At 41.0% G+C, this 143800-nt stretch overlaps 8 protein-coding genes and 1 long non-coding RNA gene across 13 annotated transcripts; 7 read left to right on the top strand and 2 right to left on the bottom strand.

The window, feature by feature from the left end:
- Window positions 1-73408: 73408 nt before the first annotated feature.
- smek1 (SMEK homolog 1, suppressor of mek1 (Dictyostelium)) lies at window positions 73409-84091 on the bottom strand. Of its 2 annotated transcripts, none has more exons than XM_026194641.2 (15): window positions 82966-84091; window positions 82732-82787; window positions 82530-82628; window positions 81770-82387; window positions 80883-80960; window positions 80668-80784; window positions 79186-79302; window positions 78963-79094; window positions 78426-78528; window positions 78181-78339; window positions 77893-78062; window positions 76902-77041; window positions 76080-76270; window positions 75154-75374; window positions 73409-74599 (listed from the first exon to the last, which is right to left on the bottom strand). In XM_026194641.2, the coding sequence occupies exons 1-15, from the start codon at window positions 83105-83107 to the stop codon at window positions 74474-74476; spliced, it is 2469 nt and encodes an 822-aa protein (XP_026050426.1). In that variant the 5' UTR covers window positions 83108-84091; the 3' UTR covers window positions 73409-74473. The 2 variants fall into 2 exon arrangements, with proteins under 2 accessions (XP_026050426.1, XP_026050425.1); XM_026194640.2 differs by having other exon boundaries at window positions 76902-77044; window positions 82966-84090.
- A 5848-nt stretch (window positions 84092-89939) lies between these two features.
- paplnb (papilin b, proteoglycan-like sulfated glycoprotein) lies at window positions 89940-96192 on the bottom strand. 4 transcript variants are annotated; one of them, XM_026143282.2, is made up of 13 exons: window positions 95990-96192; window positions 95684-95766; window positions 95233-95342; window positions 94429-94489; window positions 94237-94339; window positions 94039-94169; window positions 93267-93587; window positions 92868-93044; window positions 92641-92791; window positions 92475-92555; window positions 91119-91272; window positions 90928-91003; window positions 89940-90544 (listed from the first exon to the last, which is right to left on the bottom strand). In XM_026143282.2, the coding sequence occupies exons 2-13, from the start codon at window positions 95738-95740 to the stop codon at window positions 90266-90268; spliced, it is 1701 nt and encodes a 566-aa protein (XP_025999067.2). In that variant the 5' UTR covers window positions 95741-95766; window positions 95990-96192; the 3' UTR covers window positions 89940-90265. The 4 variants fall into 4 exon arrangements, with proteins under 4 accessions (XP_025999067.2, XP_025999064.2, XP_025999066.2 ...); XM_026143279.2 differs by having other exon boundaries at window positions 89940-90547; window positions 95990-96174; XM_026143281.2 differs by having other exon boundaries at window positions 89940-90547; window positions 94039-94166; window positions 95990-96159.
- A 9401-nt stretch (window positions 96193-105593) lies between these two features.
- On the top strand, window positions 105594-106952 carry LOC145420721 (uncharacterized). The gene is made up of 2 exons (XR_013902042.1): window positions 105594-105818; window positions 106637-106952. It is a non-coding gene; the product is annotated as an uncharacterized LOC145420721 (long non-coding RNA).
- Window positions 106953-112254: 5302 nt separating this feature from the next.
- LOC145420720 (uncharacterized) lies at window positions 112255-114055 on the top strand. The gene is made up of 6 exons (XM_080290230.1): window positions 112255-112615; window positions 112974-113029; window positions 113354-113453; window positions 113563-113646; window positions 113763-113818; window positions 113923-114055. The coding sequence occupies exons 1-6, from the start codon at window positions 112589-112591 to the stop codon at window positions 114053-114055; spliced, it is 456 nt and encodes a 151-aa protein (XP_080146356.1). The 5' UTR covers window positions 112255-112588.
- A 110-nt stretch (window positions 114056-114165) lies between these two features.
- Window positions 114166-118014, top strand: LOC145420626 (ubiquitin carboxyl-terminal hydrolase 46-like). The gene is made up of 14 exons (XM_080290037.1): window positions 114166-114284; window positions 114389-114517; window positions 114622-114771; window positions 114916-115056; window positions 115180-115245; window positions 115343-115474; window positions 115567-115690; window positions 115774-115925; window positions 116031-116130; window positions 116241-116317; window positions 116492-116600; window positions 116697-116754; window positions 116916-117073; window positions 117153-118014. Exons 1-14 carry the CDS (start codon window positions 114166-114168, stop codon window positions 117168-117170), a joined length of 1533 nt encoding a protein of 510 aa, XP_080146163.1. The 3' UTR covers window positions 117171-118014.
- A 5867-nt stretch (window positions 118015-123881) lies between these two features.
- LOC145420719 (uncharacterized) lies at window positions 123882-125204 on the top strand. Its single transcript, XM_080290229.1, has 5 exons — window positions 123882-123997; window positions 124356-124411; window positions 124736-124835; window positions 124945-125028; window positions 125145-125204. The coding sequence occupies exons 1-5, from the start codon at window positions 123971-123973 to the stop codon at window positions 125202-125204; spliced, it is 327 nt and encodes a 108-aa protein (XP_080146355.1). The 5' UTR covers window positions 123882-123970.
- Window positions 125205-125314: 110 nt separating this feature from the next.
- LOC113006886 (uncharacterized) lies at window positions 125315-129861 on the top strand. Its single transcript, XM_080290036.1, has 17 exons — window positions 125315-125433; window positions 125538-125666; window positions 125771-125899; window positions 126004-126132; window positions 126237-126365; window positions 126470-126619; window positions 126764-126904; window positions 127028-127093; window positions 127191-127322; window positions 127415-127538; window positions 127622-127773; window positions 127879-127978; window positions 128089-128165; window positions 128339-128447; window positions 128544-128601; window positions 128763-128920; window positions 129000-129861. The coding sequence occupies exons 1-17, from the start codon at window positions 125315-125317 to the stop codon at window positions 129015-129017; spliced, it is 1920 nt and encodes a 639-aa protein (XP_080146162.1). The 3' UTR covers window positions 129018-129861.
- A 5869-nt stretch (window positions 129862-135730) lies between these two features.
- On the top strand, window positions 135731-137053 carry LOC145420718 (uncharacterized). The gene is made up of 5 exons (XM_080290228.1): window positions 135731-135846; window positions 136205-136260; window positions 136585-136684; window positions 136794-136877; window positions 136994-137053. Exons 1-5 carry the CDS (start codon window positions 135820-135822, stop codon window positions 137051-137053), a joined length of 327 nt encoding a protein of 108 aa, XP_080146354.1. The 5' UTR covers window positions 135731-135819.
- Window positions 137054-137163: 110 nt separating this feature from the next.
- On the top strand, window positions 137164-141710 carry LOC145420625 (uncharacterized). The gene is made up of 17 exons (XM_080290035.1): window positions 137164-137282; window positions 137387-137515; window positions 137620-137748; window positions 137853-137981; window positions 138086-138214; window positions 138319-138468; window positions 138613-138753; window positions 138877-138942; window positions 139040-139171; window positions 139264-139387; window positions 139471-139622; window positions 139728-139827; window positions 139938-140014; window positions 140188-140296; window positions 140393-140450; window positions 140612-140769; window positions 140849-141710. Exons 1-17 carry the CDS (start codon window positions 137164-137166, stop codon window positions 140864-140866), a joined length of 1920 nt encoding a protein of 639 aa, XP_080146161.1. The 3' UTR covers window positions 140867-141710.
- The last annotated feature ends 2090 nt before the right edge of the window (window positions 141711-143800 follow it).

Genomic DNA, 143800 nt, shown 5'->3' with positions numbered 1-143800 from the left:
CATTCATTCAGGTGTCCACCCACAGACATTGCTGCCCCCCTCCCCCACCACCTTTTACTTTAACTGGTAATGGGGTTAGGAAAGTGGGAGAAGACTGGACTTGAAAAGTTTGCCTTTAGAATCAAACAAAAGCAGCAAAAAACACAGAAACTGAATGACTTACTGGCTGACAGTTTATAGTTGGAAAAAGATATTGGACACTTTAAGCAAAGCACTACGAATATAGAGAAAGACAGATGGAGAGAAGCGCCAGTGATTGTTTGGTCACGGTGCAAGCTCAGATTTCTAGTTGTCAGTTCCTCACCGTGGTGCAGGTATGTGAAAAGCGCAATTTGTTTGTCTGTCTATTTCTGTTTGAATTTCTACATGTTTTTAAACACTTACTGTCATTCTGACTTTGATACACAATAGACTTGTTCATAATTCAAATCAAGATAAGAAGACATGAATAAACTGTAGTCTTCAGGCATTATTTTGCAAGGTCTAACAAAAATATTGTATTAACTATTTATGAACTATGGTCTTTTTTTCCCAGTTTTGTTATTGCAAGGTTATAAATGACTGGACTACCAAAGCACAACCATATTTATAAATATAGCACTACATGGAATGAAGTATAATCAATACCTGAAGTTAAGAATATCACCAAATGTTGGGTTTCCTTCTTTAAAGAAGCCCTTTTTTTCTTATCCATGGGTCTCTTGGGCTTCAGTTTTGGATTTAGAGTCATTGTGTGTGTGTATGTACAACAATTCACACCACCAGTCACCCCATTTAATACTGTTCTTGTCTAGCCATTCTGGTGAAAGTTCATCTTGGTTTCATCTGTTCGAAGAACACTTTTTCCAACACCAGTAGTGTAGAGAGGTTTCACTGCAGGTTACACGTGTTCTGATGTTTACCAACTGCTGGCAGCGGCATATGATTTTGTCTCTTGATACTGTCTAGCATTTTAGTCCAACTAGATTTCAGATGTCTACGGCACTTTTGTCATGCAAAAATTAAAATATTCAAAATTATGCAATTTGAAAATGCTGCAACCTCGTCAGTCATTCACTAGTTACAGGATCAAGTGATTCTAGTACACATGTGTATGTCAGCTAATATATTTTTTAATAGTCTCAAGGCTAAGTCGCAATGGAAGTCTCTCTGAAGAGGAACTACAGCTACACCCTATTAATGTTAGCCACACTCCCCAACAAAACATTGAACAAAAAGCTACACAACAGCCTACTCATTCCTTTAGCCAAAGTCACGCCAGCAATGGTGCAGCGCAATAAATTAACGTCTGATTAAAAATGGTTGTCTCGCCCGCCAAATTGTCATCAAGTGGCACCATTGATACGGGCAACAAAACCGGGCACATCACCAATCACCCACTCAATGAGAAAAGGAAGGAACTAAAAACAACATTCTTGAGCAAGTCGGTCTTTCATGAGCTGGATGCGATGTGGGGGTGGGAGGGTGACTGGGTAGAGTAAGTTTCTGGGATATGTAAAGCGGGTACACAGGACCCCACAATGGGGTAGAGAAGGAAGGGCCACCCTGACAGCCTTAGCGGTGCAGTTTCTTTTTTTTTTTTAAGGGGTGTGGGGGTACTACAGGGATGGAAGGCAGAAACTGGGAGGGGGTGTTCCCTTCTTCAAAGCCTTTCCGCTGGTTCTGGGGCCCTGTAGATGGAGAATGTAGATGGGGGGTGGTGGTGAAGGGGTGAGGGTAAAGGAGAGAAAGGGAGAATTAGGGAGCCCTCTCTTTGTCTGCTGGCATCAGGGGGGTCGGTTAGACACTGAACGCCTCGGGAAGATTAACCAGCCAGGCCCGGTCGGAAGCTGAAGGGTAGGTGGGTGGGTGGGTTGTAGTGGAGGATAATGGGAGCCCGCTTTGTTTCTCATCCACGATAGGATGCTGGAGAGGAGAGATGGAATGTAAGAAATGGAGATTGATTGATTGGTACAGTGAGTACTGCTGAAGGGACAGAGCAAGAAAGAGAGGGTGGATGACCGTGTTGAGCTTTAAGTCGCTCCCTGAAGTGAATCACAGTCTCCAGTTTTGAATTTTTAAAATATGGAAAACATAAGGCTCAAACAAGAAGAATGGTGGGAGTGAACAAAGGGGGGGGGGGGGGGGGAGAAGGGGAACAAAAAACAAAACCTGAAATAAAAATGAAAACAAAGAGAAGCAGAGAGACTTTTGAGGTGGGAGAGATTGAAATGGGGGAGGAAGCTTTAGGGTGTGTGTGTGTGGGGGGGGGGGGGGGGGGGCTTCCTCAATACGGATTAGTGCAGTGGGGAGAGCGAGGATGGGGTTAGAAGGAAGGGAGGCAGGAGAGGATGAAAGTTGGGGTGGGAGGGACGGGTGAGAATGAAGAATTGCCATTCGCTTCACTCACTTCACTACACAGGAACAAAGCATGATGGGAGGTACTTGACATAACACTCTTCCAGGCCATGTTGGTGTGTGTGTGTGTGTGTGTGTGTGTGTGTGTGTGTGTGTGTGTGTGTGTGTGTGTGTGTGTGTGTGGTGTCCGCTATCTCAAGACAAGATATTAGCATGCACAATGTTGAATTTTATATATGATGAGTGTTTCTGATTGGATTGAAGTGTGAAAATTTGGGGTTTCACTGATTATGCAGAAAGTTTTAAAAGACTCTCTTAAGAAAAGGTGAGTGACTCTTTTTGCAGACTGAGCACAGCATGTATTAGTGTACAGCACCTTTAGTTGGAGGAAGTATAGGTGTATGAAGCTGTGACAATGCAAAACTGTTTTGAGAGGGTAGCTAAAGCTGAATCACTTCTTACAAGTGACTCATACAGGAAAAAGAAGTTGAAGAAATGAAATTAAAGACTCGCTATTATTTTATTAAAATAAAACTTTTATTTGCTGTATTTTCTGTCATAGATGAGCTTCTTGCACTGATGAGTGATGTAACAGCTGAGGGGAAATTGGCTTTCGGCAGAACCAGCATTCCTGCCTCGAGCTAATGACCTGAGGCAGAATTTCAGCACCTTAATTAAGGCGTCATTAATTACAGGAGTGATAACGTTTCTCTCCACAGCTGATAGCCGATCAGAAAAAAAAGGGGATTCAATTATTTTATCTTTCATCGAGTTGTTATGATCAGGCCACGTCAACTCATTCTGAATCACATTTATTGCTTAATACTAAAGTATCCTTTCCATGCACTGCAGAAATGTGTGAGAGCCTGTGCTCCTATAGTGGATGTATCTTTAGGGGATGCTGTGTAATCAGGTGTGTGACACTGACAACAGACAAAGTGGCTGACATTTAATTTAACTGCACCATCCCATCACAAATCGTATTTTTGCTATATGTTGTCCAAAAAGAGTCACGGTAAGTGGCACTGTTAGTGGACATCAACAAGCAATGGTCACAAAAGCAATTCAAATCAAAGAAATCTATTCGCCCACCTTGGAAAGGTTATAGAGCCTGGTATCATTTGAAATTTTCACTCTCCATTTCTCTTTCTCGTCCAGTCCTCCTGCCTGTATTAAAATGATGTGTTTCTGTGCAAGGATGCTGAAAGCTTTTGTTTGGAACTTGTCACCCTGAAGGCCAAAGGTGTAGCCAGAGGGGAGGGAGAGGATATGCAGAGGTATTGTAGATGGATTACACCAGAACTAAAAGTGAACCATGCGCTCTCTCTCTCCCTCACACACACACACGCACACACACACATACAGACACACACACACACACACACCAGCTCCCTGCAGGTACAGTAACCCCAACGCCTTGGTTCCCTTCTGATCAACAGAGCTGAAACAAGAAGGGCAGGAGGGGCTACTGGTTCCCACATTATACCCCCCATGGCAGCAGTCTCTTCTCACCATCCCTAAAAGGATCTTTACTGCGCCCCAAACCTGTTATCTGACTTTCCATGATAACATGCACATAAGGGTATGGACATAAATGACAAGGGGTTGGGAAAACCAGCTGAATTAATTATTCAGTTATTTTTCAAGTAAATTGTGAGTACTGTCTGCTGTTCTCTGTTTAAAATACTCCAAGTGTAACACTTGTCTAAATGTTATGAAGGAAAGTTTGGGCTCGCAACAGTTCTAGGTAGGTTTGAATTCTATTAAGTTAGGTCCAATTATGTGTGGACAATGGCACAGTTACTAACAAGTTACAGGGGAGGGCTTCATTGCTGGGGACACTGTGGGGTGTGGATGACCAGCTGAACAACAGAGTGAAACAAAACTGAATGAATGGTTTGTACTGAAGAAGTCCCCCCATCCCTAATAAGAATTTGTTGACAATCTTGTGCTGTCCTGAGTCAAATTTTTTGACTAAATCTGAGAACCACTGAGCTAAAAGATGAATATGGATTTAAACTACATATTTAGCTTTAATAGCTTTAATACAAGAGACTGAATAAAGATATTATAGCCCACTGCATGACGTACAGTCATTTAAAAAAAAAAAAAGGATAAAAACACACTGGTGAGCTTGGCAACAGAAAATAGGCTTGGACAGCCACATGAAACAATTGTGGTGGATCATACCAAGATCCTTTCCAGATCCTTGAAGAAACGAAAAAGTCCTTCACACACTCACCGGCCAGTTGTTAAAGTTCAGGTAGATGAATATCCTGATCTAAATCTGAGTATAGCTGTAGGCATTTAAATATGTTTAGGTGCATGATCTTCATTCCCATACACCTCTGTATGTACTCATGTATTTATATATGAGTGGAGACACTGTTGCAACCATTTTGTGGACACTTAAAATACAAACCTCCAGTAGGTAATTAAGGACATCTGAAATGCCCACTAATCCCTCCAACTTCATCCATTAACAGACTGAAAGAAAAAGAGAAGAAAAGTGGGAAAGGAACCCTTGCACTAACAGATCAGCCCTTTAAACCTTTCCAACAACCCCTTTCCTTTAAACAAAAACACAAAGTCTTCCTCTTATCTCCCCTCTCTCTTTTTGTGTTTTTTACTCCTTCCTGCTCTGTTGTTTTCTTCCTCTGTAAAGTCAGTGGTCAGACTCTCTCAAAGGCACCTAGAGTCTCCACCCTGCTCCTATTGGTTCCTCCTTGCTCTCCCACACTGAGTGCCCATGGCTCCTGAAGTGATGCTCTTTGTGTGGGGTTCAGGGGTCGTGCCTATTAGTGTGAAGAAAGCCCTGCTGGGTCTTATCCTGACCCGGACGAGGACGCAGAGCTCTTCACCTCAACCTCAGCCCGGTCAGCCCCCTCCCCAGACGGGACACTTTCATCCTTTGTCGGGAGGTCAATGAGCGGACCCCCAGAGGGGAAGGAGGGCCTCCACCAATAATGATATGCATGACAGTCATTGTATGACCCCCATGGGGGGGTCATGGTTGGTTGAGGTGGGTGGGACAAGGGAGGGGAGCATTGGCTGCATAACTAAGGATCTCGGTTATCTTATCCAGAAGTAACTGAGTTACAGAATGATGGCGATGAGGATGAGAGAGCTCCACTGGACCGTGATACATTTTATCCAGGATCGTGTATATTATGAAAAATGTTGGGCCAATGGGAAGCAAACTAACAGTTCCACAAAGGTTTATGCTTCACCAATAAGCTCAATTATTGGGAAACCATTCAATTAATCTTCATATCTATTTTAAATGGCCATTCTTTGACACGCCATTGCACCCCAGTCCCACCGACACACACACACACACACACACTCAACTTAACCCCTAACCTCAACCCTAGCCTTCACTAGAGAGATGGATTTGACTTGGTTCGCTTCACTCGATGCCAAAAATCTCAAGTATTTGCCTTGATATGCAAATTTTAAGTTACACGACAATATCATCAATAGCAGATAACGGCCTGAACCTTAGAATAAAAACTTCCATGGAAGTGCTTCATCTGAAATGAATGCCAATTGAGATTAAATGTCTAAATCAGAGTTACATTCAAAATGACAACTAAATTTAAACGCTATTGAAAAAGAACAAAAACCCATTGATCTTACTGAATAATATTAAACCTTTGTGAATTTAAAATCTCACACACGTGAAGTTGCTAAGTTTGTGAACACATATGGCTGCGGAGGTGCAAGGAGATGGCCAGTGATCATCATTTACTCTGGAGGAAAATATAATGAAAAGAATTAAAGACAGGAAGAGAGCTCTGAGCTATTAGGGTAATACGTTGCTGACGCTAAAATATGTATGACTCAAGTGCATAGTGTTCGTTATTGATTCAGGAACACGTCATGACATCATGTTCAGAAGCTATCAAGACCTAGACAATTTTGATGTATTATTAATGGCTTGAGCAATTCTTCATGGTCGCCTCATTAAACATAAAAGAAGCTGCCGAAAATTTAAATAAGAGTACACTTTTTTTTTTTAATTTAAATGAAGCATAAAATCAGAATAATGAGCTAAAATGCACATAGTATTGAAATTATTTAATATCTAAAAATCACAAAAAAAATCACACTTTAAACAGAAGGCTGGTCTTAAATTAGGAGATTACAGTTAGGCTTAGATCAGACTACTTCCACACCTCTGCTTTCCTTCTTCTTTTTTAGGCTATCACAGGAGATGCACAGCCAAACAGCAGTTTGAGTGCATCTGTGGAAGTGCTCTTTGTCTTTGTTGACTAAACTGTACAGCAGGACTGTCATGCAGCCAGACTCACCAGCTCATGTTTCACTACCAGACTTCAGTCTGGAAAATATCTTCTGAGCCCACATACAGATAACAGACAAATCAGAAAAGGAAGCGGAGTTTTCAGATAATGTTGTGGCACATTGCCTCCGAGTATTTACTTGTGAAAAGAAGGCTAAGGCGTTTCTGTTTTATTTGCAAGAAGGTTTAGGGGGGAAAAAACACTTTTGTACTCATATAAAATCTACAGTACAGCCTACAACATGCAGCTTGTTACACTTATCTAGTAATGCAGGAGGCAAGGGTAAATCTGAGCATTGAAAATACAACCATCAAGGGAAACCATAATGAAAAAAGTGTGTGGTTGTTATGCAACTGCAACTATACAGATACATGCACAAATAAATAAATAAATTCAATGAATTCAAATGGTTCAAATTTGAGATCCAGCACTTTATTGCAGTAAATATATTTCTACATCACCTCTCCATCTCAAGTAATGCAATGCTGACTGAAAGGATCCTGGTATATATTCCTGACAATACCACCCCTTTTTTTACCCTTAGCCTCATGTTTTCTTAGAGGTAATTTTCCAGGCAGCCAGCGTACATCCACAAACCAATGCAGCAGCAGCAGCAGCAGCAAAGCTGATGCAAAGCATAAATGTTCCAAGATGTCAGTAAATTTGCTTTAGGGGATTTTAATCACAATTAAACAAGACTTTGAGGAGGTACAAACAGTATATGATGGTGAAACCACACAAAAGAACTCTAGGACTGACCTTTGTTATTGTTCATTGAAGAGTGCTTACTAATTCCTTGTCCGTTCCTTCCTCTGGTGCATTCTACCACGATCGTGTGTATCCTGTGCCTATTTACAAATCCTCCTTCAGGTGTCTCGAGTGTGTGGAGCAAATGACATAGCACTGCTCCTGTGGATTTAGACTGTCTCAGTCTCTCTCTTTTTTTTTTTAAACTTCATGCAGGCTTGATTTTGTTGAAAACAGGCCTCTGATCATTTCTGTTGCAGGACTTTTTGTTCTTCTTGATGGAAAAAAAAGCTCATTTATGACTTTGCTTATACTTTGTCGGTCACTGTGAAACTGGCAAATAAATCTGGTTCGTGTTAAAGCACGCTGTAAAGAATTTAAAGCCCTTAGGTGCAGAAAACTTTGTATTGTATTATATGTCCTATCCTTTTGTTGCACTATGTATTCTAATTGCTGCTATCTTCAAATTGTTATGAAAAGCTTAAACACACCAAAATGATTAGTTTAAAAGTTCTTCATTCACATTTTGCGTTTTCATTTCATGTCAGTTTGAGTTCATTTCCAAATCAGGTTTGCTCATTTACTTTGTTTTCTTCACTTTAAGTTTAGTATTTTTATTTGTGACCTAAAATCTCTCTAAACCCCGTGTTACTTTTTATTTCAGTATTAAGTAGCCTTAAAGCAGACGCACACAAGGCGCTGCTCTCGTTCACGTTCTGTCAGACCCACAGTGAAACCATTATATTTTTCCCGCCAAACCGCTCTTGGCTGTGTGACTGTGTTAATTAGCTGAGCTGCACACAGAGGCAGCGAGAGATCGACAGACAGGAGGAGACAGAAAAAATAAATGTGGCCGACCCCGACAGCCACTTGACTACACCTTCTGCCAGCGAAATGATTTTCTTACGGATTTTGGACAAGTGTCAGAGGGACCACACTGTCCCCTCTGTCTGTCCTCTTGCTGCGTGTCACCAACTCAAGACAGATCCAAGACCAAAGTCTATGTGTGTGAGATGAGGATGAAGAGTATTAGCCAGTTCCCTGCTGCTAGAGCTGTGAGTGTGAGCTGCCAGAAGAGAGGGTAATTATGGGACCTGTTGTGCAGAAGGAAAGCCAGGCCACCGAGGAGGGATTAAGACCGTCAATCTCCTCTCTTCCACTTCGGTCCTCCCTTTACCCCCTCGATCTGCACTGAATCTCTTCATTGAACTAGTGAATTGATTCAATTAGATTTGTGAATTCAACAGAAATAGATTTTTGTCAAATAAAGCAGACTCTTTGCTTTTACTGTAAGCAGTCAGATCCTCCTCCTCCTTCCAGTGATCATTCGCAGCCAGTAAAAGGCTATTTATATTTTTATAGGGAAATCAATTAATTTATCAGACTGGAAGAATCAGTTTAATGTTATTTCAGACATAAGTGATACATTCTAAATTCAGACGTTCACTTGGAACGGTGTTCAGCTGTATTCCTATATTCTGAAGAAGGGAGTGGACTCGTTTTGGTTCCCAGAGCGGGGTTACTCAACATTTAGATCACTCTGAGGCCTTCGTTAAAGATAGAGAAACTCTATGTACTGCAACATTGCACAATATCCCATTCCTGCCAATACCTGCCAACTTTGCTCTTGTGTCTTTGCCTTCCACGTCTTTATTCCGTGTTCCCTATCAAAGCGCACCCTAAACAGGCTCAGGTTCTAACACCAACCATTGATCCACGTGGTGAAAAAAAACAGCTCTCTGCGTACATGTAGCATGATCGAGGACACGCACATACAAATACTTCTTACCTGTGTAAAGTGAGCCCTGGCTAATAATTGGTTTTGTGGTGATTATCTGGCCTCCTCTGTTGCCAGGCCACCTTTGATCCCCCTCATCTCTCATTGTGTCACTCTACATATGTGCGCCGGTATAACATTTCCTCTATTAAAGTTCCACTTGAATCATTTTTGATGCTTCCAAAAACATGGGAGGAAAGTGCTTCCTCTTTCTCTTAAGCTCCTGATGAATCGTGGATCATTTCTCCTCTCATCTCCTCTCTTTCTCTTTATCTTCCCGACCTGCCGTCTGTGACACTGGAAATTGTGGGTATTTGAATAAAGCTGATTGCAAGTGGCAGATGGCAATTAAATAGGAGCGAGGATGTAATGCCGGGAAGAAGGGCAAAAAAGCAATAGGAAGAAAGAAAAAAAATCCTAAACTTATGAATGTGAGAAGAGATAGAGGGAGGTGAAGAAAAAAGATCAGAGAGAGGAAAAGAGCGATAATATAGTGAGAGAGCACATAAAAGAGGTCTCTGCTGGTGGTTTGTTTGATCAGGGACGAGCAGTAGTTATCTGACTGCACCCCGTCTCTTTGTACAGTTCAGTCATCAGTGCTGATTCATCCAAATGGATACCAGAACATCTCAGTAGCTCATAGTACAGTAACTGCCTTATATCCCTTGACAGAGCCTTAATACAGACCAGACCCACATAATCACTCACACACTGCACCTCACTGCACATACAATCAATCTGTCGGCTTGGCCATAATTTCTCAGACTATTGTGATTAGGCCATCATAAGAGCAACTGAACAGAACCAATTGCCAGACATTACTGAGCAACTTCATCTCACGGTGTAATCTGAGTGTGCGTCTGTCTGTCCTATAGCATCAAAGAAACGTGGTACAGAGGAGATTTTTTTTCACTCTCTCTCTCCCCCAGTCTGTGTGTGTGTGTTCGCGATTGTGTGTAAAAACTATGTATATATGTATGCGCTGATCATCAAAGGGCAGAAGTGAAGACACTGGAGCGGCGGGGATTGGAGCATCCTCACAGCGGTGTAGCGACACAAAAGCAGACAGCATCACACACAAAAAATCTTCTAAGACACTGAGAGAATATCATGCCTCCTCTGTCTGCCTGTAACCCGGGCAACCCTGGCACAGAGCGGTACTCCCATCCCAACCCTGCGCCCGCCTCAGCCTTCCCTCTCATCCACCCTGCTCCTCCCTCCACCCGCAGGATCCTTTAGAGTCCATCCAGCAGCACGTCAAGTTCATCCCCCCACACTCTGCTTCGCAGCAGGCTCTTGACTCGGACTGGCGCGCCGTGGAGGCTACAGAGGGCGTTTGCACTGCGGATCTACACCGAAGTATGGCGCGCCTGTGTGGGGTACATCTCAATCAGCAGGGGCACGGTCCGGAGAGGCCCCTGTTTCAATTCCTGCACCACCTCTCGCTGGCATGGAAGCCTTCATACCCTCCCACTGGTGACTATGAAGCAAAGGGTGCATTTCACCCCCTCCACCCCTCAAATGTCTTTTCATTTTCAGTTGCTCCCAGTGTCCTCCTGTGAATGCAGTGACTCACACTCTGCCAACTGATTTTTCTCTGAAAATGAGGAGAGGGGAAACAACGCCAAGCTGAATAAACACTTTGATAACTAGACAGAGGGTGAGGAGGACAGACGGCGCAGGGAATGGCAAGGCTTAACAGGGACACTGATGGCTTTATACAACAGACTGGAAGAAAGTGTTCCTTCTTTCGCACATTTCTCTCAGTGTCTCTCACCCCTCCTGGCTACTTCTCCCCTGCTGTAGATGACAGAAACAGGAGAAGTTAAACTAGCGAGAAACTCACAGAACAGGAGGCTGGGGATGCGAGGACAGAGCAAGACAGGGAGGATGAGACAAGGCAGGACGTTATCACAGCAGGGGGTGTGAGAAGGAGAGTGAAAAGTAGTGGCCTTTGCATGCCCATCTCATTACTATTTCATTCCTTCCTCGGTCTGCACCTCTCGCCCTTGCTTCCCTTTTTTTTTGTCTTTCCTTTACCACTTTTGTCACATCTGCTCATGGGCAAGTCAAGCATGGGCAGCTTAATAATTAATAATGTCTTAATATTTTCTTCTTTTTATTAAAATTACCTTTTTGAATTTTTGTTTGTATACTCAATAACATTAGAGTCAATGCATCGCTGATACCAACACTACCTTTGCTCACTACCTGCCCTTCCACACAGCCATAAGCGCCCCTCCTGTATTATTGTAGAAGTACTGCTGAGCACATGATGTGAAAAAGAGACTTTTACGTTTTATCACTGACCACAATTTGTTTACAGAACTAAAAAAATAAAATAAAAAAACTCCTGTTAATGAGCAAAAAATTTAAATTATGACACAATTACACTAATATTTGTAGAAATGTGTATGCCAAAAAGAAAAACACTGTAAATTGACATACAGGGGATTTTGAAGTAAGATTCAGGGGGTTTAACAGTAAACAGAATCCTCCGAGTCTCTTGAATCCCCTTTTCAAGTCTACTATCATCTCTTCTTTCCCCCAACTCAAAAACAACTCTATCGCACACACACACACACACACACACACACACACACACACACACACACACACACACACACACACACACACACACATATGTGTGTACCCCTCCATCTATCCTCTGCTTCCCCAGGGTGTTTCAGAGTGACCCACTTTCCCTTACTCAACCCAAACAACTCAACAGCAAAAAGGCTGATGTCTGGTTTCCAGTCTAGGAGTTTTGAAGGTGTGTCAGCAAAAAAACAAGATGAAGATGAAGAAATATTTTATTAGCATCCTTTCAACTTTAAAAAATGTAAATTGAATAAAATAAGGCAAAAATATTCAGAGGATTAAAAATAGCTACTCCAGACAGCATGATGAACTGGCGGTTTATACATTTTACACTTGACGTATAGTCGTTTGGCATGTTTTCAGCAGACAGCTCTGTGATTAATTGTATTTTCCTATCCTCGCTGCATCTATAAACCACTGCATATAAGCCTGGTTCTGTCCTCTGCTCACCCTTGGGTGAGGAGTGTCATTGCCGTCGCTGTCACAGCTGAACCGCTCGGCAGCACCACAGACTGAGCGCCGCCTGGTCGAAGCAGACATGTCAGCAGATTTCCAGAGCCTTAGTGCGACTGTGTATGTGTGTTTGTGTTTGCCCTTGTCAGCCTCTGAGCTTTCTCTATGCAATGTATGGAAAATGAAAAACGCTGCGTCGGGACATTCTGTGGTCCGGAGTCTCCCTGCGTGGATGGTGAGTGACTAGTTTAACATGCATCACTAGCCCCTTACTCCCATGGCTATGTCTCCGCTCAGAGGTCAGAAAAACACATCACCATGCTTTTTTTTTTTCTTCATTTGACTTTATGTTTTCTCTCTTATCATCCTTTGACTGTATTACTGCTTTCATACATGGAAATATCATAAAAATTCTAACAAGCTTGGGAGATAATGTTTGGTACGACCACCTTTGTTCTTTAGCACAGCCTGAACACTTTTAGGCAAGCTTTCTCATAATTCCTATAAGTAGTATTCAGTTCTCCAGGGGTCTTGAAAGGCGTTCAAAGCTCTTCTTTGGATGTTGGCATCCATTTGCTACGTTCTTTTGTTCTTTCTCTGTTTTGTATGGTGGATCAAAATGTGACAGTTTGTTTCTGAGTTCATAATTCAATCAGTTTGCAAGCTCTTCAATACCACTGCCCGAAATGTCGTCCCAAACCATGGCAGAGCCTCCACTGTGGTTTACAGATGGCTGTAGACACTCACCTTTCTGTTTAAGGTGAATCAAAAGTTTCCATTTCATTTTATTAAACCACAAGACCAGTTGTCACTGATTTTTAGTCCAGTTTTTGTGCAATACCCCAGCCTCTCCTCCCTTTTTCTCTCCTTCAACAATGCAATTGGTCAGTTTGAAGTGGTATAATGAAAAAAGAAGAACCAAAAAAAAAACCATTTCTCTTAAGATGCCCAAGTGGAAGGACTTACATTCCAGGCCTAACATTTGTAGTTCCGGTAGCTATATCATAAGTTGCATCACACTCTGGAAAAAAGAAATTGCAAAATTCACCTTCAAACAGAGACATACTACTTGATATGCAGAGTAAGTAAACCTGTTTGAATTCAAAGGTGACATAAATTCAAGTTGCATAATGTCACAGTTAAAAACAAAAGAAAATAAATGTACTCAAGTTAAAAAAAAACAAAAAAAACATTGTAATGGTTCCTGGCCCACAAACAAGTCCAAAAATATTACTGAAATAGTCAGCACTCACAATTACATTACTATAAATAGTGAGGAAAGCTACCGGCTCAAAAACATCCATTTCTTACTGCTGCTGTGTAACATTAAAAGTACCACGTGACTGTAATTGCTTTTTTTTTTTATTTCAGTGGAATTTGGATTCCCTTTAAAGACTTTAAAGATGATTACAGATGACATAGTGTAGCTTCTATCCGTTCGTTAAGTCTGCCGTCACTAGCCGTGTCTGGGCCTAAACTCCGCTGCAGGTCCATATATCAAACGATCACTATGGCATTACTGAGAGCTGAAAAACTGTCTAAAGTCTTTCATCTTTAATAAAATGATCAGCATTCTGCTCTACCAGGTGTAACAATTGAGTTTAACATCCAGGCATCCATGAAAACGGAATTTATGACATTTAACGGAGTTAGAAGTTAGCAGGAAGTTAGCTCGCTAGCTTCTATCTAAATACAATATAGCATGTCCTGACTGTGGGGTTTTGGAAACAAATTAAAACGTACAGCTCTGCTATCACTTCCAACATAAATGAAGACAGAAAACTAAACAGCAGTAGAGCTGGGCGATATAAGATTTTTTCATATCACGATATGTTTTTTTCATTTCAGGCGATAATGATATATATCAAGATATAAGCCAAATAACTACATTTGTAAGATTTAAATGTGCCGTTGCTCACAAGTAAAATGTGAAATAATCAGCAGCTTGTTTTGATTTAAATATTTATTTCCCATAATAAGTTCAACAGAGTAGATGTACTTAAGGAACATGAGACTTTTTCAGATAAATAAATGGCAAACTATACAAAAGGCAGCCGCTAAAGCGTTTAAGTTTCAAAATAGAACAAACGAAACAGACTACTAAATTGTCAATTCCACTTAGAAACAAAATATTAATTCTAAAAATAAATCTTAGTTTGTTTTACAGAAGAACAGACAAAATTGACTAACTTTGTCAATATCAAATAAACTGAGAACTAAAAGGAAATTCTCAATCTCTCCTTGTTGTATAGCTTAGCTTTTCAAACAGTTTTAACCGTTACTTTAGTCTGACAAAAGCCGAATGACAAATTAGCGCTTCCAGCCAGAGATTGAGCTGCACCGCTTTATTGTATTTCCAGACTTGCTTTCGGCACAATTTACAGCGCGCGCTACTCTGTTTTTTGTCAGACTTGAAATAGTTGAAATACCTTCACACTACGGAACTTCTATGGCTCTTCCATTCGACAATCTCTCTGGCGTTGGAACCATCATCTGTTTTCTGTTCGGTAACCTTCGGTCACGCTCTCAGTTGATTCTTCTCTAGTCGGCACACTCATTTCCTCCATTACCCGGGCGGCACGGCGGCTGGCTGCTTCCCAAACAAATACACATGTGCGGCTTGGCGCTTGTCCTGTACGTAACAAGTCACGTGACGTGACGCTGCGGCAGTGATTGGTTCGGCTCTGCGCTAGTTAATTTGGATTGGCTGTTCTTCTTCTTTTTTTTTTTAAGAGGACAAGAGAGATGAGGCCTATCGCAATAGTTTAATTTTTCTATCGAGGAAAAGTTATTTTGCAATACATATCGTTAGCGTTCTATCGCCCAGCTCTAAACAGCAGTGACCTTTGTAGGGTTACTGAAGTTTGGCTAGCTGGTATATAATGATGTGCTACGTGATCGCTAGCGACACAGCTATGTTAGCATAATATAAACAAGCTAACTCTTTTTTCCACTCGATAAAAGTTAACGTGAGTGTTCTCGGTGGTCAGGAACAAATGTAATCGCATGGCAGGATGCTGTAAAAGGACCAAACTTCAGCCAGGAGAACAAGTGAGATAATCCATCCACAATACGAGGTTAGGCATTCATATACTGCTGCATGGGCTGGGCTGTAGTTACATCCTAAGGTTTTAAAAACTGAGCTTAAATAAATGATTAGCGATAATAAAAGCCGAGGGAGGTCAACAGTGATCTCTGACTGTTTTAGGAGCTTTTTGAGATTAAATAGAAGAAAATACAAAACATTAAACATGTTAACAACACAAAAGCCATATTAAACGCAGACTACTTTAGGCCCGGAAGTAGGATTCGTCACGTCATCACTTAACGACCGGATTGTTTATGTGTTCATATATCTGTCATTGTTGGAAAATGTGATCCTAAAATGTGGGCCCACTTAAGCAGGAACTAACACCAAAGGTAGTTTTCAAGTACTATGGAAAGTGTTGAAAAAAAATGCATGTTCTTAACATTTTTGAATATTTTACAATGACATCATCTTATTTGACTGACTTTTTCACAGCACTGATAAGATGCACTAAAATAGGAAGCACCCAGACGTCCAAATCCTCTTGCAACTGTTGTTATATAATCCACCAATCACAAACTAATGAAACCAATTTCACACAGTGACTAAATTCCCCAGACCTCATCTTGCTTTGCAGCCTGTTAATGGCCCCTTGGGCAATGTTTGTGTGTGTGTGTGCACAAGCAGACACTGTGTGTTACGAGGCATTCTGTTCAATTGTAGTACTGGGCCCAGTCGGAGGAACGAGGCTTGGCGTTCGTAACGGTGCTTCACAGCCAAACACAGAGAATGTTCTGCCAGCTTTATCTAATATCTTTTCAAACACTTTGCATTCCTTCTCAACTTGCACAACAACTTCTGCTCGAACCACTCTTCGGCTCTCCGTCTCTTACCCCTGCTGCTCCACAAGTTGTTCACAAAAACTCTATTGTTCCTGTAAGTTTTGACTCATGCGTAAAGATTTTTTTTTACAGTGCACCGTCTTGCTGCCTGTGCATCCTGAGGGTAAGGCTTATATGAGTCATAGTTCCAGGATGTAAATTCAAATATGACCTCTGCATATAGCAGATACAATGCTTCCTTTTTCATAGAGTCAATCTAAAATATGAGTGCACAATGTAAAGTATTGTTAATTTTTCTTTCCTTAGAGGAAAATTTTGTTCAGTTTGAGGCAATAACTGAGAAAAGTACAGGAAGTTCAACAGGAGTTTCCCCCGCGGGCTTGAAAACGTTAATCAATCAGCTCTTCCGACCTTAAAAGAAAAAAACAAAACAGCTTTAGGCACCAATCCGCCCCCATCATCATTCTGTCACTCACCCCATCCAAGCTCAAAACCCTGCATCCCTCACTCACCCACCATCCTGAAACACATGTATACCGACCCGGCTTTTAACCATCACTGATTTTCCCACAGTTTCAGTCTATCATCTTTTCACTCTCTTCTCCTTGTGTCTGTTAAACCCTGATCCTCGAGGCCCGCGATCCTTATCAGGGACCAGACTTCCGTTCAGTCAAGTGTGACGTCTGGAAGTCAGCAAGTCCAGGTGCGATGAGGTCTTGGAATAAGTGTGAGTCTATCTCCCTGTCCCTCAACACCCGCAGGACAGACGTTTATACTTGAATCTAATCGGATTAGATGAGATTATAACACCAGCATGTAACAGCTTCTGTGTGAAAAAGCGACACTTTTCTACACGCACAAAAAAAATGACAACGATAAACTTAACAAATACAAGGACACCCTGCAGTATGAGCTTGCACCTACTCAAAGGGACATGTGCAGCCAATTATCTTTAATGGCTTTGAGCAAACTGAGCTGGAAATACTTCAGTATGACATCAGGTATGCACAATGGAAGATGAACAGTTGTTCAACTCCACCACTCCCTGTTCCTCTTTGCTTATTGTGCATGCAGGACATCTATCATGTTGATGTCACCTTACTCTCGTTTAGCTACCTTGGGACAAAGCTGACGAGAAACAGCACAGGAATCGATAAGTGAGAGGAACAAATAATTTCCTTTTGCATTTAGTCAGACCCAGATTGGCAGCTCTATGTGTGATTTACACCTGGCTGCAGGTTAATGGGGTCTCTGTCGTTGATCCCTCTCATTTCTACTCATCCTACCTTCTCTTCCTCTTGATGTCAGCTTCTTTAGTCTCATTTTTCCACTTTTTTTCCCCTGGCCTCTTCTAAGACGCTCTTTCCATCTGTCATCTCGCTCTTGAAAAGAGAAAATGCGCTCCCCCAGCCTATTAAACAGGTCTCTCTCCCTCTTTAGCTCCCTCTCTCAGCTTCACTTTTTTCTCACACACACCCACATACCATCCCTGATGCTGGCAAGCAGCGGCCCATCCAGCCTGTTGCGTCCTCACCTCTCGGTTTTGTTGAGCGATCAATCACATGATTTGATGGCTCTTATTACAGGCCTTCCTTTCCGGGTCAGGAGGCAAGAATCTTTATAGCAGCAGATACGGGCAACTCCAAAGCCACACATTCTCGCAAAGAGGAAGACAGCCTCACACAGGTGTGATTTATTACCATTTTTCCTTCTTGTGAGAGGTCAAACAGCTTCCCCCCCCCCCCCCCCCCCCCCATCTTGCAGTGAAAAACATTTAGCGCTGATGGCTAATGAATGATGGTTTTAGTGTGCATTAGTTTGGAATGAAAACAAGAACCCAAATGTTCATTTTACTGATGAGCAAAGTAACTGGTGTGAGGCATTACCTTTCATTGATCCTGCCAACACAAAACGGCCAAAAGTTCTAAAACAAATAAAACCTTAGTGCCAAGTTATCTGCCCCAACACGCTTTCAAATATTTGTTCATTTACTGTATTACGAGTCATAAAAGACACAAAGGCTGATGTTTGGAAATTCAGTGACTTTGGATGCTCTACATTCTCTGTTTCTTAAAAGGGTTTTAAATGTGAATGAGTTTTGAACTTACTTCCAAGGCAAATGAAGCGGATGTTAATTGTGCAATCATGCATAAACACACTTGTAAGGTAAAATATTACCTCTTAGCTACCAAATAACTGTAAACACCATCCCACACTTGCAGTACAGTGCACCATTTGTCATCTGCATGTCAGATAAAGAGGTATATCACCTCATCCTATTCACCAGAGCCATAACAGTCACATCGCCCAGACAGCGCAGGTAAGGCCCTGTTTGAAAATGCAACCCACAATGCAGGCCCATTCAGCTCCTGGATACGGTGGTAGCAGGCATGTGACAGATTTATGCTGCAGCACTAACAGAGCATCTCTGATTTGCATTGCACTATTAGTATCGTGAGCGACGCCTGTGTCTGTGCCAGCAAACATCCGTCATAGAGCCCCCGTATACAGCGCTAAATCCAACCTCAAGGATTTTACCAGCATTTTAACAACCTGGCCACCTCTCCTCACAGCTATTATCACTGGATTCCTGTGGGCTAGTTTAAAGGACTGTTTTCTTAGAGTTACTTTGCTTTTGAGTTCTGAACAATGAACTTGGTATTTGGGACATCTGCACAGTTGTTTAGTCAGTATATAGTATGACATAGTCTAATGTATACATGTGGGTGCTTTGGAGTAAAGGAAGTTAATGATGTGGAGACATAACTCATCACAATGTTGAAGCTTTCAGGTCTTCACTGGTTAAAAATCACACGGCACCTATTTTTTGCTCCCGCCTAAGTGACAGCGTGACCCTTAAACGCTGACCTTTACACAGGGTGACCTCCACAGCCTGTTAATGGAAACAGGAAGGTATTAGGGGTGGGGAAGAGCGCAAAGGAGTTCAAGGGGTCCTAAGGGTCAAGCCCAAAATGATGCATTCGAGCTGGACAGCACTGATGAAGGGCACTGTGTTTCTCTTCAGACAATACTGTCTCAGTTATTGGTGTATAATTTAGCCAATTGATTACCCCACTAATTGTTGCCATAATGAGCTGGTGTGGATAGCTGGCTGTTAGTCGGCGTGTTTGCAATCGTATTTTCATGCCTGAATGACTCTTAGTGAAACATCACAGGTGTGTTTTCTGCAGCACCAGTACAGCGCAGTCATGTTTCCTGCGCGTGTTTATAAAGGCATCTGTCACCAACATGCCAGGGCTTAAAATAAAAAAGAAAACAATCACACGCTATCATGTTACATCTAAGATTATTATAATACTGATATATGCAGTAAACATTTTTTTAATGATGAATTCTTTTTTGATGAGTTTAACATTTTGTGACAGTGTTTTGAGGGAGATGACTGAAGAGGACTGAATAGTTTCCTGCAGATAAAACTTTTTGTTTCCTATTTTACACCACTGTTCATAGCAGGCAACAAAAAGTGGTTTTAGTTTTTGGTTTTAAGTTTTTATCCTTGTTTTCTGTACTTTTTAACCACACATCCAGTTTTAGCATTTTTTGTTTGTTTGTTTTGTTTTTTGGGTTGTTTTGTCTTTTCTTTAACCTTTAAAGGCCTCATTTGAGGATGATTGGTTATTTTACTGCATAATGAATTAAAGTCGCCAATGTCAGACTCTAAATAACTAAAACATTTTGCTGAGCAGTTGTACAGCATAACATGTAGAATAATCAAAATTTAATGTCCCCACTTAAGGACACAGGGCTTTATCCAGAATTATTTTATATTAACATTTCTTTTTTGTATATATACAATAAACAGCCAAAGAAAAAGCAGATGATCCTAAAATCTGAAAAACTGTAAAAAATTTAATGGTATATTTATTATAAGAAATTGCACTGTTAAAGCTGTGGAATGATTATTTGATGAATCCATTAATCAATCAAGAGATAATTCATGCATCTTCATACAGTAGAAAATAAGCCAGATATGTTCTGGTTCAAGCGACAAATGTCCAGATGTTCAGAAGTCACTTCACTTCAATTCCCTCATTATTTAGTAATTAAAACTGATCAGAGTCACTCCCCCCCCCCCCCCCCCCCCCCCCATATCTATAGCTACAGACATAACATTGAATAACTTTAGTCTTTTCAGTGGTTTGTCATAAAAGGAAATAGAAGAAAAATTCCTATACTCAGGGACTCATTCATCAACATGAGTTTCCATGAATGTGGCTCTTTGTCAGTCTATGAAATATTTTTTTATTCACATAATCTGGAAACTTAGTTTATGCCCTGTTTTTTGTGGTTGGTCTTACAGCCCATAAATGAAAGGAGTGCTTTCTATCCTGCAGCATCCTGGGGAGAAGCTCATCACAGGGGTCAGTGAGCCTCCAGGGCTTCTTGTGCTCTGATGGGTACATACAGAACCAGAGGGCAGCCAAGGCATATACTGAGGTCAGATCAGAGCATATCAGACAACACAGATGATATCAGTGCGGGTTAGCACGAGAGAGGCAGACCAATTATGTGTATGTGTATGCATGTGTGTGTTGATAGACTAGGTCAGTGAACATGTCAACATCAATAGTAGGGGGCTGTACATAGTTCACTGGTTCGCCCCGAGGGATCTAGTGGGCTGGCAGGAAAAGGTCTCATTTTGACTTTTACAAACAGGTTTTTAATCACTGTGATCTATGAAGTTTGTTTTAACAAAATCTCTCTGTGGTTTGTTTAAAGTCATAAAAAAACATATCTTGAAAGATTATATATATTTTGACAAAGTGTGAGAGGGTAGTCTGCACAGTGTCAAGTCACATCTCATCTGCGACTGTGGCCCTCTTTGTCTGCTTTTCAGCTTGTCTGAGCTCCTGAAGGGGACAGGAATGCCGTCTCATTTCAAGATTTCCTGCTGATAAATCCAGGTGAGTGACAGGGATGACACAGCCTTATCCCAGTATTACTAGAGTCTCCTGGAATTCTGGCTCCATCAAAGAACCGGTAACATCCCAGGCTGAAGTTTCACTCTTTGCTTATCCCTTACACATAGCTTCCAACATACAGAAATTCAACTATTTCTATCCCATGTGTGCCTTCAAGAACATGTAAGGAAAATCAGAACTACCCTGGGCCTGCACTTAAGTTTTTCAGAGTTGAAACAGAAGAAAGCTTGTTTTGCTGACTTGCTCTCACAAGCATCGAAACATATAGTAAGCAATAATTAAATTTCAATGAGATTTAATGATAAGCAGTTTTGTTTATTCATATATTTTGTTTACTTATACTCTTTTGTAAAGCGTCCTTGTGTTTCTTGAAAGGCCCTATACAAATCTAAGTTATTATCACTATTATTATTATTATTATTATTATTGTAGTAAAAAATGCTCAATTATTCAGACATAGGTATTACTAATGAAACTGGTATGATACATACAAAAAAAGACATATCCTAGTAACGAAAGTTTCAAAGAGAACCGGAGTTCACATGTCACGAGTCATGCTTTTTTCATCCATTTCAGGCCTGTTTTCTCTTCTTTTTACCTCTCTGTTGTGCTATGCAGTTAAGACAGAAATTTGAATTTAACTTATTACCTTGCCAAATTATAAAAAAGTGGACTCTCATTCCTGAGCCTGCCAGGAAGAGAATGGAATTAAGTCAACAACATGAACTTCGTCTAAAAATCACAAAACTTTTTTTTTTTTTTTTTTTTTGCCTGTCCCGTTTGGCTCTTTTGCCATCAGAATTATTGTCTAAAGGCAAAGAAAGATGCCCAACGGATTTACTTTACCAAATTGACCATCCCAGCCTTGCCATAATGGTCCATTTGATTCACCTTTTATTGTTTATTTTATTTTCACTTGCTGAATACGGGACAGACTTGACTGGAGGAAAGAAGGGGAGAAAGAAAGAGGGAAAGAGAAACAGCTGAGAAGAGGGACGGGGGAGAAGGGCAAAAAACAAAAACCAACAGAACGGGCAGAAGAAACAAAAAAGAAAGAAAAGAAAAAAATGCATATATCGATCACCTGGATCACCTGCTGAGAAAGAAAAAAGAAAACAAGCAGAAGAGAACAAGAGTAATAGAATAAACAACATCACAATGATATATGGGAATATGACAGTAAATACTAAATATTAAACATTATTGTGCAGCACATAAGATCAACAGAACACAGTGTGCTTTGAGGTAGGAGCCAAAAAGGGTGTAGTTTGTGGGTGTGATCACCCGTGTGTACACCTGTGAGCATGGACGTGCTTGTTTTTTGTTTTTTTTTAAAGGTTCCTTCATGTAATGATCTGCTAGAGGGTGTGGGGGGGCCACAGCCCCGTCCTCCAGGGCATGAAGCAGGTATGGAGGAGATCAAAACTCCAGACATCCAGAGGCCCCCAGAACACAAGAGACCAAGGAAGACTAACAGAGGGGCAGCCGCGCCACTGTCCCAGAAAGAGCTGAGGAGCGTCCCAGATGAGGGCTCACTCAGCAGCCGCGGAGCAGAAGCCAGGGGGGGTTGCAGTGACGCGCCCGTGAGTTCTGCCGGCAGCCAGCCGTGCCTGAGTGACCGAGCCCCAGGCCGAGAGGCCGGGGGCACCCCACCTCCGAAGTGGCCCGAGCGAGCCCCAGGCTCCAGGCCCCGATAAGCGGCCACCAAGGAGTGAGCCGGTGTGTACCTGGATGCCCATCCCCAGACACAAAGAACCACCAACGCACCGATATCTGAGGGAGTCCACCACTGGCAGGGGAAGTGGTGGTGGGGGGAGATAGACCTCCAAACCTTGGAGGGCCTGAGATGTCCCCAGAGAGGTGGCGTCTGATACCCAACCTGACATATAGACACAGACATACATGCACACACAGATACAAACATCCATTCCCACCCTCATGCTCTCATATGCACTTACTCCACACTCAACCAACGTGGAGACAGACATAAAGAGACGCTGTACACACGATCACACTCCCCAAGCGTACTCTACAAACCGGGTCTAGGTACCCTTGCCCCTGGAGGGGGGGAACTGCACCCAGACCCAGGTGGTGTTACCCTTTTCCCTGCGGTGGGGAGAGGCAGACCGCCCCGACTCCGCAGCAGCAGGGAGGCCCCACACTCCAGACCGCAGTCGGACAGCCAACTCTGCACCCTGGTGACATACCGATACTCCAAGGCCCTGCATGTGTGGGTGGTTGTGGTGGAGCGGGAAGAGGGAGGCAGCTGGAGATGGGGAGGGAAGGAAGGGAGGGGCAAGTGACCCCTCCCTGGGGCCAGCTCCCCCGCTGACCCCAGTAGGCACCCCCATACTCCACGACCCGCCAGGGAAAGGGGGGCCAGGCCCATCCAGACCGGGGCCCAGTGCAGCAGCGCCTCCCAGCCCCACAGAGCCCGGGACAGTCCACCCAACCCCACCACAGAGAAAACTGCACCCACCCCACCTTCCACTCATCTTCCAGACTACATGAGACAATAGACGCCCAGGCTGAGATCTTCCTCCACCTCTCCTGTATCTCCCCTTCCTGCAGAGAGAGTTCCTGAAGAGAGGAAAGCTCCTGCAAGATGCGACAATCTCCCCCACCAGTTGAAGAGCCCCCCAGGTGGCTCGACGCACCGGCGGCACCCTGCGCCAGGGCTGGGCCCCCATGCACCCACCCGCTCACAACCCCGGCAACACACCAACCAGGACCCAAGCCCCCGGCCATGGCCCCAGCCCAGAGACGGAGCGCCCCCAGAACCTCACCCCCATCCCGGACCCATCCAGGGGCAGCCAGGCTACCAGGTCAGTAACCCACGTTATGTTAGCGACTCTGTGTATTTATTGGTAGTAGTTGGATTCCTATGTTTTATTATCATGTATGATTGAAATTAATAAACTTATTCTTACCAAATACCGTATTTTTCGGACCATAAGGCGCATCGGATTATAAGGGGCATTAGGCGAAACAAAACTTTACTCAGCTCATTGTTTTTGTTTCCTCCACTTCCCTAACTTTGATTCATTACTGTTGAACTATCTCGCAGCTGCTCTATTCCCATGTTGTTGCAGTATATTAATGACTAACCTCGTATTGTGGATGGATTATCTCAGTTGTTCTCCTAACTGAAGTTTGGTCCGTTTACAGCATCCTGCCATGCAATTGGATTTTCCCTAACATTTGGGAACCCTCGCGTTAGCTTTTATTGAGTGGAAAAAAGTTAGCATTCATTCTCCAGCTTCACTGTGTTTGTTATGCTAACATAGCTGTGTTGCTAGCGATCGCGTAGCCGTCATTATATACCAGCTAGTCCAACTTCAGTAACAGTACAAAAGTCACTGCTGTTTAGTTTTCTGTCTTCATTTATGTTGGAAGTGGTAGCAGAGCTGTACGTTTTTAATTTTTTTCAGAAATCTCTCAGTCAGAACATGCTATATCATGTTTAGGTGAAAACTAGCGAGCTAACTTCCTGCTAACTTCTAACTCTGTTAAATTAAAAAATCCTGTTTTCATGGATGCCTGGATGTTCAACTTAATTGTTACACCTGGTATAGCAACAACAGTGATCATTTTATCAAAGATGAAAGAATTTAGACAGTTTTTAACTCTCGGTGATCCCCCAGTGTTCGTTTGACTTTGGGACCTGAACAAGATGGAGTTTTGGACCCAGATTACTCCGCAAGGCTCCTAACTACGATAGCTGTAATCCATCAATCGGTGCGGCTTCTTAGCTTACCAAAGTTGTACTAAAACATTTTTTGACAGATTTCTGAGCACCTGTACCACATAAAATTGGCTCGAGGTCAGTAAGCACAACCAGAATTGATGCATAAGGTGCACCGGATTATAAGGCGCACTGACGATTTTTAAAAAATTTAAGGATTTTAAGTGCACCTTATAGTGTGGAAAATACGGTAAGCTTGAAACATAACATGACATAACTTTAAAGGGGCAGTTCTCTCCAAAATCATACTTATATAATTTTCCTCTTGATCATAGCTCTAATTGTCCAGATAGTTTTGAAACAAATAATGAATAAGTTTTCAAAATATCACATCTAGATTTATACAACTGCTCTTGGATATGCTGGAACTAAATGGCACTTGCCTTGTGGACTTTAAAGCACCAAAAGATTTTTTGAAAAACTCAGGAGCAAAATAAATCACACCTGTCCAGAAAGGCTCAGGCTGATTATATGAAATTAGGTAAAGCTGTAATTTTAGCTGCACATTTCTAATGTGTTTTGCATTTGTCTCACAATTCCATTTAGTTGCATTATTTTCAAGGGAATGGAGTTATATCCTTCCAGGTGATAGCAAAAAAAATCTACATGGAGAAACAGCACATAGGGGGAAAAAAGAGAAATTAGAGTTTAGGTTAAACTCTCCCTTTAATGAATACCTGAAAAAAATTCTTAACCGGCATTTAAATTTTTAATCTGCAGGAATTTACTGCATTCTAAACATTTTTTAAAAGTCATTAAATAATTTACAGTACTGTTTAACAGTCTTAACCACCCCTAATTTCCTCATAAAAGAAAATGGGAACTATATTGCACAATTAATTGAAACTTGTGACACAAAGGAACTCTCTTAGGCAACCTTTCTTGCAATTTCTCTAAGTACTCTTCAGGAGTAGTCCTGCAGGCTTCTTGAAGGACATTCCAAAGCTCTTCTTTGGAAGTTGGCTGCCTTTTGTTCCAGGACAAAGTCTTCACAATCTTTTGCGCATGGCTGTGGACTTACTGTGGAAGACCTGTTGTCACTGATTTTCGATCCAGTTCTTGTGTAGTCTGGCATACCTCAGCCTTTTCTACCTGTTTTCCTTCCTTAAGAATGACTTCTTGACACTGAGACAATTTCTGATGAGGCTTCAATGAACACAACCCTTCAGCTAAAGGGTTAGATGCATCTCTATAGACAAGTGGCTAAATATACAATTTAAAATGCAAATTTAAAGCTAAGTTTTATGTTATGTGTAGACACAAATAGTGGCTCATGCCTTAAATTGGGTGCTTTTTTTAATGCTCGAATAAGTCATAAGTAGCTTAAGAAACAAAACATATTCCTGTAAAAATGTACAATGAAAAAATGTCAAAAGACCTTCAGAAAGCCTGGAGAACTATTGTTCAAGACCACTTAAAAAAGTTACAAGAATGTCTGGCTCCTTAGAAGAAAACTAAAAAGAAATAAGAGCTGGCTCAGTACTTTAGCTTTGGGTGCCTTGAAAAGCGCTATATAAATCCAATCCATTATTATTATTATTATTTAGCACAGCGGTCCCCAACCCCCGGGCCTCGGACCGGTACCGGTCCGTGAGTCGTTTGGTACCGGGCCGAGAGAGTTGAGGCTCAGGTGTGAAATGTATGGTTTTCAGGGTTTTTATCGGTTTTCAGCGTTATTTTGTTATCGTTTTTATCGTTAACTCGGTTTTCCTGGGTCTTTTCAGGTGTGTTATGAATAAATCTTCTTTTTTTCAGTACCGGTACTAGTTTTATTTTGTTGTATTTATCCGCGACACCTTAAAGGCCGGTCCGTGAAAATATTGTCGGGCATAAACCGGTCCGTGGCGCAAAAAAGGTTGGGGACTGCTGCTTTAGCACATATAGTTAGAATATATGTCTTTTAGACCCCATTCCTACAAAACTGCTCAAAGAAGTCCTGCCATTAATTAATTCTTTGATCTTAAATATGATCAACCTATCTCTAATTGGCTATGTACCACAGGCCTTCAAGGTGGCTGTAGTTAAACCTTTACTCAAAAAGCCATCTCTAAACCCAGCAGTCTTAGCTAATTATAGGCCAATCTCCAACCTTCCTTTCATATCAAAAATCCTTGAAAGAGTAGTTGTCAAACAGCTAACAGATCATCTGCACAGGAATGGCTTATTTGAAGAGTTTCAGTCAGGTTTCAGAGCTCATCACAGCACAGAAACAGCTTTAGTGAAGGTTACAAATGATCTTCTTATGGCCTCTGACAGTGGACTCATCTCTGTGCTTGTCCTGCTAGACCTCAATGCAGCGTTCAATACTGTCAACCATAATATCCTATTAGAGCGATTAGAACATGCTGTAGGTATTACAGGTACTGCACTGCAGTGGTTTGTATCATATCTATCTAATAGACTCCAATTTGTACATATAAATGGAGAGTCCTCTTCACACACTGAGGTTAATTATGGAGTTCCACAGGGTTCAGTGCTAGGACCAATTCTGTTTACATTATACATGCTTCCCTTAGGCAGCATCATTAGAAGACATAGCATAAATTTTCACTGCTATGCAGATGACACCCAGCTCTATCTATCTATGAAGCCAGATAACACACACCAATTAGTTAAACTGCAGGAATGTCTTAAAGACATAAAGACCTGGATGGCCGCTAACTTTCTGCTTCTTAATTCAGATAAAACTGAGGTTATTGTACTCGGCCCTGAAAATCTTAGAAATATGGTATCTAACCAGATTCTTACTCTGGATGGCATTACCTTGGCCTCCAGTAATGCTGTGAGGAACCTTGGTGTGATTTTTGACCAGGACATGTCCTTCAACGCACATATTAAACAACTATGTAAGACTGCGTTCTTCCATTTGTGCAACATCTCTAAAATTAGAAATATCCTGTCTCAGAGTGACGCTGAAAAACTAGTTCATGCATTTATTACTTCCAGGCTGGACGACTGTAATTCATTATTATCAGGATGTCCAAAAAACTCACTGAAAAGCCTTCAGCTAATCCAAAATGCTGCAGCAAGAGTACTGACAGGGACTAGAAAGAGAGAGCAGATTTCTCCTGTTCTGGCTTCCCTTCATTGGCTTCCTGTTAAATCCAGAATTGAATTTAAAATCCTGCTCCTCACATACAAGGTCTTAAATAATGAGGCCCCATCTTATCTTAATGACCTTGTAGTACCATATCACCCTATTAGAGCACTTCGCTCTCGCTCTGCAGGCCTACTTGTTGTTCCTAGAGTATTTAAAAGTAAAATTGGAGGGAGAGCCTTCCGTTTTCAGGCCCCTCTTCTGTGGAACCAGCTTCCGGTTTGGATTCGGGAGACAGACACTATCTCTACTTTTAAGATTAGGCTTAAAACTTTCCTTTTTGCTAAAGCATATAGTTAGGGCTGGACCAGGTGACCCTGAATCCTCCCTTAGTTATGCTGCAATAGATGTAGGCTGCCGGGGATTCCCATGATGCATTGAGTTTTTCCTTTCCAGTCACCTTTCTCACTCACTATGTATTAATAGACCTCTCTGCATTGAATCATATCTGTTATTAACCTCTGTCTCTCTTCCACAGCATGTCTTTATCCTGTCTTCCTTCTCTCACCCCAACCGGTCGGAGCAGATGGCCGCCCCTCCCTGAGCCTGGTTCTGCCGGAGGTTTCTTTCTGTTAAAAGGGAGTTTTTCCCCTAACAATTTACACTGCATCAAATTTTTACAGAAATCCATTATTACCTCTACAGCAATGATTTCCAAGAAAATGACCCCACCATGTGCTTTCACACTTTGTTCTCATTGAATAAAATGTTGCTACTTAAAGCTTTAGATATATGTAATAACCCAGCCTGCTTGTGCTGTCCCTTGTAACCGTGGAGACAGATGCAATCTGGTTCTTGTCATTATGTGCATCCACAGCTTTCAAAGAGATGGATAGAGTTTGTGTGTGCGTGTTTTGTGTAAATATGTGTATTTATCCATATGTTCAAATTGGGGGCTGTAACCACACACGTCCTCGGGTTAGGAAGTGCTAAATTCTCAACTTCCTGTATGTCTGGGTCCGTCTCCACAGCTGTGGTCAGACATAGAGCAGGCCAGCACTGAAGTGCATGGCTCTCCTGAAAGGCCATGTAATAATGGTTTATTCTCTCCTGAGCTTAACCCTAACCCCCTCTCCTCCTTCTATACCTCTCACACAAATACATTTCTTCCCTCCACTACCTTTCTATTAGTCTTTCCTCTTTAAGGCACTCCTGCCACCTATAGAAAAGCGGCCATACCTTTGCACACAGGTTGAGTGCCCCACTGACCTCCAAGACTAATGAAAAAAACTCTTACATTCTCCCCCATCCTCACGGCACCCCATTACTTATAGAAAAGTCTTCTACCTCACCCTCCTCTTGCCCTCTTGTCTTCCTCCTCCTCCTCTTCGTCTTTACTACCCGCCCTCCTTCTTCAGTAGCCCTCCCGCTGCGATGCGGTTGGCTCCTTTGATCTGGCCCAGCGCTCTAATTAGAAGGAAGTGAAGTGTAGGCCAGTGAGGTCACCATTACCCACGACCCCTCTCATCGACCACTCCAAATGTCGTTAGGGAGCGAGACATTCTCACGGCGTTGACCCGCTGGCTGCAATGGCGGGGGATCTGGATCGCGTTAGGGACCCCCGTAAAAATCAGGCACAATTTACATCTAATTTGAGCTGTTGCAGAGGTCAGTGTACGGCGTCTCGTTAGTGTCCAACTGGGGAGGGCACAGGGGGGAACCATATTACTACCGAACCAAACTAGTACCAACACTAAGCCATCTTGACTGGCTAAGGTTAGAAGTTCATCATAAACAAAACTACTGGGCTTAAAAGTTTAGTATAAATGCAAGAGTACTGAAAATTAAACTTTCAGATTTGTCACGAAAAGCCAGGATTGGGCCTTCGACATTTGAGGGGGTTCAACATAAATGAAGGCACCGGTTGTGACATAGCTGCAGGATTTATCTTAAAAGCAACAACTTGGATTTAAAGTTTGAGGTTTGTCATAAAAGCAAAGATTGGCATTAGTTTGTGGTTAAGAGTGATGAAACATGTATGACTACTGCTTTTGATCATGCCCGTAAAGTAGCGGGAGCTTACCGTGTGTGTTGAAGGATAATGTGTCATTACTTGAGGGATGTGAGTCACCAGAACAGACCGGCGCACACATAAACTAACAGACTTAAGGAAAAAATGAACGCTAATCACACTCTGACTCTGCTTGTTAAGGGTATTTCCTCTTGCTCACTCAAACTCCCAGGGCGATTAAATCTCCCAAAGTCTGTCGAATCCCGGCAGTACCACGTCTAAAATAAAGAGACATTGGCAAGCAGCGCTACATCCATAGCTGCATGCAAACACATAACCTTCATGCATGCACATCTACCTGGCCAGGAACCAAGCATTTGTGTACACATGATCACCTATAGACCTATAGCTTCTCACAAGGGAACCAAAGAGGAGGGGGAGGGCTTTTAAGGTAACACATCAAAGCTAGAGGGATATTTTACTTTGGATAGGGTAAGAACACATCAAACGACACGGTCCCACTTCCCACCGCCCTCCTCCCTGTCGCTCACTCTGCATTGTGTTGTACTAAAATTAAGGGGGTTGGACAAGAAATCCATATATCTGACAAAGAAAATGCATGCTCCCTGACACTTCAAAGACACTGTCAGGGTGGGAAGGCAATGATTTAATACGCAATGAAAATTTACACCGTGGGTACGTCTTCCATTGCACTCGACCCTCAATTGGGGCAATATTACCAAATTGATGGGTGTGTTTCTGCATTCTGTGCTTGCCCAAGGTTGAAAGGGATGATCAGGTGTGTGTGCGGGTGTGTTCAGCTAGTAAAAGAGAAACATATTATTTATAGTTTGCTTTATAAGTAAGAGGGCAACTCTTGTAATTATCATGTCAGAGATTTTCTCGTACAAACTGGGAGGAGGAGGGGAAGGGGAGAAAGAAAGTATGTGTCTAGGTGTACTGTCTGTGTACAGTGTTCAGTCTGGCTGTCATCCAGGGAGTTGATTTAGGTGGATTATGTTAATCCATACGCGCTCTGTCTGTCTCAAGATGATCTTTGAGCCGACTTAGGTCTAGAGTGGGGCCACCCTCATCTGAGAGCGGAAGTCCCCTAAAACTGCAGAACACCAGAGCCTAGGAGCTCTGTGAGAGGAGAGACGAGACTTAGACATTTGGTTTTGTCCAAAATATGCCTAACAGCAACCCAAAAAAACTCATGACCAATGAACATAGAATGACCCATTTTATGTCCCTATAATCTGCAACAACAAAAAAAACACACAACACACAAAAAAAGTTCAAAAACATTACTAATTTTCTGGCAACTAGAATTGATATAGATATAGACTAGGACAAAACCTTGGATAAAACAATAAACTGTTGCTATTTTTTTAACAACCCTACTTGCTTCAGCTTCTCATGGACTCCAACTTCCTTTATTGTGGAACATAAACACATGAAATACGCCTTTAAATGGGAACAAACAAATTCATTGGGATATTTTTTGGAAGTCAGTTTGGAACAAGTGTACATCTACCCCTTGAAATAGAGCAGAATGGAAAATTTCCGAAAGAGGTGGCAGTACCCCGACGGAAAGAAAACTTGGGACTGTAGAGTAATTGTTCAACTTCCATGTACACAAACCTTTGATAGACAGGTTCTCTCTTCCAGTGATGGTTGCCAAGGTTCTCTTGAGCAGGGCAAGAAGCTCAGCTTGCATCTAAATGTTTTAGATGTGTCGCGTGAGACTTATGTGGGTAAATTCCCATCACCAAATCCCCCGCCTTAACAATTTTTCCTTGAACATAGCCTAGCTCCGCTGCTCCTGCTTTCTGCATGAATAGAATTATTATCCCTGCCAGATAAAAGAGCGGAGTCCTCTGGAGCTAATGCCTGAGCTGCTGTTTGATCCTGATAAAAACACCCAAGCTAGATAACAAATGCATTCTCTATGAGCAGCAGGAAGTTATTCATTCATTCTTATAATCAGACCAAAAGCACCACTCCCTGCTTCTCCTTTTCTTTGATATGTGCAGTAAAACTGATAGTTAAAGAGAAGAGAAATAACAAATAAAGGCTTACATACTGTGCATGATTCATATCCTCACACCAAAGTTGCATTGCTGATTATATTATTAGATAATTAATCATATTACATATATATATATATATATATATATATATATATATATATATATATATATATATATATATATATATATATATATATATATATATATATATATATACACTTTAATACTGCATGTGTAAGAATCTTTTGACTATTTCTCTCTGACAGATCATATTTGGGATCTGTAGCTGTCAATCAGTACAATTAAACTAAAAGAAACTGGTTATTTCCTTGCATTTCATTATTCAATAATTACATATCTAATTATTGATATCTATAAATATACATGCACAAATATTATTTTAATAAAATATATGGACGGGCTGTCTTTAGAGATATAACTAACAATCATTAAAACAGCATGCCTGGGCGATCTAGAGAGGGCTATTCATTTAATATTGTTATATATTCACACAAAGACTTAATTTTATTTTTGCGTTTGTGTTCAAATTAGTAAATTTAAATGTTCTGTTACTCTTGTTGTTTTAATGTTTTGGTCTGTGCATGCATGTGTTCTGTTTATCTGTGTTGTTGAATCCTTTTTTTTGCTGACCCAGATAAGATCCTGGGTCTCTGTGATCTGAACTTTGACCCTCACCTGTTGCCTAAAGGCGCCTGTCGCCTAACAGAGGTGAAGCCAACAATCACTTCTGGAACCATGTGGGAGACCCTTTTGCACTCACTCTCGCACCCTTACACACAAACACACACCTTTTCACCTCTGCACGGACACAACTGAACACCTGATACTGTTGAGCAAGCCGTTTACTTGCTTTTCATCTCATCACCTGCTCTACTTCCTCTTTTCATTTTCTTTCTCTTTTGCGCTTTCACTTTTTTTTGGACTCAACAGTCTTAAGGAGCCACAGAGAAAAATCCTTGTATGTTGTAGTAGTTTTTAGAAGATATAAATGCAAAGGGAGCACTTTTTGAAGCACATCTCTAATCTTGGTCTTTCTCTCTCTCTCACCTGACTCTCTCACTCACTCACACACACACACACACACACAAAGACACCTACGTACTGCTGCAAAGATCAAACACTTCTTATTGTATCATAAAACTTATCGCACCTTTGCAAGATGAGGCCAATTGACATTTCCCAATTACAGAGAAACACACCCATTCAAACATCCACTCTTAAGTACACAAGTAAACACTGGTACACAGAAATCCACAAGAAGGACAAAGGGAAAGACTGCAAACATGACTGCAAGTATCATGTGCTGCTAAATTTAAACCTAAGCTCTAAGTGGGTCTCAGGTTTTTGAGTCTATCATAGCTTTATGTCAAGCACAAAGTGCTCAGCTAACACACATTTCCACACACACACACACACACACACGGTCCATTTGTGTGTTAATGATTAGAAGGGGACCCATTTGCTGGTGATGGGAATGTGGGCAGTGGTTTCCTAAGTGGTGCTATCTGTGTCACAGGGCCAAGGCTGCTAAGTCTCTATCTGTGAGCATGACACTGGTTTGCTTCACATGGAAAAGATGCTAACAAGGAAACCTCTATTTGGCCTTCAAGCACTATTGCATATGTTTATCTGAACTTAACTCTAAATCACTATAAGCCACCTGAAGAGTCGTATCAGATAAAAAAGTGAAAGCAAAAGTAATCGCCAGCTTTATTTATTTGATAGATTAAAAGATCTTCATATGAATATTTACCTTATTGTGTGAAAATTACTTCATCAATATTAGATTATTAATATTATTTAAAAAAATAAAAAACTTTCACTCACCCTTCATATCAAAAGAATATTAAACAAGAAGGTTCTCATGCTAAGGTTGTTTTTCCATATCCTACATGTTGTCCACAAGACGTCCAGCACTCGTACTCCAATTTGAAGGACATCCAAATAAAACAACTCACCTGACATTCACAGCTTTTTTCAGGTGTGTCATAGAGATGACTGGAGATACTGTAACACTGTAAGTTGCTACTACGCTGCAATAGTTACAATAAACATATGAATAGTTCTCCAGGCTCCTTGAGGAACATTCAAAGTTCTTCTTTGGATCTTTTTGTTCATAATGCTGAGGACTCTGAGGAGGCCACTCACTCAATGTTCCACTGTGTGTTTCTCTATCCAAGTACACTTATATTGCATTGGAAGTGGGTTTAGGATCAAGCACTGTCACTGCTGTCCCTCTTTCCTAACCTCTGTCCGTACATGTTGACAAGAATTACTATTACCAGATTACTATTTTTTAGGCCAGTGTCAGATTTTTTTTTTTTTTTTTTTTACAAAAACTGTAAAAGAATGAAAGATAAGAAAATGCCATCTTCCTGCAAATGGCTGTAAGAGTATTATATAGTCATATTTTTTTCCACTTTAAACAACAAAGTCTTTTAAAACTACTTAAGCCTGAAATATAAATATCAAATATTATTTATAGCTTTGGGATTTTAACTCTTTAAAGAAGAGGGACTCCAGCTGAGGTGGAGCAGAGGCTGACATTGGCTGAAAAAGACTGGTCTCTGCATGTAAGGTTTCCACATGGTGCTGCCAGCTCTTCTCTTTCTGTCCAGGCAAAAGTCACACTGCCCTTGCTGATGAGAGGGGCTTGCAGCAGCACCCTGCAGATTGGAATCTATTTTTTTTTTTGACCTGTAAACACCATCTAAAATGAGCATCCCTACATAAATCAGCAGTTCCTCTGTGTCCACATAAGTCACTGAGTCTTTACTGCAGCAAATCATGGCCACAATTTGCTGCAGGATTTCATCCATCAGCAGCAGTGCATAGATGGTGGGATGTTGTGTAGGTCCCGGGATCAAACCTCTGGTTGCTATACAGAGCAAAGCATTGCAGTCTTTGTGAGATTAAGATTATTTCCTATCAAACTGTGTTATCTTTAAAAATTTTCTAATCTTTTTCAACTAAAGAAAATGGAACAAATAAAGTGTCACTATGAACAGGCAGCTAGCTACAAAATAACTAAAGATAAAAATTTTAAATTGTCTCTTTCCTAAATTGAATGTTATGAGTAGACGAAATACTTGAACATCTCTTGAGTTAGATTCCTTTTTATGCTTGAATAATTCATAGTGTTTAGAGGCTTTAACAAACCAACAAAAAACACAAATTCCCGTGAAAATGGTCGGATACAAGAACTTGACTGTAAAAGAGTGAAAAAGCAGCTGATGTCCAAGAAATATTTCAAGAAAGCTCGAAACCATTTTTAAAAATTACACGAACATCTGGCAAAACATAAAGAAGTTAGGGGTGGGTCAAGGCTTTTGCACAGTATTGTAGCTCAAAAGTGAAACCGTTTACTAAATAGCAGATACTGTTTGATGTTTTGTCATCTCCTGGGCTGTGGTTTTTAAGTAGAAAAGAGAGCTGCCAGGGATAAAAGTATGCGTCTGCCTGCAAGCATATTTGTGCATATTCGCAACCATGTGAGTGACGGCTGTGTCGAGGCCGAGTGACAGGGACTCGTGTGAGTGGTGAATCGTAGTGACAGTGCATTGGGGAGAAGGAGCAGGACGGTTCCTGTGCAATGGTGACCTCTGACCTCCTGTGTCAGAACTGAGGCATCCCTAAACAATAGCATGAAGAGACCGAAAGGCCAAAAAGAAGATTAAAAAAAATAGCTTGAAGTCTTCTCTGGCTTCCCTGATCCAGCTGCCGAGCTATATTGTTCTGTCCATCTCCGACACTAATGCTGCCCTAATGAGCCTCCCTATAATGCCGACTTAACCACGGGGATGTGCTCCAAGGTGTAAGGTGACAGGGTTAATAGGAAGGAGGGGAAAAGAATTTGGGGAGCATAAGGAAGACAGAATGAAGTATTAGAAGAACACACAGCTACAGGTGTGTAGAGCAGCGTGATCTTTGATATGTGCATCAGGTCTGAGGTTCAAGTGCATTTTAGCATTTTGAATAACTATGAATTCTTGATTAAAACTACATTTGCATTTATAAATCTAAGATTATAAAAATATTAAGGATTTCAAATGATTATATTCTCACTCTACTCCTCATTACATAGCAGACTGAATCCATCCTACTGGGGTTTTTTTTTATCATCTTGATGCACCAAAGTCGCTCTAAAGTCGGCAGCTGATTGCGAGTAGTTGCAGACCTGTTCCAAATCTTCCAGGCAACCATTTCAAAGACATTGAGATCACAACTTTATTGCACACTATTGTGCTAATGTCATGGTCGGCTGTGTGGCAGGCAGGCAGGAGTGGTGGACCCAAAATGCAGGACTCTTAGGAAATGAGGTTTCAACTGAAAATGCAGCTTTATTGCTGGAACAAAACTTCAACATAAAATAAAACTCACAAAAGCAAACAAAACTCTAAACTGAGATGCAGGAGGACTGGAAATCACGAACACACAGCAAGTGAGGGTGAACAGCCGTTAACGACGCAACACTAACACAAAGACACACTGGGCTTAAATACACTGAGGGAGTCATCAAGGAATTAGAGACAGAAGGGGGACACAGCTGGGAGAAATAAGACCTAACGAGACAGGGAGAGCAAAGCCGGAACACTGACATCAGACAGGAACAAGAAACTTCAAAGTAAAACAGGAAACAAAACACACTTTACTAAGACACGGACTAGACAGAGAGAGACAGACTTGACACTGACCAAAGTCTACTAAATAATAATCATAATCAAAACAGTATCACTGATAAATCAAATCGTAAATCATAATCTAGAAAAACACCAAAGCATGAAAAACAGAAAGCTGGGTCAACATGACCCAGAACCATGACAGCTAAGAGGTCTCCAACAAGTGTTTTCCCCTAGTGTGACTGTAGAATAATGCTAATAGCTTTATACATTATTCACTACTATCACACCTAAACCTTTAGTGGGTCAAGTTTCACTGTCAGTAATGTGGGTGCCATGCGTGCCAGTAGAAGAACAATGCACATTTTAAAAGAGCATAATATTGTGCCATTAATATTGAGAATGTAATCATATCGTAAGTCTCAGACAGCGGAATACTCTTATAACATTAGTGAGTTGATTTTTTTCCCCCCACAGAATCGGATTTCGCCTGTTACAGAGACTAGCTTGGAGAAAACTGACTATCAATAAGTACAAGAGCTGTTAGGAGAGTCAATAATGCATTTCTTACCACCATGCATAGCAAATCAGGCTATAATGGCAATCTGAAAATGACTATTGAAAACCAATGCTATGTGTATTTTTGCCCCGATCAGCACAAAACACGTTAAAGTTCATAAACACAACTGCAGACAGGAAAATCAAAATAAATCAGTCCACTCTGTAAACCTTAATGTCGTGGAATGACATCAAATGACATTGTGTAAAAGCCCTAATCAAAAATCTGTCTGGGCCTCTGCATGCCGAAAGCAAACCTTTCTCTCCGCCTGGAATGGGCTCGGTCCACACAGTGCCTCTTTAAGCAGGGAGAGGCTCGCAAAGACAGACTCAAGGCTTGAGTATTGACTCACCAGTCAGCACCTTATCACGGTGAGAACATACACACATGAAGAATGAGTCTATGGTGCAGCAGATAAGACGGCAGGTAAGCGGAAGGGTCATGGGTACAGAGGGTAGACTGTAACTGCAATATATAGGCTGAGCATACATATCTGCTTTGTTTCACTTTGGTTTAGACAGAGGTCAAACATGAGAGACTGACAGAGAAGGATGTAGAGAGGAAGCTTATACAGGTTAATCTGCCTTTTAAGAGTCCACAGAGCTGTCAAAAACACGTTTGAGCACTCTGTATGTGCGAGCGGAGGAAAGACACATAAATGCACAAGAATGTGCATTCCCAGACATGCACCCACATAGACACACACTGAGTTCATGGGGCCTCTGAGTTCAGGGCAGTAGGTGTTAGATTACAGCAGCGAGGCCATCCAAAGCGCCGCCTGGTTTTATCTTTATTTAACTGCTGATTAGAGCAACTCTTTGAAGGCTCCTTTAATTGCCGCAGTGATAGGGCTCTTAAAACTGAGAGGCTTTTTTCACCTCTTTTATTGATTTCTCCACTCATGCCACCATAAAAACGCCCACGCTCCCATCTACAAGGCTGTCTGTTTCTCCCTCTCTGCTCTTTCCCTCTCCTACTGCTTTTGTCTTTGACCACCCTTCTTGTTCTTGTTTTTCTTCTTTACCCGTTCCACATTTCATCACTTGGTTTATATCTTGTCTGCTTTTATCCTTGTCTTGTGTTTCTGAGTAAAGTTTTTGCTCTCTAGACTGAATTAGTGACTGATTCTAACAATATAGACTGAAGCCCCCGAGGCAAAAATTTAAAAAAAAAACTTGTGACCCGCCCTGTAACTTTTGATTTAAATATTTCAGCAATCCTTTTTAAGACAAGACGTTTTAAAAGTGAACTCAGAATAGAGGGTGCTAAAGTAACGTGATGACAGATTGAGAGTCAGTGACAGGTTTGTATTGAAAGTGCGGTATCTCAGCGGTTTGTCACACACCAGTCTGTCGTCACTTTCAAAGAAACTCCAGCTTATTAAACATAAATTTCTAAGTAAACATCGTCTGCAATCTCTTTTATTGTTCACATTCATTTATGAAGTCAAGTTTTTAATGTTTAAAGCTATTTTAACAGCATTTTATTCATTACACGGTTCTGGTTCTTTTTTATCGAAAGGCAACAAATAAATTGTCATCAACACCTCAAGTTGTTGGCGACAAGAGAACAACTACATCAAAGTGTGCTTGATTCAAACAACAATTTCATATCCAAACTAGACTTGCCATCTTCTTATTGTATGCGTTCAGCAAACTGCCAGCCAGTCACACCCAGAGTGCTGAGAAAACACAAGAAATCCACAAATTTTAAAATGCACCACAGAAAATCTCTGCTGCCAACCAAGCGTCTTCACTTTTACACAGTCTTTCCTTCTGCTGGTATTGAGTATGGGTGGAAGAAAATATTAATACAAAAAAAACATCTTTCATAGCAATCTATAATTAATTTTCACAGTCCTGTGAAAGTATCCCACACGAGTAATTAGCTTGTAGAACCACATTTAGCCGCAATAACTGGAGTAATCATTTTATCTACGACTTTATCAATCACTTACATAGTTGTGGAATAATTTTGGCACACTCTTCTCTTCTGCATTGTTTCAGTTTATTGAGGTTTGTGGGTATTAATTTATGCACAGTTCTCTTAAGGTCCTCCCACAGCATTTCATTTCCTGCTGTGCCGGGATCATTTAGCAATCGGAAAGACAGCTTCACATTTGTTTCTAATATTATTGTATCATTGAGGGTGTTTACCTTACATAAAAAGCACACCCAGGTGACTGTTGTTGTGATTTGAAACAAACTGAATTGAATACTCTGATATCCATGTTGATGGTTGACTGAGTGATGGTGTCCAAGCCCTGTGGCTGCAAAACATCCTAATCATTACCCTTCCACCAACGTGCTTGACAATAGGTATGGAGTGTTTTTGATGATATGCTGTGTTTGGTTTTTACCAGATGTGTATTACGGCCAGAATCTATACTTTGAAGTCTAGTGGTTTGTTAAACTGTGCAAACTGACATTATGACATTTTTCAATACCAAAATGCTAACGGTACAATTTTTAGTATCATAAGCATCATTATATTTGGCTAACATGTATCTAGTATATAGTATAATGCATCTAAGTCAACTAACTTTATGCTAATATTAGTAGAATACTCTGCAACTGTGTCCTGACTACAAAACATAATGTTAACATTTTGAATAAATGTTCAAACAACTTATTAACCCGTTAAAGCCGGTTTGCATAACTTTTTTTAAATCCCGGTAGCACTGCAACCACGTAAGCTAGCACAATATTTTTTTTTGCATATGAAAACGGAGGAGTTGTACTTGCATCATATGCCATCAGCTTGTCCTAAGTCACAGTTTCCTTCCACATATAGCTTTGCAAAAACTACATAAAAAGCACTTGCAGCAACAAAGACATAATATTCCAGAAACAGGCTTTGCCAATCTGATCAGCTGTTTGTAACACTTCCGCGAACTATCGCATGTCCGCCATGACCTGGCCGGAACAGGAAGTGACGTCATGTTGCGGAAATGCAGTTTTTTACCATCAGGGCCTTATGAACCTATACTTGTGTTTTAAAAAGTTATGTTTGACTTTATGACTTTCTGTGTCGTTTCTGGGATGCTTAGGACTCATATTGCACTGCTGGAAATAGTTTATTATTAGTTTTTGATGCATATGCTGTTTTTTTTGCAAATTTGCATTATAATATTTATTTTCGTTTTTCCTGCAGCATATAAAAATTGGTGTATTTCAAAAATAAAACTATGAAGACACTTAAAATAAATTTCCTGTGGTGGGAAACTATTTTGTGTTTATTGCACTTTTTTGCAATTTATGTAATTACTATGCACTTAATACATACATATTATTAAAATTTGGGCTATACTGGTTGTATTGATGTATAGCAACTTGAAATGCTCCCAGAAATGGCACTACAGCATGTAAAAATATAATATAAGCTCTGGCGGACTTGGTTCTATGGTAGGTCTTAAAGGGTTAATAAAGAGAGTTTAAGTTTATGGGATAATAATTTTGTTTTGTAATCAAATCAAAAATCATTTACTTGTCAAGCGTCACACAGTCATTATTAGTCATTATTAGTCATTATAGGGAGAAACACAAAGTACTAGTGTCTTGATGCATGCTCAAACATCCAAGTAAGGAATCCCAAAAAATGTATTCTGTTCATCTGGACATAGCTTTTTCTACTAGTACTACTAGTATTTCAAGCGAATGAATTACTCCACTTTTGTTGAAAATAAAAAACTAAAATTTTATCACACCATTTCCCATTAGATATGTATGTGAAATTCAGTTGTAATTACTTTTCAATGACAATACTATTTCTGGCAAAACTGCAGTTCAAACACCTGAGAATGTAAAAAACAGAAAACCCCCAACTCACTTATAATGATTGCTGCTTCACTTCTGTCTGTTTCTACCTTTGATAGGCATTAGGTTCACTACAGAGTTTCTGCTGCTGAAAGACACAGTTTATGGCTGTCTTGACAGGACAGGTCCACTGGATAAGGTCTCTACCTCTGGCCTCACATCCTAAAGTGTGCTGATTCAGCTGGCCTCTTTCGTCTGGTTGCCATTTCATTTGCACATGACCTCTGTCACAGCTCAATTTCAAGGGCATGGAGTTACCCTCATGCCTCACCTCTCATCAAGGCCATGACACTTTTTTTCATTGATTATCCAATCAGGCAATAACACCACATGCATATAACTTTGTGTTTAATTGACTATTACCCACCTGATCTGGAATTGAGGTTGAGATGCATCAAAGTGTCTGTTGAATAAAGCAGGTATTGATTACATTTGAACTTTATATTTCAAAAAGAAATTGTTCTAAATACTCGTGATGACATAATATCTAATCTCAAACACCTGCTGATTTGGTCAGATCACACCCTTGGGTGAGAGTTGTAACCTTGAAGATTCTGTAGCAAAGCTGCTGCTGATCCTATTACAGAATAATCAGTCCTTGTCTGGCTCCTGTTCTGCAGCGTCAGCACTGGGTTTGTATTGATTCCATGTAGAAACAACAGAATCGCTAACCTTTCATCATTGACTGTGAAGGAAAATAAATACTAGGCTTTTGTGATTCTGTTGTGTGGAAAGCAACTCAATACCAAAGGCAATTTCACAGTACTGATTGTAAGCCAACAGTAATAATTTCATTAAACTTTTGAAAAACAGTCACGAAAGTTACTACATTACCAATATAATCAATGCAGAGACTGATCTGTGTCTAGCAATTGTTGATTAGATATTTACCACTGCAAGCAGGTTTCTTTTATTCAAAACAAAGCAGCCCTTACAAAGTTCATATTCTAACAAACAACATTTAGTTTTTTTGATAATTTCCTTTATCTCACGCCTCATGGACTTCTTCTGCTCATTCTCGGTACCTGCCATAACAGCTGAGCTTAAGACTGGTATCCTGAAACAGATTAGAGGTATTCATTAGGGATTCTTAATCAACTCATTTACAGTGCAATCCCTTGTACACAGAACCTTGTATACCTCAGACCTGATTTTGAAAGTCCTGACATACCGTCTTTGACCTTGAACAGGCAAGGGTGCCTAACTGTGGTTGTAATGAAAGGAGGGGAAAGGGATAAATAAAAGGCTGGGTGAGCGGGGGATTAAAGGGCAGAGAATAAATTTCAAGAATGTTGAGGGACTAGAATGTCCAAGAAGAGGGTTAAGGATGAAAAGAGGGTGGAAATGCATCAGGTACTAAAAAAATAAAAAGGAGACATAAATACGGAGAGGTGTCGGTGCCCCACAGAGGGAGATGGGAAGTAAGTAACAAGGTTTGATTTGGTAATCCTATCACTGACCTGCTTTTTTAAGGCCAAACAACAATGTGACAGCAGCTGACTGATTCAGCCTAGACACCAACAACCAACCCCGCACCCCATTTCTAATCCTGTCAGCTGACTATCCACTAAATCAGCTGATGGATGCCGCGCCATCACCCCACTAAGGGTCCTGACAGCTGACTAGGTCCCCTGTTCTCCGACGACCCCCATTCCAACTGCACACTGCATACGCCTCCATTACTGCTGGTGCACTGTGCAACAACAGACCTTCTGGTTATACATTTTTAATTTCCTTGAAGGATTTTACAACATCAAAATTAGACTTAAGTGACAATTACAGACTAATCAACAAGTCGACCTTGACTATTGTCTTGTCGTAATCATCCAAGGCGTAATCCTAACCTTTCCCAGTGACAGACACAACACCTATTTAGCCACTTTGTTACACAACACTCATTTAGCCACTTTCTTATCCTCAGATCAGCCAGGTTCAAATCCGAACGGTCATTTGTCGAGCGTGGGCATTCTTGCAGTGAGGACAGGATTAGAGTGACAGAATCTGGGTTACAGACACTACACAGTCCATCTGTTGTTTTGGTTTTTCCTCTATAACGACCACAAGCAAGGCTTCACCTCCCTCTGCTTCATTCTTCATTTCTCCAAATGAAAACAGTCGGGGCGGAAATGTAAATGCAAACAAAATTAAATGATTTGTAATCATTAATCTAACAGAAATAAAGATACCAAATATCAGATCTTAGTGTTTTTTAACAAAAAGGTGGGACAGGAGCACGTTTACCCCTTTGTTGCATCACCTGTTTATTAATGACCCTCTTTGTTTTCAGAAACAACAGAACTATCCATGCCATTTTGGAAGCTACATTTTTCTCTTTGCACTTGATATACTCACTTACTGAACTCGTCCTGAACCAATGCAGTGATGTGTAAATGTCAGAAGACAGTTTTCTCATTAATGGTTAGCAAGAAGCAACTCCACTAGTTCCAAAAAGTCAATTCTTACCTTTGTCTTTGAGAAAATGGCCCACCTTTGTAAATGTTTTTTGAATATGTTTGTGTTTTTTGTTGCTGGGTTAAAGTCTTCTGCAATACAACACAGTGTTCATTTTGTACACTGTGGATCAATTTAAAGAAAAAGTAGACAATAGAAGGTGTAATTTTGGAAAAAGCGTATATAAGCATGTAGTCCCTGATATGCTTAGTTTCAACATCATATATGTTGTCTTTGTACTTCGGGTGTACATTTCACACATCCCTAACTTAACTTTCACAACAAACAACTGACTTTAAAGAAGATAGTGTGGTTTTTGAAATCACTAAAAAGGAAATATGTTTTTCTCTTGAACTCCTGATCCATGAAAGCAGAATAATAGAGTTCATGGCGAACAACTCTTCTTACTTATCTTCCTCTCTCTGTCTGTTCCCCTTTGTCTTTATCTCTCTTCATCTATATTTCACTATTCCAGTTTCCAAGGCGAATAAACTAAATAATCCGTTTTAGCAATTTCTACATGGATACACTAAACCCTCAACATACACTTCTTACTTAGCCACATGTGAGCACAGGCGCATTTGAACACACTACGTATTTAACACACACACTATTTTGTTGTTTTTCACAGACTGACTCAAACACACAGAAATTCTGGGACTCTTCTTTTGAAGAACCTATTTATCAATATAGCAAAAAATAATTAACAATTAAGCAATTAATGCATATTTAATTACCACAGGATTAAGATAATACTCCACTATAGACAGTCTTTACATGAACACCCCATTGTAATCTTTGTAATCACATTAACGTACACAGTCAAATTAGATCACAGTCTGTATAAATTAATAGATGATTGTTGTTTTGCATTTTATAAAGCTCACAAGCAAAGTGGATGTAGAAATGTTGTCACAAAGCACAAATGTTGTAAAACAACTGATGTTCTGAACAAGTTTTCTAAAAGTATACAAAACGATCATTTAAAAGTTTATTTATGCGGTTGAAGTAAATCAAATCAAATCAAAAAAATTTTCTATAGCACATAAAAATACAACAAAGTTGACCAAAGTGCTTCACAGTCAGTCAGATCAATAGCATAAGACGGAATAAAAAAAGAAACTGTTAAAAAGAGGGCAGGAAACAATATGACAATTGTTTGAAACTAAAACTAGCCACGAAATAACATACTAGTTTGAAGTAAATAAATAAACCCTTATATAAGATGCTTAATGCTACCTTTTGACAGTTGTTGGTTTTGTTAATATTTGGCAGTAAAGACAAAGCTCTAGTGTGTGTTCATCAGGGTAATTCTCACACAGGCTTTTCAATAAACACATACATACAGAGTTAGGTCCATAAGGTTTTGGAAAGTAATACGATTTTGCAATTTAGCCCCTTCAAGAGCTTTATTGTTTGTTTGTTTTTATTTTAACTGTTGCATTAACATTGCATTAGGAATTGCAGCCACAATCCTTCATTAGAAGAGGCTCAAAATGAATTGATGTATTGACAGAATTATTAGTAAACAATGTTGAAATAGAGCAAGTCTCGGATACAAAATTTCTGGGTGTGATAATAGATAACAAAATCTGCTGGAAACCTCACATAAAGCATATACAAGCCAAACTGTCAAGAAGCATCTCCGTACTAAGTAAAGTTAAATATTTTTTGCCTTCCAAATCACTCCGGGTACTTTATTGTTCACTTATATTGCCATATTTGGAATACTGTGTGGAAATTTGGGGAAACACATATAAAACTGCACTTCAACCAATATGTAAAATTCAAAAAAAAGCAATCAGGATGATTAATAAAGCAGGATTTAGAGACCATACTAACATCATGTTTTTGAAATTAAAAATACTGAAGTTTATGGATCTTATAAAATATAAAACTGCAAAAATTATGTACAAGGCCAGATACAATATGTTACCAGGAAATATACAGAGGATGTTCTATGACAGAGAAGGAGACTATGAATTGAGGGGGAAATTGAATCTAAGGATTCTTAAAGCACAGTCAAAGGTTAAAACCTTTTGTGTCACTATTTATGGGGTAAAACTGTGGAATAGTTTTACTATAGATCTACAGCAATGCTCAGGAATTAGTAAGTTCATGAAAATACAGTTTTCGAAGTATTTTCGGAAGAATATGATACCGATAAAGATGATCACCCATTGTATGTATAAAAATATCAAATTATATCCAAATTATATCAATCACGGTAGCCAAGTTTATATAGGTTCTCCTCGTGTATCGTGTGGAGTATGTGATGATGGGAATTAGGTGAATTATGTGGGATCAATAAGATGTTGAGCAGGGGTAGGAATTAATAAGTATGTTCATACTTCTTCCTACTCCTTTTCAGACCAAACATTGTTACATTATGTCAGACGATTTTGTTTTATTTCATTATATATTTTGTTTATCTGAACACATACGTGTGTGTGTGTATATCTACATATATATTCGTATCTGTAAATGAAAATATATGTAGTGTGTATATATTGTTTTTTGTTTTATATGTCTGAAACAAATAAAGATACAATACAATACAAAAAAGATACAATACAATACAGAATTGGCAAGGTGAGACCTGATCCCTTGTTATTTCCTGACAGATGAAGCAAATCTGGAGCTGATACCAACTGTTGAATTTGCTGTTCATAGGAACTCTTAATATGAGGTCCAAACAGATGTGGATGCAAATGAAGGAAGCCATCATTAGGCTGAAAAACAAAAATAAACCTATCAGAGAAACAGCAAAAGCCCAAATTAGAATTTCGCAGAAAACATCTGAACAAAAAAAATACTTGAATTGAAGCTAAAAGTCTGTGATTTAGTCACATTTTTACAAATCCACTGTGGTTATGTTGAGATAAATTATTTCATTGTGCAAATATTTATGGCCTAAACTATAATGAAAAGTGCAATTCTCACTAAAGGCCCTTGAATACACGCCATAATTATAAGATAATCAGATAAGCCCCGTGACCCAAGTGCACTAAATAAAAATATGAAAAACAACAACTTCTAAACAATTTATTCTTTTTGACACATAAACATATTTTTCTTATTGACCTTATTTTACATTAATGGTACAAATTCAGATTTTATTCTTTGCAACACACAGGAGAACAGCAAAAGGTTTGGCAATGTAATCTAAAAATTACTTGCATCTGTGTGTTTGGAATAAATGCGATAAAAAAAAAACCCAAACATGTGGCCCTTCACTAAGTGTGGCCCTCCTGTGTATCTGTTTAAGGACTCTCAGTCCAGCACAAAGGCAACCTTACACCAGTGACTAAAAGACGGAGGGAGTTAGGGAGTGAACGAAATGATAAATCAAGCCTGAAGAAAGACAAAAGCAACTGGCCAAGGGGGCCCAAAGTGTCATCTTGCCTCCACTTGGGGTGAAAAGAAGGGAGAGGAAAAAGAAAAAGGAAATCTAGAATTTACCAGAGGAAAGTTCTCTTTCTTTTCCTGGACAGCTGAGCGTCTTATTATGGGATTAGATTTAACCAGTGTCCCCCTTGGAATGTGGAGCAGAGCGCTGGTGGTAATGGGTGGAAGAGTTTTTAGGGGAAGATGTGGGTTGGGGAGTGAGGTTTACGGGTGGGCCTCGGTGAGGGGTGGGGTGCCGCTGGGTGATGGTAGGATGGGTCAGGGAGGCAGTATACAGGAGGGTTTGGCAGGGTGCCCGGGGTGGGGGTGGCGGGGCGCACAACACAGGGGCCCACATGGACCCTTGCCAACAGTGCAATTACTCCACATTCTGAACAGCTGGCACATAATGGGTATTCAGGCACTTGTAGTCCTTCGATAGGACATTGAGATCCCAGGTCGTCCCCCCTCACGTGCCTCAGCACCACGTGGCAACCAGAGATCACGCCACCAAACTCCTGCTGGGAACACCGTCATGCCAACAGTGCCAATAAAACACACCGAGGTGATGTGATTGATAACGCCAGGTAAAGCGTTAAAATGACTTCCCGTGCCTCGTGAGAAGCATAAAACGAAGTAGGTGCAAGCCCAACGCAAGCGTCTGCACACACGAACGCATCAAAGTGCAAATGCAGGCCTCGTCTGCATTTGATCCGCAGTAATATGCTAGCAGGCTGGGACCCGTGAGTTGAGTGTGGGGGAATTCTGTGTTTATAAATTCAGTCTGTTTGAAACTCAGTCCAAGTTTATAATCCACCCACTGTGTGGCGGCTTTGCGCTTTCCCTCAAAGCGCTCACACAATGTAAACACAGAGTTTAAAAGGGAGATCTTTTTTTTTAATCTAAGGTCTAAAACAAAGGGAGCACAGGAAATAGACTCCGTCTTGAAGAGGAAAACAAACAGACCGCCTGTCACTCAGGCTCACATGGTGCCGTGATGTCATGCAGGACGAGATGTGGGGCCGAGGAGTTCAACCCATGTGTGTGTGTGTGTTTGTGTGTGCGCTCGGCTACCAATTCCAGTAGCCGGGAACACATGGCGAGTGTATGTGCGGTCTCAAGAAAGGCTGCATCCGTTAGAAATACGGCTGACTTCCTGTCTGCAAATTCCTTTCTTTGTCAGGTGCTGATGATGAAGATTGATATCCTCTGTGCAGTGATGGAGCTGTGAATCAGCCTGCCTCCGAGGCAACGAGGCCACAACCGCTCCAGGGTTCTTTGTGACTTGCAGAAAGCTTCATCTTTAACTCCACCCTCTGAGGATCATACGCAGGACGTGTGCAGACCATCAAAGAGCATGTGTAGGATGAGATGATAGTATCGATACAATTGTGTGTGCGCACGTGCACGTGCACTCGCACGCGCGCACGTATCATGCCTATGCAACTGTGTGGGGTACAGAACAGATGAGAGCCTTATGTTGAACATTATAAAACACTCAGGCCATCTGATAGAGTTTAACTAGTGTGTTCCACTTCACTTAAAGAGCAGCAAACAAGGGGATCTCTATGTGCTGCTAAGTCAACACAGACCTCCTTCCTCTGCTCTTTAAATGTGATTAAAAGATTTGTTTAGAGTTTATTTATCTGGTCTTAATTTTAGCTGCTCTATAATCTCTATATCAGTCTTCTAATAAACCGATCACAGCTATCATATAGGATGAGCATGTGTTAATCATTTTTTCTTTCACAAATGTTTATCATAGTGTAAACCACTGAGGAGCACCACTGCAGTGTCTGTTTTCACTAAAAAGCCATTGACAGGAACCAGTTTGGGTGACAAACTAACCCCAGTTTTTATCAGCTGGTCTCAGTTCGATTCGAAGCCTCCTGGTGACAAGTGCATGACCTCGATTAAATATGGTATTAGAGCAATAGAAGCCTTTAACAAGATGCACTCGGAGCCTCAATAACAAGTTAATTTTCTTTTGTTCCCATTTTTACCTCATAGAGCCTTAAAGCTTAGACAAGCTGGTCCAACAACATATTTGCTTTGGTTGTGTTGTAAAAAGCATAAGAATGCGCTCTGTGATTTCAGCGCTTTACTACATGACTGCACTCACACACATAGCAAATAAAAGTTAAGTTACATTTCGTTGCAAAAGACTTGCACGCGAGAAACACAGATGTCTGAGGCAGCCGAGTTCAACCTGCCGACATGCTCAACTCAGGTGAGCCCTCACGTGAACTAAATGGAGTATTTCCACAAGGTGAGATTCTGTTTGAAGTTGACTAACTTCTGTTGAGAAATGAAGCCAGGAGGAAAAGTTCATCTATAACATCTGCAAATTCCACACTAAGCAGGACCAGGAGAGCAGTAAAACATGTTTAATGATAAAGAGAATCAACAACTGTACAAAAAGAGACAAAAATCTTTAGGACTCTTTTAAATATCAAGCCAGTGTTTAACACCGGCGGTCCAGTGCTGGAGGCTGAGTTTAGCATGTGTATCAGCAGGAACCGTGCCAAGAACATCAGTTTAGGGCTAACTGTAATATGATTAGAAACACACAACATAAGTCGCCGCCTTCCTGGGAGCATAGCCATAACTCCCATGCTCATGGGCAGGATTATGCTAATGTGAGACAATTTGTGTGCATGTGCGATTGTGTGTGTAATAGACAGGGAGAAAGCAGAGTGGAGGAAAATGCAAGCAAAAGGATGAAATGGCACAAAACTCTCATTTTCTTGATGTTTTTCTTGTCTGAACACACCATTGGGTTTTTTTGTCACTCCCACTCTCCATTGTCTTGTCACCTTTTTATCCTTTTCTCTTCCTCTTCTCGTGCTTTTCAAACTTTTCCTACCATATCAGGTGGCAGGGCCTCAGCATCTGCCCTGTTGGCACGGACCCTGACTGTAGCTGCCAGCAGAGGCTCAGCAGCCCGGTGATGTCAAAAGAACCTCTTTCATCTAAACCTGCTTCATTCACCAACTCCACTTTTTGCCCTTCACTTTTTTCTGAGCCTCCTTTTGTGTGTCTGGGTGTGTGTGCATGCCTCTGTGTGTTTTCTATCAGCGTGTTTTTCCCCATAGGGTGGCCTTCAATTCAGAGACACACCTGTTGTTAGCAGAACAGGAGCACAGACGTCTCGTCCATGTACAGCGAGACAGGTTCAGAAAGATTGGCTGCCAAGAAGCCAGAAGCCAGCATTTGTAGTGACAGCAGGAGCTGAAGTGATGAGTGCAAACATTTGAAACTCAAAAGAAAATTCTCTAATTTATTGGTCTGTTTATTCTGAAGTTGAATATCTCTACAACTTATGAGGACTTTAAAGAAATAGGCCTTGTGCCAAACAAGGCATGTCTGAACAGTGTCAGTTGGATTGAGATTCAGGTACAGGACTACTGCCACAATAAATAGTTATATTTAGCCAAGCTTACAAAAGAAAAGAAAAGAAAAGAAAAGAAAAGAAAAGAAAAGAAAAGAAAAGAAAAGAAAAGAAAAGAAAAGAAAAGAAAAGAAAAGAACAAAGAAAAGAAAATAAATGAATGCTATAAGAGCGCTGTGTTCACAGTCAAGAAATCAATTTAAAGTTGAGTGTTAGGAATGGTGTCTCTACTTAAGTGTTGGCAGCGGTTTGTGCTGCTCCAGTGCCTTCTAATTTCATGATTTATAAGATCATTCAGAGCGGAGAGACTGAAGCGATACAAACACATGACTCAAGGGCCCTGTAATTACATGGGATTAGTTCTGCTTTTGTCTGAGCCATTAGGATTTCTCGAGTGGGCCAATATTTACATACATCAATAAGCATGCAGGATAAAAAAAAATGATGAACACTTAATAACTTCCTCCCATTGTCAAGTACATCTCTGCTGCCCAAGATCATGGGGACCTTTGTTGGAAAATGTCAACTCATGGGTGCACCCCCACCCAACCATCCCCCAGGCAGCTGATCTGATTCATTCTGGTCATCCCTGGTCTTGGATTCATCATCTAAGACATAACCCCTGTGCTGTTAGAACGCTGAGTGTGAAACACTGGAAGACTAAACTTGGGAGCTAGATGACTACAAATCTAAGTAACCCACCGGCATCCACCTAGGGTTAGTGAGGCCAAGCCCGAACGCTGGTTCTCAGTGTCTGGGGACATTTATGACGTCTGGGTCTGTGAACAGAGGGGGCTGCCATGACTTACAGGACTAATCTGAGGGGTTATTCAACCCCTTGGAGCTTACAACCATGCATGCTTTGATGTCATATATTGTTATTGCATCTGTCCACATTCCATGGCTTGGAGACGTGATTGGATTGTGTTTGCTCTCCGCACATCTGTGTGTTTGCCAGGCAGGATTAATGGCTTGTTGACCGCGGTTCAGTTGGGTGTTTTCTATTTTCAACCCCCGCGGATTTCACATCTTATCACACTTTGTCAATCAGACAGAATGCAATCTATACTATGGCTTCCAGTACAGCCTCTATTCTGTATTCGGATCAAATGCTACCACAGATGTAAAGTTTTGTGTCTGAAGTTCACACCCGGAATACTGACAGACAAACTGAAAGTGTGAGCGACACACTGCCGCTCCTGTCACAGGTGCCATGTTAAATGTCAGCTCCGTTGTGTAATCCCTCAGCTGTCGTGACGTTGCTTGGTGTTTCCAGCGTTGTCCCTGACTTAGCTGCTGTGCTGTGCTGTGCAACTCTCAGCCTTTTGGTACAGAGCTCATTTCCATACTGTTCCCTAAGGAATTGTAATTAAATTTCATAATTACTTTGGGGATCTTAACTCTGCCGCTTTGACCAAAACACTGGGGAAGTAGGCTACTGTGTATGTGCGTGTGTGTGTGTGAATGAAGGTATATGTGGAGCATGGTATATGTTAATGTGCCAGTGAGTGATAAACTATTTTTTCAGACTAGCTTGACTTCCTGTCATCTTTCTTGTCTTGTCCTGTTTCCCTTCCTGTTCCTCATCCCTTCCTCTTTTTTTCTTTCCTAGCCCATAAAGTCTTTGACCTTGGGGAGTTCCACTACTTTACCATATCCCTTGTTTCATTGCTTCCCATTGTGTATACACTCTGTGGGTTAAAGGTCATGGCAGGAGGTCACAGTGCAATGGTGTCCAGACAGCTCACTTAAATGCATTTTATTGGGGATCCTTAAGTTTTATAGGGTTAATGTCTGAAAAATTATACCTATCATTTTTGGAATCAAATGGTTTTATTGCCATTACAGCACCAGGAAATTACCGCACACTTCCAGGACATAAAAATGATATGTGACCATGAATATTTACAGCAATTTAAGAGGTAAAAATGTGAAAACTATTAAAAATAGATATATAAAATAACTTTCCCCTAAATAGCCCTTAACATGTACTTGAGCAACACACTTAAGCCTCAAAATTCCCAATGGTACTGTACAAGGAAGGGTTCAATTGTGTGTGTAAGTGTTTTATGGATGCAAAACTTAATGGGGATGAAAATGAGCAGGTGTTCTTCACAAAACACTCCTCGGGACACAGGGATATTCTATTGTTACAGATGGAATTTGCCGTTGGATTAAGATTGTGTAAATTACTAACACGCCTGAATCCCCAGTTGTAGTGCAGCTGGCGGTGCAGAGGTGCCAGCGAGAGGAAGGGGAAGCGCTGGCACAGTTGGGGCTCCACTAGATTTCCCTGTATTCAAGTAGAAAGCAGTGGGGAAGTGATATAATCCTCAACTGGACATCAGCCAATGTCTTCCATCCTGTGTGTACAGCACCTCCAGCACCTTCCCGCACTTTGCAGTGTGCATATTGTACGCATCTGCTTGTGTATTCCTCTTGCGCCTGCCTATGTGATAAGTGCCGGGATCACAGGGTTCTGCGCTATGAAGACTCATTGAGGGAATGGTGGGCACACTGTGCGCATATGTGTGTATGTGTGTGTGTGTGTGTGTGTGTGTGTGTGTGTGTGTGTGTGTGTGTGTGTGTGTGTGTGTGTGTGTGTGTGTGTGTGTGTGTGTGGTGGGGCCCTCAGGGGATTCGGCAGCATTCCAATACATCTCCCTTTTACTATTACACACACACACACACACACACACACACACACACACACACACACACACACACACACACACACACACACACACACACACACACACAGAGTATTCCTTTGGGGTCAGCACACGACAGGTGCTGACTTAAGAGCCCTTCTTCTTCCTCCTCACACACCCACTTATGCCCCCTTTACATGTACTACAGCATATTCTGCCACCATCCTGCTTGTGGCCAGACCAGTCTGTTGAATATGTGTTTCTGAAGCTACACCTATATGAAATAGGACACGCACATACACACAGATATACCTACATATCAATGGACAGCTGTTGTCATAACAGTAGACCAATGTCCTCTGCACTGCAGATACATTTTTTTCCTGGGACATATAGACAAAAAACTATATTTTAGGCTCTGTAGGTACTTCATCACTGTCTCCCTTCTTTACCTTCTCTGCCTTACTTTCTTCTCCCCTTATATCCTTCCTATTGTGTTCTCACCTCATTTTTCTTCCTATCAGCCACTTGTCTGTTTTTTTTCTATATTATATTTGTATTTTTTTCTTTCCCACTCCATTTCCTTTTCTTAAATCCTTTTCTTAAACCCCTCAACGTCCCAGAGCATCCTATTGTGTCTCTCTCCATCTTTACCACTTACTTCATCATTCTATACATTACCTCTTCCTCCTCCTTCTCTGCATTAAACGTTCCCTTTCTCTCTCTTTTTTTCTTTGTCCTTTTTTTCTCTCTCCCTGCAGTGTCTCTCCTTCCCCTCCCTCACTCGGTCTCCTTTCTCTCTTTCGCTCTCTTCCTCCCTTGTGTCTATTGGTGTTAGCCAGTGCCAGACTGTTGTAGAAAGAGAGTACTGCAGACTCCGGGCGGTTGGTATTTGTGCCAGCCGTTAGGCGCACACACACACACATACGCAGAGTCAATGAGGACAATGTGTCTGTGCTGAGAAGGGAAGAAAAAATGCATGCTTTCGCTGCCACCCTGAGGCGACAGAGAGTATAGCTGCAGCTGGGGTCATTGAGGGGAGACAGAGAGGATGATGAAATACTGGAAGCTTTTCAGTAACGACTGAGCCGAGCCGGGCTGGGTGGGCGGGATGAGCCGCTGTGAGCTCACTGCTGCTACTACGAGCTCACGGCTGCTATTATGCAAGAGAATGAAGCGAAGGGAGGGAGAGAGAATCGATGCAAACAACAGGAGGTTCAGCGAGGATAGTCGACTCAGTGGGATGATGTACAGAATATCATCAGCGCTGGCGCCTTAAAGCCAGCCAATGCACGTAGGGATGATTTTTCACAGCTCTATTGTTTCCAATAGTGGTGATTACTTTCTTTAGATGGCATTCCAGTGAAGACTACTGCCCTGAACAGTAATCATCACAAAGACAAATAGTGATGTCCTTAGGCACAGCAGGGACATTTAGGAGATAAATGGCTTTAATTAATCTTGTTGCAGACAGCTTCGAGATATGTTAATCGATGAAATATGGTGAGAGCATCCTTAGTTACATAGATATGCAAATAGTCAACTGCAGGGCAAATTCATTTAAATTTGTATTGTTTCTCAACACACCGAGTGTTAGCTCAAAGGAGGACAATGCATTGCGTGCAAAGGGAAACACTTGTGGAAACACAAGGTGACCTTAACAGAGTGGCTCAGGCATTTTTTAAGGGTACAGCGTTTCTTCATTGCAGGTTTCCACTCAATATCCATTTTTAAGGAGTGATGGAGATGATGAGAGTGACAGTCAAGGGCGAGCCAGTACTGTTAGGGTGGCGTTACACAACTCATAAGAAAACATTGATGAAGGCTGAATGTTATGCCAAAGGGTTCACAGGAGACAGCAATGCTGTGCTTCCTGACAGTTAGTTCTTTTTATAATGCAAGCAGGAACTAAGGTCAGAAATGTTCTTCAGATTTCAAAAAGTGGATATTCAGTTTTATTCTTGATCAGGTGTCTTTGTCCTGATTAGGAGCTAACACGCTCCTGTCTCCTTTGTTTGTGCTTACTCTTCATTTCTGTCTTATTCCACTTACTTCTTATACTTCCACCCCCACTCCTGCTCTACTAATACAGTCAGTGCTGAGGTGACCTTCAGGAAACAGAAAGTGGCATACATGCATACATTGATTCCTATGCCTATGTCTTTTCCTTTCTGTATGTACAGAGGTACGGCTGAGAACGTCTACCTTTCTATGGTGATGTTATGAAAATCCCATAAAACTGTTTTCCTCCTTTTTTGCAAGATGCCTTAATCAAAGTTGGACTGTCAGTTCATTTTCAGCTGTCAAATCATGTTACTTCTCACATAGGTGGTCATGTTGGCATGTGTTTGTTTATGTCAGCACCTTCCCAGACCCCTGTCCATCCAATGAGCACACAGGCCATCAAATGCATGGGAAAATTGCAATGAATATGAACCTCATAGCACGATCAATTAGAAACAATCGAGGACTGCCGGGACAAAGGGGGGGAAGACAAAAAAGGAAAAACATTTTTCTTTTCACTGCCATCTAAGTACACTGTTTAGACGTGTAAAGTTTAGTGAAATTAAGGCCGACAGCCTTCTTTGAGCCCAGTGGGGTACTTATAATTGTTGGGGGAGTAAGGGAGCTGAGGCATTGTCCTTGTTGTACTAGAAGCCTGCGCTACTGTCACTACAGATTGTTACTAGTAATTTGCTTTATGCTGAGTGGAAGGGGGATCAGGGATGAAGTGAGGCGTGTGTTAAATCCTCTACAGGGATCACAAAATCTTATCAGTCTCCAATCACAACTCCATCCGTGGGGGGTTACGTAATGCCCGTAAACTGCCACAGTGACCACCCAGGGCCGGTGCGCACTACTGCCACGTTGATGAGATTGCAAGCAACTGGCATCATACATCTGCCAAAAGCAACGCAGGATCAATACACTGTGGAGGAGCAGACGGGGTCAGGCTTATTCCTGGTCACATCTCTTGCAATGCTCAAATTACTTATGCGTCTTTTCTGCAGCAGCAAGACCGCAGGGATTGATTACGAGTGGCTGTGATCAATAGCAGACAAACAACCATCTCAGCATGGTATGAGCAAAGCAGAACCTAAATCCAGTTCGTTTAGGATGAGCACATGTAAATACAAAATGAGTTCACATGCTAGATCAGTGGCTGACAGTTTGTCCACACGTGTCCACTTAACTGACATCGTCCAACTTCATTCAGTTGGACGGAGGTAATGACAGTAGTAAAAGAGGAAAGAAGAGACCAAGAGATGGCGAAAGCAAGCAAAATAAAAGTTAGACACAGCTAATGCAGGCGGACAGTAGCTTTGTACTAGTCATTGTGGAGTCCACTGTGTGATAGCTTCCCTCAGGCCTCTGTGCCCTTTGTTGGCTGTAATTTGCTGTTGTCACATTCAGTTCATATCAAGACCTTTCTACAGGCCACATCATATGAAAAGATTAGTGCAGTTGCCCTATGCTTTCCCCTGGCTCCTGGTCAGAGGCCCAGCATAAGGGCTCAGGGTGAAGCAGCCGGGATGACAGTTTGGGGAGGGCAGCTTGGTGGCCTCCTGGAGCCTCAAAGGTTCTCAAGCCAGAGCTTCGTGGTACAGACAGCTGTGAGAGGCCTGGGGACACGATTGGAAGGGCTACTGAAGAGGAAGCGCATTTTTTGTTGAAGGGTGTATTGTCACCACCCATCATTTCTCATTGCCCCGTTGAGACTTGAGGAGCTCGACTCACATTTTTCTTTTCAGATGCTCTCCTGCCTTCTCCGATATCACAGTAAAACTTGACAGATGCATGAAAATTGATGATGCAGTCCTGAAATTTCCAGAAGCACATGGTAAATGGAGTGGTGTATATTTACGCAGAGCACTTTTTCAGTCTTGTGGACCACTCAAAGCACTCTTGACACCCATTCACACACACATCCAAGCATACAGCAATGTTTTACATAAACGACACTTGAGCATGCAGACTGGAGTAGCGAAACCATTGACCTTCTGCTTAGTGGACAATCCCCTCTACCTCCACAACCACCCCCCACTCCACATGGCCAGACTAATAGCAGCCAGACTAATGCTTGCATCAACTGCATCTATTAAGTTCATATTTGAGGAATCAGCGCCTCTTAGGATTTTCTTCCATCTCTAAACACATCAGACCCATAGCTAATATTGCAGGGCAAACATATTTAGACTCAGCTGTCTGTTCTCCTACATCCTATCGGCTTTGATCTTCCATTTTCTCCTCTCCTGTGATAGATATTTACATTACATTACCAGTGAAACACACACGCATGAGGGCCCATATGCGCATATACACGTTCCCCATCAGAGAGTGCTACTGACACCTCCCAGAGGGGTCGTGGTGGTGGAAGACATCCTGCACATCAGACCGCAGGGTCATCGTTATTAGTGTACTTTACGACAAAGAGCAGGCTCCAACACTTACGCTCAACTAACTGCCGTGAGACACGGGAAGTGTGTGGCAAAGTGTAAAGGGAATTAGGAGGCTGAAGAAGAGGGGAGGAGGGGGAGGCAGAAAAAGAGGGAGACAGTGAGAAATAAATGGAGTGTCACAGTTCAAACAAAAGAAACAAAAGACAAAGGCAGGAATGGGGCAATAAAGAAAGGTGGGATTGTAAGACAAAGGCACAAAGAGAGTTGGGGTTGATAGAGAAAGACAGACAAAGGGAGATGATGCACTACCTATGCAGAGTACAGCAGGAAAATCTGTCTGGACTCCCCTCCCCAAGCAGAGCACGCTGGGCTATTACAGTAATGAGTGCAAGCACCAGAGTGACGTCATGTATCTATAGCATTAGTGATGTATAGACAAAGAGACTGAAGAACAAAAATCAAGCAAAACCATGGGAGGCAGTGAGGGATGTGGAGAAAGACACTGACTGTGGGGTGTAGCAGGAAACAGCGTAAGCGCAGTACATAGGACTGGAAAGCAGAAAGGGTTAGAGACAAAGAAAACAGCAATAGGAAATTAATTTACATAGGCTCCTCCCTCATTTGCCTCCCCTGCTTTGTTACACCTGGAGGTGGAAAAATCAGCTTGAACATAGCATATTAGATAACAACAAATCCTCCCCACCTCCCTCCTCCCCCTCATCACACACATTGAATCCCCCTCCACAGCCCAGTTCACAAAAACAATAAAACACTTATTGCACACATATGCAAGTCGGTGGCTTTTTCACAAGCCAAGATCGGAATAATGAAAGCAGTGACAAAAGAACATCATTAATTATCTGGTTCTTCAATCCTAATTGGCTGGAGATTATTATCACTGTCTAATGGGATGCACAATGCTTTTAAACTAGAGCACATGATTTGAATGAAACGTACTCACGGAATCTCTCAGTGAATTTACGAGACAGTTGAGCTCATAGTAAACTCACGTATTGGGCATGAATGAGGCTCTCTTGTGCACAATTCCACAGTTCAAAAACCCAAACAGCTGTGAACTGCCCAGACAACCAGTCTTTTTTTATTGGCCACTGGGCTATTCAGAATTGCTGGGGATTTCTAAGGGCACCATGATGGTACGCTGCAAAAAATCCCTATTGTTAAGCAAAATATTTATAAAGTAACTTGGAGCAAGACTGACACTTCAATTCATCTTCTTTGTTATATGTGATGATGCTCACTTTTGGTTTTGAGTGTGACAACAATGCAATGCAACAAACACGTTGAATATCCTGGTACTGGAAATAACTTTGTATGAAAAATTAACCTGACAAGATTTGTCCTTGATAAGAAAAATAAGTCTCTTTCTATGATGAACAACATGAGCTGTGCTTTTTGTTCCTTTAAGAAGGATTCTAGGTAACTGTTAACTTTAAGTGTTTAAGCACTGTAATAGAACAACCAATGATTTAATCTTACATAAGAATAGGACACCTAAGTGTACAAATTAACAGAAATAATTAAAGATTTCTTCTTGTCCACAATTACAAATGCTCATCAATGTCTATTGGCTACTGAAATATAAGCTGCTTGTCTGAGGTATATCAATGATGTTTCCAGAGCACAAAGGCAGACTTTATTCTGGGCAGGCATGGCAGGGGGCGACCTCAGAAGCTATGAAACAGGGGGCCTCTTGAGTGCGACCACCCCAAAGACAGACCACTGCCGGTGCTGACACTGAGATCTGCACAGGAATTTACCGTGACAGCGGAAACAGCCTCTCCTCAGGTGAACGTTCATAAAAAGAGGGCACACACACACACACACAGAAATACACATGCAGACCTTGGCAGTGAACCCTGCTTTAGCTCACCTCCCTCTAACCTTGATGGTGAGAGTCAAGGAAAATGTAAACCTTTCCTCACCTTCTGATCTTCAAAATGTTCTCAGCCTCTCTTACAGGACTGCCTTGTCAGCAAGGTGTCAGATTAACAGTCATATTATCTTTTCTCTTAAAGGGGAAAACAATTAAATCTGAAGTCAGACTTCCCATAACATCTAAACCAGAAACTTCTGCCTTGTATGTTTATGTATGTGACCACATAGTTGCCTCCTAGAGGTCTTGCCGTCCTGGGAGCAAGTAGTTGGTGGAGAAGAAATACTTCCTGTATTTCTAAGTATTTTGAAAGTAGTGGCACCGAGGGGCTTGATATAGACCAAGACAGAAATGTTTACATCATGGTGTCATCACTTTTGAAGATTCGAAAAACAGCCATGTTAAGAAACAAAAAAACTAAGCCAAGAAAGCCCTTACACTGTCCTTGTGATGTAGTAAGACGGCGGTAGCAGCAGGGCCCCTTCAGAAGGCATCTAAACAACGGCAACCTGGTTATGTATTAGTAACAAAGTAGATTTACTGTTCCTAAGGGCAGGACCAGTCATTGGTTCCGATCCAGATCAATCAGAAAGGCATGCCTGTGAAGAAAGTCTGAACTCTTGTGACCTGGCAGTGCTGGATAAAACAACATGCATCCTGGCTCTGCTTTCAGGTATTTCCGGAGTGCACCTTGGGCCCATTTCACAGTGAACCCACGTATCAGCTTTCAGAGTGAAATAATGTGAATCTGTGTGCTTAAGATCACATGTACCTATGCTGGCATGCACACGGCAGCTCCTGTACGCTCCGCACATACACAAGTATGCCGCTAACATGTGTTTCTGATGAGACAATCTAGATCTGAATTTCAAATAAAGATAATGGGAAGCAGAGCAAGAGTGAATGAAAGGGAGAGGGGGTGGGGTATGGAATCTATAGGTGGGGAGGGAGGGGGGCATTCCTGAGGCCTGATGTAGGAGGTAAATTAAAAATATCCCCAGCTTCTTGGAGGGGGTCCAGGGCAGCTGACACACACTGCTCAGTCAGGGATCTCGCTGCTGATCCAGTAAGCACTCACTCACGGCCAATTATGCTTCCTGTGAAGTGTGCTCAACCCCCCCTGCACATCCCTGCCACCCTGCCTCCCTACCTTTACCCCTCTAGCAACACCAGCCAGAGAGAGAAGGCTGTCAAAGAGCTGGGATCAAACCTCCAATCAAACGCTGGCTGTCACACACCCAGGTGATGATTAATGGCTTATATTCTCTGACCCAGAGAAGAAAGGAGAACAGAGAGCAAGCTACAGATGGGAGTTTTCAACTCATTACAAAGCACAGTAACATGTGTTGAGAAGACCAGGCGTCTTCCGTGTGCCTGTGCAGCTCACCAACTGGCACTGGCACGCAATTATAGTGTCGAGAGATGAAAGTTCACTCCATTTAGTAAGCAAGGCTGTCAAGGTTTTCTTCGCTTCCGGGCAAATTAACAAATTAGATACAAGGGGTTCACAGTTCACCTGTGTTTCAAATTGTCAAAGAAACCAGAGGTTCTCACTTCTTTTCTCACTCACACTCACACACACAGTGAGGGTCTTGCCACTGGCGTCCAACCGTGTTCTACGGTGGAAACCAAACACTGGTCTGTTTTGACTGAATGTGATCCTTGTTTCCGGCCTGAATGCTGCCAGAGGCAGATTGATGGCTCTCACCCAGAGGAGGACGTTTACAGGAAAATCCTCCTGGCTGAAATTTGCCTTCTTTTTTATATTAGAATTGAAACACAGGGTCGCAGTCATGGCTGTGCAAAGGCAAAGTGTTCCCCAAGTGATAATGAAGGGAATTTAGCTGTGCATATCATCATACACACAAGTTTGTACTTCTGGGAGTTGCATCTCTAGACTCAGGCCTTTACATGCCTGACACTAAACTTTAAACTAACCTCAGCCTACCCCTGCTACTAATCCTTATCTTAAACAAAATTCTTCAATCTTGTTTTCATAATTCTGACCATCTCATCTCTGCTATGACAGCACGAGAAAAGAAACTGACAGAGCCCATCCAACCCATCCAAATTGGAAAAAAACAGCCCTATAGTTAAAACTACCTTATAGGTCAAGACTGAACTACTGAACCTTAGTAGATGTTTACAACAGAAACTCTATGTATACTTTTCACCCTGTGTGATATTGAGATAATGCAAAATAAATCAAAACTTGTGTTTTTTAAAAGTCATTAAAGATGTATGCTGTAGAGCCATTCCACCTTGGAAAAAGAACAGTTCAAAGAAATCATTAAAACACCCAAATTACCATTCATGCCCATGATGAGTGCAAAAACCTCTGACCACAAGTATATATGGGTTAACGTGTTTATTAACCCATCACACTCATTGGCAAAGCCATTTCATTTCCTCATATGTCACTGAATAGTGAAAACCTCTGGGCTGTTGACTTATTGACAAGCGGACACCACAATGGATGATTCCACAAATTTGATTTAGCAGCTTTTCACGCCTGATGCCCTTCCTGATGTAACCCTCCAAAGGACTTGTCTCCTCCCGCTCTCCAGACATTAATCATTTGGATGTTAGGCAAATGTGTTAACCACTACACTATGGAGCCACAGTGTTAACACATATACAGTACTGTGCAAAAGTCTTGAATCTTTATGTTTTAGTAGGAAAATGGAAAATACAGACATGCAAACATAAATGGAAATATATTTTAAAAAATACAAAAACAGTTTGTAAAATTCAACCTTGGTGTGGTATGACCACCTTCATTTATCAACACAACCCTAACTCTCTTAGGTAAAGTTTAAACAGTCTTCTGGAACAGTGCTGCAGGCATGTTGAAGGACATTGAAAGCTCTTTTTTAGATGTTGGCTGTCTTTTGTTTTTTCTTTCTCGAGATTATCCGATGCTGCTTCAGTAATGTCTGGGAGTGATATGCAAACCATGAAAGATCCTCCTCTGTGCTTTACAGATGGCTGTAGACACTCACTGTTGAATCAAATCATCTGCTTGTCTAACTTCCCCAGATTTTTTAAGGACACACTGCACAGTACATAGAGATATGCCAGATTTACCGATATTAGCTCTTGGGTAATTGCCTTGTTGTTTAAAAATACTATTTTTTAAGCCTTTTTGTCACTGGCAACAAAGTTCCTAAAAATAGAATTTAAAATTGTTAGATTAGCATGGGCTCTTTGCTAAATTGTCTGTTATTTGTAGACTGCTAACTCAAGGGATGAACACTGATTCACTCCTTGAGTTAGGCGACTTTTATATGCCTGAATGATTCATGGGTCTGTGTTACATGGCTTAAAAAAAACCCTACATAAACAACCAAAAATTCCTTTTAGAGATGGTCAGGTAAAAGGGCCGGACTAAAACTGAGCAAAAGGCAGCCAATATCTAAAGACAAACTTCTAAAAACTTCAGAGAAGCTTTTGTAGCACTGCTGCTCAAGACCATTTTGAAAAATGATTACAACAGTTTGGCTTCTTGGAACCAAACTGAAAGGAGTTAGCAGTGGATTAAACATTTTGCACAGTAATGTAGGCCAAGTTTCCCTAATATCATGTCTTACCGGCAGAGCAACTTTAAAATAAGGAGCACACTCTCAGGATCTGAACATGTAGCTGGTCCTAACTATACAGGAAGTATAAGAAACCTCATTGTCAAGTATACAGAGACATGCAAACACAACACAAAGTCTCATAAATACGCATTGAAGGATGTATTTGTACACACAATCCTACTCCCTGTCTTTATAGCTTAAATGTGTTTACACATGTGAAAACTAACAAAGATGTACAGTACATGCCTGCGTATACAATGAAACAAACAGCAACAAACATTATTTACAGTGGGTGTTACAGTTTGCCTCCTCATCCCGCATCTCCTAAACATCTTGTGTTATCCCCACCCCCACCACACACTAATTAAACTGAACTGAAATGAAAAGCTGATCTGCCATTCCTCCAAAGCAGCAGGAAGATAGAGCAGTGATTTCCGCTGTGAATCGATAAGTCAGAAAGACGAACACTTATTAAAGTTTCAGCGGAAGAAAAAATAAGATAAGGAAAGACAAGAAGGGAAGATAGAGGGAAGAGGCTACACAGGATAATGACTGGTGCTATCAGACATGTTGCATCAGGCAAACTGTTGTGTATTAATTGCTGTGGGCTTCACATTTCTTCATTTCTGTCCATCAGATTTCTTCATGTTGCATATCGGTTACTGTGAGATAAGAGGAGATAAACTGTAGATACAAACACTAAAACAGAGGGGAGAGGAGGAGGGGGTGGCGTGAAAGCAACAAAGAGCATAAGAAACTGAGAGGGGAGATGTGGAGGAAGAGAGATAGACGGGCTGTGGTGACAGTGATAGAGAATGAGCAGACTCCTGGGACAGCAGAAGCGAGTCCATCGATTTAGGACAGTAAGCTGGCTCACATTTCCCCTCCTCAGCAGTAATAGCAGCGCTTTGCCATGGAACTGAGCCTCATATCCCGTCTGGACAGGGTCACCTCCACTTTATAAGTGTGTGTGTGTGTGTGTGTGTGTGTGTGTGTGTGTGTGTGTGTGTGTGTGTGTGTGTGTGTGTGTGTTGAATGAGGGGATGTTGGGGGCTGGAGGGTCATGTGCATGTGTACAAAGACAGGAAAACATAAAATGTGGTATTGAATTTTTTAAGTTTGTTTGTTGTTTGTTTTTTTTACACAGACTAAACAAGAGCCACATACAAATAACTTACTTCCATGGTATATCACATAGATATAAGACAGCCCGAAATGAGCTTCTTTTTGTTGCCCTGGTTTACAACCACATGGCATCTAAGCATTCTGTAAAGTCTGGCGCATCCCATAAGTCATATGTTGGCCTCATCAGAGGGAACTGATAGCCTGTATGAATCACATCTATCCAGAAGGGTGGACTACAGGGAGACTGGACTGGGTTCTCAAAGCCGTCCAGTGTCATCCAAGAGGGCCAAACCATGTGACAGACGACCGAGCATGTGGCATCTCCCTGACCCCTGACCCGGAAACCTTTCCCCTATCTGCCCCTGCTGTGGCTAACGGATGGCCCGGGACCTCAGTGACCACTGACCACTGGGACTCTTTTGTGTTAGTGATCAATCACATCAGAAGAGGTCACACAGGGGTCAGATCCCAACCAGGTGAACTTTGACTCTCCAGTGTGGGATCTAGCTTGTGGTATTTGGGTAGGGTGTCTATAGGACAGATAACACTGAGATCTGCAGATAGATGACAGATACGACAGATACAACATTAGCAATGTGTGTGTTTATGAAAACTGACCACAAAGCCTGCACACACTTGACAATCCGATGCAAGGACACCAACTCCAAGCAGAGAAAAAAGCAAAAATAAAACAACAACAGGTCTTCTGTATCAATTGAGAATTCCATAGAGAGAAAATCTACAAATTCTCTGGCTATTCACATTTTTCCAAGTGGTCAGCTAAGGACTGTTTTCTGGACTTGAGTCAAAACCTTTTCAGTACCACTTAGGTTTATACCCCACCTGATAAAGATGACCACCCAGGAAGCCAGCGACATTTACAGTGAGCCGTTTCAGCCCATTAGCCAGCATCAGATCCCCAAGCTTCAGCACCTCGTGAGCAACATGACCAGCGGGTCTAGGATTTAACTAAACCACAAGAGCACCGCCATCACCACCTCCTCAATCATAAAGCCTGGTACTCTAACAGGAAGAAGAAATATGGTTTCTCATAGATTCCTTCCTGCTTGTAAGGGACCAAGCAGTCGAAGGATGCCCAGGCATAGGTATAATTTTTAAAATGTGGGTTTTTTTATACCCCATAAACACAAAGACAATATCAAGAAATATAATCCTAAATAGGCTATTTTAAGAAATATGTCAGTCTAAAAAAAAAAAAAAGAGGTCAACTGATTAGAACTCTACACGAAAACAATGCCTAACAAAACCTAAACAAAGTGACCTAACTCAATGAAAGACAGCTCAGTCTATATACTAGCCACAGGTGCAATAAATAATCTTATATACAGAAACCACATTCTCACCCATGTGGACAAAGACGATGGTTCAGTCCATTTTGCTGGCCCTTTGGCTTAAAACAGCTGAAAACCAATTGCGCATGCCATCATTTATTATACAATGTAGTGTCATGATGTGTAGTAAAACAACAAACCAAAATTGATTAAATCAAACTAACTGTGCAACAATGTGGGAGCATAAAGTCTTGTGGTTGTGGACGTGACATCACACTGCTGTTTTACTGCTATTATCTCACATAAATTCTCACCCAAAATCATGATGAAATGACAAAGGGAAACTGTGGATAACAGTTTATATCCTATACATGAATCTGTGTGTCGGTTGGGGGACGTCAGTGTGTGTGTGTGTGTGTGTGTGTGTGTGTGTGTGTGTGTGTGTGTGTGTGTGTGTGTGTGTGTGAGTATGAGAGAAAGAGAGACCCAGATGTTCTTACAGGAAGAGACAAATTTAGAGTTCATCCCTCGTATATTTGGACATCACTCACTGACTGATTTATAGAAACAAAAAAAGAAGTTCAAAGACATTTTAACCCAAAATATCTTCAATTTCACGACTCTGAAATGTCAGGGGCAGCCCTGTAGACAGTTTCATAGATTTAACTTTCTACGTTCACAGACTGAACTTCTGAACTCGAAGTTAAAGTTAAAAACCACAGAGGACTCGTCATTCATGTACACTAAACTCACAGCACTCTTGCCCCTGGTTGGCTTCGCCGCTCGAGGGACGCATCTTAAGCACTGCTAAACTAACATCACACTGGTCTCGGGTCAGGAATTAAACACAAGAGAAAAGAGGGGCTATAGAATGATTTTGGCCTGTGGCAGGCGCTTCTCACAGGAAGTTTATTTTTGTCGAGAGCCACACGGCTCACATACAGAGAAAACATCCAGAGAGAGCTGCCCGCGCACACTTTCAAACATAAACACAGACATGAATGATTAACAGGGAAATTCCTCTTTCATTCATACTATATCATACAAGCATATTAGAAATGTTACTAATGGGGCTTTTCTCTTTTGAAATCTTTCTCTGAAGTGCAAGGTGTTTTTAAAAAAAACCCTGTTGTGGCATTTTTTTTTTCTTTTCAAAATACTGAGCCTCTCTCACTTTGACCATCTGGCTGGTCAAACAGATAGTAGTCTCAAAGGTCACAACAGCTAGGGTCCTTCATGACCCTGTCAATACCAGTGCCGCACTTATCTGTAATGGAAGCCATTCTGTGAGACTGGTAAGTGTGGTGGGGGGTTGTGCGCTGGGTACTGCGAGCAAGTGTGTGTATGCATTTGTCTTCATATGTGTGAGCAGTGACTGTGCTCAAATTATTCAAGTGTGAGGACTGTGTCCTTGAAATGCTCACCGGTCAAGGGTGCATCTGTCAACTGTCTGCTGGTGTCTGAGTGCGCAACAAAAGGCAAAGTAAGTGTGTCACCTGTTTCTGGGAACTAGTACATCAAGGGGTTAGTATGGGCTGGAAACAGCACTCTGATGGGCGGCTGAACACTAAATAATAATAAAAATAATAATAATACTAAGCTTGTTTTTTTGTTTTATGTATTGTACTGTGCAAAAGTCTCGAGTCACTCCTCAAGTCTTTATGTTTTTGATATGAAAATGGGAAAAGGTGCAGCAATTTATTGAAGCATGTAAACATGCATGGGAGTGCAGCATACCCATGTATAACCAGTAAAACCATGTTTGTATAATTCTAATGAGCTTGAAAGCCAGTATTTGGTATGATTGCCTTTAGTCTTGGACGTAGCCTAAACTCTCTTAGAGCAAGCTTATTTGTAGTTTCCTTTAAGTAGTCTTTAGGAAAAGTTCTCCAGGGTTCTTGAAGGAAAAGAATGCATATTTGAATTCATCACTCCATAAGATCTGGTGCTTCTGATTTTCAGTCCATTTCTTGTGTAATTTATCATACATCAGCCTTTTATCCCTGTTTCCCTTCCTTAAGAACAGTCACTCTTCTACTGAAGAAATCTTGGACAAAGCTTCAGCAAACAGCAGATGGGTCCACTCAGGGTTTAGAGGCATCCCAAGTCTTTGTTGGATTTTTGTTATTAAGGACATAAGTGTCAGATACTATTCATCTGCAATAGATAGTTGACAAGCCTGCCACTACTTCTTCTGTCCTCCGCCTGTTCAGCTCAATGTTTTTTCAAGTACAGACTGCACACTTCCAAGTTTTCATAAACTGGTGCAAAAATTGAATTTTATGCTTTTATGCATTATCATTGCCATTTTTCATCGATTCATCTGTTGAAATATGAACAAATTATGTGTTTTTGTGACCGCTACACTGCTGTAGTAGATCTTAAAGTACCCGCACCCACCAAATGATGCTTTAACCCATTTCTGTCTACCCTGTGTCTTTCACACAATAAAGGACATAATGTATACGAGAGTAGCAGCCTATAAAAAGCCTTGTTGGAATGAAAGCGTCCTAGCTGTAGCTAGCACTGGGAGCATGGATGTTCCTGCGCTTGAGCCAGATAATAATGAAATGCTGGTGTCAGACAAGAGACAGGGAAAAGAATCAGGCCTGTGGAACAGAGGGCTAATAATAGCAGCTGAAACTGTGCTATTCCCACCACTGACTGAGGGACCATCATCACACTTCTACGCACACACACAGAGGCTCAGACAGACACACACACACTGGCTTGGCACAGAGTTTAAACAGTAACCTGATCAAGCCACCGCAGAAACCAAAGCAATCAGGAATCAAAGCAAATCCAGTATGCGTGCAGAACGTGCATGTGCGTGCATGTGCCGTACAAATGTGAACACGTGAGGAAGTGTGTGTACAGCGAGTAGGGCGAGCGAGCCAAAGATAAATGGAAGCAGAGTTTGGTGGAAACCACTTTCCCCTCCATAAAGTGAAGGAGAGCATGTCTCTGATGTGCCCTACCAGAGAGGAAAGAAGGCCTTTCATTCAGCATGAGGAGATCTGTCTCTTCTCCTCTAGCCCTTCATTTCCCCCCTCATCTTCACTCCTAGAGAGCATCTGAAGCCCATTCTCTCCCTCCGCTCCCCTCTCCATCAGCCGCAAATATAACAAAAGTCTCTCCCTGACAAGACGAAAGGCTTTCTGCTCCTAATTGTACCCAGCCGTCACAGAGACGAAGGAGGTGAGGAGATCGGGAGAGAAGAGGAGGGACGAAAGAGGAGAGGAGAAAGGACTAGGACAGGGAAGTGGACTTAAAGCAGGAGAGAAGAAAGGAAGAAATGAAAGATGTGTTTGTTCAGTACCTCATGCTGACACGTCTCTCTTATCTCTTGCCCAGCCAAACCATATGCCCCTAGGCCACAGAGGGAGGGAGGAGAGAAAGATGAGGTGTAAGTGTGTGAGAAGGATATAATAAGTCTTTGCAGGATGCAGAAAATTGTGAAAGAGGCATATGCCATGCGTACTGTAGGTATGAGTTATTCAAGGTCAGCCAGGGAGACAGACACAGAAATCTGAAGATGAATAGAAGGCGTGAAGAGCGGACGGAGAAGAGATACATGGTGAGGCCCTGTCTCGAACCAAAGGGGCTTCTGCCTTGACCCACAGCCCTTTCGCTTCCCCGCAGCTTCTCGGTTGCCTGTTGACCACACACGCCGCCTGGCACAGCGCGGACGCCAACGCCACACGACACAGAGTCTCAGACACTCCAGCAGCAGGAGCCATCAGGCCTGGCTGAATGGAGGAAGAAGAAGCAGAAAAAAACATAAGCGTTTTGGTAATGCACAGGCTTTCAGTCTGTGGAAATACAACAGCGGACTCAAATAGTGAATGTCAAGCATGATTTCGACTGCTACTGTATTTTGGAACAGTTCTGTTTGGTTAATTTTGGGTTACGGACAGAAATCAAAGCTTGTCAAGACCTTAACATATAGCGAAAGGTTTGATTTGTTAAGTCGAATGGTGATTTTAATGTTCACAGTAGCAGCCTGACTGGGTGACCGGGGCATTGGCTATATGTGTGTGTGTGTGTGTGTGTGTGGGTGGGTGGGTGGGTGTTTGTGACTGGCCTCACATGTTCAACTCCAACTGAACCATGTGTCTGATTCTCCCTGTTTATTGGCTGAAAACTGATACCTTTAAGGGCTTCATTCATGCCACATTACGTGAGGTAAATTCAATATCTCAGACATCATGATTGGCCCATTCACCTCCTTGCCCTGGGTGATTTTTACATGTTGGATGTCTGCGCCTCCCAGCGTTTTCCTTCACAGAAACTGCTGTGTTTCCCAGCGCTCTGCTGCTCAGCCTAATTTCTCTTCAACACCTTCAGTCTGGGACACTATACGTGCCCAGAGGGCCAGTGAAGTCGGTTTTATTTTATTCAGTGTGAGTTTTACGTGCTTTTAATAGGGTCAGAAATTTATGCGGGTGGGGATTTTATCTGCTAGATTCCGACGTGTGAGCTCACATTACTGGAGCAGCATTAGATGTAAACTCCTGGAAAGTAGGAATAGATTCAAGTGTGGGTGTTTGTGTGCGTGTGTGTCAGTGAGCGTGCAGCTATCTGCAGCTCATGCTGTGGATTTACAGTGCGCCTGCAAAGTATGCCACCAAGTCTTCTCACACGCATGCACGCACAAAAACAAGCACACGCTCTTGGGCGCGGAAGGTGCGCTCTTTATCACTGTGACATTTCCATTTAACACGCAGCCCAGCAGCTCGTACATTCACATCCATGTTTCCTGTGCCCCATGCCGAGGCACAATAACAACCACTTAACATTTAGCAATAGCAGATCAGCCCCAAATTCTTCCACTTTCCATCGCTTCCATGGGAAAGCTCATTATTTATCTCTGATTTAGAGTGACAAGAATTATGAAGGGGCCACGGTCTGCTACCGAGAAACAAAGGAAGCACGGGCTTACTGCTGGTTTATGGTGCACATTTAGAAGGCATTTTAGCTGCACTGAACTTAACTGTTAAGCTGCAGTGGATGCAAGTTATGAGGAGAGACAGAAGGAATATGACAGCAGTTTCCAACCTGAGGGGTGGAAAGCATTCCTGACCTGAGTCCATGGGTCATAGAAGAGATTTAAAGAGCAATTACGCCAAAAAAGTTTATTTATTTATGTATGCTTTAGTCTAAAATTTATGTTGGAAAATGCTTTCACCTCCTGATATTGCTTTAAATCATTCAGGATGACAGAAAATAACTACTGTAGTTGAAGACTGCATGTAGAGGTCATTGGTTTTCATTACTTCACAATAAAATACAAATTACCCGTTTCAATATTTGGCCCAAAACATACCAATAACACTACAATAAACACTATGGGCTTTGATCAGATTATCATCATCAGGTTCAGCAGATGTCACTATACTGTAAATCAACACGTCAGCTCTAGATGGAGTTTTCGGGGTAAATAACATTACAGCAATATGCAAGCTTGTTAGCATGATCCAGAGGAGAGGAGGGACAATCTCCAAGAAGTCCGTTATTTGAAATGATCTTGATATATAGATGTAACTTTGGAGACCTCATATTTTTTCTGCCACCACTTCAGAAACATTTAGGTCACAGTATGTTGGACTTCTGTTTGTGACTGCATCTCACCTCTGCTTTAATGTAAACCATATGTGACGGATGAGGACTTTTCTCCACTCTTTTATTCGCTGCCGACGGATGCTGACCCGAGGCCGTCCCGGCTGCCCCCCAGCCCCCGGGGTTCCACGTCGGCCTACCGGCCCTCTCTCCGCCCGGGGGACGCCCAGCTCCAGCGTTTAACACGGTGATTAATCACGCACAGCGGAGGACGCGCTGCACTGAACACGGGCAATCACCTCCATTAAAGCGGGGGAGCTCCGGCGGACACAGAGAGCACTTTGTGCCGGGAAATACAGGTCATTGTCTGCCGCGACGCCCGGGCCGGTAGGGAGACATAAAGGTGGACTTTGTGTGAGTGTTTAGACAAGCTCAGCCAGGCTTCCAAAAACTGCATGTGTGCCACATTTCCTCTTTCATATATCCTGATGTAGTTACCAGGATTACACGGGATAAAATAACTCCCCTTTCCTTCCCCATCCCCCACTGATCAATTAAAGGTGCTTCTCAAAAACTTAAAAAAAAAACAATGAGTCTGTTTATAAATAAATGGCATGGAGGAAACCAAACACGTGTGCACATAATAAGGTTGATTACCTTTCTACGTTTATAAATCTATGCATTGATTGGCATCCACAAGTGGTCTCTACCGCCCCCTACTGATTCTGCTCTCGTTTCGTTAAAGCAAAGAAATCATAGCCCTAAAAGAGAGCCATAAATGTCAGACACCTTGCTATTTATAACTGAGAGTGTCCAAAAGTTGCACTTTGCATGCTCTGGACCATTTTGGGAAACTGGCTGCTAAAGTGGTCTGTAATAGCTATCTTAGGCTATAAACTAAATTGATCGTTTTAATTGAAAATAACGTGACTTTCGTATGTTCGTAACTTCCCTCCCTTGCTTCCACTGCTTGTTTCTCTGATGCTCCTGATTGTATCACAGCATCTGCATCAGTTGTAATAAAAATGTTCACTGCTGCAGAACAGGGAGTTGTTTGACATGTTTCCAGGGTTCTTGACAGGTAGGACATTTTGTTCTGAGCAGCTGAGCAAACTTAATAAGGTGATAAGATCAAAAGCTCTATAAACAGGTATGTGTACAGACAAAAAACAAATGTTATGTGAGGCCAGATGGAATAAAGCGAAGCATTAAAAGCAGATTGCAATTACTACAGATCAAAACCACCACATTGTCAGGGAGGTATATATTTGGTGGCAGGAAGTATAACTCATAAATTTCAACCTTGTTTGAAATACACCATTTTTTTTGTTTCTTATGAAAGTATGCACACAGTATAGTAGTGAGCCTCATCTATACTATCATTTGTTCTGCTACTTTTAGCATTTGCATAGATATATACTAATGTGATCAATGTATAGAAAGTTGACAACTGGCAGACAGTATGCTTTAGGAGTGGAGCTGATCAAGACAGCTGTCAAAGAGACTTTTCATTGGCCCAGTAGGAAGCTGGACAGCAGCGTCCCTGATGGGGGCTCTTCAGCCTGGCAGACATACAGGCGGGCAGAGCCGGGTGAACGACTTGGCACTGGAAGTGGAGCTGGCATTCTGGTGAAGAAGTGGCTGGCACCAAGACCAAGCTGGCCTCTCCAGTGGCAAAGAGGGAGATCTCACACATATACACACACTCTGCCACACTCCTGCTGAGGAGCAAACGGAGGCTGGCAGGGAGGGCTGCTCTTCAAAAGCTGCTGTTGTCTGGAGATGGCTTTCATGTGAATGGAGGCCTTAATAGGCGTTGTGCGACGGCTCTCGTTGCCCGCTGAGCACCGAGTGATCCTCTTCTGTTGGGTTTTAATTAATAAACAATGTTTGAAGGCCACAATGCACTTGGAGGGACAACACAGTGACTTCTTGGTGGCCTTGATGCTGTTTGTTTTTGAGTTGTACTCAGACTCCCACTGAGGTGACCACATAAACGGGAGGGTGCTGACATTTTTCATCAACTTTTTTTTCCCCACTCCAAAAAAAACAAAACACTTGCATGGCTACAAGTGCTGCAAAGTGCTTTCAGTTATGAAGATGATTAGCAATACCTCTTCTAAGACTGATTAAAGAAATTATAACCTCATATTAGTCACTTATATGAGTTGGCAGAATGAATCATACTGGTATAATACCAACAGGATAACATGTTCTAATGGAGTCTACTTGCAAAATTGCAGTTGTGTATCTGACCTTGCTTTTAAATACATAATTTTAAATACATCTTTAACAATTTGTCCCCAGTGTGGTATATCAAGCACCCATGTTCCACCCATTACCGTCTCAACAAAGAAGTTAAAAAATGCCACATGTAATACACAGTATTTTAAAAACAACAGCAAGGTATTAATACTTTCTCTGTGGAGGAGTTAATGACTGATTTCTGTAAGGACTGCAAAGCACAGTTGAAATAACCCACAATTCACATAGTTGATTCTCTCATGGACCAAGGATGCCATCTGGTGGATTATTAGGAGATCAGCAACCAAGTACACCCCCAAAAAACTTGGGATACCTTGTCTGCTAGTTGGAACATAATGGTAATACTTTAGTCCCAGGAATTACAGATCTTTCTTCAGTTTGACCTTCTAGCTTGTGGAACCATTGTGAACCAAAAAGAACTGTCTGCGCTACAGAAACAGGGGCACCCATCTTCTAGCAAGGAGCCAAAAACTGTAATATATAGTAAAGTAGATGCAGCCAGGAACACTTGATTACTAGAACAAAGGGTAGTAGGACATCTTACAGCAAAGATCATTTTAATGGTCCCAAATTTTCTGAACAACTAGTGTACACTCATGTAAAAGAAAGGAAAAACAAAAGATATGACAAAATTCATCACATCTAGAATTCCACTCAATCTTTAATCAAGACGGGATTACAAATTCTCCAAAAAATCTGCAGTTTCAAAGGGCAAAAAGGGTAAAACTAGCTCACCTACTGAGGTCTTTAAAAACCTGTTCAAGTGTGACTGAAAACGTCCTGAACATTTAAAGGCAGGTCTTTTTTTTGTAGTCATTTACAAAAAAAAAAGAAAAAAGAAAAAGACTGTGACAAATACAGAACATAAAAGAAAATAATGAAGAAACTGCTGGCTTTTTTTCCTCTTCGGAGAAACAACGTCCGCTGAGGAACGGCGACACTGATGACATCATCAAATGACAACAAGGACAGCGCTTTGCCACATGCTGCCTCCCATCTGGTCCTATATGCTAACTTAAAAAGGGAGAAAAAGCAACAGACAAAGAGAAGGGAGAGAGCAGGGGAGAAAAGAAGGAGAAAGGAACAGGAAGGAAGTGGATTCTGAGGAGGGGACGGGGGTGCGAGTGGTGGCTCTAGGTCTGAATTGGCCGACCCGTTTGGGCCACTGTGATGTCCTTCCCTGAGTGGGGGGCAGGTGGGGGTCAGTGGGTTATGGTCCAAGCCCGCGAGCTCTCTGGGATTTCTGTCTGTGTTGTATGTGGTCTTTTCCTCCAGTTGCTAAATTACCAAACTCATGGCTCATACTGTTTGAGTCCGTTGAAGATTTATTGAGTGAAATTTTTTTCCCCTCTCCAAACTTTCAATCGTCTCTTCCCATTTTCAGACGGTTTTTCCACTCCTGGTCTCCTGATTGGCACTTGTATGAATTGGACTAGTGTGAGGAGCCTTCAGATCCATTCACAGTCTGCTCCTCATGTGGCCACCCGTTGACACTGAGCGGTGGTTTTCATTCATTCAATTTGTTTACAAGTTTGATCGTTCCTGTGTAAAGTCTATGCGCTGAGACTGCCTGAGCGGTGCACAAGCTGAGACAGTGACGCTTCTTTAGGAGCTCAGCTTGGACTTCTTTGAGGGTGGCAGAGGGTCTTCTTTACTCTCTCCATCCTCCTCCTCTTCCTCCTCCTCGTCATCATCATCATCAGGATAGTCCACAAGTCCCACCAAACCTCCCTGAAGCAGAAACGAGACACCCAGTTTGCAGAAACTGCAATTATTATTTGCAGACATGTTTCAACACTGCTTTCTTTATAACTAGCAATCATATGCCCATTACACATACATGTCAATATTGCATGCAATTCTTCACAACTACTAAACTCACTGCATTTTTTCCCCCCATTTTTGTATATAATTTGGTGTTAATTGTCCTGATTTTGTGCAGCGAGTCTTCCATTTTTAGAAATCTATTAAATCCATAAATAACACACTTTCTGATAATCTCCATCCCCCCTCTATTTTTCCACCATGTAAATAAAGTCAGCTAGAAAAAAATATCCTAGTCCAGTGGCACAATGGTTATCATGTCCAGTTTTTGTATTATATAACAAGAATAGAGGGGGAGTTGTGAGAAATTTAACAGTATAAGTGTGAAGATTCATAGCTAAATCTCATTTCTTACTAAATCCTTCACTTAAGTGTTTAAAGCATTGCCAACACTGTGCAAATCTTTTTTTTTTTTTTTTTTTAACTTTGCTCATTAAGAAAAAAAAAATGTTGACAGGTACCTTTGTGGTTACAGTTGTGGTGGAGGGTGAGCTCCGTGCGCCTGAGCCTGGAGAGCCTGGAGACCCTGGCGATCCTGGAGAACCTGGGTTTAGTGAGGCAGATGAAGGAGGGCTGGAGAGGCTGGTTTTAGTGGAGCCCGAGAAGGAAAGCTTGAAACTGGGATTCTGTCTGCCCGACAAGCTCGACTTTCCCAGTACTTCTTTCTCCTCTGAGTCTTTCACTGTGGGTCAACATGATGAGGTGATAAAGAAAAGGTCATTCTCTCATTAAAATTCTTTAAAATTTTGGAGGGGTGAATATAATTGTCTCCTCAGAAATCAGGACAGGCTTTTGCAAGACATATTTTCCTTCTTAGGCGTCTCTCACTACTTATAAATATACCTAGCCAGCATGTAAAAACTGGTTCTGAGTGGCACCGCTATGCTGAACCAAATGAAAACAGTTTTCTTTGAGTGAATCCTTACAAAATGCCATACAAGACAATAACAGAACACATTATGTGCAAAGCCCAATGCACCATTTTAAAAAAATCAAAATTAACTTATCTTGGCTCTGCAACACCTTACAAGCAAATTTCAGGAAATTCAGTTTGGTAGTTTTTGCTTCTTGCTGACAAACAACAAACAACTTTCATCTGGGGAGGAATAATGTAAGAACCATATACACTGGTGATTCCCCATGACTACACCTAAAGCTATCAATGTAACCGAGACAACCCAATTACAATGTATTTTTCACCTAAAATTTGCCATTACATCTATAACCCTGAAATACCCTTTATAAAATCTATTCTTGTATCAAATTTACAGGGGCTTCGTTTTCAGAAATAATCAGCTAGTAACATTAATTTATATAATTAACAAAAGGAATGGATTCTTTCCAACCCCAATTTCCCACCAAACATCACAAGTTTCCTTGCACGTACATTTCTTTCTTTCCATGAACTTGCTAATTGGTTCCATGAGGTCTTCCTCACTCTTCATTTTATCAGAGGGAGGAACAACTGCCTCGCCATCCTCAAGGTCATCTTCATCTGCATTGAACCACATCTCCTCCTCATCCTCCAGCGTCCGTGCATCACGTCGGAAGCGGTGGTTCCTCAAGATGGAGCGCATGCTGTCAAAGAAAATGCACAGTTCAGCAATCAGGAAAAAAAAAGATTTTCTATTCTTTGAAAGCTCTTAGTTAGTCAAATTTCCTCTTACAGAACTAATGTAATCCACAAACATGTGGTTTGCATTAGTATACACATACACATGAAGTATACACATAGCCCAAGACGCTGTTATAAAACATACACCACATTCGTTTAAAAATTAAGTCGATATTTTATAACATGAAATTTAACAGAAGTATTACAGATTAACAAAACAAACCCATCCAGTTTCACTTTAAGAGTCATAGATGATCAACTGGTCTATTGCTTAACTATAAACGGTTAGACTGCGTTAAGTTGCAAAACCTTCTCTATAAGTGGAAACTTGCTTTTGTACAGTTGGTGAAATACAAGTGTAAGGATGCGTTTCAAAAGAATATAAACTGGGCACGATTTACAACACAGCAGCTCAAAATAGCACTATGACTCAACAAAGCTGCCTTCAGAAAAAAACAATTCATGAAAAAAAAAAAATTCATCAAAATTAGTCATTCAAGATGTCACACGCACTTTTTCCATTTAGTGTCAGACAAACATTGTCTGTCAATACATAATTAGATAAAGGCAGCAGTCAAGACAAAATCTTCTTACCTATCAAGTTTGGGGTTGTCCTGCCTTTCTCGTTGTTGTTCATACCGCAGTTTTAGGCCTTTAAATGTCTGGACGTAGTCCACATCCTCAAGAGCCTTCCAGTAGTTCTCTATTATATGAGCCGTTAGAGACTTCACATCCTCCTGGGAGCAATGGCAATCGGGAGCGGAGAACACAGAAATGGTAGCAGAGGGGGAAAGTATGGAAAGAGAAAAAGATGGGCAGTTTACAGTTTTCGATAAAGCAGAGTGGGAAAAAAAAAGTTGGAAAGAAGCCAATGAGGGAAATACAAAAGGCAGATTAGAACTAATTCTAATGAATGCACACATAACAACTGGACTGAGCATTTTCAGACCTATAGTTCCTTTACTCTGGTCTAAATCAGGTGATGAGTTTGTAAACCTGTAGCTTTTTCTTCTGTTGTTTGCTTTGTTTTTGCATTGACAAAACCCCAAGCTAACTTCACCACCATCTCCTCAAAAGTCTTGGGCATGGTTGTTTTGGTCAGAACCAAACAACCTTAAAACACGTCACAGTTTGGTTTGAATGGACTCAATACTTGTAAACTTTTAGGGATTTAGTTTGACATCGTACACATATCAGTTTCTCTGATTAAATATAAAATCACTTAAGATAGAGAGAATACGTTTTTAATGCCTAACAAATAATTACAGCTATGTTTGCACATCAGTTAGCCATACATTGGTTTTTTAAACCTGTAAGACATGACCAGTTTTTTCAGTACAGGTTTTTCAGGCTCTTCAAATGTGAGAAGCAGAAGCAATAAAAAACAGGAACAAAAATCAGTAACACAAGTGAAACCAAACATATTTTTCCTTCCAGCTTCCCAAACCAAGTTAACCATGAGATGTACAGACCGCTATTATGGCGCTCTGACATCATTTATATGCTGATCATGTCGCTCAAGGTTCTTTTGTGTTAAATATATACTGTTGTTTACCTATTAAATTTTGGTATGAAAAATACTCACCACACGAACATACTCAAACATCTCAATAATAGCAGAGTTCATGAGATTGTAGCGTGAGCCGTTATTGAGGAAGGCCTTGATGACAGGTTCAAAGAGAAAATTTCTCATGATGTAGCGATTGTAGAATTCATCCTTTAGACCAATAATTCTTCGCATGAAACGCAGGGCGCCTGTGCAGGGAGAAACACAATGTTCAATATTAAGCAATAGATGTCCTTATTTGTCAAACAGACTTTAATTGTATCGTTCTCTACTTTGACAGATATAGTTGGAAGAACTGTGACTTACATAGAGCCAGGAAAGCATGCCGGGAGGCTGTGAGCACCAATACCCTCCTGAGAATATCCTTGTTGATGATGTAGTTCTTGATGTGATAGGTGTGATGCTCAACACAAAATGTTAGCAGCTCCAAAATCAAGGCCAGCAACTGGGATGTTTGAAAGTCATCTAAAGGAGGAAAGAAAGAACGTGAGAAAGCTAGCAACATAAAAACTTGTAGATTAAAAAAAAGAAATCTAACAAAAACTCGGTACCTTTGCTAGGTTTTTCTTCCGTGGTGTTGGCCAGTAGTGGAGCTGATAAAACATGCATACAGTGCTTGTAGAAGAAGCTCAGAAACTCAGTTTTTTCTGTTTTCTGTAAAAAATAAAATAAAAATAAGGAAACAGATACTTTGCTGAATTGCTAAATTTTTAAAATGTACTTGAGCTTTTCACTCCAGTTCAAAAGAATTACAAGCAAGAAAGTGAAGCTGCAGATATCCTGGCCAACCTGTTGAATTGGTGGCAGTGATGTTTTCAGTTACTAGACAGTAACTTGATTAACAAGGAAATCTGCCTTCTTTTTTTTTTTTTTACTGATAGGACTATTGTCTTTGTCCAAAGCGCAAGAACCCACAGACATAACATTTGTTCTCTTTTGTATTTAAGCACTTACACATTTTGAAAGCCAACTCTTATCTGCGCAATGGACTTATTTTGTTTTGTTTTGATTTTTGTTTGTTTTACAGTCAGTGTAAATAGTACATACATACATAGTGGAAACTATGTAAAAGCAGCATTCACACTCACATTTGCAGTAGCAAGCATATTCTCTGGATCCACCAGAGTTCGCAGCAGACCCATTAACTGCACTGCACCACCAAGCTCTGGGTCTGTGTCACAGATCATGTGCTCTATGATCAGGTTGATCAAGAGGATGTCCTGAAAGGCAAATAAGTTTTAGTTTATGTGCATCATTGTGATAAATGGACATCATTCCTATTTATCATGTTGCCTTTGTGTATATACTCACATCATCATTCTGCTGTGATTCCTGCATGACGAACTCTCGTACCATGGAGGGGTTGTATTCCACCAGATAAGAGAAGATATCTGTGGCTGCCCCACGCACCTGAACATCGTCCATTCCCTTTTCAAAATAAATCTATTTATTATATTTATCAGCAGATTTTTGATTTGCACGCCAGGAAATTTTGAAATGTACTTTAAAATTGTTCAAAAGTAATAACTTTTAAAAAAGGAACAACCTTTGTTGTTTCTCTCTCTGATAAAATCAAGAGTGATATAATGAAAACAAAAGTCATGATCAGCTTCAAAATCAGCTTGTGTGCACAGGTTTAAGAAGTACATGTAATTGTATCGATATAGTGAGAGCAAACAATTCAAAACCCAACTCAAGATTTCAAGAACAAAAACTATCGATTTAAACATAACAAAAATAAAAAGGTCAGTGGCAAATTATAGAGAAAAGACCCATACAGTGAAAGGACACCTCAATTGCACGTTTACGCATTATTGTTGCCATTTTGTGAGGTGCTAAACTGGTTTCCCCATGTAAAGTTAATCAAGTTGCCCACCCCCCTTTTTTTCCCCCATTCCCCAAGAAAACACTTTAAAATCTGTAAATCTCTCTGCTTTAGTGCCTGACCTTGCTTTAACTCACAATAGTAATCATTAAGCTCGAGTTTGACTCATGGTTGCACTTTAGTAGTTCTTGTAATGTCTAACAAATTCTTTGGACAGTGAATCCCCATTAACCCAATGGCTATATGAGCAGAAGGTCTTTCCTGACCTTCCTCACATACACTTTACAAGCAGATAATATGAATTGTACCACCACCAAAAAAAAAAAAAATCTTATTAGCTTACTAGCCAAAAAGCCCATCATGCCCTGAAACCACAACTTTGATGACTAACTGCATGCATGTTCAATGTATGTTAAGCCTCAGTGTTTATCACATAGCACTTCTTTTAAGCCCATTTAAACTCAAATTCCATGTGAGAAGTTAAACACACGAGTTAACTAAAAGAAAAAATAAAACTTAATTGAAATTTATTTTTGACAAGGGATGCATACAAAAGAAATGTGCTATCTTCTCAGTCACAACACATTTAATGCTACAGATATCACATGCTGGAGTCTGATTCTGCTTTCTCAACTAGGTGTTCCTGTGGTATGCCCTGGCAACCTTCAAGTACTGTTCAGCAAAAAATAAATGTAATGAGCAAATTAGCATGTTCCAGTTATTTTTTAATAAAATAATTATAGATCATTATAACAAAAAAAGAAGATTTTGTTGTTATAGAATTAAGGGACATACTACTAGTATGTCCCTTAATTCAATTTTATTGCATCAGAAAGTTGAAGGCATCACCCATGATCAAAATGCAAAAGGCTGCAACATCACCAAAGCTACTGACGTCAACAGACAAATTATTTTAGTGCGAGAAAACCACAAAACTATTCATCTGAGATTAATGCCACTGGACTTACCAGAATAACCTCTAGTGCAGGTAGAATGCCCATGTTTGATAATGTCTTGAAGAAAGCATCCCTGTTTTGAGGTTGTAATGTTTGAGAGAATGCACAGAACTCCTTTAGGAAGTTTACCTAAAAGGAATAAACAAAGAGAGGTCAACAAAACAAAGATCTTAAGAGTTTGTGACTGCAACAACTTTAAATAAATAAATTATTAAATTCTGGTATACCAGTTCGTGTCTTTTGTCATCATCTGTGGCCTCATCTGTTAGCTGTGCAAAGAGGTCTGTCAGGAACTTCTCATCGTCCTGACATCAAAAAAGGGAGATGAGATTTTAGAAGTCAGTATTAAGAGTATGATTAATATGTCAATGTATGACAGACACCCAATTTTCACAAGTTACAAAGCTGTTATTGGTTTACAATAGTACAAGGCCAACATAATTACACAGAAAACAAAAGTGAATTGCATCATGTTTGTCAATGAGAAATTTGGAGCATAAACAATGTGATCTATCTGGTCATAAAAATACTTTTGATATGTTTATGCTGAAAACACCATCTCATTCAATGACATCTACTACCACTTTAAATATTTTTTAAAACCTTGGTTAGTGAACGGTTTGATTTAAGCTTGCCTGCCTTATGCTAATTAAGGAAGCAAAGACTCATATCTGTAGTGTTTGACTTCAGAGCGTGATATAGCAAAGTCAACAATGTGCCCGTTTCAGTTTTCCTCTAGCGCAGCATAACAGATTTACACAACACTACTGTGCCTCCATGGAGACAGCCATACATAAACAATGCTGAGTTGACACAGGATAAAAACACAAAGGTCACATGATCATAAAAGGGTGCCAGACAATCTCAGACAGGGTAAAAGTACAATCAGTCAAAAATAAAACCAATGTACAATCCTATAATTACTGTAATTTGAGGCTCACTAACATTTCATAAAAGAAATTCTCCTTTGTGAGGATTACAGTATATTCACAAGTTTACCTATTTATAACACTTGCTTCAATTAAACCATTTGTTTAAAATGTAGTGTTTATACAAAGTAAAAACAACAACCCCATACTGTTAGATCATACTACTACATGTCTGCTTATCTCACCTGTAGCATGCCCACAATCTCCACCTTGTTGAAAAAGATGAAGGAGTGCAAGGTGGACAGCATGTTTTCCTCAAAAACAGAGGGCGTGGGCAGCACCATATCCTGAATATACTGCACCCGATATGTCTGGTGAATTTTCTGACGCAGTTCAGGATCAGAGATGGGGATCACCTCCTTAAACCGGGCTGTTTTAGTGAGAAACTCACGATGCCGCCTTGGCTGCGGGAGTGCTGGGTCAAACTCCAGGCAACCAATGACGTCCATTATGCACTCATCAGAAAACATCACCTCAAAGAGTGCAGTACGATTCAGCAGGAAGATGCCTTTCATTATTTCATACAGGTGGTGCAGTCCCTCTCTGTTCTCCAAATCCTCACAAACACGGAACAATTCAAGGAGCTTGCGAATATAGCCTTCATTCTCCACAGCCAGTGCTAGTTTTTCACGCCGCAGTGGTGATGGGAGAGAAGAGGCCACCAACTCGGCCAGGTCCTCCAAACGGTTCAGTTCGCATGGTGGTAATTCCAAACCTGGGGATGACATGTCATCAAAACGCTCCTCCTCCGATTCGTCCACCACATCCTGTGTGATGTCAACTGAAGGGTCCTTTCCCTGCACCTTAATAAAACACAAGTGCGGACAAACATATTAGCACCTCAGGATGTAACTACATAAGGGATCACCAGGAACACAAATAGCATCAAACCCACAAACTAATGGAGATGAAAAACTCAAACCCACACAAATTAAGTACACTAACCTGGCATATTTTCTCCCAGATTTCATCACAGCCAGCCTTCTCCTGGAAACTGAGTGCTAGATCATAATTTTCAGCCTCTGACCACACTATCAATGTGTCCTTTTCAAAAGAAAAACAAAGCCAATTTACAATAAACAGAGCAGAATGGGGGGGGGGGGGGGGGGGGGATCAGTTTTGGATGTTCATCATGTTATGTACTGACCTGTTGTTTCTGGTAGGCTGTGTTTGGGTTAATTTTGGACTCCAGCAGAAGGGAACCTGTCAGGTTTAAAACAAAGGTAGCCCAAAATTGTAGGTTACTGCATTTGCTTCAAATAAGTAATACGTGTACAAATTTCAGGTGATACAGGTGGTTAAAATGAGTGCGGAACGTCTTGTTTTTGTAGTAATAACTGAGCTACTACAATCTTCGTGTGGTATTCCTGCGTTCGCTTACCATCGCTCTCTGCTCGCACCAGGAGAGACGTGCCTTTCAAGCGCTCCACATAGCCCGACGAGACGTGCCCGGTCCCACGGTCATCCCACTGTCTGTCCTCATTGAGGGTATAGACTTTGACTCGCCGACGAGTGTCCGTCATCCTGGCAGTTTCTTGTAACCCGTTCTCCCCTTCCGGGCCTTTTACGGGGTGCTTTCTTCACCTAGTAACGCCACAACTTCAATTCACTTTTTACAGCTGCTCACTTCTACAAGAGTATTAACTAAATATGAATCGGCGGGGGGTCACTTAGGATAAGTTCTAAAAGCAACTTAAAAGTGGATCGCCTCAACAAGTTTCCAGCAGGATTCCGCAATAATTGTTAAAATTACTACTGCAATATCTCGCATTTCTTGACGAGCTGCCTCAAAACTTACACTGCCAGCGCTATAGGCAAGGCGCCACGCAGACTCCGCGTACAAACCATTGTAGGAAGCTAACGACAAAATTAAAGAGCGGAGGACGTCGTTATCTTACGCGTTAAACGACAAAACAACGAATGTCACTGCAATATACAGCTGAGAACAGAGTACTGAAAAAGAAGCAGATATTACGATGACTGGCTCACGAAACACTCCTGCTTATATGTACAGCTTGTACGCTTACAGGTAACGTTAGCTATCAACCCTTACGAGTTAACTCGCTAGCTAGTACGCTAAGTACCTATGCTCCACATATCCAATGTTAAACTACCATTTGAAGCAGATTAACTATAGAGTTAGCTGTCGATAACATTACTTTATACTTGCGGACAACAGACACCCGTTTTAAGCCTGGAACAATGTTTCTATTCTTCTTTAAATAATACGCCAGCTAGCTAACGTTAGCTGCTATTTCTTTCCCAAGTGTTCCGCCATGTTCTGGCTCGGGGCCGCGGAGAGACCACTCTCTCCTTACTCTTACTCATGCATCCCCAAAACTGTGCAAACCAACAAACTGGAGTCGTATAATTACTTGAAGGTTACGCTTTACATTATACTGCTATTTGCCATTCATTGCCGATGTCTTGCTCAGATAATTGCTAAGTGCCCCCCGTGAGTATTCAGCCATCTTGGGTCCCTTCACAGTCAGTACGGGGTTTCCAGCACGGCAACAACAGGGCAGCCCGCCACATTTAAAGAGACAGTAACAGAGAAAATAAACTGTATTTGAGGCCACGTCCAGCATGAATGGGTCTAACTTTTGCGATACTCACCTGCCAGTCACACTATCATTGTGTATAAAAATTCAGTGTTCATCGCACTAATGGTCGCATATACACGAGTGGACACCAGTCAGAAACAATCGTTTATTTTGTTTCAATAAAAGAAAACAGAAATGCAGAGTTGAAATCAGTTGTTATGCAACACAGCAGAATTACAAAAACGTTTTATATCACAATGGTGGGCTTTTAAAACATAATGAAAACTCAAAAACGTCCATTAATTATAGTAACAAATATCCTGGGTCATCATGTGATCATCAGTCTTCAGCCACTGATCTACTTCAAAAATAAAACGGCTGCTTTCAAAGTCCACAACGTCTTGAAATTCAACCACCCAGGAAAATGTACATAGGGAAAAAAAATGAAATAAAATTCACATAACTTTTAGGGAAACTGAAAAACACACACACAAAAAAAGTTTTTCTACCTCGTGGAGTATTTCTCCATTCTTCCCATCATAGTGTAACAACTTAAACATGCAGGTTCCCAACCATGACCCAATTTTTCAGTATAAAGCCCAAAATGTACAGTTTCACCCCAATTATTCCAAACCTCTTTTGCCAATGAAAACAATGTGAAAACATTCCCTTTGTTAAAATGGGCAATGCAGTCTTTACAAAGAAAAAGAAAAGAAGCCCTTTTCATACATGTAGTCTTTTTTGATGGCACACATCAGATTCATAATTAAATTACTAACCTCATCAGATTTTTTTATGTATTACTTCCAAAAGGTAATGAATACGAATGAATTCATGTATGGCAAATGTCCTGCGAGATCAATGACACTTTTGCCACAGTTGCCAGTATAGCTGTTTTCACACACAAACTTAAAATGTTGGAACAGGCACATCAGGACATTGTGTAAATTTCTTTCTCACATGTAACACAAAAGCAAGCCTTCCATGTGGTTTAGGTGAGGGAGCTGCATGATCCTATAGAAAGGACACAATATGACTATAATATGACTAAGTTCCTATGCAAATTACATGAATTTTGTTCCTGGCTGAAATCCATTCAATGTCCAATCCAACTGCATCACACCTTTGTGTTCTTACATGCACCTCTCTCAGGTAATGTCAAGAAAGACTTCAGGCTGCAGTGCACATGTGAAAAGAGCTTACGTGTCTGAATGAAACTGCAAAAAGTGGCCTGAATGGAAAAAGTGCCGTCACTTAAGCACAGTGGTGGAACCATGTCTGAAAAGGGCTTTGCGTTAAAAATTACAAACACATGCTGCCAAGGATGACATTTCCAAAAAGAAAATCCCCAAATTTTTTCACATCCCCCAATTTTCCCCCCCAATCTCTCTTCCTCATGTTTGGTACAATATGAAATAATTCCCCCTGTCAAACTGACTTTGCAGCTTGCTGAGCCTGACGCCGTAAGAGGACGTATATCTTCTCCTTAATCCAGTCTTTGTTGTATGGTTGATATGTTTGAGTGTCAGCTCTGTATCTGTATAAAAAGTAAAATATTTTATTGAAACGTGACCAATGCATCCAAAGGGAATGTTGTGTTGCATTCAAATTCATACACAGCTAATTATACTTACACAAGACAGCTCAGATCTGCCAAGTCATCAATAAAGTCGAACAACTGACTAATGTCATAAGTAATGGAGGGACTGTTTGGATTCATCCTCTTGAGGTGCTCTTCATACATTTTGCAAACACCTGGGGAAGAGGCAAATGACATGCTGAATGGAAGCAAAAACAACAACAACAAAATGCAATCCACAGGAAAAAGCTAAAACAGCAAAAAACAAGCGTAATTTACATAGACTTTACAGTGTGCAGTAATCACTGAAAGAGAAAGACAAGATAAATAAAGAGGCCCTAATAAAGGGAATAAAGTAATAAGTGAAAACAAACAAACCTTTGGCGTCACTTTCTGTATTTGTATCTGTATTTATTAGAGCTATTTTGAAATACCTTATATTTAACTGGTACGTTAATCTGTTATTTACTGGTCTTACTGTCTTGAAGCAACAGTGACCACATCATTTCCTCTGGGATTAATACAGTAGTCTGAATCTGAAAAGTGTATACTGCAGTTCAAGACACACAACACAATTGTAAACACCTCTTACTTTACAGATAATAAAGGCATTAAAAGGTATATGATAACCCCATTACTACGGAATGCATAACTTGAGTAAATGTACGTATTTTTAATCGCAGTCAGTTCTGAATATCATACTAATGATTATTCTTTGTGTAAGTGAACCTTGATTAATCTCTGTTCAATAGAGCTCAACTGCAGTTCAAAACCCATTAATGTAAAGCAAATGGTTTCCAGTGTATACACTTTTAGTCTGTGTGCTGAGAGCGCTTTCAGTCACAGTCACCCTGTTCTTTGGGACAAGCTGCCTGCTGACCTGAGGTCAATTAGAGCTGTGTCAACATTCAAAAACAGGTATAAAACCTTTGAATTTTTTATTTTTTTACTAAGTTTTTTTGATGTTATTTTTAAACTTTTATAGTAAGCACAAGTTTACATGTTATTTGTGCTATATAAAAATGATGTTGACATTAGAGCAGGGCGATATGGCCAAAAATATTTATCACGATATACATTTGAAAATTTGCGATAACGATATAACTGACGATATAATTGATGCGAGACAAAATACAACTCCACAACATTACTAGCGCAAAAAGACAACCTTCCATTTATTTTCACTTAAACAAGAAGCTGGTTTTTATGTACATTAAAGCTTTATAAAAATGTAACAGTGCAAATGCAAATTCCTTGCTGAAAGTTTAACTAAAAGGCATTTCCAGTAGAAATGGGCTGACATATCCTGAGCATAACCATGTATAATATCCACTGAAGTTAAAAAGAGGTGCTTTGCAACATTAAACTGCAGTGTGCAGTACGTATTTTTCGCACCATAAGGTGCACGGGATTATAAGGCACATTAAGCGAAACAAAGCAGTCAGATAAATCAAACTTTATTCAACTCATTCTTGCTTCCTCCACTTCTGTACCATTGATTCATTAATGTTGAATTCTCTGGCAGCTGCTCTATTCCCATGTTGTTGCAGTATATTAATGACTAACCTCGTATTGCGGATGGATTATCTCAGTTGTTCTCCTGACTGAAGTTTGGTCCGTTTACAGCATCCTGCCATGCGACTGAATTTGTCTCTAACTATCAGGAACCTTAACGTTAACTTTTATAAGTGGAAAAGTGTTAGTGTTCGTCCTCCAGCTTCACTGTTTATGTTATGCTAACATAGCTGTGTCGCTAGCGATCACGTAGCACATCATTATATACCAGCTAGCCCAACTTCAGTAACCCTACAAATGTCACTGCTGTTTAGTTTCCTGTCTTCATTTATGTTGGAAGTGATAGCAGAGCTGTACATTTGAATTTTTTCAGAAATCTCTCAGTCAGAACATGCAATATCATGCTTAGGTAACTAGCGAAACTAGCGAGCTAACTTCCGCTAGCTAACTTCCTGCTAACTTCTAACTCGTTAAATGTAATAAATTTTGTTTTCATGGATGCCTGGAAGTTAAACTTCATAGTTACACCTGGTAAAGCAGCAATGCTGATCGTTTTATTAAAGATGAAAGAATTTAGACAGTTTTTAACTCTCAGTGATGCTGCAGTGTTGTTTGACCTGAAGTATACGGAGTTTAGGACACAGATTACTCCCAGATTTAAGAGCATCTTAGTCCGACAAATACGACAATAACGACAGCCGCTTGCATGTTCTGCAAAAAAATGTGCTTTGTCGTGTATCTGACGGACAAACACCAAACCAGTTCCACATCACTGAAGTTGCACCATTTTTTACAAACCAATTCTGGTTCATTTGTTTCACTCAACAATCGGCCATGTGCGTATGAAAACAAAGGAACTGCGCATGCGCGTTTTACTCATATTCTATCACGATATTTCATTTTCCTATCGTTGCCTAACATTATACCGGTATTACCGTGAACGGTATAATATGGCCCAGCCCTAGTTGACATAAAAGAATTTTGTTTCCTGAGTCCATAGTTTAAAGAGAGTCACATAATTAATATATATGTCTTTTCTCATGTTTTCTTTTTTACTTTCCAGAAACTAGAAAGTGATTACTGTCAGTCTGGGTTTTTGTTTTTTTCTCCACAAATTAAGATGAACCACATAATCCCATACACAGACAATACTTGGTACCAGGATTAATTTATTATTCACTGGCCTATCATTCGTATGTATTTACTATGAGAAAAATATCCTTTAAAAGAATGAGGAATCACAATAGATGATGAATTCAATAAAATTGCATCTGCTGCTACTACTAGTTACACTGAAAGTAAATATTTAAAAAAACTGCGAGATGATTTATGAATGAAAACATTAAACAGACTCACCCTCCATGCATTCATTAACTGACTCATAGTCAGCGTATGTGCGGCCCTCTGGTCTCTTGGTTGGTTGGACAAGCAAAATTGTGTGCGACTGTAAAATGATTGATAATGTTTAATACACACCACCACGTAGTTTCTCTGTGTCAAACCAAAGCACCTTAATTGGGCAGCTGATGCGAGTTTTTTGCGAGTTTTTGAGACTTGTGTAACCTTCTGCCCAGACATTTTCCAACACCAGTGTAAGGATGGTCATTCAGCTGCAGACCACCGACTTCATCAGTCTTTTACAAAACATCCACCATAACGTTACTTCAGCCACATCTCACATTAATAGAAATATGTAATTTGATTAGATGGTGAAATTAAGTTTTAAGAAACAACGAAGCGGTGGGCAAAAATGCGTGTTTGATAAGAATAGCAAAGCGTTAGCCTCGAAGCTTATTAGCTTAGCTGTGTGTGATTAGCACAAGCTAGTTGTGGCCTAAACTGAGAATTATTAGCTCTTTAGATGTAAAATAAAACACACTTACCATCTCTGTTTTCAACCCAAAGCCTCGCTATTTACTGGCTATGCAAAACTGAAAAAACTCGTATTCGGTGTAACTTCTCAGAACCCCGTGCGATGTAGCTGTTTGGTCTAAAAGTAATTTAGGGGAAGTGAAAAAGACCTCTTCCGGTTGTAAAATCGAGTCCCTTCAAAGTATAATTTTTGCTTCAAAATAAAAGTCCGATAATGCAACAGTAATGATTAAAATGTGATTTTTTTTCAGCAGACTTTGTTTGTAAAGGTACACATTATTTTTTCTAAATTCTCTCTTTTTTAATTATCATAGACATTATTTAAATGGACCCAGGTTGTGCATCTGAAAAGTGTAGCCAGCAGAGAAGCGCTCTAAAGCTGCCTTACTTTTAATAGCCAGTAGGGGCTGAACGCTTTGTCAGCCCCTGCAAGGCTCCTGCATAGAAGACTTCTAGTTGTACAGAAGTTTGTGGGAAAACGGCCCCCCAATAAATTACTTTTCTAATGAGTTTGTGAACTCACTTGCTGATTATTTAATGGGGGAAAATGTAAATTTAAATTGTAGTCATTATATTGTTTTGCTGTTTACACATTCACTTAACATAGAGAGATCTCTGGTTCATCCCTGGGAGGACACACAAAACCCTTCAGGTCTGCATCAAGAAAGACATCCAGCATACAAGTGGAGCTAGCTGTTGTGGTGACCCCTTGTGAACTTGGGAGCACCTCTGAGTAGCTTTTACTATTATCCTGCTCGTGTATTGACATGTCAGTAATGATGCCCTACAAGAAATGAAGATGCAAATAAAGCATTTTTTTTTTCAAAATTACAACATAGCTGAACATTTATTAATTGGATATATGATTTAATTTGAGTAATTACAATGAAATAATTTTTTGTTTGAATCCCGACCTACAGGGCAACAACACATACACTGACATAGTGGAGATCACAAAAACAAACTGAAAGACAGTGAAACCAGGAAAAATAGCTATAATATTTGTGATGGCAAATCATATTTTTAAATGAAATATGTAATGTGGTTTGTTGTTCTTTTTTTCTTTATTTGGTGTGTATACTATAGGCTACATTTGTGTACCAAAATCACTTGATTTTCTTTAAACAGAGAGCATGACTGGGCACTTTTGGAGATATCAGTGACATGTGTGGTTATGGCCTTGCTCTCAGAAGGTCCCTGAGTGTCGCTCTCCTTGTAGTTTCTCTTGGAGATGTGGATACAGGCACCCTCGCCACACCTCCACACTCTCGTTGGCATGCCTCCAGGGACACAAAGTTGTTGGGATTGCCCTGGCAGCCTCCATACCAGAACTCGGTACACTTGGCAGTGGCAGGATTATAGCAGAACCGGACCGTCCAGGTCTCACAGGGGCCCTCATCACGAGGCAGGGAGCACAAATTGCCAGTGGATGGAGGAGTGGGTGATGGGTGCTGCTGATATAGGAGAAAACAAAGCAATATATACATTATATTTGTAGTGTGGTCTGCAGAAAAAGAGCTGCAATTGTTAGACATTTTAAATGGTGAAAGAAATATTAAGCGTTACATATATGATTATATAATTGTTTTGCAGAGACAAAGATACTTTCTTATGGTTGTTATTGTGAATAATGCTCTAAAAACACATGATATTTTATCCCTGTGGTGCTTCTATTTGACCATATCTTTTTGGTGAACACTCAAATTTAGTAAACTTGGCAAATACTTTGTTACTAAGTGAAGGTCATCACTAGATTTATATACACAGCTGTTATATTATTCAGAAAGGTTAACTGTGACTGGCTCATAAAATTAGTTAATAATGTGATTCCTACCACAGTCTGGTACTCAGGACAGCCAGCCTGTCCGAATCCTTGAGCGGGTGTCACCCCATCCAAACAACAGCCATACCTAAAACAGAGACGATGATTTTTCTTTTTTAATTTCAGTTTGAAAATGGGGAAAAGATTTCTCTACACTTTCACATCATTTTCTGCAAAATAGTGTTTAGAGGTACTCATGTTACCTAGTGCGGACACATTCTTGTGAGCATCCCAGGTTCCTGGGCCCCGTGGCAGAGGTACGGCCATCAGGACAGCAGCCGTAAGGCGACTGCGTACAGTGAGGTCTCACCTCATTAGGGTAAGAGTCATACACACTGTTTGTAGCTGGCCTTGAAACTAAAGCAAGTAAACAAATGAGGTCAAATATACTGTATGCATGCATTCCTTTCTAATTTTAAAAGCTTTTGACTAACATTTCTTAATAAGTCTGTGTAGGTTCTCAGTCATCTTTGTAGGTAATAAAAGATAAGTCATGAAAAGTTTGTTGTTGTTGTTTTTAGTTAAAAAAAAACAGCTTTTATAATACAGAAAACGCTTCGTAGAAGGAAAAAGAAATGGCTGTGTTTGAGCTTGTGGTTTACCTCCAGTTATCTAAGTTGGAAATTAGGCTAAAACAAGTTTGGAATTTTCTGTTTGTCTATGAAATACAAGAAGGCAATGGGAGGGCAGCACAGTCATAGTCTAGACAGCAACAATTACAACATGCCGAAAGCGTACATTATCTTTATTGCGTGAAGAACCCTCAACTGTGTTACAATACTAAAATTACTGTCTGCGTCGTCTTAAGAAACATTTGTTTTTTTTTTTGTTTTTTTACAGTGGCTTTGATTTCACATATATAAAATCCACTCTGAGTTGTGAAACACTGCTATGTCTGTGTGGGTGAGTGTCTCTAAATGTTCATTAATTCATTATTCAGCACTGTAATATCAGTTCAGTTCAAATTAGTTCAATTCAATTCAGTAGTACCAAATCACAAGAAAAAATGCCTGAAGGAGCTTTGTACTATAAGGCAAACCCCAAAAATCAAACAACCCCATATGAACAACCATTTTGCAATAGTGGGTAAGAGCATAGAGACAGGACTAAATACAGACTACGGGACAGAGAAGACAAAGATTTGGTGCTGCAGTGGTGTGTAAACATGTGGGCAATGAAAAGAGGTGAGTAGACAAGTTCCTGAAGCAGTCTGTGCCCTATAGCAGTATAGCTACAATCTGCTTCAGGGTCAGCCAACCCAGCCTAAACTATAAGCTTCATCAAAAAAAGAACATTTTGAGCTTAGTCTTTAAAGTAAACTTCCCCCAAATCCAAACTGGGACCTGAATGCTGAAGGCTCTGCCTCCCATTCTGCTTTTAAAATCTCTAGAAACTACAAGCAAGCCTGCAGTCTGAGAGAAAAGTGCTCTATTGGGATGATATGATTCTATGAGGTTCTATTACACACAAGGGTGATCTTATGTTGTAGTGCCACATATAAAGAAATTGCATGCTCAACCATGCAAAGAAAGATGGTAACATTTCCGCACTCATCATACCTGAAGGTTCTTCTGGAATATGGGGCACAAATCCTCTAATAGTGCTTCCACCTGGCCTTGGGTCCTGCACACTTGGGGCCGCTGGAAAAGAAACAAGGTTGACAATATAAAATAAATAAATAAAAGTAAAAATGATCAGAACTTGCTGCATTCAGATGTCACTCACTTTGCACCCCAGGGCAGGGCTGCGTGTTGCATTCCTCCACAGAATGTGGTCTGTGAGCTAACCCACAACGATCTTCAGGGTAGGGGTTCAAATCAGTGTCAAAACAGGCAACTCTCCTCTCCCTCACACCACCACCACAACTTCTCGAACACTGCGAGATAAACAAAGCTAGTAACGCTGAAAGGAAAATAACAGTTAAAGCTTTTTTTTGCTTTCTGTTCCCTTACCAGGCCGTACTCTGTCATATGCCAGGTTATGCGTGTGTAACAGGCAGGTCTGCGGCAGGCCTGGACAGAAGGAGGTCGAACCAGTCCACTGCATGCATGATCAGGCAGATGTTCGCCTCCTGGTCCAACGCAAACAACTTCCCTTGTCTGCTGTCCTTCTCCACAGGTTGCTGAACACTGACCATCAAATGCAACAATTTAGTTAATATTTTTAACTGATTTGAGTTGATAAATACAAGCAGTGTAACAATCATATGAACAAGGTCATACTTTATCCAAGATAGGTGTTGTATCAGCCAAAAAAAAAATTAAAATGGCAAAGATGGTCTAAGTAGACATAACTGTTTCATATCATTAGGATAGTTCAAATATGATAGTTTTTAACCGTAGGAGACATACTCCACTGAAGCTGGACACGCTGTACTCTGCAGTACATGGATGCATGTTGCAGGCCTGCTGACTCGGTGGCCTTTGCAGGCGCTGGGCAATGCAGTAAGTCTCGTCGACCACATGGGGGTTCACTGAGTCCTCAACTACACACTCCACACTACGATGCTGCATGCCTCCGCTGCACGAGGCAGAGCACTCGCCAAACACACTAGCTCTATAGACATATGTGAATGTCTCTGTTGGACGAGGAGCAGCAACAACAACTGGAGCAGAGGAGTGTACTGAGTTAGTGTCTTCATCCAAGCCCATAAACTCTCCACGGGTCAGTATCTAAAAAAAAAAGACAAATTATTAGGAAATAACTATAAGAAAAAGAACCAACAGGTATTACAAAAGTGAAAAGAGTCCTATAAATCGCCTTTTAGGAGAGTAAAATTCTCTATGACTAAAACAAAACTAAAAGACTGCATCAAAGAAAGGGAGGATAACAACAGAAATATCTTATGTATTCTTTTTCTACCTTTAACTTCAACAATCTTTTTTTCTAAATCTGGCTGACAAACAAGAGTTAGCAATAAAGAAAAAACTTCTTTGCTTTGAACAATCTGCATCTTTAAAAGTAAAAAATATACAGACGATCTTTCAACCTTATTTAGATTCATTTTTATGCTCTATTCTAGCGTCACACCCTGCTCTTGGATTATTTGGTACATTGAAACCCAAATATTCAAACTAAGTAAGAGTCACATGCATAGGTCTAATCTGCAGCTCCAAATCTCACCCTGCAGACACCATCCACACAGATATCACTGCGGCCCACATAGCACGGGGTCCCATCTACCACTGCAGTTCTGTGTCGGTAAAAGAAATCCTCTCCTCTCGGGACACAGTTGAGCTCACATGGATTAGCTGCTAGAAAAGGTTAGGGAGTCACAAACCTAAAAACACTTAAATATTGTTGTACATATTGTACATGTACCTCCACAATAAGGCAACCATGTGTAGCGTTTGCCATTAAAGTCCATTCTGTCAAACTGGGAGCACTGCTCCTGTCTGAAATCCCTTGAGCTCACTGGGCATTCCTGCATGACAGGAAATCGAACATTTAAACAAGATACTATCCGTTTTCTCTTTGTGAAAGTATTTTTAAATGGGTTTAAAGGATAATTACATGTGTATTGCAGGTGCGGAATGATTTGGAGGATCCTATGCAGTTATGTCCACCATCTGTCCTGCAGAAGGAAATGAAATAAATGGCATTTGCACACTCAAGTGTTAAAAAAGACACAAATTAAAAACGATATAAGAAGAGTGTTGGGTCTGTGTTTCCACAAGCCCCGCTAATTCTAGAGACTTATTCATCATGAAGAAAACAAGACAGTCGATCGATCGATTATTTGCGCAAGGGAGGCCTCGTCTGTGTCCACCACGAAAATGACCCCCAGATCTGACCTCCTCCTGCTACCTTTTATTGAGAGACAGTTCACACAAAACACGTCAGAACAAAGCCACGCCCCCTTGGTTCTAAGACAAAGCATTTTATGTATATGTGTGAACTTCTGTAAGAGTGTGTGTGTGTGTGTGTGTGTGTGTGTGTGTGTGTGTGTGTGTGTGTGTGTGTGTGTGTGTGTGTGTGTGTGTCAGACCTCCTGCTGACCAAAGGGTCGTAAACCCAGGAAGCTTACATCAAAAGAAACAGATCTTTCAGATAGGATGTATCTACAATAAAACCTCCCCCAGCACAGAGTGGTTGGAGAGGTGGTCAGGATTAAAGGAATGGCTTTGATCCTACTGCTTGAACTAAGACTGTACAAATTTAAGAAACACAATGGCAACATTCAACAATTAGACTTAACAAAGAGTCTTTTGTAATGTTACAAATGAATACAAAATTACCTTAAGTTCACATATTCAAAACACAATAGCAATGAATATAAATATGAGGCTCTTTACTTCATGCATTTCTTTGCCCTACCTTGAAGTAATACATTTCCTGGTTCTCACTGCCACCCCTGTGCCACAGCTGCGGCTGCAGGGTCCATAGGCTCCAAACTCACCCCAGTAGTCGTGGGTCGAACGTGTCAACTAAGCAAATAAGAGAAACTCAAAGTCAGGCTCTGGAACATGTTGTGCTCCCACATGGGACATCAGGACCTGACACAAATCCCTAACTCACACACTAAACGCATGCAAGACGCACTAAAAAAATATAGCATTTAGCCACAAACTAACACTTATACATTACACAACATTTTTACAAACCTGTTCTGTGACACATTGAACTAATCATGCTTGCACATCAGAAAATAAATAATTTACCACTTAAAAAAAAAATCAAAGGAATATTTTCCTGTGTCATAAGGTACTGTTGATATGAATCTGTAATAATACAATACTATTAATATTGTTAACATAAAAAAACTCACTGTAAAAGCAGGTACAGCCAGCAGCTGTAGGAGTCCCAGGACTTGCAGGATATTCATGTTCACCTGAAGCCACTGCTGAACTACTGACGAGGATAGCAATTAATTAACGCAACTTACAGTGCAAGAAATTCCATTTAACACAAATGATGTGCGTGCAGTTCATTCATCCATTAACAGATTAACGTGTATCAGATGAAACCTGAGTCCCTCAGGACCCCTGCTAATGTTTTAACAAGTATCTATTCCATGCAAATACAAATGAAAAGCTGGATAAAAAAAACATGTAAAATCTTATTACTGAATTACCTGATTGAAGTGAATTCCCAGCTTGCTGACAAGCTGCACGGTGGGATGTGCACTTCAGCAGTGACAGCAGGCAACGACACCCAGCATTTCTTCTTCCATCACCCTCTCACTGCTTACTGACACCACAGCCCATAAAGTGTCAGATTTCAACCACTAAGAGAAACACTGGTTTTCTATTTTTTTTGTTCTGTTTTGATCGTAAATATGTTTCTTGCTGGAGCAGAATGTCTGAAGGTAGAACTTCCACGTACCGAGACTCATGTTGTTAATTTACATCAAGTCTTTTTATTCACACAAATGTTTTGGAGGTACAGAAATTATGCAAATGTAGAGGCAATGTATAGATTCATGCAGAAATGGAACATCATCAAAGTTTGGTTCATTTCATAATATAAAGGAGGTTACATGTGTCATCACGTGCAATTTAAATACGTCTCTGCAACATATCTTAAAGTTGTATTATTTGCGAAGCGCACTAAAACGTGACTCAGTGTGAAAGAGAATTTTCCATTGATTGCCTTTTCTGAAGTGTCTCACCATTGATTGTCTCCTTCACACATCCTGTAACCACTAAATACAGACGAGTAAATCACAACAGGGGAGCTAGTGGGAGGTAAACATAGGTTTAAAGCTCTATTTAGTTTTATTTTTAGCAAGAAACCACAGTGGAGCATGGCCTGGATGTGAACGTAGCATGGAGGACAAGGAACACCGGGAATCAGTGAACATCAACGTTCCTGTGCCAATGAGCTGCAATACTAGAGGAGCCGTTATAGTCTCTTGTCATCGCCTTTAAGATGCAAGTACATAGCAATCAAACAAAAAAGAAAGGCAATAAACTGTGCCTTTGTTGGGTTCATATTGTTAATGTTTGAATGAAACTATTATTTTAAGGGAAAATCCAGCATTCATATATATATATATATATATATATATATATATATATATATATATATATATATATATATATATATATATATATATATACATAAAGTCAGTGATATTATATTATAAAAATAAGAAAAAATATTGTTGTTGCTAGACTTAGCAATCAATGACAAAAACCTTAACAAAGACAATAAAGCACGATTCAGCGATGTCAAACTTCAGCATCTCGCCCCATCACCGACCCATCCATTCAAAATGTAAGCATCCAAACTCAAAACCACAATCCCAAACACGATACAAAGAGAAGCTAAATCTGCCAGTCACTTTTTGTCCCTCAAAGCTGCTGGTTCAGCTTCTGTTTGCTTCTCTTGAGGTTCAAAGGCACTCTTGGTGCTGAACAGGTCGTCCATTGATTCCACGATTTCCTGTATTTCTCGGGACAGCTCGGAGTAGCTCTCTTTAAGGTCCTCTTGCTGCTTCCTGAGGTCTGCTGCCGCATGCGTCAGCTCAGAAACCTGTTCGCTGCAGGTGGTCCTCAACTGCTCCACGTCCAAAAGCATCACCTCCATGCTGTTTATCAGCTCCACCAGACACTCAGCAGTTGTTTCAAACCCTGATGTGTCCAGACTTCCTTCTTCCTTGGAATTGTCTGGAGCGCTGGCTCCTTCTTCTGGATTTGGTTCTGTCTCCATCCTCGTGTTGTAGCAACTTTCAGTCACCTGATACTCAAGTCAGTCTTCAGTATAGCAGTTTTCTGGAAGAAAAGGGAAGCATTTAGCTGTAGCCAATAGCTGTGATAGGTTCAACTGCAAAGAAATTATTCAATTTGGGTGAGAAATGTCAAAGATGCAGATCTAAGCTCTTCACAGGGAATGAAAAATGCATTTCTATCTAACAACTTTAATAGCAGGAAATTAACTAGGCATATCATTATCTTCTTACTCTGTTTTTTGCTATATTTTTCAAGTAATTAATATTTGACAACAGCATAATAAAACTGAAAATGCTATTTTTGGTGTACCACCCCCAATATTTTCAGTGACTCCTATATGGCCACCCCTATGAAAAATTTCTGGAGGCGGCCCTGGGTGTACGTGTGTATAGTTGTATGTGTTTTATGTGTATCCAAGTGCCCTTTCACTGACATGGCTATACCAAGCTACAACCCCCTACTCCACCCACACCCACACCCCCTAGTCCAAATTACTGCCGGCTTCGATGAGGGGCAGGCGGGACATGAGATTATGTGTTTCTTCCCTCCTCCCAAATTGAGACTATTTACTCCTTCGGCTGTCTGAGCAGATGGATTAACCTCGTCCTCTGCCTTGACACACATGCACACAGTCATATGCATGTTATAATATAAGCTGAACTATTGAAGACACGTGGAGCTATACTACTGCAAGTCAGTTTGAAATGTCACATGCCATTTGGATAAATGCAGAATGTGGCTGGCCCATTCTTTTACATTAAGGAATTACAGGCAAATGCCAGCAGTTACTCTAACAACTGCATATTGTTCAGTAGTAATGGAAACTTTACAGATGAGCAGGCCAACAGTATGCACTAATGCACCGGCGTGCTGTCAATGCAATGAATTTTTGGGACCTCTCTAAAAGTGTAAAGTGATCGTTTCACAGCCTGGACCAAAGACATCGCCACTATTCTTTTACATTGGTTATCCCAAAAATAAACAGCCTAAAATAAAACAGTGTATAATCATCTTCCCAGAGTTTTCTGGCACAAACGTCAGAGAAGATCCAAAGAATGCTGGCAATAAACAGAGGTGACGGGGAAAAGAACGGGAAACCACAAGGGCTACGTAGAAAAGGGAGGGAAAAGTGATGAGACAGGTGAAAACACAAGGAAAGTAATAATAGGACTTTGGATACGAAAATATTTTTATATTCAATTAGTGCTGTAAAACAAACAAAAAAAAAAGTATTCTTTCCTATTTTTAATTTTTTAAAAGATTCGATTTTTAAAATATACACTCAATCAATTTTAAAGTCTTTAAAGAATTAAATAGTTAAATGCATTAAAACAGTGACAAAATCCAAATCTTCAAAAATGTGTTAAAGAGCCACCAAAGGTTCCTACCCTTTAAATGGCTGTAAAGATAAGGAGTCTAGACGATGACCTCACCACCCTCGGTCTCTTATCAAAACATGACAACTTGCTCGATGGAGGCCAATGTCAGGGGGATACCCTTACTCTGAAAGTGGTGTAAAATACAAGGGTGTAAGTTTCAAAAGAAAAGTAATGAATTATTAATGAATCGGTTCAGGACACATTACCTAGACAACAAAGACAGCAGCTGTGTGTGTGTGTGTGTGTGTGTGTGTGTGTGTGTGTGTGTGTGTGTGTAAGACTTTAAGCAGTTACATTACATGTAAATTTTTTGTACTGATGTAATTTTGTTGCATAAGTACAATATAAAATGTTACATTTAATGGAATCTGGTCGAATTACATTCACTTGTACACATACAGTTTATGCCAAGTACAGTTGCCTTAATGATCAATTATTTGAATAAATAAACCTTTAATTTCATGTATTTGAATATCTGAGTTGCGTTTTACTCAAAAAATATTGCTTCGTATTTATGAGGTGGCAGATTTAATTTTTCAAAGCAAAAGCTCACAAAAAAATACTGGTATGACAGATCAGGAGGAAAAAGACCCTCATCAGTTCTTCACTAAAGCACGAAGAGACAAAACCAGACAAAAACCGATCAATAAAACAAAAATCAAGCAAAGTATTCATTATAGTATTCAACAAAACATATCAATAAACTTTAAAAATTTCCCATCAGCGAAATACAAGAAAATGAAGTCTTACTTGTCTCTGTGGTTATTTACTGAGCGTATCCGGAATGTGTCAACATGCAGACTAAAGATAATATAGATTATGTGTTAAGTATGGATCCCAGCCAGAGTGCAGCAGGCCTGCCCTCCTCCTAACTCACTCCCTCTGTGCTATGATGCCCACAATGGTGCTATTTAGGGCTAAACCCTGCTGTACGTTATCAACGCAGAACATTTAGTTGTAAAGGACAGATACCTTTTACTTTTCAGAGGCAACATCATGATGAACATGTTGCAGTTTATTTTAGTTCATTTCTTCATTCACAACCACATTTTCAAAACATGCTGGGACCGTGTAAAATCATAATGGTTTGTGGAAATTTAATGCAATGATTTCAAATTCCGGTGATCCCTATATTTAAAATGGGACAGCATATGAAATGTTGAAACCCTTCTGTAACTGTTAATGCGAAATACTAAGCTCTATTTTTGACAGTAACATGTTTTCTCATTCTTGCTTGGTGTAAGATTTCAGCTGCTCAGGAGTTTCAGGTCTCCTTTGGCATTTCATATAATGCTCCAGAGCACCCGGATCCTTACTCTGGAGCCATAAAAATGTAATGCATGCAGAAAGTGGCTTGATAATGTCATCTGAATGAAACATCACAGATGTGTAAGACACCCATGCTGCGTGCGCTAATGCACCCTCACCTTTATTTATTTATTTTTTTACTTTACAATAATCCAAAGAAACTAGATACTATGGTCTATCTATCTATCTCTTTGTGTGTGTGTGTGTGTGTGTGTGTGTGTGTGTGTGTGTGTGTGTGTGTGTGTGTGTGTGTGTGTGTGTGTGTGTAATGCTGAAATTGTTGATGGTAAAGCCTGTGTATTTCCAAACATTTCCACATGATGGCGCTTTTAGCTAAGTTTTCCATACACTTCTGTGGAAGCTAGGAAGGTTGAGATACACTTTTTCTGCATCTTTTATGTGCACCAACTCGTTTTTTATGTGTGCTTTATTTATTGTCCTTTGCAAATGTGAATTCTCAATTATAGTTTGTTGAGGTTTAAAGTTGCAGGCGGCTGCCAACTCTATACAGGTTATGCATGTGTTTCAATGAGCTCCTAAAAACATTTAAGGACTAAAATGTGTAGCTTTGCATTTGTGGTTAGGTGGGTGCTCTTTATGTAAGTGCTGTGTGGGGGATCAGGAGTATGGATTATTTCACCCTGGGTCGTATTCAGAGAGGCCAGCCAAGCGTGAGGCAGACAGGAGAAAGGGGGCATTGTTGAGGTCTAGATGAGTGTCAGAGGTGCCTCAGAAAATAGAATCACTCTTGGAGGTTTAACAGAAACTTACTTGCAACAACCCCCTGACCCTTCAGATGTCTGACCGTGGCTGAACCCCTCTTTACAACAGTATATAAATGTATCAATTAACATAGCATTTGTATGTGGCTTATGTTAACGGATTGGTAGCGCACTAATTGCAAGTAAACCACAAAGAAACTATGAAAATTAAAATTAAAAAACAAAAAATAAAAGAGGAAGAAACAAAAAAGTGGATTTGATCTGGTTTGAATAATAAGTTTATGGGAACGGGGAAATTCCTGAAGGCTGATTTTGTTTACCTTGAGCATTAGGTGGCTGAGGTTTATCAAGTAAGGTGGTGGTGATAATATCAGTTTTCAAAACCTTGGGACTTTCTGGCACCTTGTTCATTCATCTATCTGTCTAGAATTCAGTCTAGGTAAAACAGTTACGTGGATTATGTGGACGCACATTTGTCTCAGCCGTTCTGTCTCTGTCCTTATCTCTCACTGGCTTGGATTTGCACAAACAATCTGAACACAAACTCTGGATTCGTCTGCATATGCCTTCAGAGAGGCCGCTATCATCACTGCTCATAAAGGAAGAAAAAGTTTCATGAAAATGTTTCCCAAATGTGATTTATTCTCAAAATGTGGGCATAAATAGGCTCTCTGTCACTGAAGAAAAAGGAAAGTTACGAGGTAGTGGCTCACGCATGCCTTCAGTCCTTAGGGCCTTGTAGGGTTCAGGGTCTTTGACACACAGAATTCCTACACTATTTATGGCACCTCATTGGTGTAAATGGGCCAGAAATATATGGCCATTTTTAGACATAGGGCCCATTTTTCAGAGGCTAACATGTAATTAGACAATTCACGGCAAAAGGGGCAATTTCTCTCATTATTCCATGACAAATTAGGCAGATAAAAGAAATGGAGGTGATTCCACATATTGAACTTGCATTTCATGGCTATTCATTGGAAGATTCAGTAGCGGCCAAATCAGCAATCTTCTACATTCTTAAAAAGAAGTGGTCAGCTCAGCAACACCAGAAGGACTGAAATACCTCAGACGTGGATGATGACAGAATTATTTCCATGGTTAAGGAAAACTGCTTCACAACAAATCAAGAATGCTTTATAGGAGCTAAACATATCATAGTTTACAATCTAGAAGGCTTCATGAATGGAAAGAGGTCTGCAAAGAGGATAAAACAGCCGTTGATGATGTGAACGATGAATTGTGACATGTACAGAGTTATACTCTGCTCACATTCAGCTAAATGCTGCAAAACAGAACACAACTCTTCACATTGCAAATGGATAACAATCCAAAGCATACCGCAAAAGCAGGAGTTTCTCAAGACAAAGAAATGATATATTCTTCAGTGACCAAGTGGGTCACCTGATCTCAACACAACAGAGCATGCTTTTCAGTTACTGACTACAAAACTGAATGATGAACAACTCACAAGCAAGCAACTGAAGAAGGATACAGTAAATGCCCCGATTAACTCGTATGCATGCAAACATGCGCAGTACCAAAAAGAGAAACAGAGGTACATCCAGAGCCCAACCCTGAATGAATGTTCATTTTACTCTGTGCTCGCTTGATGTGTGGGATAGAAACAGAATAAATACTAAATATATGCTTTGTTTGTATTTGTCTTCACAGACTATTTAATGTATCGGCTGGTTAATTAGGTTTTTGTAGATGAAAATGATCATACAAAAAAAATCAAGAAGGGAAAAGAACTAGATTTGAACTTTTTTTCTCTCTTTTAATTTAAATTTTGACTTGTCAGTCAACTGTCAGTCAGCTCTGTAAAGGAGTTTCAGCTAAATATCTTAAAAAGAAAGAAGTATTTTTTTTTCTTTTTAGAATATTACATTCTGAAAAAGATTTGGTCTAAAAGTGAAAGGAAAAACAGCTTAACAGAGCTCCACCCAGATCCATCAGATCGGGATCAGTTTCCTTGAGACGTTCTCGTTTTCTGGTAAATGGGTGGGATTCCCGATCCCGTCCCCCCAGGGAAGTACAAGTGCATGAATAGCTAATGTTCCAATCAGGCCTCCCCCGCTTTCATATGATGCCAGAGAATTTTTTTCTCCCCCTTAGAGAAACAATGTGAAGTCTGCTGGACACTGCTCAGAAACCTGATTGTTACAAAATGTTCCCTGGAATGGGAAGCTTCAAATATTTCCCTCCTTCTTTGCCTAAAACAAAAGGCCCAGATGATGAAAATGTGTGATTTCTGCTACTTTTGTCAAATGTTGAAACTGAAAAGTAATGTGCTTTGAGATGATGCCATTGATGAAAATGAGATTTGGTTTAAAGACTATAGCTGTGCTAGTTGGAGGCATTACCATAAATAGAAATGATAAAACTGGCTCTTACTGCGTGACCTGATCAGTGAACCAGGCCAGAAAAAAATCAGAGCAAACAGTAATGATTCTCATCAAAGACTTTGCAGGGAAATTGCAGGGATTTCATGCAAGGTTGAAGGCATCAAGTTGACCTTCTCATGACTTGTGTCTATTTTGAATGGCTAATGTGTCCAGACTGTCCATCAAGTGAAGCATCTGGGCCTTTTTCATGACAAGTGAGACGTCTGACATCGATCTGCTCACCACCTCAGAGCATTCCATTGTTGGGTCTCTGCTGCACCTGATATGAGATGCCTGCCAGCACTGCACTCTCTTAACAGAGCTTTAATTGTTTTGTATTTCTTCCACATTCTCGGGCGTGCAGTTTCCCCTCAGTATACACTCATACACATGTGCTTCCACACATGCCCACACATTGCAGGAACACTCACCAGACATTATTTTCTCTTTCCAGTGAAGTAAAACATTTGGCTAGCAGTAAAAACAAATAGAAGCATGTGGGAATTTGGCTTTTTAAAGAACCCCTGGCCCTAAAGTGAAACCACAGTTCATCCCAGCAGCAAGGAGGGCAGGATGAGAGATATTTACATGAAATTAAAGCCCTAAGATGGTCTAATTTTTACAAGATTATTTGGTGATAAACAAAAGTGGGGGAGGGTTCATGGAAAGTTTAGACACCATCTAAATTCTTTCTTTTTCTCCCCCTGATATATATATTATGATATTATATAAAACAGATATAGATGTTTGAGTTACTCCTGATTAGGCAATGTGGAATATTTGTTTCTCCCACAAAGAAGGATTAAAATTTCCATTCACATTTCCCATAACAACGCCACTCTTTGATAAATGTTGTTGTATGAGCTGCCATGTTTTTCTTTCTGGATATTTTCTGCTGTCTTTGCCAGGACCTCATTTACTCTTTTTCAGGCTGGGAAACGGGTTTTAGACACTGGGGAAATCTGGTGTGCCTCTGCCTCTCACAGCTAATTAGTGTGTGAACTAATTGCGTGGCTAACTTTAGCAAACCGATAGCCTAGTTCCATCTGTCCGCTATGTATAAAGTAGGGAGGGAGATGTAGAAGAGCGTATTGGTGACATTCTAGCTCTTTTTAGAAATTTTTGACAAGAACTCTCACCTGGGAAGCCTGTAACCGGATCCAGTCTGGCGCAAATGATCTTTAGACAGAGTGGCATAAACATTTATGTTGTAATAAATAATTTTATGCTGAGAAATCATTCAGTAAAGCTTTATAAATCAGTGATATGCTGGACTGAGGAAAATCTGATGTGATCTGTCATCTCTGTTTAACTGTGGCTGAACTAAATACTGTATAATAAAATGGACCACCTATGTAATGTGGTCTGAAGCCTCAGTTTTAACATGGTGATCATCCTTATGATTCTTGGCTCCATAATTTGAGAAAAACAATAGCATTATATAATTTACCCCAAAATTAATCTGGGTACATGACTTAGACGAGACCATCCATTCATTTTCCCCCACAGAGTAGCTGTAGCCTAACCTAGATGTCATGGGGCAAGCCCGGTACACATGTCACAGAGATAAAACAGCGAGACAGACAAGCATTGAACGCCTACATCCAATTTAGAATGAACAGTTACCTAACCTGTAAATAATTTTTTAAGTGTAGGAGGAAACCAGAGAACACAGAGCAAACAGGCACAGGGAGAACATGCAAATCTCACATAGAAATGCTCTAGGCTGGATTTGAACTAACCCAGCACCTGGTTAGCATCTCCCTGACTAGTGGCAACTTTTGTTCAGACAAGACATTTATCCTGGAACAATGATATCACTTCAGGATGAAAACTTTATTGTACCACTTACAAGATTTTAACTTCATGCTTCCTGCTACATGATGACTGTTTTTTATGGAGGACCACAAGAGCCAAAATAATGAATTGTAGAATAAATTCTCCATTTGTAAATTCATTTTTGAATTCCAATTTAATTAACTGATTTTTAAAATACTTTTTAAAAACTTCATTTCAAAAAACCTTTTTGAATTCCAATGTAATAAACTTCATTTCAAAACCCTTTTTCCAATTGCACTTTAATAAACTGCATTTCAAAATCCATTTCCCTTTCCTGTTCGCTCAGGATTAATTTTTGGATTAGCTGTTGGATCAACAACTTCATTTTAAAAATACTGTGGCTATTCAAATTAGCCACACCGTGGGATGTAAGGAGCTCTCTGATTGGTTGGACAGACACAGGCTGTCTGCCTGGATTTTTCTAGCTCATAGCTTCGCCATGCTAAGCGTGTGTACTTGTACAAAGGCCGTTCAGCCTCGGGATTTACACTCGGCTCAACACGGATATGTGAAGAATGAAGGGACCCTGCAGCAAAATGAAGAGCGCAACCTCTGACTGAGTGCCTGTTTATGCAGTCTGACCACCTGTTGAAGGTAACGTGCTAACATGGCTAACGCTAGCATCACCGCACTTAGCCCCATTATTTTAAGGTCATCTTAGCTTATGAAATTTTTACGTGGCAGCTGTACGAGCTAGCTACGTGATTTTGTAAGCTGCTGTGCTCTTCACAAATAAAGCTGAAAGCAGCTCAGACTATTAGAACCAGCACTGAGGCCTGTTACGTTTATACAGTGTTAGAGCAATGGCTGCAGCCTACAGCCTTTAAACTAGCGATTAAAATGCTGACAGTAAACTCGTCAGTCCAGATGTTACCACATTACTTTATGATACTTAGAGTTAAAACAACTGAGACAGGCGGATTAAAATAACAGCTGTCAGTTCTCTCATTCCTTATATCAAGACTGGAGATCACACTACTGATTTCAGTTCATTTAACATGTGAGTGCACAGATTCATTCTCAACTGGACATAAATGATGATCAAAGGTTGTATATATGATAAATTCATCAAATCCCAGCCTCTAACACAGTGCGCTGAATCTTAGCTTTGAATGTCCAGTATATTCTAATCAGTGCAATTTAAGCATTCACTTAACCTACAGTATCTAAACCTGTGTGGCAAATGTGTGGTAAAGACACAGATAATGAAATTTAATTATTAATACAATATACATCATGAAAAACGAAAGCCGAAATTGATTCAGTTTAGTACTTTTTTCTGTATGCTCTGTGATTTTAAAGGCCTTAAATTCAGTGATATATACTGTAAATGATTTTCTCAGAGATCTTAAAGTAGTTAAATCACTGCTGATAGTCTGGTTGTTTATATTTCCTCTTGTTTTTGTCTGTAGGGCTGTTTGATGATGATTTGGACTCCTCTGGGAGATGAGGACACACCCACATCTGTTCCATACTGCAGCCATTGATGGTGTGACAGATGCACACACTGGAAAACCAGCGCCTGGACTTCATGCAGGAGAGACGGCCTCAGAGATGGACCAATCAGAGAGCTCCTTACATCCCACAGTGTGGCAAATTTGAATAGCTGCAGTATTTTTAAAATGAAGTTGTTAATCCAACAGCTAATCCAAAGGTTAATCCCTGAGCGAACAGGAATCAAAAATGGATTTTGAAATGCAATTTATTAAATTGGAATTCAAAAATGAATTTACAAATGGAGAATTTATTCTACAATTCAATATTTAAGCACAGAATTCTTTATTTCGATGCGCGTGGCTCTTGTGGTCCTCCATAGTTTTTAGCTTAGCTTCATCAGCTCCAAAAAGATATTATGTCATGGTAGGGCTGCTCAATTAATCGAATTTTAATCACGATTACGATCTGGGCTTTCAACGATCATTAAAAATGACTGAGCCGATTATTAGCCCCTCCCTCATTTATCCGCGACACCTTAAAGGCCGGTCCGTGAAAATATTGTCGGGCATAAACCAGTCCGTGGCGCAAAAAAGGTTGGAGACCGCTGATTAAGAGGACCCGAGGGAAGCTCGGAAAGCTAAGCAGAAGTTATTTGGAGAGGAGAGTGACTGCTGTTGGTTGAAAAGAGAGGTTAAAAAAAAAAAAACTTCAGTGGTGTTGCACACTATTTTATATTATTTTTTAAAGTCATTGTTAACCCTTTAAAGCCGGTCAGAGCAGCACGCTCCGTTTTGCGTAACTATTTTTAAATCCCTGTAGAACCTGAACCGTGTAAGCTAGCGCAATAATTTGTTTTACATATGAAACCAGAGGAGTTGTACTTACATCTGATGCCATCAGCTTGTCCTCGGTCACGGTTTCCTTCCACATAAAGCTTTGCAAAAACTGCATAAAAAGCGCTTGCAGGAACAAAAACACAATATTCCAGAAACAGGCTTTGCCGATCCGATCAGCTGTTCGTAACACTTCCCACAGTGAAACAGACGTCAGCGCGAACGATCACATGTCCGCCATTCCCTGGCCGAAACCGGAAGTGACATCATTTTCGCGGAAAATGTAGTTTTTTACTTGTAGGCCTTAAAAGCCTATACTGGTCATGTTTGACTCTTCGGAATAGTTCCTGGGATGCTTAGAACTCGAATTGCGCTGCTGGAAATAGTTTATTTTGATGCACCTGCTGTTTTCTTTGCAAATTTGCATCATAGGATTGTTTTTTCGTTTTTCCTGCAGTGTATATAAAAATTGCTGTATCTCCAAAATAAAACTTTGAAGACACTCAAAATAAATTTCCTGTTGTTGTAAACTATTTTTTGCAACTTTTTTGTATTTAAAGTTTTGAGGGATAAGCCTCTTAAATTTCTCCAAGTAGAAATATATGTAAAAAACAAACAAAAACGATTTTCAATTTTTTTTTTGTAGTTTATTGCACTTTTTTGCAATTAATGTAGTTACTATGGACTTAATGCGTACATATTATTAAAATATGGGCTATAACAGTTGTATAGCAACTTGAAATGCTCCCACAAATGGCACTACAACATGTAAAAAAATAATATAAGCTCTGGCGGACTTGGTTCTATAGTAGGTCTTAAAGGGTTAAATAAATATCGTCAAATAATCGAGATCTCAATTTCAGTGAAAATAATCGTGATTATCATTTTTGCCATAATCGAGCAGCCCTATGTCATGGTTTGCTAAGAGGACTCGTGTACAGGACACACTGAAAGCAGGTTAACAATGTTTAACTAACAAAGTCAATATCAATTGAAAACAGCTGAAATAAACCAAAAAACTTTCTTTGAAGCAAAACTCAGAGAACTGTTAGTCAAAAGCAGGTAAGTAGCTGAGGTTTCTTTGATAATTTCACTGTAAGCTATATAAAGTTTCTATGAACTTGGCTTTAATATCATCGATTTCCTCGGATACAGTACTGTACAAATGCTTTGAGCCAACCTGACTTTCTTTGTATTTTTTCTCCAATAGGCACACCTCATTGTAGGCTTTTTTGAGGTCCTTGTACTTGGCTTCTTTCATCAAAATTAGTTTTTGTTTACTAAGCCCTGTAACACCAGCATGAATTATTCAAACATAAAAAAGGCACTCAATTCCATACTTACCCTTATTCACAACAACTTGGCATAGAACTGACTGAAATTGTGTCTCTAGGGACTTTGTCTGTCTGTCTGTCTTTGCCCATCAGAGACCCATCATTTGTCATTTCTTTTCTTGTCATTTCTGCAGGGAAGGGGTGGTGCAGCAGGTTTGAGGGGCAATGCCAGTAAGGCTGGGACACGAGCTGCAGCCTCATCCAACCTCTTTTTTTTTTTTCCAGGTGCCCAGCCACCCTTCAGTTTCATCATATCATCCCAAACAATAGCTGTAAAGTTGGATGTAGGATGAAGACAGCAGAGAGAGCAAAAGAAACAGGTAAGAGCGGACAGGTAGTCCGAGTTAGAGCAGGGCGATATGACCAAAAATATTTATCACAATATACATTTGAAGATTTGCGATAATGAGCTTCTATCCCCAAGCCATCCGTGCCCTAAACACACACACCCGCCCTCTCACATCATCTATAATTGACTGAGACAGGACTCTCTTCCAGACACTCTAAACCAAGGCACAATGTACATTTCAATTCCTTTAATTTTAAATATGTTTATGTTGTCTATCCTGTAAAATAGTCAGATGTCTATTCATATTAATGTACAGAATTCACCTGCTTGCTGCTACTACTGCACATACTATATGTATATATATATATATATATATATATATATAATGTTCTTCCTCTACACCCCCCCCCCCAATTTTTGCACATGTCGAGGAGCGTGTCAGGCTACATTTCACTGTGTGTTATACTTGTATAACTATGCATGTGACAAATAAAGAACCTTGAACCCCCTTGAACCCTTGAACGATATAACTGATGATATAATTGACGCGAGACAAAATACTTTACAACTCCACGACTTTATTAGTGCAAAAGAAACCCAATCAATGTATGTTCACTTAAACAAGCAGCTGTTTTTTATGTGCATTAAAGCTATATAAAAATGTAACAGTGCAAATAAAATCGTTTCGAGGTCAGTAAACACAACCAGGATTCATACATAAGGCACACGGGATTATAAGGGGCACTGTCGATTTTTAGAAAAATCAAAGGATTGATTTTAAGTGTGCCGTATTTTCCAAAAAACACGGTAATAACGACGGCCTGCTAGCATGCTCTACCAAAAATGTGCTTTGTTGTGTATCTGATGGACGAAAGCTAAACCAGTTCCACACCACTGAGGTTGCAGCATTTTTACAAACCAATTCTGGTTCATCCGTTTCATTCAGCGATCCACTTTCGCCCTTCTCATTCTCCGTCGCCAGCACGCTTTTTCCACCATGTGCGTATGAAAACAAAGGTACTGCGCATGCGCGTTTTACCCATATTCTATCGCGATTAGGGGTGGGTATCGTTTAGGTTTTATCTGATACCGGTGCCAAATCGGTACTTTTGAAACGGTGCCGGTGCTCAAACGGTGCTCAAACCGGTGCTTAAAGAATGGAGAACACAAAATTGGTCCAAAAACCTCTCATATTCAGCTGGTTTTTTGTAAAAAGATAACAATGTTAGCCTTTTCTGCAGCTTTGGGGCATATATGGTATCACTCTTAGCTGGAAGCAGTGCTTAAACAATGGAAAAAATACAAACCTTGTCCAAAAACCTCTCATGTTTAGCTGTTTCCCTCTTTTTCTTTGGTCATTTTAGCCTTTTTGGCCAGGGTGAAGGGAGTATCTGCCATCAACCAAGAAGACAGCCGCATGTAGCTATGATGATGTTTGCTAGTTCACCTTACATGCATTAATGTAATAACGTGGTTAGCCTACTCAACGTAAATTACACACAAACAACATTAAGCTACTCACGCAGAGAAGAACGGCTGCTGCTGCCATCAAATACGGCGCATTTCTCGGCTTTTAAAAAAAAAACGCTACGCGTCGCCAGGTGTTTCATCGGATTCGAGGTGTTACTTCCTTTGACAGTATCACAGTATCAGCTTAAAGCACTTGTTGCAGGCTGCTGAGTTTGCATATTTTGCTATGAAGTACAGCCAGACTTTTGACCGCTTCGCCTTGGACATTTTTAATCTGTAGCTCTGCATAAAAGAACGTACGTACCTGGCCCCGCCTACTATCCTCGGAAACGTAAAATGATTGGCTAGAAGTGTATCACAGCTCAGGAAAAAAAAGCACCAAAATAAAGCACCGAAATGTGCGCTGCTTTTCGGTCTGGTTACTACCGTTTATGTCAGAACACCGGTACCCATCCCTAATCGCGATATTTCATTTTCTTGTTGTTGCCCAACATCATACCAGTATTACTGTGAACGGTATGATATGCCCTAGCCCTAGCCAGAGTTAACAAAAACTTTTAAAGCCAGTGTAGCTTCTGTTTTGAACACATTTATTGATGATGATTTTACATAAATAAGCAGTGTATTATACTGTAATCAGATGTGGATTCTCACTAACCGCTTTACTAGTAATTGTCACAAATACTGTTTATTTGCCGTATTTACAGATAGTGAAATAAAATGGAAAATAATTCTTTCATAATTGTATACTCAGCTTGGTCAAGATAATAACTCCAGAACAAGAGGCATAGGATTTTGAATTAATACCAATGGTGCATCTACTGATATTCAGTTTGAATATCAGTGACCTTGACCTCAAGGTCAAAGGTCAAGTTTTCTGAAAATCTTGTGAATGTTACAACTTGGTGACAGGAAGGAAGTCACCTAGTTTGCTCAAATTTGTACCATAGGTGTTCAGAAGGGTTAAAGAAATCTGAGCTGGCAGCAATCACTTCAGAGTGTCGGGTCAGGACACTTGCAAATGTTCAGATGTGAGAGGAACAAACAGGCAGAGTCCAGGAATAAAGTTGTCATTCTTTGTATTTTCAATTGAGAATGTGCCCGCAGCTGGGCGAGATAGAGTGTGTGTGTGTGTATGTGTGGTTTCTGCAGACAAAGCATAATAATACAATCAATTAGGAATCAGATTACATAATAAACATAAAGATACAACTGAGGTGTACTCAAGTACAGTATATAGCTAAATAAGCTGACATTATACTTCAGCCTGGTTACATAAACTTAAAGTCAGACATTATGCATTAACACACCGCATACAACTATGCACTGAAGGCAACTGTACATTGGTTTATCATCTGTTACACGGAGCACAGAATCAACAACACGATAACAACGAATCTCTCTCCTAGAAGCTAATTAGTAAACAAATCTGTTATGCTAGCGAACTACCACTTGTACATAATGTCACATAAACAGAAGCAGAAACTGCTGGTAAGTCATCAAATACACTCATGGCTGAACATGTTGTAAAGTATTTTGTCTAGTGTCAGTTATATCGTCAGTTATATCGTTATCGCAAATTTTCAAATGTATATCGTGATAAATATTTTTGGTCATATCGCCCTGCTCCCCACACACACACACACACACACACACACACACACACACACACACACACACACCAAGTTACTTTTGCACAATACTCAGCATTTTGCACATATCCATTGCACTGTCTTGTCTTGTTTATTTTTGCAATTTTTTGCACATTGCACTGTACATTTCAAGCATGTACAGTGGGGTTGCTTGGAGACGAGTACCACACAGTTCCAATGAGCATACATTCCAAAATATGCAAACTAGCCCCATACATTATGATGACATATGTTCAGGGTATGAACATTCTATGCTGAAAGCTTATAAATATACAACTATTGAACTTGTTTTCAGTTGAACTTTTGCATAGCACAGAAGATTTTCACTGCGATCAAATTAGGTTCAAAGATGTTCAAACGCTTTTTTCTCAGAAAGGTAAGTTTGACGAGACTTGTAGCACATTTCTCTGTATATTTTCTTACAGTAAATAAGCATTTTGAAGCTTTTAATGGAGCTTCATAGATGATTTTTGTAAAAACTGAATTTTGAACCAAATGAAGTATTTTGTATTTCATACCATAAACTTTAAAACTCAAATTGAGGCATGAATAAATTGTTTTTAATTTATTTAAACATATTCATATCGGTCCACTTCATGAGTCGATAGCTCACTAAATTGATAAATAATCTAAAATAATACCAAATTTTCTAACTGGACACTTTTCATGTAGAGCCTCCCTTGGAATGTTTGTTTTATGCCATTACTGATGTTGGTTTTCTTCTTTCTAAACAGAGATCAAAAAACCAAAACGTGGCAGAGAAGGAAATTCCTTCTACGTCTCAACAGAGGTAAAGAAATGTGACTCTTTAATCCAATGTTGCCGGAGATATTTATAGCAGTGGTTTAGTGTGAGCTGTTTTATTTCCCTTTTATTGTTGTTTTTCTTCCGCCTTGTGTGTTTATATCGTTTTTACTACTTCTAGTTTTGTCTATTATTTATATCGATTCAGAGATTAGTTGAAAATATAGAGTGTAAATGTACAAAATACATGATTTTGTTCATTTTGGTATTTCATAACAGTTATTATTTTTTATTTGCAATATCCAGGATGCGCTCCTTGTTAAAAATTTCCACTTTGAAAAATAACATTTACACTTTTGTCCTCGATCAGCGTCCCGGATGCTTCTGTTGCTGCCACAACACCTAACCATGAAAATGGTATAAAGAAGAAGAAGAAAATAAAATGGAGACACTTCTTCTGCTGTTTCTCGGTTTGCTTTTACAGAAGACATATGAAATGCATATTTTCCTTAAAATGTATTTGTTAATTTTAAGTGACTTTTCTTTTTTAATAACATTATGTTTGTTCGTTCTCTACAGGAAACTGACAGCGATACAGAGGCAGAGACCCCCACTGTAAAGCCACAGAAAAAGTCCCGCTGGTCTATTTTCAAATTCTGGAAGGTATGTTTTATGGAAAGAGTCACTATCATCAAGCATTTATTCATCACAATGAAATGGGAGCAATTAAGAGCAATGAAGCACACAGCTATGTCCTGTCTTTTGGTTTCTTTCTACAGAGAAGAAATCAGGTTGCTCCAGAAACAACAGGGGAACCTGATAAAAAGAGTGACAAGTAAGGGAAACTTTAATCTTCTCACTTTAAAGAAAAAATCTTTTGGGATCCTTCTGGTTGCAGATTTGATACTTAATCTTCTATATATTTGTATATTTTTGCAGATTAAAGAACATGCAGCAGGACTGTACACCTGCCAAGGCAGCACCACCAAAAGAAGACTGCCTAGAAACAAAAGGTCGAGAACTGGTTGCTCCAGAAACAACAGGGGAACCTGATAAAAAGAGTGACAAGTAAGGGAAACTTTAATCTTCTCACTTTAAAGAAAAATTCTTTTGGGATCCTTCTGGTTGCAGATTTGATACTTAATCTTCTATATATTTGTATATTTTTGCAGATTAAAGAACATGCAGCAGGACTGTACACCTGCCGAGGCAGCACCACCAAAAGAAGACTGCCTAGAAACAAAAGGTCGAGAACTGGTTGCTCCAGAAACAACAGGGGAACCTGATAAAAAGAGTGACAAGTAAGGGAAACTTTAATCTTCTCACTTTAAAGAAAAAATCTTTTGGGATCCTTCTGGTTGCAGATTTGATACTTAATCTTCTATATATTTGTATATTTTTGCAGATTAAAGAACCTGCAGCAGGACTGTACTCCTGCCGAGGCAGCACCACCAAAAGAAGACTGCCTAGAAACAAAAGGTCGAGAACTGGTTGCTCCAGAAACAACAGGGGAACCTGATAAAAAGAGTGACAAGTAAGGGAAACTTTAATCTTCTCACTTTAAAGAAAAATTCTTTTGGGATCCTTCTGGTTGCAGATTTGATACTTAATCTTCTATATATTTGTATATTTTTGCAGATTAAAGAACATGCAGCAGGACTGTACACTTGCTGAGGCAGCACCACCAAAAGAAGACTGCCTAGAAACAAAAGGCCAAGAACTGGACATCAAGCCTCCACTGAACAGTTCAGAGGACCTAGTACAGGTCATAACTACAGACAATCCCAGGTAAGTGCTTTTAATATTTTGGCCGATTGCTGATCACAATAAGAATTAGATGTTTGAATGCTTTTCTCCAGAGAGACAATGTTTGTTTGTTGTCCTGTTGTGCTTGCTATGCATCCCTGACTCCTTTCTTCTTTCTGCATGCAGCAGCACCCATAAGGAATGTGGTGAAAGTTCCAACCAGGTTAGAAACACCACTGAACATAGTGAGCCATCAGACCTGAGTTGGGACACTTTGCTTATGGAGTTTCTGGCACAAGAGGATGGATTGGAGCAGGTGCTTGACATGTAAGAGAAAAACGTCCTCCAAAATGTTTAAACTTCAAAGCTCATGCATACATGCACATACACTGCTTAGCTTCTTGACATCTTTCCTAATTGTGTGTTTGTGTTTTTACCTTTTTGCAATAGTTTAGGGAAAAATTTGAAGGATAGAAAAAAAAAGAAAAATAAAGTTCAGACTGTGGACCGCTTCGGGTGAGTACACGTGGTGCACGAGGACCAAAGCTCTCTTTGTCAAAGTGGAAATGAGTTATTTTACACTGATAGTGTAAACTTTGTGTATGTGTGGCAGGTTTCCAAACATTGTAAACAGCTGCTACATGAACTCCTGCCTGCAGAGCCTCTTCAACAATGAGGAGTTCATTAGAGATGTCAGCCGTCAGGAGACTTTGTGGAGAGCAGTCCCAGAAGCTCGGCTCTTAAGGTGCGCTACGTCAACCTTCTACTTTCTTCAGAAACCTGAAGAACAAAGATATCTAACACCAGAAATGTCTGTTTACCCTTTCCTTTTTACAGAAGGCTCATGAACATCAGGAACTGTCATGAATCAAGAGATTATGACCTTAAAAAACGCCGCCTAATGTCTTTTAAGAAGGCATTCAGCCAACAGGTTCCTGAATACGAAGGCAGTGCACAGAAAGTGCGTCAGCTATTTGGACATTTTGTTTTTTGCTTTACCTTCTAATGTTTATGTTCTAAATCTCCTCTGTGTTTTTCTTTCAGGACGCTCATGAATTCCTAACCTTTTTCCTCAATGAGGTGAAAAGCCTCTCACCTCACCTGAAGAGGGAAGCAGCTCTCCTGGGCCGAAGTTATACCTGCCCAGTAGAAGACCATCATGTTTTCAAAATGGAAAACATGAGGACATGCAAGAGGTAAGCCAGTCTTTCAGAAACACAGGGCTGATTGCAACATTTTCATATACCTCTTTTCCACCTACTTGATCGTTACTTTAACTACGTTACTCCTTAAATGTGTAGCTGCGGTCACCAGTCATCACAACAGGAGGAATTTACAAGCTTGTCCCTTGACCTGGTTCCAGAGGGGTCTGTTGAGGACATGTTAGGGACATACTTGAAGGTAAGATCACAAATTCCAGTAGAGATGTAGTATCACTGATCTTGTGTGTGCGCATAGGTTGTGATTTTTTTTTCTACCATAAAGCCTGTTTTCTCTTTGCCGTTGTTTAGGAACAAAAAATCGAATTTACCTGTGACTGTGGAGGGACGACCTCGGAAGTGAAGCAGTCTTTTGATACACTGCCAAGGTGAGTAAGGTCACATCAGAATTGATCGACTGACCTGATTTCCAAACTGTGGCGCACTAAACATCAGAGTTTTTAAGACAACACTTGAGCAGTCATTTTCTCCCATCTTCGGTTTGTGTTTGACACTCATTCTTCTTATTTTGTACCTTGGGTTTTTTTTTTCTTTTCTGCCAGAGTTCTCATCTTTCACCTGAAGAGGTTTGGCTTTACAAAAACCCACAAGCTTCAGAAGGTGAATGACCCCGTCAGGCTGCAGAGGGACTTGGTGGTGTCATCCAAACAGGTAAAAACAGACTGCAGAACATCTCAGAGAATCAGCTTAATTATCGCACTGATGTGAGACTTTATGAAACTGATCTTTGGATTTGTTCCTTCTCAGGGTGATGGCCGTTATGAACTCATAAGCATCATTAGTCACTATGGTGGCACAGAATCAGGTAAAACAACTGACTTGTTACAAACAGAAAATGCTACTTTTGAGTGAAGGACTCACACACAAAAGCTTTTGATGTTTTAAGAAGCACTAAGTCCAAACCACTGTTTGCTTGAATCAGTTGACTTTTAGAAGTTGGATTCATTTGTCTTAATGTGATCTTAGGACACTACATCTGTCATTCTGTGCATCCTGAGGAGAGCCCACAGTCTACATCAGATCATTGGCTCACCTATAATGATGCACGGGTGCTCCACACAACTGGATCGGCAGTTTTTGAGGAACAGCAGCAGTCTGCCTACATCCTGTTTTACAAGAGAAACGTAAGAAGACACAGCAGCTGAGAGAATTTTGAAATGTCCTATTACCTTGTTAATCATTTTTCTCTTCATTCTAAAACAGGGTGTGGAAGCAAGTTAGAGCCATCATCGTGCTGAGAAGGAACAACCGTCGTCTCAGACCGCTGGTAAGTATTGCCCTTAGGAGGAAGGGTCCTCCCAGAGAGCCTGGTTCCTCCCAAGATTTCTTCCTCCAGGAGGGAGTTTTTTCTTGCCACCGTCGCCCCACATTCACCGGTCATTCACTAGTAGTGCACCACTACTAGAGATAGTCAGGACCAGTGTTTGGCTTGCTCTCTGGGAACAACAAATAAATTAATAATAAAATAAAATAAAGATATTATTGTCACGGGCTGAAAGCAGGGACTCAAGCGCAGAGCAGGTTGATGTCTCAAAACACAATTTATTTACACACCCGTGCAATAATATATACAGTGACGGGAAATTCAGGGTTCCAGGGGATTAGGGGAAGGCTCTCTCTCTCTCACGCTCGCTCACGTCCTCACACACGTTCGTACCGCGGGGAGGTCACAGGTCCGGGAAGATAAGCTGGAACAGGGAAAGGGAGATATCACTCACAAATCACGAAGGCATAAAGGTGTAAGACCACGGGAGCTGGAAAGGTAGACTAACGTCAGTAGCGCAATCATCCCGCGATGAGAGGATCTGTGACCCAGCCTCAAATAGAAGACGGATAATCAGCTGATCGCCAACAGCTGTGAGAGCCAAGGGCGGGAGCCAGCTGTGAGCTCCGCCCAGGCAGAGAGATAGGGGGAGAAAGAGAAAAAAAACACAAGTGTAGCCTTGTGAGGCCGGCTGGGCAGGCACGGGGACCATGACAATTATTTACTTATTTATTTATTTTTTATTAAAATTAACGTAACAACAAAAACAAAAATAACTAATAAAAACTAATTAACTAAGTATTCAACTGTGTTTTGTGAAATTTGTAATGAGTCTCAGTTAAGTTGATGTCACAGAAGTTTCTGAATCAACCATTTAGATTGTTCAACAAACAGATTTACTCAGGTAAAGATGGTAAGCTGGAGCACTGGTACCCTTCTAGTTCAGTTTAAGTTTTTAGACAAATATTCCCTCATTCAGTTGCAGTTTCTGCTTACATTATACATTATTTAGCTGCAAATGTTTAGCTGCAAGTAGCAAAGTCCAAAAGTGACAACATTTCCACTGCACTCTCTCCAGAAATGGCATATAGAACTTTTGATCAAATTAGACATTTATCCTTGAAAAATCCATGAAAATCTTTAATTGTACCTTTTATAACATTGTGGTGGGGCGTGGTCTGCGGTGCCGTGCAGGGAGGGCGGACGCACCTGCACGGCATCCTTAATCACGCCCGCCTAGTTAAAAACACGGGGACTCAGGGGTTTGGGGATTGTTGTGGTGAGATGTAAATAAAGATGGCTCCGAATGATACTCCGTGGTCCCGCCGTGCCTTATTCTCGCCACATTGGTGCCGAAACCCAGGAGGCAGCACGGCGGGTCCGTATCGGAGCCAGGGAATGGAGGAGCTGGCCCAGATGGTGGCCGAAATGGTGGCCGCCCAGCGGGAGCAGGCGGCGGCGGAGGGAGTAGTAGTGACGGAGGAGTCGCGCGATGGGCTGCTCCAGCGGGGAGCGACGGCAGTGACGGATGGACCGCGCAAGGAGCTGGAGGTCCCCGTGCCAGGGGAGCCTGCTCGAGTGGAACTGGCGAGCGAGGCGTGTGCCACGCTTGAGATCGCCGTGCTCACCAGATCGGCCTCACCACCACCAGAGGCCAGTACACGCCACACCTCTGCCCAGCCACCTGTGAGCTGGGGCTCACGACTGTGCCGGCCGCGCCGGGTGCACACGCCACGCGTCCGACTTCCGAACCAGCTTGGCCTGCACCGCTGGATTCGCGGGCGGCCACCTGAACTCGCACCTCCCCGTCGCTTGGCCGGGGCCTGGGGGCGCCAGCTGTCCGGGCTGATTCCCTCTCCCACTGGCGGTGGGGGAGTAGGTTCGGCCGGATGGCTCCCCAGCCTCAATCAGGCGATGGGGGTATGTGGTGGGGCGTGGTCTGCGGTGCCGTGCAGGGAGGGCGGACGCACCTGCACGGCATCCTTAATCACGCCCGCCTAGTTAAAAACACGGGGACTCGGGGGTTTGGGGATTGTTGTGGTGAGATGTAAATAAAGATGGCTCCGAATGATACTCCGTGGTCCCGCCGTGCCTTATTCTCGCCACAAACATTTTAACAAGTTACTGTCTCCTGCTGCATGTTTCTTGTTTTGGCTTAACTTCATCAGCTCAAAAAACACACCGTGCTGTGGTTTACTGAAAGAACTCATGTACAGGACACACTGAAAGCAGGTTTACAACGTTTAATTAACAAAGTCAAGATCAGTTAACAACAGCTGAACGAAAGATTTACTTTTTCTCGTCGATAAAATGGTCAGATGAGGTCCATGCCAATGTGCTCAAATGGTACCTCCATTAAGGGCAGTAAGGGCATAAAGGCACTTTTGGAATGGCCAGCTGGTTCACCAGCTGACACCACTGGACGCACAACATCAGCGCACATCCAAACAGATTCTTGGCCAGTAAAATCGGTCAATTTTTGGGTCCAGAGTCTTATCTTATTCCAGGTGACCAGCCATCGAGTTGTAACGAGCCACCTAAAAAAATCATTTCTCAGTGGCTCTTCTGCGACCAACAAGTAGATGTGTTCTTCCATTTTACAAGTGTCACGACACGCTCAACATGGTCTGTCGTTACAAAATGTGGAAATGTCAGGGCGCACTATTTGACTATCAGCTCTCATCATTTGATCAAAGGGCGAATTGCATAGTGCCATTATCTTCATAAGGCACACGGGATTATAAGGGGCACTGTCGATTTTTAGAAAAATCAAAGGATTGATTTTAAGTGTGCCGTATTTTCCAAAAAACACGGTAATAACGACGGCCTGCTAGCATGCTCTACCAAAAATGTGCTTTGTTGTGTATCTGATGGACGAAAGCTAAACCAGTTCCACACCACTGAGGTTGCAGCATTTTTACAAACCAATTCTGGTTCATCCGTTTCATTCAGCGATCCACTTTCGCCCTTCTCATTCTCCGTCGCCAGCACGCTTTTTCCACCATGTGCGTATGAAAACAAAGGTACCGCACATGCGCGTTTTACCCATATTCTATCGCGATTAGGGATGGGTATCGTTTAGGTTTTATCTGATACCGGTGCCAAATCGGTACTTTTGAAACGGTGCCGGTGCTCAAACGGTGCTCAAACCGGTGCTTAAAGAATGGAGAACACAAAATTGGTCCAAAAACCTCTCATATTCAGCTGGTTTTTTGTAAAAAGATAACAATGTTAGCCTTTTCTGCAGCTATGGGGCATATATGGTATCACTCTTAGCTGGAAGCAGTGCTTAAACAATGGAAAAAATACAAACCTTGTCCAAAAACCTCTCATGTTTAGCTGTTTCCCACTTTTTCTTTGGTCATTTTAGCCTTTTTGGCCAGGGTGAAGGGAGTATCTGCCATCAACCAAGAAGACAGCCGCATGTAGCTATGATGATGTTTGCTAGTTCACCTTACATGCATTAATGTAATAACGTGGTTAGCCTACTCAACGTAAATTACACACAAACAACATTAAGCTACTCACGCAGAGAAGAACGGCTGCTGCTGCCATCAAATACGGCGCATTTCTCGGCTTTTAAAAAAAAAACGCTACGCGTCGCCAGGTGTTTCATCGGATTCGAGGTGTTACTTCCTTTGACAGTATCACAGTATCAGCTTAAAGCACTTGTTGCAGGCTGCTGAGTTTGCATATTTTGCTATGAAGTACAGCCAGACTTTTGACCGCTTCGCCTTGGACATTTTTAATCTGTAGCTCTGCATAAAAGAACGTACGTACCTGGCCCCGCCTACTATCCTCGGAAACGTAAAATGATTGGCTAGAAGTGTATCACAGCTCAGGAAAAAAAAGCACCGAAATAAAGCACCGAAATGTGCACTGCTTTTCGGTCTGGTTACTACCGTTTATGTCAGAACACCGGTACCCATCCCTAATCGCGATATTTCATTTTCTTGTTGTTGCCCAACATCATACCAGTATTACTGTGAACGGTATGATATGCCCTAGCCCTAGCCAGAGTTAACAAAAACTTTTAAAGCCAGTGTAGCTTCTGTTTTGAACACATTTATTGATGATGATTTTACATAAATAAGCAGTGTATTATACTGTAATCAGATGTGGATTCTCACTAACCGCTTTACTAGTAATTGTCACAAATACTGTTTATTTGCCGTATTTACAGATAGTGAAATAAAATGGAAAATAATTCTTTCATAATTGTATACTCAGCTTGGTCAAGATAATAACTCCAGAACAAGAGGCATAGGATTTTGAATTAATACCAATGGTGCATCTACTGATATTCAGTTTGAATATCAGTGACCTTGACCTCAAGGTCAAAGGTCAAGTTTTCTGAAAATCTTGTGAATGTTACAACTTGGTGACAGGAAGGAAGTCACCTAGTTTGCTCAAATTTGTACCATAGGTGTTCAGAAGGGTTAAAGAAATCTGAGCTGGCAGCAATCACTTCAGAGTGTCGGGTCAGGACACTTGCAAATGTTCAGATGTGAGAGGAACAAACAGGCAGAGTCCAGGAATAAAGTTGTCATTCTTTGTATTTTCAATTGAGAATGTGCCCGCAGCTGGGCGAGATAGAGTGTGTGTGTGTGTATGTGTGGTTTCTGCAGACAAAGCATAATAATACAATCAATTAGGAATCAGATTACATAATAAACATAAAGATACAACTGAGGTGTACTCAAGTACAGTATATAGCTAAATAAGCTGACATTATACTTCAGCCTGGTTACATAAACTTAAAGTCAGACATTATGCATTAACACACCGCATACAACTATGCACTGAAGGCAACTGTACATTGGTTTATCATCTGTTACACGGAGCACAGAATCAACAACACGATAACAACGAATCTCTCTCCTAGAAGCTAATTAGTAAACAAATCTGTTATGCTAGCGAACTACCACTTGTACATAATGTCACATAAACAGAAGCAGAAACTGCTGGTAAGTCATCAAATACACTCATGGCTGAACACCAACACAACTGAGTGAAGTAAAACATTAACTTACGGTCTTATGAACGCACACACTGTCCGTTGTTTGGCTGCCGTTTGTCTCTGAACTAAAGTTGCGGACATGCACCCCGATGGTGCATTCAGGGGGCATAGGAAATCCCATACACAACCCTAACCCTTTTGTACAATAGGTGCAATTACTAGTAGGCTGAAGGGTTGCGCTAGGGGCCATCTGTAGAGATGTAGGGTCAACAACCTGTCTGTGAACGTGGACAAAACAAAAGAGATGATTGTTCAGGAGAGCACAGAGAGCTCACTTCCCACTTAACATCACTGGATCCTCTTTGGAGGTCGTCAAGAGCACCAAATTCCTTGATGTCCACCTGGCGGAGAACCTTTTCTGGTCCCTTAACCCAAGCTCCATAACTAAGGAGGCCCAACAGCATCTCTACTTCTTGCGGAAGCTGAGGAAAGCCCATCTCTCACCATCCATTCTCACCACCTTCTACAGAGGGATTATCGAGAGCGTCCTGAGCAGCTGCATCACTATCTAGTATGGTAACTGCACCGTATCAGATCGCAGTACCCTACAACTAATAGTGAGAGCAGCTGAGAAGATCATTGGAGCCCCTCTCCCCTCCATCATGGACACTTTTAGCACCCGCTCCATCCGCAAAGCCACCAGCATTATGGAGGACCTCACACACTCTTCACCCTGCTGCCTTCTCGAAAGAGGTACCAGCAAGCCGTCAGACTCCTGAACACTCAGTGACTGGACTGATACACACACACACACACCTTCACACATCGCTACCAAGCACTTATCTGCAGTATCTCACACACACACACACACACACACACACACACATATAGGGCTGGGCTATATCATACCGTTCACGGTAATACCGGTGTAATTTTGGGCAACGATAGGAAAATGAAATATCGTGATAGAATATGGGTAAAACGCGCATGCGCAGTGCCTATGTTTACATACGCACATGGCGGCGACACAGAATGAGAAGAGCGAAAGTGGAGCATTACGGCTATATTAGGCAGGCGCCTCGCGGAGTGATACGTACTGTGCTTCAACATAATATTACTGTATTGTGTGTGTATAACCTCTTTTTAAGTTTAGTGGATATTATACATTGTTATGCTCAGGATATGTCGGCCAATTTCCACTGGAAATGCCTTTTGGTTAAACTGTCAGCAAGGAATTTGCATTGTTACATTTTTATATAACTTTAATGCACATAAAAACAGCTGCTTGTTTAAGTGAAAATACATTGATGGTTTTTTTGCACTAATAAAGTCGTGGAGTTGTAAAGTATTTTGTCTAGTGTCAGTTATATCGTCAGTTATATCGTTATCGCAAATTTTCAAATGTATATCGTGATAAATATTTTTGGTCATATCGCCCTGCTCCACACACACACACACACACACACACACACACACACCAAGTTACTTTTGCACAATACTCAGCATTTTGCACATATCCATTGCACTGTCTTGTCTTGTTTATTTTTGCAATTTTTTGCACATTGCACTGTACATTTCAAGCATGTACAGTGGGGTTGCTTGGAGACGAGTACCACACAGTTCCAATGAGCATACATTCCAAAATATGCAAACTAGCCCCATACATTATGATGACACATGTTCAGGGTATGAACATTCTATGCTGAAAGCTTATAAATATACAACTATTGAACTTGTTTTCAGTTGAACTTTTGCATAGCACAGAAGATTTTCACTGCGATCAAATTAGGTTCAAAGATGTTCAAACGCTTTTTTCTCAGAAAGGTAAGTTTGACGAGACTTGTAGCACATTTCTCTGTATATTTTCTTACAGTAAATAAGCATTTTGAAGCTTTTAATGGAGCTTCATAGATGATTTTTGTAAAAACTGAATTTTGAACCAAATGAAGTATTTTGTATTTCATACCATAAACTTTAAAACTCAAATTGAGGCATGAATAAATTGTTTTTAATTTATTTAAACATATTCATATCGGTCCACTTCATGAGTCGATAGCTCACTAAATTGATAAATAATCTAAAATAATACCAAATTTTCTAACTGGACACTTTTCATGTAGAGCCTCCCTTGGAATGTTTGTTTTATGCCATTACTGATGTTGGTTTTCTTCTTTCTAAACAGAGATCAAAAAACCAAAACGTGGCAGAGAAGGAAATTCCTTCTACGTCTCAACAGAGGTAAAGAAATGTGACTCTTTAATCCAATGTTGCCGGAGATATTTATAGCAGTGGTTTAGTGTGAGCTGTTTTATTTCCCTTTTATTGTTGTTTTTCTTCCGCCTTGTGTGTTTATATCGTTTTTACTACTTCTAGTTTTGTCTATTATTTATATCGATTCAGAGATTAGTTGAAAATATAGAGTGTAAATGTACAAAATACATGATTTTGTTCATTTTGGTATTTCATAACAGTTATTATTTTTTATTTGCAATATCCAGGATGCGCTCCTTGTTAAAAATTTCCACTTTGAAAAATAACATTTACACTTTTGTCCTCGATCAGCGTCCCGGATGCTTCTGTTGCTGCCACAACACCTAACCATGAAAATGGTATAAAGAAGAAGAAGAAAATAAAATGGAGACACTTCTTCTGCTGTTTCTCGGTTTGCTTTTACAGAAGACATATGAAATGCATATTTTCCTTAAAATGTATTTGTTAATTTTAAGTGACTTTTCTTTTTTAATAACATTATGTTTGTTCGTTCTCTACAGGAAACTGACAGCGATACAGAGGCAGAGACCCCCACTGTAAAGCCACAGAAAAAGTCCCGCTGGTCTATTTTCAAATTCTGGAAGGTATGTTTTATGGAAAGAGTCACTATCATCAAGCATTTATTCATCACAATGAAATGGGAGCAATTAAGAGCAATGAAGCACACAGCTATGTCCTGTCTTTTGGTTTCTTTCTACAGAGAAGAAACCAGGTTGCTCCAGAAACAACAGGGGAACCTGATAAAAAGAGTGACAAGTAAGGGAAACTTTAATCTTCTCACTTTAAAGAAAAATTCTTTTGGGATCCTTCTGGTTGCAGATTTGATACTTAATCTTCTATATATTTGTATATTTTTGCAGATTAAAGAACATGCAGCAGGACTGTACACCTGCCGAGGCAGCACCACCAAAAGAAGACTGCCTAGAAACAAAAGGTCGAGAACTGGTTGCTCCAGAAACAACAGGGGAACCTGATAAAAAGAGTGACAAGTAAGGGAAACCTTAATCTTCTCACTTTAAAGAAAAATTCTTTTGGGATCCTTCTGGTTGCAGATTTGATACTTAATCTTCTATATATTTGTATATTTTTGCAGATTAAAGAACCTGCAGCAGGACTGTACACTTGCTGAGGCAGCACCACCAAAAGAAGACTGCCTAGAAACAAAAGGTCGAGAACTGGTTGCTCCAGAAACAACAGGGGAACCTGATAAAAAGAGTGACAAGTAAGGGAAACTTTAATCTTCTCACTTTAAAGAAAAAATCTTTTGGGATCCTTCTGGTTGCAGATTTGATACTTAATCTTCTATATATTTGTATATTTTTGCAGATTAAAGAACCTGCAGCAGGACTGTACACTTGCTGAGGCAGCACCACCAAAAGAAGACTGCCTAGAAACAAAAGGTCGAGAACTGGTTGCTCCAGAAACAACAGGGGAACCTGATAAAAAGAGTGACAAGTAAGGGAAACTTTAATCTTCTCACTTTAAAGAAAAATTCTTTTGGGATCCTTCTGGTTGCAGATTTGATACTTAATCTTCTATATATTTGTATATTTTTGCAGATTAAAGAACCTGCAGCAGGACTGTACACCTGCCGAGGCAGCACCACCAAAAGAAGACTGCCTAGAAACAAAAGGTCGAGAACTGGTTGCTCCAGAAACAACAGGGGAACCTGATAAAAAGAGTGACAAGTAAGGGAAACTTTAATCTTCTCACTTTAAAGAAAAATTCTTTTGGGATCCTTCTGGTTGCAGATTTGATACTTAATCTTCTATATATTTGTATATTTTTGCAGATTAAAGAACCTGCAGCAGGACTGTACACTTGCTGAGGCAGCACCACCAAAAGAAGACTGCCTAGAAACAAAAGGTCGAGAACTGGTTGCTCCAGAAACAACAGGGGAACCTGATAAAAAGAGTGACAAGTAAGGGAAACTTTAATCTTCTCACTTTAAAGAAAAATTCTTTTGGGATCCTTCTGGTTGCAGATTTGATACTTAATCTTCTATATATTTGTATATTTTTGCAGATTAAAGAACCTGCAGCAGGACTGTACACTTGCTGAGGCAGCACCACCAAAAGAAGACTGCCTAGAAACAAAAGGCCAAGAACTGGACATCAAGCCTCCACTGAACAGTTCAGAGGACCTAGTACAGGTCATAACTACAGACAATCCCAGGTAAGTGCTTTTAATATTTTGGCCGATTGCTGATCACAATAAGAATTAGATGTTTGAATGCTTTTCTCCAGAGAGACAATGTTTGTTTGTTGTCCTGTTGTGCTTGCTATGCATCCCTGACTCCTTTCTTCTTTCTGCATGCAGCAGCACCCATAAGGAATGTGGTGAAAGTTCCAACCAGGTTAGAAACACCACTGAACATAGTGAGCCATCAGACCTGAGTTGGGACACTTTGCTTATGGAGTTTCTGGCACAAGAGGATGGATTGGAGCAGGTGTTTGACATGTAAGAGAAAAACGTCCTCCAAAATGTTTAAACTTCAAAGCTCATGCATACATGCACATACACTGCTTAGCTTCTTGACATCTTTCCTAATTGTGTGTTTGTGTTTTTACCTTTTTGCAATAGTTTAGGGAAAAATTTGAAGGATAGAAAAAAAAAGAAAAATAAAGTTCAGACTGTGGACCGCTTCGGGTGAGTACACGTGGTGCACGAGGACCAAAGCTCTCTTTGTCAAAGTGGAAATGAGTTATTTTACACTGATAGTGTAAACTTTGTGTATGTGTGGCAGGTTTCCAAACATTGTAAACAGCTGCTACATGAACTCCTGCCTGCAGAGCCTCTTCAACAATGAGGAGTTCATTAGAGATGTCAGCCGTCAGGAGACTTTGTGGAGAGCAGTCCCAGAAGCTCGGCTCTTAAGGTGCGCTACGTCAACCTTCTACTTTCTTCAGAAACCTGAAGAACAAAGATATCTAACACCAGAAATGTCTGTTTACCCTTTCCTTTTTACAGAAGGCTCATGAACATCAGGAACTGTCATGAATCAAGAGATTATGACCTTAAAAAACGCCGCCTAATGTCTTTTAAGAAGGCATTCAGCCAACAGGTTCCTGAATACGAAGGCAGTGCACAGAAAGTGCGTCAGCTATTTGGACATTTTGTTTTTTGCTTTACCTTCTAATGTTTATGTTCTAAATCTCCTCTGTGTTTTTCTTTCAGGACGCTCATGAATTCCTAACCTTTTTCCTCAATGAGGTGAAAAGCCTCTCACCTCACCTGAAGAGGGAAGCAGCTCTCCTGGGCCGAAGTTATACCTGCCCAGTAGAAGACCATCATGTTTTCAAAATGGAAAACGTGAGGACATGCAAGAGGTAAGCCAGTCTTTCAGAAACACAGGGCTGATTGCAACATTTTCATATACCTCTTTTCCACCTACTTGATCGTTACTTTAACTACGTTACTCCTTAAATGTGTAGCTGCGGTCACCAGTCATCACAACAGGAGGAATTTACAAGCTTGTCCCTTGACCTGGTTCCAGAGGGGTCTGTTGAGGACATGTTAGGGACATACTTGAAGGTAAGATCACAAATTCCAGTAGAGATGTAGTATCACTGATCTTGTGTGTGCGCATAGGTTGTGATTTTTTTTTCTACCATAAAGCCTGTTTTCTCTTTGCCGTTGTTTAGGAACAAAAAATCGAATTTACCTGTGACTGTGGAGGGACGACCTCGGAAGTGAAGCAGTCTTTTGATACACTGCCAAGGTGAGTAAGGTCACATCAGAATTGATCGACTGACCTGATTTCCAAACTGTGGCGCACTAAACATCAGAGTTTTTAAGACAACACTTGAGCAGTCATTTTCTCCCATCTTCGGTTTGTGTTTGACACTCATTCTTCTTATTTTGTACCTTGGGTTTTTTTTTCTTTTCTGCCAGAGTTCTCATCTTTCACCTGAAGAGGTTTGGCTTTACAAAAACCCACAAGCTTCAGAAGGTGAATGACCCCGTCAGGCTGCAGAGGGACTTGGTGGTGTCATCCAAACAGGTAAAAACAGACTGCAGAACATCTCAGAGAATCAGCTTAATTATCGCACTGATGTGAGACTTTATGAAACTGATCTTTGGATTTGTTCCTTCTCAGGGTGATGGCCGTTATGAACTCATAAGCATCATTAGTCACTATGGAGGCACAGAATCAGGTAAAACAACTGACTTGTTACAAACAGAAAATGCTACTTTTGAGTGAAGGACTCACACACAAAAGCTTTTGATGTTTTAAGAAGCACTAAGTCCAAACCACTGTTTGCTTGAATCAGTTGACTTTTAGAAGTTGGATTCATTTGTCTTAATGTGATCTTAGGACACTACATCTGTCATTCTGTGCATCCTGAGGAGAGCCCACAGTCTACATCAGATCATTGGCTCACCTATAATGATGCACGGGTGCTCCACACAACTGGATCGGCAGTTTTTGAGGAACAGCAGCAGTCTGCCTACATCCTGTTTTACAAGAGAAACGTAAGAAGACACAGCAGCTGAGAGAATTTTGAAATGTCCTATTACCTTGTTAATCATTTTTCTCTTCATTCTAAAACAGGGTGTGGAAGCAAGTTAGAGCCATCATCGTGCTGAGAAGGAACAACCGTCGTCTCAGACCGCTGGTAAGTATTGCCCTTAGGAGGAAGGGTCCTCCCAGAGAGCCTGGTTCCTCCCAAGATTTCTTCCTCCAGGAGGGAGTTTTTTCTTGCCACCGTCGCCCCACATTCACCGGTCATTCACTAGTAGTGCACCACTACTAGAGATAGTCAGGACCAGTGTTTGGCTTGCTCTCTGGGAACAACAAATAAATTAATAATAAAATAAAATAAAGATATTATTGTCACGGGCTGAAAGCAGGGACTCAAGCGCAGAGCAGGTTGATGTCTCAAAACACAATTTATTTACACACCCGTGCAATAATATATACAGTGACGGGAAATTCAGGGTTCCAGGGGATTAGGGGAAGGCTCTCTCTCTCTCACGCTCGCTCACGTCCTCACACACGTTCGTACCGCGGGGAGGTCACAGGTCCGGGAAGATAAGCTGGAACAGGGAAAGGGAGATATCACTCACAAATCACGAAGGCATAAAGGTGTAAGACCACGGGAGCTGGAAAGGTAGACTAACGTCAGTAGCGCAATCATCCCGCGATGAGAGGATCTGTGACCCAGCCTCAAATAGAAGACGGATAATCAGCTGATCGCCAACAGCTGTGAGAGCCAAGGGCGGGAGCCAGCTGTGAGCTCCGCCCAGGCAGAGAGATAGGGGGAGAAAGAGAAAAAAAACACAAGTGTAGCCTTGTGAGGCCGGCTGGGCAGGCACGGGGACCATGACAATTATTTACTTATTTATTTATTTTTTATTAAAATTAACGTAACAACAAAAACAAAAATAACTAATAAAAACTAATTAACTAAGTATTCAACTGTGTTTTGTGAAATTTGTAATGAGTCTCAGTTAAGTTGATGTCACAGAAGTTTCTGAATCAACCATTTAGATTGTTCAACAAACAGATTTACTCAGGTAAAGATGGTAAGCTGGAGCACTGGTACCCTTCTAGTTCAGTTTAAGTTTTTAGACAAATATTCCCTCATTCAGTTGCAGTTTCTGCTTACATTATACATTATTTAGCTGCAAATGTTTAGCTGCAAGTAGCAAAGTCCAAAAGTGACAACATTTCCACTGCACTCTCTCCAGAAATGGCATATAGAACTTTTGATCAAATTAGACATTTATCCTTGAAAAATCCATGAAAATCTTTAATTGTACCTTTTATAACATTGTGGTGGGGCGTGGTCTGCAGTGCCGTGCAGGGAGGGCGGACGCACCTGCACGGCATCCTTAATCACGCCCGCCTAGTTAAAAACACGGGGACTCAGGGGTTTGGGGATTGTTGTGGTGAGATGTAAATAAAGATGGCTCCGAATGATACTCCGTGGTCCCGCCGTGCCTTATTCTCGCCACATTGGTGCCGAAACCCAGGAGGCAGCACGGCGGGTCCGTATCGGAGCCAGGGAATGGAGGAGCTGGCCCAGATGGTGGCCGAAATGGCGGCCGCCCAGCGGGAGCAGGCGGCGGCGGAGGGAGTAGTAGTGACGGAGGAGTCGCGCGATGGGCTGCTCCAGCGGGGAGCGACGGCAGTGACGGATGGACCGCGCAAGGAGCTGGAGGTCCCCGTGCCAGGGGAGCCTGCTCGAGTGGAACTGGCGAGCGAGGCGTGTGCCACGCTTGAGATCGCCGTGCTCACCAGATCGGCCTCACCACCACCAGAGGCCAGTACACGCCACACCTCTGCCCAGCCACCTGTGAGCTGGGGCTCACGACTGTGCCGGCCGCGCCGGGTGCACACGCCACGCGTCCGACTTCCGAACCAGCTTGGCCTGCACCGCTGGATTCGCGGGCGGCCACCTGAACTCGCACCTCCCCGTCGCTTGGCCGGGGCCTGGGGGCGCCAGCTGTCCGGGCTGATTCCCTCTCCCACTGGCGGTGGGGGAGTAGGTTCGGCCGGATGGCTCCCCAGCCTCAATCAGGCGATGGGGGTATGTGGTGGGGCGTGGTCTGCGGTGCCGTGCAGGGAGGGCGGACGCACCTGCACGGCATCCTTAATCACGCCCGCCTAGTTAAAAACACGGGGACTCGGGGGTTTGGGGATTGTTGTGGTGAGATGTAAATAAAGATGGCTCCGAATGATACTCCGTGGTCCCGCCGTGCCTTATTCTCGCCACAAACATTTTAACAAGTTACTGTCTCCTGCTGCATGTTTCTTGTTTTGGCTTAACTTCATCAGCTCAAAAAACACACCGTGCTGTGGTTTACTGAAAGAACTCATGTACAGGACACACTGAAAGCAGGTTTACAACGTTTAATTAACAAAGTCAAGATCAGTTAACAACAGCTGAACGAAAGATTTACTTTTTCTCGTCGATAAAATGGTCAGATGAGGTCCATGCCAATGTGCTCAAATGGTACCTCCATTAAGGGCAGTAAGGGCATAAAGGCACTTTTGGAATGGCCAGCTGGTTCACCAGCTGACACCACTGGACGCACAACATCAGCGCACATCCAAACAGATTCTTGGCCAGTAAAATCGGTCAATTTTTGGGTCCAGAGTCTTATCTTATTCCAGGTGACCAGCCATCGAGTTGTAACGAGCCACCTAAAAAAATCATTTCTCAGTGGCTCTTCTGCGACCAACAAGTAGATGTGTTCTTCCATTTTACAAGTGTCACGACACGCTCAACATGGTCTGTCGTTACAAAATGTGGAAATGTCAGGGCGCACTATTTGACTATCAGCTCTCATCATTTGATCAAAGGGCGAATTGCATAGTGCCATTATCTTCATAAGGCACACGGGATTATAAGGGGCACTGTCGATTTTTAGAAAAATCAAAGGATTGATTTTAAGTGTGCCGTATTTTCCAAAAAACACGGTAATAATGACGGCCTGCTAGCATGCTCTACCAAAAATGTGCTTTGTTGTGTATCTGATGGACGAAAGCTAAACCAGTTCCACACCACTGAGGTTGCAGCATTTTTACAAACCAATTCTGGTTCATCCGTTTCATTCAGCGATCCACTTTCGCCCTTCTCATTCTCCGTCGCCAGCACGCTTTTTCCACCATGTGCGTATGAAAACAAAGGTACCGCACATGCGCGTTTTACCCATATTCTATCGCGATTAGGGATGGGTATCGTTTAGGTTTTATCTGATACCGGTGCCAAATCGGTACTTTTGAAACGGTGCCGGTGCTCAAACGGTGCTCAAACCGGTGCTTAAAGAATGGAGAACACAAAATTGGTCCAAAAACCTCTCATATTCAGCTGGTTTTTTGTAAAAAGATAACAATGTTAGCCTTTTCTGCAGCTATGGGGCATATATGGTATCACTCTTAGCTGGAAGCAGTGCTTAAACAATGGAAAAAATACAAACCTTGTCCAAAAACCTCTCATGTTTAGCTGTTTCCCACTTTTTCTTTGGTCATTTTAGCCTTTTTGGCCAGGGTGAAGGGAGTATCTGCCATCAACCAAGAAGACAGCCGCATGTAGCTATGATGATGTTTGCTAGTTCACCTTACATGCATTAATGTAATAACGTGGTTAGCCTACTCAACGTAAATTACACACAAACAACATTAAGCTACTCACGCAGAGAAGAACGGCTGCTGCTGCCATCAAATACGGCGCATTTCTCGGCTTTTAAAAAAAAAACGCTACGCGTCGCCAGGTGTTTCATCGGATTCGAGGTGTTACTTCCTTTGACAGTATCACAGTATCAGCTTAAAGCACTTGTTGCAGGCTGCTGAGTTTGCATATTTTGCTATGAAGTACAGCCAGACTTTTGACCGCTTCGCCTTGGACATTTTTAATCTGTAGCTCTGCATAAAAGAACGTACGTACCTGGCCCCGCCTACTATCCTCGGAAACGTAAAATGATTGGCTAGAAGTGTATCACAGCTCAGGAAAAAAAAGCACCGAAATAAAGCACCGAAATGTGCACTGCTTTTCGGTCTGGTTACTACCGTTTATGTCAGAACACCGGTACCCATCCCTAATCGCGATATTTCATTTTCTTGTTGTTGCCCAACATCATACCAGTATTACTGTGAACGGTATGATATGCCCTAGCCCTAGCCAGAGTTAACAAAAACTTTTAAAGCCAGTGTAGCTTCTGTTTTGAACACATTTATTGATGATGATTTTACATAAATAAGCAGTGTATTATACTGTAATCAGATGTGGATTCTCACTAACCGCTTTACTAGTAATTGTCACAAATACTGTTTATTTGCCGTATTTACAGATAGTGAAATAAAATGGAAAATAATTCTTTCATAATTGTATACTCAGCTTGGTCAAGATAATAACTCCAGAACAAGAGGCATAGGATTTTGAATTAATACCAATGGTGCATCTACTGATATTCAGTTTGAATATCAGTGACCTTGACCTCAAGGTCAAAGGTCAAGTTTTCTGAAAATCTTGTGAATGTTACAACTTGGTGACAGGAAGGAAGTCACCTAGTTTGCTCAAATTTGTACCATAGGTGTTCAGAAGGGTTAAAGAAATCTGAGCTGGCAGCAATCACTTCAGAGTGTCGGGTCAGGACACTTGCAAATGTTCAGATGTGAGAGGAACAAACAGGCAGAGTCCAGGAATAAAGTTGTCATTCTTTGTATTTTCAATTGAGAATGTGCCCGCAGCTGGGCGAGATAGAGTGTGTGTGTGTGTATGTGTGGTTTCTGCAGACAAAGCATAATAATACAATCAATTAGGAATCAGATTACATAATAAACATAAAGATACAACTGAGGTGTACTCAAGTACAGTATATAGCTAAATAAGCTGACATTATACTTCAGCCTGGTTACATAAACTTAAAGTCAGACATTATGCATTAACACACCGCATACAACTATGCACTGAAGGCAACTGTACATTGGTTTATCATCTGTTACACGGAGCACAGAATCAACAACACGATAACAACGAATCTCTCTCCTAGAAGCTAATTAGTAAACAAATCTGTTATGCTAGCGAACTACCACTTGTACATAATGTCACATAAACAGAAGCAGAAACTGCTGGTAAGTCATCAAATACACTCATGGCTGAACACCAACACAACTGAGTGAAGTAAAACATTAACTTACGGTCTTATGAACGCACACACTGTCCGTTGTTTGGCTGCCGTTTGTCTCTGAACTAAAGTTGCGGACATGCACCCCGATGGTGCATTCAGGGGGCATAGGAAATCCCATACACAACCCTAACCCTTTTGTACAATAGGTGCAATTACTAGTAGGCTGAAGGGTTGCGCTAGGGGCCATCTGTAGAGATGTAGGGTCAACAACCTGTCTGTGAACGTGGACAAAACAAAAGAGATGATTGTTCAGGAGAGCACAGAGAGCTCACTTCCCACTTAACATCACTGGATCCTCTTTGGAGGTCGTCAAGAGCACCAAATTCCTTGATGTCCACCTGGCGGAGAACCTTTTCTGGTCCCTTAACCCAAGCTCCATAACTAAGGAGGCCCAACAGCATCTCTACTTCTTGCGGAAGCTGAGGAAAGCCCATCTCTCACCATCCATTCTCACCACCTTCTACAGAGGGATTATCGAGAGCGTCCTGAGCAGCTGCATCACTATCTAGTATGGTAACTGCACCGTATCAGATCGCAGTACCCTACAACTAATAGTGAGAGCAGCTGAGAAGATCATTGGAGCCCCTCTCCCCTCCATCATGGACACTTTTAGCACCCGCTCCATCCGCAAAGCCACCAGCATTATGGAGGACCTCACACACTCTTCACCCTGCTGCCTTCTCGAAAGAGGTACCAGCAAGCCGTCAGACTCCTGAACACTCAGTGACTGGACTGATACACACACACACACACCTTCACACATCGCTACCAAGCACTTATCTGCAGTATCTCACACACACACACACACACACACACACACACATATAGGGCTGGGCTATATCATACCGTTCACGGTAATACCGGTGTAATTTTGGGCAACGATAGGAAAATGAAATATCGTGATAGAATATGGGTAAAACGCGCATGCGCAGTGCCTATGTTTACATACGCACATGGCGGCGACACAGAATGAGAAGAGCGAAAGTGGAGCATTACGGCTATATTAGGCAGGCGCCTCGCGGAGTGATACGTACTGTGCTTCAACATAATATTACTGTATTGTGTGTGTATAACCTCTTTTTAAGTTTAGTGGATATTATACATTGTTATGCTCAGGATATGTCGGCCAATTTCCACTGGAAATGCCTTTTGGTTAAACTGTCAGCAAGGAATTTGCATTGTTACATTTTTATATAACTTTAATGCACATAAAAACAGCTGCTTGTTTAAGTGAAAATACATTGATGGTTTTTTTGCACTAATAAAGTTGTGTAGTTGTAAAGTATTTTGTCTAGTGTCAGTTATATCGTCAGTTATATCGTTATCGCAAATTTTCAAATGTATATCGTGATAAATATTTTTGGTCATATCGCCCTGCTCCACACACACACACACACACACACACACACACACACACCAAGTTACTTTTGCACAATACTCAGCATTTTGCACATATCCATTGCACTGTCTTGTCTTGTTTATTTTTGCAATTTTTTGCACATTGCACTGTACATTTCAAGCATGTACAGTGGGGTTGCTTGGAGACGAGTACCACACAGTTCCAATGAGCATACATTCCAAAATATGCAAACTAGCCCCATACATTATGATGACACATGTTCAGGGTATGAACATTCTATGCTGAAAGCTTATAAATATACAACTATTGAACTTGTTTTCAGTTGAACTTTTGCATAGCACAGAAGATTTTCACTGCGATCAAATTAGGTTCAAAGATGTTCAAACGCTTTTTTCTCAGAAAGGTAAGTTTGACGAGACTTGTAGCACATTTCTCTGTATATTTTCTTACAGTAAATAAGCATTTTGAAGCTTTTAATGGAGCTTCATAGATGATTTTTGTAAAAACTGAATTTTGAACCAAATGAAGTATTTTGTATTTCATACCATAAACTTTAAAACTCAAATTGAGGCATGAATAAATTGTTTTTAATTTATTTAAACATATTCATATCGGTCCACTTCATGAGTCGATAGCTCACTAAATTGATAAATAATCTAAAATAATACCAAATTTTCTAACTGGACACTTTTCATGTAGAGCCTCCCTTGGAATGTTTGTTTTATGCCATTACTGATGTTGGTTTTCTTCTTTCTAAACAGAGATCAAAAAACCAAAACGTGGCAGAGAAGGAAATTCCTTCTACGTCTCAACAGAGGTAAAGAAATGTGACTCTTTAATCCAATGTTGCCGGAGATATTTATAGCAGTGGTTTAGTGTGAGCTGTTTTATTTCCCTTTTATTGTTGTTTTTCTTCCGCCTTGTGTGTTTATATCGTTTTTACTACTTCTAGTTTTGTCTATTATTTATATCGATTCAGAGATTAGTTGAAAATATAGAGTGTAAATGTACAAAATACATGATTTTGTTCATTTTGGTATTTCATAACAGTTATTATTTTTTATTTGCAATATCCAGGATGCGCTCCTTGTTAAAAATTTCCACTTTGAAAAATAACATTTACACTTTTGTCCTCGATCAGCGTCCCGGATGCTTCTGTTGCTGCCACAACACCTAACCATGAAAATGGTATAAAGAAGAAGAAGAAAATAAAATGGAGACACTTCTTCTGCTGTTTCTCGGTTTGCTTTTACAGAAGACATATGAAATGCATATTTTCCTTAAAATGTATTTGTTAATTTTAAGTGACTTTTCTTTTTTAATAACATTATGTTTGTTCGTTCTCTACAGGAAACTGACAGCGATACAGAGGCAGAGACCCCCACTGTAAAGCCACAGAAAAAGTCCCGCTGGTCTATTTTCAAATTCTGGAAGGTATGTTTTATGGAAAGAGTCACTATCATCAAGCATTTATTCATCACAATGAAATGGGAGCAATTAAGAGCAATGAAGCACACAGCTATGTCCTGTCTTTTGGTTTCTTTCTACAGAGAAGAAACCAGGTTGCTCCAGAAACAACAGGGGAACCTGATAAAAAGAGTGACAAGTAAGGGAAACTTTAATCTTCTCACTTTAAAGAAAAAATCTTTTGGGATCCTTCTGGTTGCAGATTTGATACTTAATCTTCTATATATTTGTATATTTTTGCAGATTAAAGAACATGCAGCAGGACTGTACACCTGCCGAGGCAGCACCACCAAAAGAAGACTGCCTAGAAACAAAAGGTCGAGAACTGGTTGCTTCAGAAACAACAGGGGAACCTGATAAAAAGAGTGACAAGTAAGGGAAACTTTAATCTTCTCACTTTAAAGAAAAAATCTTTTGGGATCCTTCTGGTTGCAGATTTGATACTTAATCTTCTATATATTTGTATATTTTTGCAGATTAAAGAACATGCAGCAGGACTGTACACCTGCCGAGGCAGCACCACCAAAAGAAGACTGCCTAGAAACAAAAGGTCGAGAACTGGTTGCTCCAGAAACAACAGGGGAACCTGATAAAAAGAGTGACAAGTAAGGGAAACTTTAATCTTCTCACTTTAAAGAAAAAATCTTTTGGGATCCTTCTGGTTGCAGATTTGATACTTAATCTTCTATATATTTGTATATTTTTGCAGATTAAAGAACATGCAGCAGGACTGTACACCTGCCGAGGCAGCACCACCAAAAGAAGACTGCCTAGAAACAAAAGGTCGAGAACTGGTTGCTCCAGAAACAACAGGGGAACCTGATAAAAAGAGTGACAAGTAAGGGAAACTTTAATCTTCTCACTTTAAAGAAAAAATCTTTTGGGATCCTTCTGGTTGCAGATTTGATACTTAATCTTCTATATATTTGTATATTTTTGCAGATTAAAGAACCTGCAGCAGGACTGTACACTTGCTGAGGCAGCACCACCAAAAGAAGACTGCCTAGAAACAAAAGGTCGAGAACTGGTTGCTCCAGAAACAACAGGGGAACCTGATAAAAAGAGTGACAAGTAAGGGAAACTTTAATCTTCTCACTTTAAAGAAAAAATCTTTTGGGATCCTTCTGGTTGCAGATTTGATACTTAATCTTCTATATATTTGTATATTTTTGCAGATTAAAGAACCTGCAGCAGGACTGTACACCTGCCGAGGCAGCACCACCAAAAGAAGACTGCCTAGAAACAAAAGGTCGAGAACTGGTTGCTCCAGAAACAACAGGGGAACCTGATAAAAAGAGTGACAAGTAAGGGAAACTTTAATCTTCTCACTTTAAAGAAAAATTCTTTTGGGATCCTTCTGGTTGCAGATTTGATACTTAATCTTCTATATATTTGTATATTTTTGCAGATTAAAGAACCTGCAGCAGGACTGTACACTTGCTGAGGCAGCACCACCAAAAGAAGACTGCCTAGAAACAAAAGGCCAAGAACTGGACATCAAGCCTCCACTGAACAGTTCAGAGGACCTAGTACAGGTCATAACTACAGACAATCCCAGGTAAGTGCTTTTAATATTTTGGCCGATTGCTGATCACAATAAGAATTAGATGTTTGAATGCTTTTCTCCAGAGAGACAATGTTTGTTTGTTGTCCTGTTGTGCTTGCTATGCATCCCTGACTCCTTTCTTCTTTCTGCATGCAGCAGCACCCATAAGGAATGTGGTGAAAGTTCCAACCAGGTTAGAAACACCACTGAACATAGTGAGCCATCAGACCTGAGTTGGGACACTTTGCTTATGGAGTTTCTGGCACAAGAGGATGGATTGGAGCAGGTGTTTGACATGTAAGAGAAAAACGTCCTCCAAAATGTTTAAACTTCAAAGCTCATGCATACATGCACATACACTGCTTAGCTTCTTGACATCTTTCCTAATTGTGTGTTTGTGTTTTTACCTTTTTGCAATAGTTTAGGGAAAAATTTGAAGGATAGAAAAAAAAAGAAAAATAAAGTTCAGACTGTGGACCGCTTCGGGTGAGTACACGTGGTGCACGAGGACCAAAGCTCTCTTTGTCAAAGTGGAAATGAGTTATTTTACACTGATAGTGTAAACTTTGTGTATGTGTGGCAGGTTTCCAAACATTGTAAACAGCTGCTACATGAACTCCTGCCTGCAGAGCCTCTTCAACAATGAGGAGTTCATTAGAGATGTCAGCCGTCAGGAGACTTTGTGGAGAGCAGTCCCAGAAGCTCGGCTCTTAAGGTGCGCTACGTCAACCTTCTACTTTCTTCAGAAACCTGAAGAACAAAGATATCTAACACCAGAAATGTCTGTTTACCCTTTCCTTTTTACAGAAGGCTCATGAACATCAGGAACTGTCATGAATCAAGAGATTATGACCTTAAAAAACGCCGCCTAATGTCTTTTAAGAAGGCATTCAGCCAACAGGTTCCTGAATACGAAGGCAGTGCACAGAAAGTGCGTCAGCTATTTGGACATTTTGTTTTTTGCTTTACCTTCTAATGTTTATGTTCTAAATCTCCTCTGTGTTTTTCTTTCAGGACGCTCATGAATTCCTAACCTTTTTCCTCAATGAGGTGAAAAGCCTCTCACCTCACCTGAAGAGGGAAGCAGCTCTCCTGGGCCGAAGTTATACCTGCCCAGTAGAAGACCATCATGTTTTCAAAATGGAAAACGTGAGGACATGCAAGAGGTAAGCCAGTCTTTCAGAAACACAGGGCTGATTGCAACATTTTCATATACCTCTTTTCCACCTACTTGATCGTTACTTTAACTACGTTACTCCTTAAATGTGTAGCTGCGGTCACCAGTCATCACAACAGGAGGAATTTACAAGCTTGTCCCTTGACCTGGTTCCAGAGGGGTCTGTTGAGGACATGTTAGGGACATACTTGAAGGTAAGATCACAAATTCCAGTAGAGATGTAGTATCACTGATCTTGTGTGTGCGCATAGGTTGTGATTTTTTTTTCTACCATAAAGCCTGTTTTCTCTTTGCCGTTGTTTAGGAACAAAAAATCGAATTTACCTGTGACTGTGGAGGGACGACCTCGGAAGTGAAGCAGTCTTTTGATACACTGCCAAGGTGAGTAAGGTCACATCAGAATTGATCGACTGACCTGATTTCCAAACTGTGGCGCACTAAACATCAGAGTTTTTAAGACAACACTTGAGCAGTCATTTTCTCCCATCTTCGGTTTGTGTTTGACACTCATTCTTCTTATTTTGTACCTTGGGTTTTTTTTTCTTTTCTGCCAGCGTTCTCATCTTTCACCTGAAGAGGTTTGGCTTTACAAAAACCCACAAGCTTCAGAAGGTGAATGACCCCGTCAGGCTGCAGAGGGACTTGGTGGTGTCATCCAAACAGGTAAAAACAGACTGCAGAACATCTCAGAGAATCAGCTTAATTATCGCACTGATGTGAGACTTTATGAAACTGATCTTTGGATTTGTTCCTTCTCAGGGTGATGGCCGTTATGAACTCATAAGCATCATTAGTCACTATGGAGGCACAGAATCAGGTAAAACAACTGACTTGTTACAAACAGAAAATGCTACTTTTGAGTGAAGGACTCACACACAAAAGCTTTTGATGTTTTAAGAAGCACTAAGTCCAAACCACTGTTTGCTTGAATCAGTTGACTTTTAGAAGTTGGATTCATTTGTCTTAATGTGATCTTAGGACACTACATCTGTCATTCTGTGCATCCTGAGGAGAGCCCACAGTCTACATCAGATCATTGGCTCACCTATAATGATGCACGGGTGCTCCACACAACTGGATCGGCAGTTTTTGAGGAACAGCAGCAGTCTGCCTACATCCTGTTTTACAAGAGAAACGTAAGAAGACACAGCAGCTGAGAGAATTTTGAAATGTCCTATTACCTTGTTAATCATTTTTCTCTTCATTCTAAAACAGGGTGTGGAAGCAAGTTAGAGCCATCATCGTGCTGAGAAGGAACAACCGTCGTCTCAGACCGCTGGTAAGTATTGCCCTTAGGAGGAAGGGTCCTCCCAGAGAGCCTGGTTCCTCCCAAGATTTCTTCCTCCAGGAGGGAGTTTTTTCTTGCCACCGTCGCCCCACATTCACCGGTCATTCACTAGTAGTGCACCACTACTAGAGATAGTCAGGACCAGTGTTTGGCTTGCTCTCTGGGAACAACAAATAAATTAATAATAAAATAAAATAAAGATATTATTGTCACGGGCTGAAAGCAGGGACTCAAGCGCAGAGCAGGTTGATGTCTCAAAACACAATTTATTTACACACCCGTGCAATAATATATACAGTGACGGGAAATTCAGGGTTCCAGGGGATTAGGGGAAGGCTCTCTCTCTCTCACGCTCGCTCACGTCCTCACACACGTTCGTACCGCGGGGAGGTCACAGGTCCGGGAAGATAAGCTGGAACAGGGAAAGGGAGATATCACTCACAAATCACGAAGGCATAAAGGTGTAAGACCACGGGAGCTGGAAAGGTAGACTAACGTCAGTAGCGCAATCATCCCGCGATGAGAGGATCTGTGACCCAGCCTCAAATAGAAGACGGATAATCAGCTGATCGCCAACAGCTGTGAGAGCCAAGGGCGGGAGCCAGCTGTGAGCTCCGCCCAGGCAGAGAGATAGGGGGAGAAAGAGAAAAAAAACACAAGTGTAGCCTTGTGAGGCCGGCTGGGCAGGCACGGGGACCATGACAATTATTTACTTATTTATTTATTTTTTATTAAAATTAACGTAACAACAAAAACAAAAATAACTAATAAAAACTAATTAACTAAGTATTCAACTGTGTTTTGTGAAATTTGTAATGAGTCTCAGTTAAGTTGATGTCACAGAAGTTTCTGAATCAACCATTTAGATTGTTCAACAAACAGATTTACTCAGGTAAAGATGGTAAGCTGGAGCACTGGTACCCTTCTAGTTCAGTTTAAGTTTTTAGACAAATATTCCCTCATTCAGTTGCAGTTTCTGCTTACATTATACATTATTTAGCTGCAAATGTTTAGCTGCAAGTAGCAAAGTCCAAAAGTGACAACATTTCCACTGCACTCTCTCCAGAAATGGCATATAGAACTTTTGATCAAATTAGACATTTATCCTTGAAAAATCCATGAAAATCTTTAATTGTACCTTTTATAACATTGTGGTGGGGCGTGGTCTGCGGTGCCGTGCAGGGAGGGCGGACGCACCTGCACGGCATCCTTAATCACGCCCGCCTAGTTAAAAACACGGGGACTCAGGGGTTTGGGGATTGTTGTGGTGAGATGTAAATAAAGATGGCTCCGAATGATACTCCGTGGTCCCGCCGTGCCTTATTCTCGCCACATTGGTGCCGAAACCCAGGAGGCAGCACGGCGGGTCCGTATCGGAGCCAGGGAATGGAGGAGCTGGCCCAGATGGTGGCCGAAATGGCGGCCGCCCAGCGGGAGCAGGCGGCGGCGGAGGGAGTAGTAGTGACGGAGGAGTCGCGCGATGGGCTGCTCCAGCGGGGAGCGACGGCAGTGACGGATGGACCGCGCAAGGAGCTGGAGGTCCCCGTGCCAGGGGAGCCTGCTCGAGTGGAACTGGCGAGCGAGGCGTGTGCCACGCTTGAGATCGCCGTGCTCACCAGATCGGCCTCACCACCACCAGAGGCCAGTACACGCCACACCTCTGCCCAGCCACCTGTGAGCTGGGGCTCACGACTGTGCCGGCCGCGCCGGGTGCACACGCCACGCGTCCGACTTCCGAACCAGCTTGGCCTGCACCGCTGGATTCGCGGGCGGCCACCTGAACTCGCACCTCCCCGTCGCTTGGCCGGGGCCTGGGGGCGCCAGCTGTCCGGGCTGATTCCCTCTCCCACTGGCGGTGGGGGAGTAGGTTCGGCCGGATGGCTCCCCAGCCTCAATCAGGCGATGGGGGTATGTGGTGGGGCGTGGTCTGCGGTGCCGTGCAGGGAGGGCGGACGCACCTGCACGGCATCCTTAATCACGCCCGCCTAGTTAAAAACACGGGGACTCGGGGGTTTGGGGATTGTTGTGGTGAGATGTAAATAAAGATGGCTCCGAATGATACTCCGTGGTCCCGCCGTGCCTTATTCTCGCCACAAACATTTTAACAAGTTACTGTCTCCTGCTGCATGTTTCTTGTTTTGGCTTAACTTCATCAGCTCAAAAAACACACCGTGCTGTGGTTTACTGAAAGAACTCATGTACAGGACACACTGAAAGCAGGTTTACAACGTTTAATTAACAAAGTCAAGATCAGTTAACAACAGCTGAACGAAAGATTTACTTTTTCTCGTCGATAAAATGGTCAGATGAGGTCCATGCCAATGTGCTCAAATGGTACCTCCATTAAGGGCAGTAAGGGCATAAAGGCACTTTTGGAATGGCCAGCTGGTTCACCAGCTGACACCACTGGACGCACAACATCAGCGCACATCCAAACAGATTCTTGGCCAGTAAAATCGGTCAATTTTTGGGTCCAGAGTCTTATCTTATTCCAGGTGACCAGCCATCGAGTTGTAACGAGCCACCTAAAAAAATCATTTCTCAGTGGCTCTTCTGCGACCAACAAGTAGATGTGTTCTTCCATTTTACAAGTGTCACGACACGCTCAACATGGTCTGTCGTTACAAAATGTGGAAATGTCAGGGCGCACTATTTGACTATCAGCTCTCATCATTTGATCAAAGGGCGAATTGCATAGTGCCATTATCTTCATAAGGCACACGGGATTATAAGGGGCACTGTCGATTTTTAGAAAAATCAAAGGATTGATTTTAAGTGTGCCGTATTTTCCAAAAAACACGGTAATAACGACGGCCTGCTAGCATGCTCTACCAAAAATGTGCTTTGTTGTGTATCTGATGGACGAAAGCTAAACCAGT

The sequence above is a fragment of the Astatotilapia calliptera genome, chromosome 15 (assembly GCF_964374335.1).
Source record: "Astatotilapia calliptera chromosome 15, fAstCal68.1, whole genome shotgun sequence".
Taxonomy (NCBI): Eukaryota; Metazoa; Chordata; class Actinopteri; order Cichliformes; family Cichlidae; genus Astatotilapia; species Astatotilapia calliptera.
The sequence above is the reverse complement of the archived record's forward strand: the minus strand, read 5'-3'. Positions and strand labels throughout refer to the sequence as shown.

Coding starts and splice junctions, on each gene's coding strand:
- LOC145420720 (XM_080290230.1), top strand. CDS start 112,589: ATGTTCAAACGCTTTTTTCTCAGAAAG. Junction 112,616..112,973: donor AACGCTTTTTTCTCAGAAAG/GTAAGTTTGACG, acceptor CTTTCTAAACAG/AGATCAAAAAACCAAAACGT. Junction 113,819..113,922: donor CCTGATAAAAAGAGTGACAA/GTAAGGGAAACT, acceptor ATATTTTTGCAG/ATTAAAGAACATGCAGCAGG.
- LOC113006886 (XM_080290036.1), top strand. CDS start 125,315: ATGCAGCAGGACTGTACACCTGCCGAGGCAGCACCACCAAAAGAAGAC. Junction 127,539..127,621: donor ACGAAGGCAGTGCACAGAAA/GTGCGTCAGCTA, acceptor TTTTTCTTTCAG/GACGCTCATGAATTCCTAAC. Junction 128,166..128,338: donor TCTTTTGATACACTGCCAAG/GTGAGTAAGGTC, acceptor CTTTTCTGCCAG/AGTTCTCATCTTTCACCTGA.
- paplnb (XM_026143279.2), bottom strand. CDS start 95,740: ATGAATATCCTGCAAGTCCTGGGACTCCTACAGCTGCTGGCTGTACCT. Junction 94,490..95,232: donor AGGAAATGTATTACTTCAAG/GTAGGGCAAAGA, acceptor TTCCTTCTGCAG/GACAGATGGTGGACATAACT. Junction 91,273..92,474: donor TATTCCAGAAGAACCTTCAG/GTATGATGAGTG, acceptor TACTTGCTTTAG/TTTCAAGGCCAGCTACAAAC.
- LOC145420718 (XM_080290228.1), top strand. CDS start 135,820: ATGTTCAAACGCTTTTTTCTCAGAAAG. Junction 135,847..136,204: donor AACGCTTTTTTCTCAGAAAG/GTAAGTTTGACG, acceptor CTTTCTAAACAG/AGATCAAAAAACCAAAACGT. Junction 136,685..136,793: donor ACTTCTTCTGCTGTTTCTCG/GTTTGCTTTTAC, acceptor CGTTCTCTACAG/GAAACTGACAGCGATACAGA.
- smek1 (XM_026194640.2), bottom strand. CDS start 83,107: ATGACGGACACTCGTCGGCGAGTCAAAGTCTATACCCTCAATGAGGAC. Junction 82,388..82,529: donor TCTGGGAGAAAATATGCCAG/GTTAGTGTACTT, acceptor TGTTTTATTAAG/GTGCAGGGAAAGGACCCTTC. Junction 78,340..78,425: donor GGAAGAAAAACCTAGCAAAG/GTACCGAGTTTT, acceptor TTCCTCCTTTAG/ATGACTTTCAAACATCCCAG.
- LOC145420626 (XM_080290037.1), top strand. CDS start 114,166: ATGCAGCAGGACTGTACACCTGCCGAGGCAGCACCACCAAAAGAAGAC. Junction 115,057..115,179: donor TTGGAGCAGGTGCTTGACAT/GTAAGAGAAAAA, acceptor TTTTTGCAATAG/TTTAGGGAAAAATTTGAAGG. Junction 116,131..116,240: donor TGTTAGGGACATACTTGAAG/GTAAGATCACAA, acceptor GCCGTTGTTTAG/GAACAAAAAATCGAATTTAC.
- LOC145420719 (XM_080290229.1), top strand. CDS start 123,971: ATGTTCAAACGCTTTTTTCTCAGAAAG. Junction 123,998..124,355: donor AACGCTTTTTTCTCAGAAAG/GTAAGTTTGACG, acceptor CTTTCTAAACAG/AGATCAAAAAACCAAAACGT. Junction 124,836..124,944: donor ACTTCTTCTGCTGTTTCTCG/GTTTGCTTTTAC, acceptor CGTTCTCTACAG/GAAACTGACAGCGATACAGA.
- LOC145420625 (XM_080290035.1), top strand. CDS start 137,164: ATGCAGCAGGACTGTACACCTGCCGAGGCAGCACCACCAAAAGAAGAC. Junction 138,943..139,039: donor CAGACTGTGGACCGCTTCGG/GTGAGTACACGT, acceptor TATGTGTGGCAG/GTTTCCAAACATTGTAAACA. Junction 140,451..140,611: donor CTATGGAGGCACAGAATCAG/GTAAAACAACTG, acceptor ATGTGATCTTAG/GACACTACATCTGTCATTCT.